This window comes from Phodopus roborovskii, unplaced genomic scaffold (assembly GCF_943737965.1).
Source record: "Phodopus roborovskii unplaced genomic scaffold, PHOROB, whole genome shotgun sequence".
Taxonomy (NCBI): domain Eukaryota; kingdom Metazoa; phylum Chordata; class Mammalia; order Rodentia; family Cricetidae; genus Phodopus; species Phodopus roborovskii.
Genome location: NW_026126082.1, coordinates 146,285 through 273,527, shown reverse-complemented (window position 1 = coordinate 273,527; position 127,243 = coordinate 146,285). Strand labels below are relative to the sequence as shown.

Genomic DNA, 127,243 nt, shown 5'->3' with positions numbered 1-127,243 from the left:
CAAATGGTGCTAGTCAAATTGAATATGTACATATAAAATTGGATAGAGTTTATTATCTGGAACAAAACACAACTCCAAACACATTAATAATCTTAGCATAGGACTTAATATCCTGAATCTGATAGAAGAGAAATTACGAAATATACTTCAACTTATAGACACAGGAAATGACATTCTGGTTTTTGTTTGTTTGTTATTTTTAGGGTTTTTGTTTGTTTGTTTCTTTGTTTGGAGACAGTGTTTCTCTGTGCAGCTCTGACTGTCCTGTAACATGATTAATGAAATTTCAGAGAAAGATATTAGGGTTCAAGGTTGAAGATCAGACAAGCAAAGTAGCCAACCACTAGCGCTTATCTCTACCTCAGAACAAAATGGGTGATGCTGTCTCTACAAATCCTCAGTGTGCAATACAGACTGTACTGCTCTTCACCAAGCCTCACACTACAACCCTTTCAGATTGTGTCTCCTCCCTCCTTATATCCCTATCTCTACCCAGCCATATCCCGGTCTCCAACTCCCTACTGTTGGCATTAAAGACACGTGATCCCACGTGCTGAGGTCACCTTCATGTGAGCTGTTTCTATTTTAGATTGGATCAATTTGTGTAGCTCAATGTGGCCTTGAACTAACAGAGATCTGTCTGCCTCTATCTCCTGAGTCCTTGGATTAAAGGTGTGTACCACCACCGCCTGGCATTTATAGCTATAGGTAGCTTTGCAGTTTGATCCCTAGTGGCTTTATTAGATCATAAACAATATATCACCACACTGCCCCGGAATTCACTCTGTAGATCAGGCTGGCCTAGAACTCAGAGATCCACCTACTTCTGCCTCCCAAGTGCCACCACAGTCTGACTGGAAGTGACTCTATGAACAGGACCGCAGTTTTTTATTCAATTCCGTTGGTCTAACAGTCTATTTTTATGCCAATACCAAGCTGATTTCAGGACTATAGCTCAATAATAGAGATTGAAGTCAGAGATCGTGATGCCTCCTGAAGTTCTTTTTTTTTTTTTTTTTTTTTTTTTTTTTTTTTTTTTTGTGCATGGTTGTTTTTGCTATCCTGTTTTGTTTTTATATATTTGTGCATTGTGTTTTCAAGGTCTGTGAAGAATTGTGATGGGAGTTGATGGGGATTGCATTGAATCTGTAGATTGCTTTTGGCAAGATTGCCATTTTTACTATGTTGATCCTACCTATCCAAGACCATGGGAGATCTTTCCATTTTCTGGTGTCTTCTTTAATTTCTTTCTTGAAAGGCTTAAATTTCTTGCTATACAGGTATTTCTTTCACTTGTATGGTTAGTGTTACCCCAAGATATTTTATGTTGTTTGTGGCTATTGTAAAGGGTGATGTCTGAATTCTTTCTCAGCCCCTTTATCAACTGTATATAGTAGGGCTACTGATTTTTTTTTTTTTTTTTGAGTTAATGTTGTATCCTGCCACTTTATTGAAGGTGTTTATCAGCTGTAGGAGTTCCCTGGTAGAGTTTTTCAGGTCACTTATGTAAACTATCTTAACGTTTGAAAATAGTGAAAATTTTGACTTCTTCCTTTCCAATTTGTATCCCATTGATCTCCTTTTGTTGTCTTATTGCTCTAGTTAGAACTTCAAGTACAATATTGAAGAGATACAGAGAGTTGTCAGCCTTGTCATGTTCCTGAATTTAGAGGAATCAAGTTGAGTTTTTCTCCATTTAGTTTGATGTTGGCTGTTGGTTTACTGTATATTATGTTTAGGTACATTCCTATTATCCCTGATGTCTCCAAGACCATTATCATGAGGAGGTGTCAAAGGCTTTTTCAGCATCCAGTGAGATAATCATATGGTTTTTCTTTTTCAGTCTGTTTATATAGTGGAGTACACTGATAGATTTTTGTATGTTGAACCATACCCACATTCCTGGGATGAAGCCTACTTGGTCATGGTGGATGATTTCTCTGTTCTATTCTTGGATTCAATTTGCCAGTATTTTATTGAGGATTTTTGCATCAATGTAAATGAGGGATATTCGTCTGTAGATCTCTTAGTTGTGTCTTTGTATGGCTTGTGTACCAAGGTAATTGTAACCTCATAGAAAGAGTTTGACAATGACCCTTCTGCTTCTATTGTGTGGAACACTTTGAGGAGACAGATGCTAGCTCTTCTTTGAATTTCTGGTAGAATTTTACACTTTTTTCTTTTTGGTTGGGAGACTTTTGATGTTTTTGATGACTGCTTTATTTCATTAGGATTATAGGTCTATTCAAAATGCTTATCTGTAATTGATTTAATTTTTGTACATGATATCTTTCTCTTTGATCATTTGATAAATGTACATAATGTATTTTAATCCCATTTATTCTCTCTCTCACACACACACCCCTTTAACCTCACTTATCTCCCTTCCATTTCAGCCATACACCCCTTCTCCTTGCCAACAAGTCATCCTCCTACTCTCATGTCCTCTTGTGACCCATTTATTTCAAAGTTGAGTGGGGATCAGATAGCAAGGTAGAAAAGGTAGTGTTGGATGGTATAACTCAAACTAAAGACCTTTGGAAAAGTTATGTGGAAACCCCCTACTGAAGAAGCTTCTTAAAGGTGTGTGTGTGTGTGTGTATGTGTGTGTGTGTGTGTTTGTACATGCTTGCATGCATGTATGTGTATTTAAATTGAGTTACCTATAATAAGGGCTATAATGCCTCTCCCAAGTACCAGATGTCATGAAATAAAAATCTCATTCCCATTTATGGTTAACACTTTTAAAGTTGGTGGTCAATGGGGTCCCTTAGGCACCCCCCAAACATTATTTGCTATTACCATTGGCCCTGGTTATCCTCCAGAACTAGATTATAAGACCCGACTATTGAAGACACCACATACTTGAGTCACAAAACATGCAGAAATCAAGCTTTGTATTAACCGTGAAGCTTCAACTCTACTGACTAGCTTTCATAGTGGTAGATGGTATTATGCAAGTCCCTAGGACACAAAATGAATCAACAGTTTTACCAATCTGTTATCTCTACAAGCCACAGTAATGACTGGCCTGGCAAGATAATCCCACTGTTGTAAGTGGCACAAATGCTATGGAAGTAGCCAACCTCTTTCCGCTTGGATTTAATACCTATTCTACAAGACAGAACTCATGTGTGATATCATCAACTAGCCAAAAATCTTGTGACTTGCTAGATCTTTGTCCCTTGGAGAGAACCTAATACTATTATTTTTCAATAGATGAAGTAATAAACTGCCCCATAAACCCATACATTTTTGTCTTTGTACTCATAGATTAGTGTGTGTTTTTCAGCCCTCATCAGAAAAATTTCTTTTTGCATTAGATGGTGATTAATACACAGAGACCTACAACTGGTCAACAAACAAAACATCCTGTGGAAGTCTCAGCTCCAAATAGGACATGTATATTACACACAAACACACACACAGGCATTCATGCACACATGCACAAGCACACATGTACATGGAAGCACAAGGCTTAGGAACCGTCTAGGAAGAGCAAGTACTTGCCCTCTTCTACAAACTTTGTAAGAACAGTACTTAATGGATATGACAAGGCTATTGCACACAACAGTTGTTGTGACTGCACATGATCAAGACAGCCAAAATTCCTAGCCTGGATGAGGGAGGGTGTCATGAAGTAGACTCAGTGGATTTAAAAACAGCACATCAAGGCTTAAAGGGAAAGTGCTGGGTAAGAGTAATTGTAGGAGAGTGAATGGGAGGTGGATTTTATTAAAATATATCCATATATGAAGTTCTCAAACAATTAAAAATGTAAAACTAATGTTGAAAAAGGAATGAACATTTTTAAATAGTAAATTATTGTCAGTATTTGTAAATTGTATTTTAATGCTTTTTATTCCTCCCCAAAAGGGCCAGATGGTCATGTGACTAGATATGATCTGGATTGGCTGGTGAAAAATAGCTATGAAAGGCAGAAACAGAAGGTTATCCAACCTAGAATTTTATGGAACGCTAACCTCTACAAGCAAGCCCAAGTTCCATCTGTTGATTTCAAGAGTTTGTTAGAAACAAATGATGAACTGAAGAAGTTTCTACAGAATTTTCTGCTATATGGAATTGCATTTGTAGAAAATGTCCCTCCTACTCAAGAGCATACAGAGAAATTGGCAGAAAGGATCAGTTTAATCAGGTAATTTACTAACTTTTTGAAATCCATAGTAATTAATTTCTAGAGCATGAGCATCCATTAAAAAATGTAAAAGATCTAGCTCATGGAGATTTTGCCTCAAATGCATTAGGCCCAGGTTCACTATCCAGTACTGCCACCCCTAAATTAATCACTCTATCCCTCCTTCCCTCTCTCCTCTCTCCCCACTACTCTCTCCCCCTCTCTTTTCCTCTGCTCTCCACAGTTACTTCCTCCCCATACTGTTTTCTGCTCAAAGGGGGCCTGAACTTGTACTGCATTTTAAAAATATAGACAGTCTAAAAATCATCCAGTTTTCATCTTCATAGATTCCTAACTCTCAATCATAGATTTGTTGATAATGCTTCTTCATTGGATACACTGTATTGTATTTAATTAGCATAATCACACCTTATATTTTATTTTAACCATTACAACAACCCTTTTAATTATGTTTTATTGTCTGTTCCACTGATATGCACCTGATGGTAAGATACATTCAGTGACTTTTCCAAGATCACTGTGATGGTAAACAGTATACCTTGTGTTTTCTTATCCTAAATAAAGTGTTCTTTTCATTACTATACTCCATTTCACATATATATTGATCTGCATTAAATGTGACATAAGCTTACTTCATTAAAAATAGTTTTTTAATATTTATTATTTTTTCTTATTTTACATATTGATCCCAGTTCCCTCTCCCTCCCATGTCCCCTGACCCCCTCCATCCCATCCCCACCCCCACACTCCACAAGGAGGGTGATGCCTTCCAGGAGGGATCATCAAAATCTGTCAAGTCATTTGGAGTAGTGTCTACGCCCTCCCTCCTGCTTCTAGGCTAAGAGAGTATCCCTCCATGGGGAATGTGCTCCCAAAATTCTTTCATGCACCAGGGATACATCCTGGTTCCACTGTCAGAGGTCAATATTTGCTTTTTTATTGAAAAAAATTCAGGTGTAACTAGTTCATTGTGTTCCCAAAGTATCAAAGTATGGTGAATCATTTGGACAGAACTATTAGAGTATAATCAATAGCACTTATGAACCATTTAGTTTTAAACACAGTTACAAAGCTCACAAATAAAGGAAACTGCTGCTAAGTAAGCAATTGAGGAGGTTTGGAAACTTTTATTTTAAACATAAAACCATTTCCTGTTTGTTCTCGGATTTAAATAACTCTGAAAGCTAAACAATTAAAGTATCATTTCCTCAAATCTAGGTGTGGTGGTTGTAGTCCTTTAATCCCAGAACCTGGTAGGCAGGAGCAGATGAATTTCTGAGTTCAAGACCAGCCTGGTCTAAAGAGTGAGATTCACAATAGACAGGGTTGCACAGCGAAATCCATCTTAAAATATCAAAAATAAAAGTATCCTTTCCTCAGATCTGGACCCAGTGAGAAAATACAAAATCAAATCTATTATTCTACAGGTGAAATACAATATAGCAAGTCTCATAATTGTAACAAAAATATCATTTTCTCTTTTTCTTGTTCCTCTGTGTTCAAAAGATTAAATGAAAACAAACACCTGTATGACATATGAATAATATGGAAACTCTTTTGTCACCTTTAATTATTAGATTATCTAATATACTAGGACTATTGAAAAATCTGAATATTGATTAAAGACAGTAGTTGTTATATAAATTAATTAAAATTGTCACTTACTACAAGCAGTCACATCATTATTTCTATAAAAGGAAAGTAAACACAGGTCATACTGTAAGGAGTAGGGTTTTTCCTCCCGCTGCTGGTCTGGTCCCACCGCCCCAATTAACACATTGAGACTCTGTATTTGATATAATTCTGTTGGCCCGTTACTTGTTTCTTATTGGCTAGGTCTGTCTTAAGTATTAACCCATTTCTGTTAATCTAATATTTCCACGTGATCTTCTCTTACCGGGGAGCCGGCCGGCAATCTGCTTTCTCCAGACTCTTCCTTATTACTTCCTCTTTCCTCCTCATCTCCTAGTCCCTCCTATCTTGCTTTCTTATTGACCAACAGTGCTTTATTATTAACCAGTATGAGAAACATATATACATAATGGCATCTCCCATCAGAATACCCTTGAATGAAGAGGCTATTAAAATAGTCAGAAAAGCAATGGATAGTGAAACCTGAGTTTTCAGAATGTGCAGTGTTTTAAGGGATTTTCAGTTTGCCTTCCCAGAGTGTCAATTAGTGACAGAATTTTCAAGACTGGTATTTTTCAATGTGAATTTCACCTTATAGATATCAATCCATAACAATAATTACATATACATATATATGTATATATATACACACACCTATATATACATATATATATATATATTTGTGTTTATATACATATATATTAAGAGGAAACAATGACAAATGAAACTACAAATACTACAATTAAATATTACTTTAAAATGAAAAATTACAAATATCTAATAGGGATTTTTTCCATGATTTTACTTGGCAGAGAAACCATCTATGGAAGGATGTGGTATTTTACTTCAGATTTTTCCAGAGGTGACACTGCATACACCAAGTTAGCTCTAGATCGGCACACTGACACTACCTACTTCCAAGAGCCCTGTGGGTAAGTGTATTAGACTTTTCCATTGTAGTGTTCTTCTAGTTGATGGTCTTCAATAGTTTCTTAATCATCTTCCATTCTTTTTCAATGAAGATCATGCTTACTTATTGTGGACTTATATGAGTGTTTCTTTGTCTTCCCTTGGAAACATAGTCATTTTAAAATATTCTAGTTCAGTCTTCAATAAACTTTTAGGAATAAAATTTGTATTTAAAATATAACACATATACATGTGTGTATGTGGGAAAGGACAGACACTTGCTTACTCTGTATCCCTGGCTGCTCTGTCCTAGAATTGGAATTAAATATGTAGCCTATCTTGAGCAATCCTTCTGTTCCAGACTTTTAACCCATTATACAGGACTACAATATTTTCTCAAAGTAATTACAACTCACCAAAAAGTTAGCTAACTATAAACTTTAAAAATTACATTTTTGGCGTGGTGTCAGAGGCCTTTAATTCCAGAACTCAGGAGGTAGAGGCATATGGATCTTACTGAATCCAGAGACAGCTAGGGCTCAATAATAAGAATTTATTTATTAAAAAATTATATTTTCTTGCATTCAGTTACTGTGTTATAACAGTACTATACAGTTACTGTGTTATAACAGTACTATAAACATTGCTGTAATTAGTGTGCTATCAAGAAAACTGAATCTATCTTACACAAAGTTGGAGAAGAGAAATGGCTGAAAATTAATTTCTTTCATAATCAATCAGTAGCTATATACTAATAGGCATATACTATATTAAAATTCCTTACTATGTGCTACTTAATAAAGGCCTCTATGCATATTACTTTCTGGTTGTTGATCTTGCTTCAGCATACAAATTATGAGCCTAAGACAACAATAATAGTTAAATGATTGTACATGTACAGGTGGTGTTAAAATAATACTAGGAAAAGAGTTATGGTGCCTAGCTGAATACTGTTACATTGGTTTATTTGAAGAGTTTATATCTTAAGAATATTTTTGGGTCAGTGAGATGGCTCAGATGGTTAAGATACTTGTTACCAAACTTGATAACCTGAGTTTAGTTCCTGGGACATCCACATGGGGGAATGGGAGAACATATTCCCACAAGTTTTCTTCTGGCCTCCACACATATACTATGGTATGCACATGTGTGCACATTCTATGACCAACACCAGAGATAGACAACTATGTTTCCCTTTTACCTTTTCTAATCAATTATAAAGACTGAGTATATTTGCAGCATAGTGATAGTGGTGAAGAGTTAAGTCTGTGATATCAACTAGACTTTGATCTGCAACCCAGTCTGAATATGTATTATTAGCTTTTTGAAATTGAGCATGTAAGTTAATATCTTCAAGCTACCATATCTTCAAAATGAGATTATAAATACAATCTATCTATTAATGTTAACAATGGATTAAATTTTGTAATAAATTGAAAACACTTCAAATTCTGTTTAACACATACTAAGTATTCAGTAAGGATTAGGTGTCATTACCACTTTAGTTATTATAGTCACCACTATCATCTTCATTTTTTGTATGCCTATCCTTTCTTAGCCACCTTTGCTCTGGATGTCATCATTACTTCAGCTGGAGAATTTCCTCTATCTTTGTCCTTCCCATAACTGTTGACTTCTTATCAGTGAATTTTCATTAATTCTCTACTTTTGAATATTTGTCTAGACTCTGTATTCCTTTTTCTATATTTTATAGCTAAGCTTTTTTTAAAAATCTGCATTTCATACCTTATGGAGATTATTATTAGCATGCATTAAGTGTAAGCTCATTCTTACATGTTTATAATATACTTTAATCATATTCATTCCTTCTTACCTATTATTATAATTCTTACCTATCTACACTTCCTTCTCTCTGTTTTATTATCCCTGGTAGCCACTTTCAGTTTCATGTCTTTTTTCAACTTACCTACCGTATATTCAATAAAACATTTAATAATTGTAGTTGTGGGATTGACTTACTTTGCAGTTCTGTACATTTTCCATCAAGTGACATATTTTCATACTTTTTATTATTTTTATTCATTTTATACAGTTCTCCCTCCAGTCCTCCCACTTGTCCTTAACCCCCAAATGACCTACCATCCACACCTCAGAAATGGTAAGGCCTACCATGGAGAGTCAACAAAGCCTGGAACAATAAGTTGAGGCTGGACCAAGACCCCTCCCCTCTTGCATTGAGGCTGAACAAAGCATGCCACCATAGGGAATGAGCTCCAAAAAGCCAGCTCATAGACCAGGGATAGATCCTGGCCCCACTTCCAGGGGTCCCACTAACTGACCAAGCTACAGAACTGTCACCCACATCCAGAGAGCATAGTTCAGGCCTATGCAGGTTCCCCAGCTGTTCATCTAGAATCCATGAGGTCCTATGAGCTCAGATCAGTTGTCTCTGTAGATTTCCCCATCATGACCTTGACCTCCCCTTGCTCATATACTTCCCCCTCCTTCTCTTGGACTGGACTCCTAGAGCTCAGCTTGGGGTTTGACTGTAGATAATCTGCATCTGCTTCTATCAGTTACTGGATGAAGGTTCTATGATGACAGTTAGGGTAGTACCCACCCTGATTACATAGGCAGGCCAGTTCACATGCACTTTCAACTATTGCTAAGTCAGGGATGATGATGCCTCTGGAAATTCCTTTATTTTACAGGATTGTTTTAGCTATCCTATGCTTTTCCATATAAAGTAAAGTATAATTCTTTCTTTAATTTTTATTTTTTATTTAATTTTTTTCTTATTTTACATATCCATCCCAGTTCTCTCTCCCTCCCATCCTCCCTTACCCCCCCAACAGACATCCCCTCCCATCCTCCACCCACTCCTCAGGGAGGGTGAGGCATTCCATGGGGGAATCATCAAAAGCTGTCAAGTTATTTGGGGTAGTACCTATGCCCTCCCCTGTGTCTCCAGGCTAGGGGATTATCCCTCCATGGGGAATGAGATCCCAAAGTCCTTTCATACACTAGGGATACATCCTGGTTCCATTGTCAGAGGTCCCATAGACTTCCCAGGCCTCCTAAGTGACACCCACATTCAGGGACTCTGTTTCAGTCCTATGCTGGTTTCCCAGCTATCAGTTGGGTCCATGACCTCCCCCTTCTTCAGATCAGCTGTTACTGTGGGTTTCTCCAGCCTGTTCTTGACCCCTTTATTCATCATTCCTCCCTCTCTGCAACTGGATTCCAGGAGTTATGCTCAGTGTTTAGCTGTGGGTGTCTGCTTCTACTTTCCTTAGCTACTGTATGAAGGCTCTAGGATGGCATATAAGGTAGTCTTCAATCTCATTATCAGGGATGGGCTTTTAAGGTAGCCTCTCCACTATTGCTAAGATTGTTAGTTGGGGTCATCCCTGGACATTTCCCTGGTGCCAGATATCTTTTTAAACCTATAATAGCACCCTCTATTATGGTATCTTTCCTTGTTGTCCTTTATTCTTCCCCCAACTCAATCTTCTTGCTCTCTCATGTTCTCCTCTCCCCTCCTCTACTTTTTTTTCTCCTAACTCCCTCTCCCCTCCCCACCCTGCTCCCAACTTGCTCAGGAGATCTTGTCCCTTTCCCCTTCTGTGTGGGATCATATATGTCTCTCTTGGGGTCCTTCTTGCTCCCTAGCTTCTCTGGAGTATGATTCTTTCAAGATCTGTGAAAAATTGTGTTGGGGTTTTGATGGGAATTGCATTGAATCTGTAGATCTGTAGATTGCTTTTGGTAGGATTGCCATTAATTTAGACAGAGCTAGCCAATAAGAAACAAGTAACGGGCCAACAGCATTATATCAAAAAGAGAGAGAGAGAGAGAGAGAGATGCTGCTAAGGAGGGGGGGCCTAGACCCTACTCCAAATGACAGATTTTGATGACCCCTCCTAGAAGGCATCACCCTCCCTGTGGAGTAGGGAAGGGATGGGGTGGGAGGAGTGTGGGGGGACATGGGAGGGAGAGAGGGAGAGGAAAATGGGATTGATATTTAAATAAGAAAAAATAATAAATATATTTTAATTTTAAAAAATAAATAAATGAAAAACAACAACAAAAAAGATTGGCATTTTTATTATGTTATCCTACCTATCCAAGAGAATGGGAGAGTTTTCCATTTTCTGCTATCTTCAATTTCTTGTGTATCATGCCATTTCACTGAAGGTGTTTATCAACCATTGGAGTTCCCAGGTACAATTTTTGAGGTCACTTATGTATATTATCATATCATTGGTAAATAGTGAAAGCTTGACTTCTTCATTTCTGATTTGTATCCCTTGATCCTTTTATTGTCTTATTGCTCTAGCTAGAACTTCGAGTACAATATTGAAGAGATATGGAGAGTGTGGGCAGCCTTGTCTTGTTCCTGATTTTAGTGAAATTGTTGGCTGTCAGCTTTCTGTAAATTGCCATTACTATGTTTAGGTATGTTCCTTGTATTCCTGATCTCTCCAAGACCTTTAGAGTATCCTTTTTCAGCATCCTTTGAGATGTTTATGTGATTTTTTTTTATTTCAGTTTGTTTATTTATTTCAGTTTTTTGTTTCAGTTTGTTTATATGGCAGATTACATTGACAGATTTTCATATGTTGAACCATCTCTGCATCTCTGGTATGAAGCCTACTTGATCATGGTGGATGATTTTTTTTCTTTTTTATTTCATTTTACATTCCAACCACAGTTCTCCCTCCCATGCTTCTTCTCACTACCCCTTGCCTCTTTCCAACAACCTCACCTACCCTCTAGCCCATCCCCAGTCTACTCCTCATGGGTAAGGAGTCCAATTATGACTCACCATAGTCTGGCAAAATAGGTTGGGCCAAGGCCAGACCCCTCTCTTATCCATTAAGACTAAGCATGACATTGACATCCCACTGTAAGGAGTAGGTTTTTTCCTCCCACCGCTGGTCTTGTCCCGCCGCCACGCCAGCCCTAATTAATGCACAGAGACTCTGTATTTGATATAATGCTGTTGGCCAGGTACTAGTTTCTTATCAGCTAGCTCTGTCTTAATTATTAACCCATTTCTATGTATTTCCACGTGGTCTTACCTTACCGGGGAGAGGCGGCTGGCGGTTCTGCTCTCTCCAGACCCTCCATCTTGACTCCTCCTTGATGGGAGATGCCATTATGTAAATATGTTTCTCATACTGGTTAATAATAAAGCACTGTTGGCCAATAGGAAAGGAAGATAGGAGGGACTAGGAGACAAGGAGGAAAGAGGAAGTAGTAAGGAGGAGCCAAGATGGAGAGTCTGGAGAGAGCAGTACTCGGCGGCCGGCTCCCCGGTAAGAAAATACATAGATTAGCAGAAATGGGTTAATAATTAAGACAGAGCTAGCCGACTAGAAACTAGCACCTGGCCAACAGCATAATATCAAATACAGAGTCTTGGTGTGTTAATTGGGGCTGGTGCGGTGGCGGGACAAGGCAGGACAAGACCAGGGGGCGGGCGGAAAAACCATACTCCTTACACCTCCTTCCTCTTTCCTCCTTGTCTCCTAGTCCCTCCTCTCTTGCTTTCCTATTGGCCAACAGTGCTTTATTCATTAACCAGTATGAGAAACATATTTACAGAATGACATCTCCCATCATCCCACCCTAAGGAATGGGCTCCAAAAAAGCTAGCTCATGTACCAGGTTTGTATTGTGGTCCTACTGCCAGGGCCCCCTCAGCTAGTCCAAGCTTCACAACTGTCTCCCACATATAGAAGGCCTAATTCAGTTCCCTGGAGTCTCCACAGTTGTAGGTGTAGAGTTTATGAGTTTCCACAAGCTTGGTTCAGGTGCCTCTATAGATTTCTCCATCATGGTCTTGACCTCCCTTGCTCATATATTTCCTTTTCCCTGTATTTGACTGGATTCCTAGAGCTCAGCCTGGTTCTTGGTTGTAGACCTCTGCATCTATTTCCATCAATTACTAGATGAGGGCTCTATGATGATACTTGGCATATTCATCAATCTGATTACAAGGGTAGGCCAGTTCAGGCATCCTCTATTATTGCTAGGAGTCTTAGCTGGGGTCCTTCTTGTGGATTCTTGGGACTTACCCTAGCACCAGGTTTGTCCCTAAGCCCATAGTAGTCCTTTCTTTTATTCCTCTTTCATTTTATCCCTCCACCTTTCCATCACCTGGCCCCAGTTTGCCCCATAGATATCATCTAATTTCCCTTCCCAGGGTAATCTATGTGTCCCTCTTAGAGTCCTTGTTACCTAGCTTTTCTAGAGCTGTGGATTTTAGTCTGGTCCTTTGGAAATCAGTATGGTGGTTTCTGGTTTCTGAGAAAATTTGGAATCAATCTACCTCAAGACCCAGCACTCTTAGAAATTTACCCAAAGGATGCTCAATAATACCACAAGAACATTTGCTCAGCAATGTTCATAGCAGAATTATTTGTAATAGTCAGAACCTGGAAACAACCTAGATGCCCCTCAACCAAAGAATGGATAAAGAAAATGTGGTACATTTACACAATAGAGTAATACTCAGCTCTAAAAAATAATGAAAATTTAAGACAAATGGACAGAAATAGAAACGACTATCCTGAGTAAGGTAACACAGACTCAGAAAGACAAACACTCCACTTATTTACTAATAAGTGAATGCTTATTTTGATGTGTTCTTGGATTTGGTTTACCAATATTTTATTGAGTATTTTTGCATCAATGTTCATGAGGGAGATTGGTCTGTAATTCTTTTTCTTTGTTACAGCTTTGTGCTGTTTAGGTACCAGGATAACTGCAGGCTCATAAAAGGAGTTTGGCAATGTTCCTTCTGTTTCTATTGTGAGAAATAATTTGAGGAGTATTGTTATTAGCTGTTCTTTGAAATTCTGATAGAATTCTATACTGAAACCATCTGGCCCTGGGCCTTTTTTGGTTGGGAGATTTTAATGACTGCTTCGATTTCCTTAGGGGTTATAGGTCTTTTTAAATTGTTTATCTGGTCTTTATTTAATTTTGGTATTTGGTATGTATCAAGAAAATTGTTCATTTCTTTTAAATTTCGCAATTTTATGGAATACAGGTTTTTGAAGTATGACCTGATGATTCTCTTGATTTCCTCAGTGTCTGGTGTTATGTTCCCCTTTTCATTTTTTATTTTGTTCATTTGGATATACTTTCTCTGTCTTTTGGTTAGTTTGGATAAGGGTTTGTCTGTCTTGCTGATTTTCTGGAAGAACCAACTCTTCCTTTCATTGATTCTATTTTTTTTTTTTTTTTTTTGTAGTCTATATATTTCTTTTTTTTATTTTATATAACAAAGTACAATTAAATGAAAACAAACATTTATACACAATATTTGGGAATTTGGGCATTGTTCTTTCCAAACTACTTCCTGCTGGTAAGGGGCGCTATCATGGGGGATTCGAAGAAGATTCAGAAATTCTGGCTGTAGTCTGTAAGGCTGCTTTGTCCAGCTGTTTTGAATGTAGGATCACCTTATACTCTGTTTCAGGCAGTCTGGCGTGATCAAACCACATTAGTCTGGAAGGAATCCACATCTTTTCATTTTCTGTGGAAACAAAAATAGAAATCCTTTTCCCCAGTAACTTGTCCTTGAACTTAAATTTTGGAGTCAAAGCATTTTTTTTAATTTAATTTATTATTTTACATGTCGATCCCAGTTCCCTCTCCCTCCCTCCCTCCCTCCTTCTCTCTCTTTTACCCTCTCTGCCCTCTCACATGCACTCTAAACACCCTCCCCTCCCATCCCCCCACCCCAATTCCATATGTAGGGGAATGCCATCCAGTTGAGATCATGTAGATCTGACAGGTCATGTGAAGTAGGGACTAGGGCTTCTCTCTTGTCTCTAGGTTAAGGCAATTATCCCTCCATGGGGAATGTGTTCACAAGGTCCTTTTGTGCACCTGGGATACATCCTGGTTCCACTGTCAGAGGTCCCTTAGACTGCTCAAGCCTTCTAACTGAGACCCATATTCAGGGGGGCCTGAGTCAGTCCCATGCTGGATTCCCAGCTATCAGTGTGGTGGACCGTTAGCTCCTCCTTGTTCAGGTAAGCTGTCTCTATGTGTTTCTGCCGCCTGGTCTTGTCCTCTCCATCTGCATCTGGATTCTAGTTTGACTCAGTGTTTATGTGTGGGTGTTTGATCCTGTTTCCAACAGGCATTAGTTCTATTTTTTATTTCTATTGTATTGATGATTCCAGCCCTCAGTTTGACTATTTACTGTCATCTACTCCTCCTGGGTGAGTTTGCTTCTTTTTCTTCTAGAGCTTTCAGGTATTCTGATAAGTTGCTAGTGTGAGATTTCTCCAGCTTCTTTATGTAGGCATTTACTGCTATGAACTTTCCTTTTAGCACTGTTTCCATAGTATCACATGAGTTCGGATATGTTGTGTCTTCATTTTCATTGAATTCTAGGAAGTCTTTAATTTCTTTATTTCTTCCTTGACCCAGTGCAGATTCAGTTGAACATTATTCAGTTTCCACAAATTTGTAGGTTTTCTGTAATTTGTGTTGTTATTGAATTCTAACTTTAAGTCATGGTGATGTGATAAGATACAGGGGTTTATTCCAATTTGTTTGTATCTATTGAGGTTTACTCTGTGACCATGCATATGGTCAATTTCAGAAAAGGTTCCATGAGGTGCTGAGAAGAAGGTATATTCTTTTCTTTGTGGATAAAATGTTCTATAGATGTCTGTTAAGCTCATTTGAGTCACATCTGTTAGTTACCTTATTTCTTAGTTAAGTTACTGGCTTGCAGACCTGTTCATTGGTGAGAGTAGGGACTTTAAGTGTGACTTTTACAAATGTGGGTGCTCTTGTATTTGGGGCATACATGTTCAGAATTTATGGATTTTTCCTATGTTGAATATGAAAAATTCTTCTCCATCTCTTTTTATTAATTTTAATTTGAAGTATATTTTGTACATATTAGCATAGCTACACCAGCTTGCTTCTTAGGTCCATTTCATTGGAAAGTCTTTTCCCAGCCCTTTACTCTGAGATAGTGTCTGTCTTTGAAGTTGAGGTGTATTTCTTGTATACAGCAGAAGGTCAACTCCTGCTTTTGTATCCATTCTGTTAGCCCATGTTGTTTTTATAAGAAAATTGAGTCAATTGATATTAAAGGATATTAATGACCAGTGATTGTAAATTCCTATTGTTTTTGTCTTTGTTGATGGTGGTGGTAGTGTGTATGTATTTCCCTTCTTTGGGATTTTCTGGTGTGAGATTATATTGCCTTTGTTTTTATGGGTGCAGCTAACTTCCTTGGGTTGAAGCTTACCTTCTAGTACTTTCTGTAGGGCTGGATTTGTGGACATGTATTGTTTACATTGGGTTTTTATCATGGAATATCTTGTTTTCTCCATCTATAGTGATTGAAAGCTTTGCTGAGTATTTTAGTCTGGGTTGGCATCTGTGGTATCTTAGTGTCTGCAGAACATCTATCCAGGACCTTCTGACTTTCAGAGTTTCCATTGAGAAATCAGGTGTAATTCTGATAGGCCTGACTTTATTTATTCCTCAGCATTTTTCCTTTGTAGCTCTTAATATTCTTTCTTTATTCTATTCTGTATATTAAGTATCTTGATTATTATGTGGGGAGGAGACTTTTTTTGGTTCACTCTATTTGATGATCTATAAATTTTTTTGTGTGTGTGTCTTCATAGGCATGCCCTTATTTCAGTTGGAAAAATTTTCTTCTATGATTTTGTTAAATATATTTTCTGTGCCATTGAGCTGGTATTCTTTTCCTTCTCCTATCCCTATTATTCTTAGGTTTGTTATTTTCATTGTGTTCCAGGTTTCCTGAATATTTTCTGATAGGACTTTGTTTGCTTCAGTGTTTTTCATTTTTTTCTTTTGACTGATGAATCTATTTCTTCTATCTTATCTTCAATACCAGATGTTTTCTCTCAGTTTGTGTTTTCTTTATTGCCTCTATTTTATTTTCAAGTCATGAACTGTTTACCTGTTTGATTGTTTTTTTTTTTTTTTTCTCGACTTATTTTTAGGGATTTGTTGATTTCTTCCAATTTTTGTTTGTCTGTTCCTTGATTTCTTTAACAGAATTTTTCATTTCCTCTTTAAGGACTTCTATCATCTTCAGAGTTATTTTAAGGTCATTTTCTTTTGCACTGGAATGTTCAGGTCTTACTGTTGTAGAATCACTAGCTCCTAGTGGTGCCATATTGCTATTTATGTTGTTGAATGCATTCTTGCACTGGCATCTACCCATCTCTTCCTCCAACAGATGCAGGTGGTGCCTATGCTTCCAGAAGACCACTCTAACGCCAATTGATGAAGGCTGTGTTTGTGCCTCTGGGGGCTGCTGTTGGTCCAATCAGTGCAGTCAGTGACTGTGCCTCTGGGGGATGCTAATGCTGTGGTAGATGGTTGGTTTGTGGGGTGGAGTGGAAATTGTAGATTATAGGGTCCAATGGGGTTGGTTCATATTTTCACGTTCATGGCATTGAATGAGACATGTAGATTATAGAGTTCAATGGGGAGGTCTATAGTTTTTTTTTTTTTGTTCTTATCAGCTAAAAACATATTCATGTGTGACTCTGAGTTGTATATGAGAGAGAGAGAATTTCTTCTTTATGCACTTGTCTATTGTCTAGGCATATTTTATAACTCAGCTGGTGTAAATAGTGTGCCAATATACAGAGATCTGTAACTGTCTCTGTGATACATTGACTTGGTTGCTTTGAGTATATCCCCAGAAGAGATATAACTAGAGTATTATTTTCCTTCTATTTAGAATATATTTTTTCCTCACATAATACATTCTTATTATGCCCCCCATTCCTCCAAGTTCCTGCCACCTTCTGGATACAATTTCTGTCTGTCTCTCATTGAAAACAGACAGGTTTCTAAGGGAAAATAATAAAAATAAGATAAAAGCTAGCACATAGAATAGGAGGAAAAAAATAGAAGGGAAAAAGCCTAAGAAAAGACACAAGAAACAGATACAGATACAAAGACCCACTTGTGCACACATTCAAGAATCCTATATTTTTTTTAAAAAAATACTAAACTGGAAGCCATAATATAGACACAAAGGACCTATAGGGTAAAAGGATAGAGGAAAAATATAAATAAAAGATAAAAATAAGAAAATTTTTAAAAGCTCTGACATAACATTATGAGGCAAAAAAAAAAAAATTCCTCCAAAGATGCCATTGAATTCATTTTCTGTTGGCCATCTACTGCTGGGCATGCAAACTACCCTTAAGAGTTTGTTTCCCCAGTGAGACACCTTTAGAGAAAACTAATTTCTTATTTGAAAGTGGCATCAATTGGAGAGTTAACGAGTATGGTTTTTTCCTCTCGCCGCCAGTCTTGTCCCACCGCTGAGCCAGCCCCAAATAACGCACAGAGACTCTGTATTTGATATTATGCTGTTGGCCAGGTACTAGTTTCTCATCGGCTAGCTCTGTCCTAAGTATTAACCCATTTCTATGTATTTCCACATGGTCTTCTTACCGGGGAAAGGGGCCAGCGTCTCGCCTCCCCAGTCTCTCCATCTTGGCTCCCCCTTCCTACTTCCTATTTCCTCCTTGTCTCTCCTATCTTCCTTTCCTATTGGCCAACAGTGCTTTATTATTACCCAGTATGAGAAGCATATACAGAATGACATCTCCCATCAGAGATTGCTTCAAGGTTAAGAATGGGGGGTATGGCTCTATTTCTCGTTTCAGTTCTAGGACCTTATCTGGTGCAGAACCATCCAGGCCCTGTGCATTCTGCCTCCATCTCTGTCAGTTCATATGCGTATCAGGACCTTACTGCCTTGGTGTCCTTTATCTCATCTGGCTCTCACACTCTTTCTGTCTCCTCTTCTGAAAGGAAGATATAATATAAATGCAAAGGACCTGACACACACCCATGCAGGACCTGTGCTGCCTCAGTCTCTTTGAGTTCATATATGTTGTGATCATTAGAGGGATTTGTTTTCTTGGTGTTCTCTACCCCCTCTGGCTCTAAAAGCTTCTCTGATGGTAGCTGAGCAAGGAACTTATCTATGAGTTTGGCAGAATGTCATTAGGAGTCATTTTATTGCTATGTTCTTCCAGTAGAAAAGTAGAATTTGGCTTTGCCCTAGGTCCCTGGGCTATCTAGTCTTAGGTTTTTGGACATCAAGCAGTGTTGGTTATGGGTTCATCTCATGGAGTGGGCTTTACGTCAAATCAGATATTGGTTGGTTGCTCCTGCAAGTTTTATGCCACCATTGCCCTAACATATCTTACAAGCAGGACACCATTGTAGATCAAAGGGTTTATAGGTGGGTTGGTGTTTACCTTTCTTCTTTGCTAGCATGCAGACTACATTCCAATACCATGAACACTGGTTGGTTGACAGCCCTATATTGGTACCAGGTCAACTTCTCCATGTTCAATGAGTTGTGTAGCTATTATCTTCAGTAATAGAGGCTTGCCATCAGTTTGTGGAGGGCAACCCATTGTCTTGGCAACAGCCTGGGTTGTTTGGGGATTCCCATGGTACCCCTATTAAATTTTATATAACCAATTCCCAATACTGGAAGCTTCATTTGGTGACAAGAGATGTCCAGTTGGGGCTCTCCCCCCCCCATTATTTAGCAATTTCCTTTAGATATATATGGAAGTTTCTAATGTATTAGGTTTCCATACTACCCTTCAAATGATCTTAATTTTAGCTGGCTCTCCCTGTTTTCCCTCTTTTGTACCCCCCACACACACAGTGAATTGATCCTTCCCTTATAGTACCCTCATCCAGCCATAACTATCCTATTTCCATTTCCTTAGGGACATCTATCTGTCTCCCATAGTCCCTTACTCTATGCCTAATCTCTGTGCTTCTGTGGATTGGAATTTGGTTATAATTGACTTAACAGCTAACATCCACCTAATAGCAAATGCATACCATATTAGTCTTCCTGACATAACTAGATTATATGATAGTTCTAATTTTTAGTTGTTTTTTTTTTTTTTTGAGAAACCTCCATAATGATTTCCATAGTTATGCACTAATCTACATTCCCAGAAATAGCTGTGAGAGTTCCTTTTTCACTACATCCTCACCAGCATTTGTTGCTTTCTTTTTTAAAAAAAAAATCACTGTATTAATTCTTTAGGATTCCATACTGTATATTTCTATCATACTCACTTTGAATACCTCCATGACCCATCCCTAACTCCCTATGACCCCAATGTCATAGCATTTTTTAAATAACCTGTCAACTCCAAATTGTGCTGTCCTTATACTAAGAACTACACCATTAAAGAAAATTGACTCTCCCCTAGAAGCCATCAGTTGTCCATAACTCCTCAGTTAGGGGTACAGGCTCATGAACCCCTTCCTACTCCATGCTGGAATTGTGTTTTCTTGATTGTGTTTTCTGACTGAAGTGAAGTGGAATCTCTAAATAGAAATTTTTATTGGTGTGCATTTATTATAAATGGTGAAGAATTTTATAATGGCATTATTACTGTTCCTCGGGGTTTCTATACTTAAGGTAAGCCTTCTAAATGCTTTTTCCACCTTGTTGCTTTATATGACCTAAAGGTCACAATATCTATCTCTCTTCTGAGTTAAACATTTTTAAGTGTCTACTAAGTAATCCAGACCTATAAGTTTCACAGAAAGATTAATATGATCAGAAATTACTTTTCACATTTTAATTATATTTCTTTTAGATTCTTTTTTATTTTATTCCTTTATCTTTCCTCATGTTTCTTGTTTGTTTTACTTTGTGGTATATTTTCCCATATTTTTACATATTTCAATTAATTGATGTTAAGTTTTATAGTAAATGTAATTATATTGTTTCTCCTTTTTCTGCCCTCCAATTCCTCTAATGTAACCCACTCCACTTTAAACCACAGCCTCTTTTTCTGTTATTATTATGTAAGCATTGTGTTAAATTTAATTCGAATGGCACACCCTCTCCATAGGCTCATATATTTGAATACTTGGTCCCCAGTTGGTGGAACTACTTGGGAAAGATTAGGAGCTGTGGCCTTGTTGGTGAAAGTATATTATTGGGAGAGGGATTTGAGGTTTTAAAATTCCACACTATTCCTACTTATCTCTTTCTCTGTGTGTTTGCCTTGTGCTTTTGCATCAAGTTGTAAGCTCTTAGCTACTTCTCTAGCACCATGCCTGACTTCCTGCTGCCATTCTCCCCGCCATGATGGTCATGAACTCTTAACTCCCTGAAACTGTGAGCCCCAAATCAAATGCTTTCTTTTATAAGCTGCTTTGAACATAGTGTTCTGTCATGGCAATAGAAAAGTAGCTGACATTGTCCTACTGGAGCCAGAGTCTGTTTTGATGTCCATGGATACCTGGCCTCTGGGCTACTGCCTATGGCCATGTTGGGGTCTGAGGGATGTGCTGTTGCCAGGTCCATGCCCACCTGAGGGCCTGCACTGCTACTCATGGCCATGGTGTCATCCAGACAAAAGCTAATGCTAAGGGCCATGTTTGGGTCCATGGCCCTTCTGTAGCCAGGTTCTATAATCAGATCTGTGGCTTCTGTTACCATTGAAGGCTATATGACTGCCCAGAGTCTAGACCACCACTTGGAGCCATGTTGGAGTCCAGGGACCGTGCTGCTTCTTGGCCCATGCCAATCTGAGAGGCCTGTGCTGTCACCTGGGATCATAAGGATATCTGAGCCCAAGTTGCTGCTGATGGCCATTTCTGGATCATTGGTCCTGCCACAACTGGAGTCTGTGTTGATGTGCATTGCTCATGACACTACAGGGGCCCAATTGTTATCTAATTGTACTTAAGGCCTGATCAACAAGAAGGAAATCAAGCTTGGTGCTAGAAACCTAAAAAGCAATTGGTTATAACTAATATGTAAGTGCCACTATTGCACCCTTAAGGTTATTATGCCATTGTAATCATCCTTATGATTCACAGATGTGACAGCTCAATAGTTTCCCTCACTTGAAAGCTTGCATAGCGCTTTCTTGTATCTGAAGATAGGAACCTATCTTCAACCTCTGGAAAGCAACCAAGGGCAACAGTAATAGCCTATATTGTATTGAGAGTCTCTTGGACTCCCTGATGAACAGCTCAAAAGGGGGTTTCTCATATCTGGTATTGGGTTTTTTTTTAGTTGGTGTCTCTTATGAGGAATATATTATCCAAAATGGGATAACTTCATTTATATATTTTCTTTATACCCATAAGCTTATATGTGTTCTGTGTTATTTTAGGTAAATAAATAACAGTATGATTCTTTATGACCTTTAATTTTTTTCTTTTTTGTACAATTTCTCCCTTCCCTTTCCTCCCTCTAACCCCCAACCATATACCCCTCCATGCCTTCTTTTAAACTCATGACCTCCTTTTTTCATTATTATCAGTCTATATACAGTTAATTAAATGTATGTTTTAGGGCTGATCATTTGGTATTAGATAATCATTAGATGTTTTAGACATCCTTGTTATTTTACCCTTTCCTTCTGTATTGATCATCTCAGTGCCAAAATTAAACCTTCCTTCCATTTTACCATATTCCCCTTTGAATCACTTGTACCTTACTATTCCTCTATCATCTTGCCAAAAGAAAGTAAAGACAAACTCTAAATGGATCACAAATCTCAATGTGTTACCTGAAACTTCTAGAAGAAAACATAGGTAGTACTCTACAAGATATAGGTGTAGAAGATGGAATTTCTGAATAGGACTCAATTTTCCCAGGAACTAAGGCCAAAAATTGACACATGGGGCCTCATAAAACTAAAAAGCTTCTTCACAGCTAAAGAAACAATCAAGTGAAAAGGAAATGCAGAATTTTTACCAGCTATACATCTAACAGATGATTAATATCCAGAATATATAAAGAATTCAAAAAACAGTCAAGAAAACAAAGAACCCAAGTTGTAAGGGGGGGGCTGATGGGCTTGTCCTCCTGTATATATGTTTCTCTTATTGGTTAATGAGAAAAATACTGTTCGGCCAATGAGGCAGGAAGATAGGAGGGTCTAGGAGAATTCTTGGAAATGTTGGCAGAGTGAGCCCTCCACAGAGTCGTGATGCTGCCAAAGGAATAACAACATGCTGGAACATTATCGGGTAAGCCTCATGGCAATACATAGATTGATAGAAATGGATTAATAATTAAGACAGAGCTAGCCAATAAGAAGCCCAAGCCACTTGCCAACAGTTTCATAATTAATTTAAGTCTTGTGTGTTTATTTGGGTCTCTCAATGGGTGGTGGATCCCTCCTGGGCCAGAAAACTTCCATCAAAAGGGGGCTATGGATCTTAAAAGATAGTTATCAAAAGAAGAAATAAATGTGTCTATGAACTATCTCAAAAAATGTTAGTCTTCTGTCTTAGGGTTTCTATTGTTTTGATAAAACACCATGACCAAAAGTAACTTAAGGTTGAAAGGGTTAATTTCACGTTGCACCTTGTATTTCACTATCAACTTAAGGATGAAAGGGTTTATTTCACCTTACACCTTGTACTTCCCTTTCAAGATAAACCAGGGTAGGAACTCAATACAAGAACCTGGAGGCAAGAACTGATGAAGAAGTCATAGATGAGTGCTACTTACTGGCTTGCTCCTTCTGGCTTTCTCCATTTGTTTTATACACCCTAGAACAACCTACCCTGGAGTAGCAACACCCACAATGGTCTGGACCTTCCCACATCAGTCATTAACCAAGAAAATGCCCACAGGCTTGCCTACACATCAATCTTATGGAGGAACTTTTTTTCAGTTGAGGTTTCTTCTTCTCAAACAACTGTAGGTTGTGTCAAGGTGGCATAAAACTAACCAGAACTTAAGGAAATGTGAATACCATAAATAGATAGATGATAGATAGACAGACAGACAGATAGATAGATAGATAGATGATACATAGTTACATAGATATATAGATACATAGATAGATATAGAATTTCAAGTTTTCATCTTACTCCAATAAGAATGACCAAGATCAACAAAACAAGTCATAATAAATGCTGGAGAGAATATAAGGAAAAGGAACACTCATTAACTGTTGGTAAGATTGTAAATTAATCCAGCCCCTCTAGAATCAGTGTGGAGAATCCCGAAAAAGCTAAAAGTAAATGTACTGTAGAACCAAGCTGTAGTACTTCTTGGCATATGTCCAAAGGACTCAAAATCCTACCCCACAGTTACTTGCTCAGCCATGTTCATTGCTGCTCTAGTCACAATAGCAAGGAAATGGAAACAACCTCAATGTCCTTCAAACAAAGAATAGATAATGAAAATGTGATACGCACACACACACACACACACACACACACACACACACACACACACACACACACAGGAATACTACTCAACTGTAAAGAAAAATGAATTCATGAAATTTGTAGGTAATGAGTGGTAATAGAAAATATTACATTCAGTAAGGTAACTAAGACTCAGAGAGACTCCATATGCTTTCTCTTATTTGTGGTTCTTAGCTCAAAATTTTCATATATGACTGTTTAACCTCTGGATTAGCTGCAGAAACAAGAGAAACAGGAAGGGGGACATGGGGTGGAGGACACCAGAGAGAGTAATATATAATATATATATAAGTGCTATTAACCTTATTTCTCCTCATGAATTTCAAAATTCTACTTCAATTTTTTAAACAATTAGTAGTCACCTTCCAGAACGTTTTCTGTTAACATATTCAGACATACATGTTTCCATTATTTCAACATACAGTAAACTGAATGACTTCTTCAAACCTTCATTATCATCTCATCACATTTCTACCTGCTTTCTTCTACAGAGCACTATCATCCTTAAGATTGACTAAGATAGAAACTTGGAGTTGGTCTCAATTCTTACCTATACTTCTTCTTGTACATGATTTTCCAAGTTATTTTATCAACTTAGTTCCCACCAGACTTTAGGACTATTGGCACAATCAACTATTTTAATGATTTTTTTTCTGTGAAGCAAAATTGGGATTACGGAAAGGTGGGTTTTTGTTGGTAGTGGTGGGGTTTTCTCAGATTGTTGGTAGTGGTAGGGTTTACTTTTGTTTAGATGGGGTCCCATGTAGCCCAGATTGGTCTCAAATTCACCATGGAGCTGACAATGATGGCCCTCATAAGTTCTGGAATTACAGGCTTATTTGACCACATATGAATTATGCTGGTGCTGGGGATTGAACCCTGGGCATTGTGTATGGTAGGCAGGTATTCTACCAACTGAGCTACATATTAAAAGAAAACAAAACAAAATTTTGTTTTAGTTTTACTTTGTTGTGTAAATAGGAGTGGATATTTGGGTTTGTGTGCCAATGCACACAAGGGTAGGTGAAAAGATAACCTGTGGGGGTCACTTATCCCCCACCCATTATGTCTTAATTAGACTTACTATTGCTTTAAAGAGATACCATGACAACAGCAACTTTTATAAAGAAAATGTTTAATTGGAATGACTTGCTTACAGTTTCAGAGGTTCAGTCTATTATTATGGTGGCAAGCGTGGAGTCATGCAGGCAGGTGTGGTGCTGGAGCTGAGAGTGCTGCATCCTGATCAGAAGGTAGCAGGAAGTCAACTTAAAGTGTCACTGAGGGAAACTTGAGCAAAAGAGACCTCAAAGCTTACCCCCCACACACACACACAATAGCATACCTCTTCCAACAAGGCCACTCCTGCTAATAGTGCCACTGCCTTTGGGAGCCATTTTCTTTCAAACCACATACCTATGTGGATTCTAGGGCTCAAACTCAGGTTATCAGGCTTATAGGCAAGTGCCTTTATGTGATGAGCCATCTTGCCAGCCACACTCAACTTTAAAAATGCCAATATTTAACAATTTAAGAGCAGTCTGTGGCCCTTTATCTTGTAACAACAGGAACTTCATACTCTTTCCTTGAATATGCCTTTTTAATTTATGCCACTATATATGGTTATACCTTGCCTCTTCCTAGGGTCCTTTCTCCATGCTTCAATATCATTCCAGTTCAATTTCCATTCATTATTTAAGACTAGGCAAAGCTCCTCCCTTCCTCACTCAAATATTTCTTTATATAACACCCTAACAAAATAAATGTTTTTCTTTTTTAGGAAGTTCACCACATCTTATGTGAAGCATTATTTGTTATTCAATTTTTACTTGTACTAGCTTCATCTCTTCTTACTAGATTATGAGCTTCTTTAAAAAAAAAAAGATATCATATATTGTTCATGCCTATATTCCCAGGTCTTCCCTGCCATGTAGTTACTCTAATACATATTATACATCTCTTAAATTAATGTGTAGTAATATACAATTTTATATGAGGGAATACAGTTAGGAAATGGAGTTCTTTCTGTATTAAAATTACCAAAGTAAGTTAGTAATCATTTCTGATATAATATACTAATTTCAGTATGTTTTCTTTTATCCACTGGAAAAAAAATGTTTTGCTTTCTTTAGCATTCAAGTATTCCATTGTCTTAAGCATGAAGGAACAGGTGGCAGGACACTGTTAGTGGATGGATTCTATGCAGCACAACAAGTACTTCAAAAAGCACCTGAGGAATTTGAACTCCTCTGCAAAGTGCCATTAAAGCATGAATATATTGAAAATGTTGGAGAATGTCATAACCACATGATTGGGGTTGGGCCAGTCCTAAATATCTACCCATGGAGTAAAGAGCTGTATTTGATCAGGTGAGTACCAAACAACGATTCTCCCATGTGATGTATTTAATTATATTAAACTCTTGACTAGTGTATCCACCTATCTCCTAGAATCATCATTTGGTTATCTTATAGAATATACAGTATATCATATTCAAAATGTAATTCAGAGGCTTCACTCACCTTAAACTCGCCTCTGTGTGTATTTGCTCATTTCACTGAATGATATATCCACTAAATTGCCCAAAGAAAAACTAAAATCTACCTTCAATCAGTCCATCTCCCTCATACTATACAACCAATCAAACCTGGTTTACCTTATGAATTTTCCTCTAAATACCCAGTGCTTCCTATCCATAATACCACTTTTTGTTTGAGACAATCATTACCTCTACATAATACCATTAATTTCGCCCTTACCCTTCTGTCCATTTTGTGTGTTGTAGCTAGAGAAATCTTTTAAAATTTTATATAATATAGTGTGTGTGTGTGTGTGTGTGTGTGTAGAGAGAGAGAGAGAGAGAGAGAGAGAGAGAGAGAGAGAGAGAACATCCAAGTGTATGTATGCCGCTGCACATGGGTGACAGTCACAGGAACACTTTTCAGGAATTGGTTCTCTCAGTATTTGATCAAGAAATCAGTGTCAGGCCTGAGTGTGTGTGTGTGTGTGTGTGTAAGTAAATATACATTATATAACATATAAATATATTTAAGAATACACACACATTATATATATATATATATATATATATATACACATATACAAAAATTTGTACAGCAAGTGCCTTTATCTGCTGAGCCATCTCACAGGCCTTAAAGTAATTTTTTTTGAAATACAAATCTCACTTTATCATTCTCTTGTATAAATCCTACATCCACTCAGTATCTTCCAAAGAATACAAGTTATTCTCATAACTTATACAGTTTTGCATAGCCTGCCTCCTTCTTACTCTCGTAGGTTCAACTCATACAACACATGTTTCCCACACAAATTCTAAGATATACTACAGTGCTGTTAGGAGTAGTTTTCCTACTGGCCTGGTTCCAGAGCTGAGCCAGCCCCAAATAACACATAGAGATGCTGTATTAGATATAATTTTGTTGGCCTGTTACTAGCATTTCTTATTGGCTAGCTCTGTCTTAAATATTAACATATTTCTATTAATCTAAGTATTTCCATGTGGTCTTATCTTACCAGAGGGCCCAGCATTCTTTCTCAGTCAAACATTGTGAATCTCATCCTTACTACTTCCTGCATTCTCCTTGTCTCCTAGTCCCGCCTATCTTGCTTTCCTATTGGCCAACAGTGCTTTATTCATTAACCAATACAAGAAACATATTTTCAGAATGGCATTCCCATGTTTCCTATACCTATGAAATTAGTCAGACATAGATGCTTAATCTTCAAACACTTCATAGACCTGCAGAACATGGCATTTAAATGTTTTAATATTAGTACTCACCCTAGGACTAGATACGTAGATCTTAAGTTTGTATGTTCTCAATTTTCCTTTTCTTAGAGCACACTTGTTATTCACTGTTTTGTATATAGATTTGTATCAAGCCTAAATCTTTTCTTTAGACTAAAAAGGGAATTGTAGTTAAATAGTCACTTTGTCCTCATCTGTGGCACTGACCACGCCCATTGGAGGTGAAGACAGGGGCAGAAATTATCTGAGGAGGAGCCTGGGAGTGCTCTCCTGCTTGCAGCATGGGGACAGGACATCCGGAGGAATCTTTGGAACCAGGAATCTGCTGATGTTCATCTGCCTAGGTTGTGAGTTATTTCTTCCTGAATAAACATCTATTCAGCCTATTTGTTTCTCCTGATCCTTATCAAACCACGATACAATTCTTTAGATTTTAAGTTGTTTTTTGTGTTGCAGCCAAGGTTTTTTGTTGTTGTTGTTATTTTATTTCTATTTAAGCTAACTTCTACAGGGCATAGTTCTTCCACAAATACTTCGTGAGTATCTACAAAGACACAGACATTGTTTTTTATGCTAGAGTTATAATTGTGAGAAATTCATGGCTGTCATAATTCTCATTCAAATATAAAAAGTTATTTTATTTTTAAAAAGCAAAGATATCAAATGGCAATAAAGTAAGGGAGGAGATGTAGAATACAGAGGCAGCTTGACAAGAACTGAAAAAGGTAACTTGATATAGTACAGAAAAGATCAAATCCTGACTATGATTCAATAGTTTGCATCCTTGCCACAGTCACTTAACCTATTTGTTATGAGTTGTTCTTTTGTTTTTGTTTTTATTTTAATAATAATACCAACTGTACCCATTGTTAAAAATAAGTTATCATCTCTATTCTTTACCCCTGGGAGGTAGAAGGAATTATGTCAATATTATCTCACTATTCTTGGATGAGTTCTTCCCAGAAATATTCCCTCAATCATCTCTTGCATGCCCACTGCATAAAATAAGAAGGATGGCTGACATTTTATTATGAACACCTTAACAAACTTAAAAATTAAAATCATTTAATGTAGGAAAGCATCATCCTGCAATCTACATCCTAATATTAAGATATTACTAGTTTTGTTTTATCATGGAATGCTCCATTTCTCTATTTGTTTGTCATGGTTAGTTTTTTTTATTACTTTATTATTTGTTTTTATTTCACATGTTGATCCAAGTTCCCTCTCCCTCCCTCTCTCCCTCTTATCCTCTCGCCCCACTCACAAGCACCCTGACCACCCTCCCCTCTTCTCCCCCACCCACATTCCACATGTCATGGTTAGTTTTGGTGTCAACTTGACACAAGGTAGAAGTCATTTGAGAGGAAGGAACCTCAATTGAGAAAATGCTTTCAGAAGATTGGCCTGTAGGCAAACCTGTTAGGCATTTTCTTAATTAGTGATTGATGTGAAAGGGTCCAGTTCATTGTGGGTATTGCCACCCCTGGGCTGGTGTTGCTGGGTTCTATAAGAAAGCAGGCTGAGTAAGCCCTGAGGAACAAGCCAATTAGCATCACTCTTTTAAGGCCCCTGCATCAGCACCTGCCCCATGGTTCCTGCCCTGACAGGATGTATGCTGAATAAACCCTTTCCTCCCCAAGTTATTTGTGTTCTGGTGTTTTGCCACAGCAAAAGAAACCCTAACTAAGATATCATCCATTTAACCATCAGCTGGTCATGTTTTTTGTTTGTTTTGCAGCATTTTAAAGTACGTTGCAGATATGAATATATATCTCACTAAAATACTTTAACATTACTAAAATACTTTAACATTTATATAAAATAGAGTTCAATATGGTTTTATAAATTTTTTTGTTTTTTAGTGAAAAGTACATATACTGATGTTTTTAAATGTTAAATATAAACTTATGGAGGTTTGGGAAATGAATATACTTCTGTGGCAAGAATCTATATCACTGTATAAAATATTATCCTTAATAGAGGAAGTGCCTTTCTAGTTTCCTTTTAAACCCTGCATATATACCCCCAAGGGAAGCCACTATTTGTTTGTTTGGTTTAAATAATAAGATATAAAATTATATCTAAGTTGTTTCTAGCTTTGTTTTATTATGATTAAAATTGCTATAAAATTTTTCATAAGTGTATTTTTGTGAATATGTATTTTCATTTCAGTCAAATAAATGCATAGGGGTGTGTATTAGTTATTTTTCTTGTTGCTATGACAAAATACCTAACAAAAGAAATTCATGGAAGGAAGGATTTATTATGTCTCATAGTTAGAGAGTGCGGTAGCAGGTTACAATCCACAGTCAGGGAGCAGAAAAAAATGAATGCAGGTGTTCAGCTGACTTTCTTCTTTGTATTTAATTCAGGGCTCTGGCCCATGGAATGGTGCCACTACATTCAGGGTGGAGCCTTGTTACTCAGTTACACCTCTCTGGAAATACCCTCAGAGACTTGCCCAGAGGGTTATCTCTTAGGTGATTCTAGATTATGTCAAGTTGATAATCAATGTTAATTATCACAGAATAGAACAGATATATTATGGAGTTCAAGAATGTTTAGTTTCAGTAAATAATGTTTTACCAAACCAGCTGTACCTTTTTATTCCTTCATAAAGAAAGGATGAAAGCTCCAAGCCCTTCACAATAATTGGTGCTGCCAGTTGTATTAAATTTAGATAGTGTTATAGATACTTTTTAAGGATAACCTTATGAGAAAATATTCACAAGAATTAGATAGTTCTTTCTGCACAGTACCATCAATGAGTAAATTATTAGAGAGAACCAATCGCCTAAAAGAGTAAGCTGTGACAGACATTCTTTCCAAGTCTCAGTTGCCTTATGTATAAAAGATGGCTAATAACTGTTTTCCTTCTAAAACAGAAAAATAGGCCAATAAATTTTATAGAGCTATCAAATATACAGGACTGAAGTCTCTACAAATAGTATTGAGTGTCAACACCTGGTTGAAGATTGCTTCCTCACTATCTTCCTCATATGGACATGGCTCCTAGGGAAAGCAGTATTCATTATGGTTTTCTATTTGAGTTTCTGATAGCAGTCCTGTGAGGTCTGCTAATCATGTGTTTATTTAACATATGAGGGAAAATATATTGGTTCTGGTTATGCTATGTACTAAAACCAACAAACATCATCTGACATCCAGAAGAGTAGCACTATTTCTCTTTGAAAGGAAGACCTTTAACAGTGTCTACTAAAATCTTACAATATACATACCTGTAGTAAAATGTAGTTGCTTATTTTTACTCTATGGGGGGTCCTCCACCCAGTTCCCAAATAAATACATGGAGACTTATACTTACTTATAAATGCCTGGCCTTAGTTTGGCTTCCAGCTTTTCATAAATTAACCTGTCTACCTTTCTCTGCTTTTACCTTTCTTTATTCTATATGTCTTTCTTTCCTTCTTACTCTGTGATTGGTTGTATGGCTGGGTGTCTGGCCACTGGCATCTTCCTCACTTTTTCTGGATCCTCTCTCATGTTCTTCTTTCTGCTATTTATTCTCTCTGCAGAACAGCCCCACCTATCCCTCTCCTGCCTTGCTATTGGCTGTTCAACTCTTTATTAGAACAATCAGATGTTTTAGGCAGGCAAAGTAACAGAGTTTCATAGAGTTACATAAATGCAACATAAGAGAATGCAACACATCTTTGTATCATTAAACAAATATTCCAAAACATAAACAAGTGTAACACACATTAAACTAGTAGTCCACATTTTTCCCTTTTCATCTAAATAAAAATGAAAGGACTTAACTTTAACATAGTAAAACTAAGTACAACAAAAACAGTTATCAGATAAGAATTACATTTACATGTGGAGTGGGGGGGATTGGGAGGGGAGGGTGGTCGGAGTGCATGTGAGGGGGAGAGAAGGAAAGGGGAGGGAGGGAGCAGGAAGTGGGATCGATATGTAAAATAAAAATAAAAGAATTAAAAAAAGAATTATATTTAAAATATTCAGCCCATTTGTATTTATCAAATTCAAAGAAAATACTCCATTATCTTAGTGTTTCCAAAGTTTTATATCTAATTTGTTTTCTATCATAACTAAGGAAACTATAACTCTATTTAGTCTTTAACTCTATCAAAGACACCAGAAGGTTGTAATATTACCAAACAACAAAGACATCTGGCTTCCTTGACAGTCACCCAAGGTTCCTGTGAAACATTTTGGCATCCATCTTCACTCTACAGGCCTAGAATATCTGACAGACTTCTATGAAGCAGAAATTTTGAAGGACTTTCCTTTCTTATATTGGCAAAGTTCAACAGTTACTTTCCTCTGTTTCTGACATATCAGGTAGACACTTCTGTGAAGCAGGAATCTCAAATCACTGTCATGCCTTGTCTTGGCAGAGGTCAACAGTCTTTTTCCAGTGTCTCACTTGTCCAGTCTGTCCAACATAATGTCAGCAGTCAAGGCAAGAGCAGTTTCTTGCCAAAATGGCTAGCTGTGAGACATTAAACGCAAACTCCATATGGAGTTTCTTTGATGCCTAGCTTCTATTTATGAAATAAATTGGTGCTGCCAGGAGCATATGTTTCTAATTATGAAAAACTATGGTTATTAAACATCTTAAATGCCATAAGTTGTAGATCTTTGAAGTGTTTCAAAGTCTGTCTAAAATATACCTGTTTGACCTTGAAAACATACCTAATGTGACTACAAATTTGATTATTATAGATTAACTACTAACCTCGTTTCTTAATTATACATTTGCATTTTAAAATGAGCTACATGAGCACAATACCCCAAACAAGAGTAGAAACGTATGTACAGTATAACCAAACTAACTTTAAATTTGTATCGATATACCAAAAATCATACTAATGCAAATAACCAACAACCACCCTCCCCATGTCTTGGGAATATGGATGTTGTGTTCTCTAGACTGCTTCTTGTTGTCTGGTGAAGGCTTACTTCTTTAGGGGTCCCTTAGAAAATTAAGATAATGGCCAAGTCCTAGGAAGATCAGCTATAACCTTTGTTGATATATATCACCTGTCAAGATTTAGGAAGACTTCCCTATCAAACCTGATCCATGTCAATGCCAAAATAATCCACAGACTCTAATTTCCTATGGAAGTAAAAACAAAACCTCTTCTCTAAATCAGTGCATTGTTTGACCTTCATTTTAAAGTTAAGGCATTCTTAAAATATCCAGGCTGCTTTATTTCAGCAGTTCCTCTTTCAATACCATGTTTCTTAGCAGTTGTTTGCTTGTCAGCAATCAAAAATTCAAAATCAACATAATAGTATGTATGTTCAGACTCCCTGTGTATTTTCTTTGTTATGTGTATTTTTGCTTTTATATTACTTTTTCTCTTTAAAGGCTTTATTATTTTTGAACTATTTATTTCTTTCTATAACTATCTATACTCTTTCCCTTTTCTTTCTTAACCTACATGCATTTTTAAACATGCTAAAACCTGTTAAGTGTTTTTTCCCATCTGAATTTGTCTGTACTTCATAGCTCTATCTTTTTCTGACCATGTGAACCTTTAAACTGCTAAGAAGCACAGCTAGGACCTCCACCGAGGCTTTGGTGCCTGGCTCCATCTACTTCTTGGATCATGAAAGCCAAGCCTAGTTGCATGACTAGTTAGAGGTGTGTGACCCAGAACTGCATTCAATCCCCAGCTCTGTAATTCCAGTGCTCGGAACAGTGGCAGACATTTTTTACTTAGATTTTTGTTCCTACTTAATACACAGGCTGCTCAAGGATTCACTGTACAGAAGAAACTCTTAAAGCGGCCCTATCCTTTTTGTTTTGTTTTGTTTTGTTTGTTTGTTTTGTTTTGTTTTCTGAGGCCCTATGAAAATTCCAGCCTCGCATTGGTATGCCAAAATGTAGTTGGTTGGGTTTGTTTTTGGAGGGGCACCCAGCTCCCAAATAAATATGCAGAGATTTATTCTTACTTTTGAATGCCCAGTTTTAGTTTGATTTGTCTATATTAAGCCTTTCTAACTTAATTTAACCAGCTTTTTCTTCTGTGTTTTGCCTCTGGGCTTTTACCTTACTTTATTCTATATGTCCTTCTTTCCATTTTACTCTGGTTGTGTAGATGATGGTTGGCCCCTGGTGTTCTCCTCTCCTCCATTTCTCCCTCCTCTCTCTTATCTCTTTTTATTCTCTTATTTATTCACTCTGCCTTCTAGTCCCACCTGTCTCTCTCTCCTGCCTACCTATTGGGTATTCAGCTCTTCATTAAACCAACCATGTGTTTTAGACAGGCAAAATAACACAGCTTCACATAGTTAAATAAATACAACATAAAAGTGCAACACATCTTTGCATCATTAAACAAATATCCACACCATAAACAAACATAACACATCTTAAAACAATATTCTACAACACATACCTTACAACCCAGAAGTTCCATCCTTAAGTTTATATCAAACAAAATGAATGCATACATTTACCAAGATATGTAATAGAACACTTTTGGAAGCACTACTTATAATAGTTCCAAAGAGAAAACTACTCAAATGTTCATTACCAGTAGAATGAATAAATTATGGTGTGATCATTGCAATTGAATTCCATACTGCAACAATAATAACTACTACTAAATGATGAGTTTCATAAATGTAATATTAAATGAAAGATTCCAGACACAAACAAGATACCATATGATTCCACTTTATAAAAAATTTATATACAATGTTTAGTAACAGAAATCAGGATAGCAATTACCCTTGTGTCAGGGGAAGGCATATAGCTGGTAAGAGATGTGGGTGTCATGTTCAGGATGGGGTGAGACAGAAACTTCTGTCTACAAAGAGGCTCAAGAAAATGTTACAGTGTTGTGGCAATAATTGGTGTATCTCATTAGTAGTGATATGAATGTCAACCCATCATGAAAATTAATTAATTATTAATTAATTAAGATTTATTTGTGTGCTTTTAAATATATAGTAGACTTCATTAAAAATAATTTTCCTTATCCAATGTAGAAATACATTACCATTTCTTTTAGATATGACACAACTATGTAGCCATGACTGCCCTCAAACTGAAAGAGATCCACCTGTTTTTGCCTCCTTAGTGCTATGATTAGAGATATGCACATATCAACTGGATGGCAAAACATCATCTTAGTAAAGAATTTTCAGTGGTCCTCATAGTAAGCATATAAAGTCCAAGGCTTTACCAAAGCCTGCATGACTATATATATGATCTTGCCCCTGGCTACTTCCTCTATTTCATTTTTTCAATCATAATTCTCCTTGCTTACTTAACACAAGCCACAAAGCCTGCTTGGTGGTCTATAAACATAATAAAATGCCTTTGTATTCCAAGGCTCTGTATTTGCTATTCTCTCTGCCTAGACTGCACTTTCTTTAGCTTGTCATATACTTGATTTCTGTTCATACCAGCACCATCTCCAGTGTCACTTCTCCAAAACTTCCTTAACCATCTAAAAACAAATTTTCCAGTTACCCTTAAACACATCACTTTATTTTCACACAGCATCTGTAGCTAGCTGAAATTATTTTATTTATATTTGTTGCATCTATAAATTTGCATCTACAATACAGCATAAACCTCCCAAAAGCTGGGATAATGTCTCTTATGTTCAACATTGCATATTTATTTTCTACTAAACTCCTTGGCAATGGCATGTGCTCTTGTAAGTGCTAGTGTTGAATGAATAATAGACAAAATGAAGATCTCTGAGTAAAACTATCTACTGAATTATAACTAGTATTTTCTCCACAGAAGGAAATACTTATGGAATTATCTCAATCTTTTTTTAAGATAGATTTGTTTATGCAGCTTATATTATCCTCCTTAGTTTAATGTAAATAGTTCAAATCTCCTATTGATTTCATGCCCCTTGAACAATAAGTACTTTTTCATGAAACACACTTCAGATAAAATACCATATCCTGAGATGGGATAAATCAGATGAAACTTAACTTTGACTCTCTGCCCCCATAGTCTCCAAAAATAAATATGACCAGAGATAGTGACATTCCTATCTCTGATGCTATATTCTAAAGTGTATATCGATTCATTGTTGTTTAAAGTGTGGAAAAGAGACTGAATTATCTAAAATAGTTCAGTAAACAATAAATGTCTTTATCATGTGTCTGATATCTTTATTTCTCATGTTTCCATATGAGGTACAACAACTATGATCGAGCTGTCATCAACACTGTGCCTTATGATGTTGTCCATCGTTGGTATACAGCACATCGAACCCTAACAACTGAATTGAGAAGGCCTGAGAATGAGCTTTGGGTCAAACTGAAGCCTGGAAAAGTAGGGCATAAACTCTATAAATATATTAAGTAAACTTACCATACAAAATCAATGAAGAATGATACTTGTTTAATATGTGTCACCATATTATAAAGGAAAAAGTGTTTTTTGTTTGTTTGTTTGTTTTGTTTTGTTTTTTTAAGTCCTAGGGATTGTTCTTGGTCCTGCCATTCATGCACTGATGATCTGAAAGCAGGCACCCATGCCATCTTTTTACATCAAATACTTATTTTAATGATAAAGGGATTTGACCAGGATCATTTCAGCTTAATAATCCTATTTTTCCACTTTTTATTGTTTATTTTATTTTACATTCCAGCCACATTTCTCCCACTCCTCTTTCCACCCCCTCATCTCTCATCTTCTCCCATCCCCCTCTATGTTTTCTCTAAACAAAACATAATTGAGAAAGAATAAAGTGGAATTTTAGAGAAAGAAACAAATTTCATGATTTACTTAAAAAAAAAAAAAAAGATAGTTGTTGCTCAAAGAACATAGGCTCCTCAGGTGCACAAAGTGTATAAACAATTTTCTTTGTAATTTCTATCTATCGTGCTACAAAAGAAATCTATTTCATCAAATGTAACCCATAGAACAATCTAAATCTTTATTTAGATTACGTGTGATTTGTACTAGTTCTGATTATTCTCTCTCTCTTTTTAATATATTCACAGGTACTATTTATAGACAATTGGCGAGTCCTTCATGGAAGGGAATCTTTCACTGGATACCGCCAACTCTGTGGCTGCTATTTAACAAGAGATGATGTATTGAACACTGCTCGTCTCTTGGGGCTTCATGCTTAAAATTGAAAGCACTGGGATTATGAGAATACTTGGCACCCTACCACCAGAATTTTGTATCAACAGAACAATATTATGCCAAATTTTTTTTCATTTTGTCTCCTTCCAATTCAAAAAAAAAAAAAAAACAGAAGCTTTTCCTTATTTTACTAGGAAAAAACTGTTAAAGAAAGTGGGCTTCTGCCCTAGTCCCTACTTCACAGGACCTGTCACATCTACATGACCCCAACTGGATGGCATTCCCCTACATATGGAATTGTGGTGGGGGGATGGGAGGGGAGGGTGTTTAGAGTGCATGTGAGAGGGCAGAGAGGGTAAAAGGGAGGGCTGGAGGGGAGGGAGAGGGAACTGGGATCCACATGTAAAATAATAAATTAAAAAAAAATGCTTTGACTCCAAAATTTAACTTGAAGAACAAGTTACTGGGGAAAAGGATTTCTATTTTTGTTTCCACAGAAAATGAAAAGATGTGGATTCCTTCCAGACTAATGTGGTTTGATCACGCCAGACCGCCTGAAACAGAGTACAAGCTGATCCTACATTCAAAACAACTGGACAAAACAGCCCTACAGACTACAGCTAGGATATCTGAATCTTCTTCGAATCCCCCAAGACAGCGCCCCTTACCAGCAGGAAGTAGTTTGGAAAGAACGACGCCCAAATTCCCAAATATTGTGTATAAATGTTTGTTTTCATTTAATTGGACTTTGTTATATAAAATTAAATAAAAAATTATAAATAATAAAAAAATAAAATAAAATAAAGAAAGTGGGCTTCTGAATTATCTAATGTTAGCTATCTAGTATAGTGGTTGTCGTCCCAAGTTACTGTTTTCCTAAAATTTTTGATGTAATTATAGTCACTATACTTAAGAAATATACTCTCAATACTAAAATGAAACCAATAATGTTTTGTGATTTGTCTTCAACTAAATCAGAATGCAATGTATTCTAGAGATGACAAAACACTGATAAAGCAATGTTTATAAAAACATTTTCATCTTTTATAATTCATTTTAGTAATAATATGTGCTTACTTGTATTTAAATATACCCTATATTTTCGAGTTCCTTCCAATTTCAGCAGATGATAGGATATTGCTTTCTTTTTAATGACTAAACAGTATTCCACTGTGTAACGGGTATCGTTTTTCCACCCGCCGCCATTTTTGTCCGGCAGCTGCACCAGCCCCAAATAATACACAGAGACTTTGTATTTGATATTATCCTGTTGGCCAGTTACTAGTTTCTTATCGGCTAGCTCTATCTTAATTATTAACCCATTTCTGTTGATCTATGTATTTCTCTTACCGGGGAGCCGGCGACATACTGTTTTCTCCAGACTCTCCATCTTGACTCCTCCTTACTACTTCTTATTTCCTCCTTGTCTCCTAGTCCCTCCAATTGTAGTGAGGTAGTCCTTCTGTAGCACTGACCACGCCCATTGGGGGGTGGAGCGATGGGCGGAGAGGACCTGAGGAAGGAGGTCGGAGGGGGCCAGGAAGGCGCTCTCTCTTGCTGGCGTGACTCAGACAGGAGAGGATCGGGTTGAATTTCCTGGTGTTCATCTGTCTAGGTTGTAAGTTATTTCTCCCTGATTAAACATCTATTCGGCCTATTTGTTTATCCTGATCCTTATTTACCGCAATACCACTGTGCTACATTTTTATTATCTGATAATGGATAAAAGGTTTAATACTATGGATAATATATCAACAAACATGGACATGCAGATATGCTGTGATACACAGGTCTGATTTTCCTCTGATATGTAATATACCCCAAAGAGGTAGTTTTATTTTTTAACCATTGTGAAAGCTATGTACTGTTTCCCTAATGAATACACTAATCTACATTCCCACCAATGGTATAATAAGCATTCTTTTCAGTATATATCCTCACTGACTTTTGTGCTTTCTGGTGTTGATTATTATAATTCTAGCTAGATTAAAATGATATCTCATTGTGATTTGAATTGGCTTTTTCCTGAGGACCAGTGATGTTTAGCAACTTTTCAGATAACTTTTGACCAGTTTGTGTGTTCTTTTGAGGAATGTCAGTCTAAAATATTTGCCAACTTTTGGTTAGTTGTACCTTAGCTATTGAATTTTTCAAGTCCCCTATATACTAAAACACTATATCCACCACATCAGAAGTATAGTTAACAAACCATTTACCTCATTCTGTAGGTTTCCCTTTACTCTGCTGATAGGCGTGTATCTTTTGCTACACAAAAGCACCTTAACACCCTTAAAAGTTCCTGAGAACCCCAAAGAATATAGGTGACATCTAATACTAATTATATTAGATACTGAGAGCAAGAAATATTTAAAAGATAAAAGTACCAGTCCATTAGTTATCAGATACATGTCTTTATAACATGTCATGCCAATTGCGGCTTCTGTACTGGTGAAACAATGGGAATGAAAAATAATAATAATAACACCACCAAGCACTGGTGGCTCACACCTTTAATCTCAGCACCTGGGAGGCAGATGCAGGTGGATGTCTGTAAGTTCAAGGCCAGCCTGGTATACAAAGTGAGTTCCAAGACAGTCAGTGCTGTTACACAGAGAAACTCTGTAAATAGAGTTCATAATTGGTCTAAGTAATTAAAAACCCAGAGTCAGATATAGAGGAAAACCCTGAGAGATGAGAGAGAAGGAGCAAGCCAAGGCCAAACCTTACATCTTTAGCATCTTGGCAGATGAGAGCGAGTTCCTGTTTCTCTCTACTTATATCCTGTTTCCGTTCAGCTATCTCACTTCCTGTTTGTCTATACAGATCTCCAGACCTCTATGGTTAGCTAGTGGCAAGCTGCATTCTCTGTCCCTCAGATAAGCTTTATTTGTACAAGCAACATATCACCACAAAACTCTGTCTCAAAAAAAAACAGGTACTAAGATAACCTTTGTGTGAGCTGTTTTTCTTTAGGACTGAATCAATCTTGTGTAGATCTGGGTGGCCTTGAACTCACAGAGATCCATTTACATCTTATTCCCAAATCCTAGGGTTAAAGAGGTGTACCACCTCCTAGCTTCTGGCTGCTAGGGTTAAAGGTGTGTATCTGGCTTCTATGGATTGTGGCTGATTTTGATTTCGGAATCCACAGGCAAACTTTAATAAAGCATAAATAGAATATATATATATATATATTTTTTTTTTTAACCTCCAAATCCCAATAAATGGGACACCCAGGATCCCCATTGCATGTATCTTCAGGAAGTACTTTGACAAAATGGACTTGAGGCATCATTCTTTGGGTCAGTCTTTTCACTATGCCAACACATTAAAGGGCTTAGCTGAAACCCTAAACCTTTGTCTTATAATCCACTTGAATAAAGGAGAATTTGCAGTCTCCTCAGGACATGTTCAGACACTGTTGGACTCAGTTGGTAGTACAAGCTCAATAATAAGATGGAAATAGAATTCACATATGTCTTATCATCCTGGAAGAGTTGTCTCCATCTAAATAACTCTCAATAAATTAAATTAGGAGTCATGACCACTCTTTTGAACTAAAGCCATCATTTGTCTGATGCTTACATGAAGAATATTTGCAGACAGAATGCAGAGATTTTTTACATGTGTGTGCATGTGTTCGTGCGTTCATGCCTGTGTGTGTGTGTGTTTGTACATGCTTGCATGCATGTATGTGTATTTAAATTGAGTTACCTATAATAAGGGCTATAATGCCTCTCCCAAGTACCAGATGTCATGAAATAAAAATCTCATTCCCATTTATGGTTAACACTTTTAAAGTTGGTGGTCAATGGGGTCCCTTAGGCACCCCCCCAAACATTATTTGCTATTACCATTGGCCCTGGTTATCCTCCAGAACTAGATTATAAGACCCGACTATTGAAGACACCACATACTTGAGTCACAAAACATGCAGAAATCAAGCTTTGTATTAACCGTGAAGCTTCAACTCTACTGACTAGCTTTCATAGTGGTAGATGGTATTATGCAAGTCCCTAGGACACAAAATGAATCAACAGTTTTACCAATCTGTTATCTCTACAAGCCACAGTAATGACTGGCCTGGCACAAATGCTATGGAAGTAGCCAACCTCTTTCCGCTTGGATTTAATACCTATTCTACAAGACAGAACTCATGTGTGATATCATCAACTAGCCAAAAAACTTGTGACTTGCTAGATCTTTGTCCCTTGGAGAGAACCTAATACTATTATTTTTCAATAGATGAAGTAATAAACTGCCCCATAAACCCATACATTTTTGTCTTTGTACTCATAGATTAGTGTGTGTCTTTCAGCCCTCATCAGAAAAATTTCTTTTTGCATTAGATGGTGATTAATACACAGAGACCTACAACTGGTCAACAAATCAAAACCAAATAGGACATTTGTATCATATCTGATATATTCTAGGTTGTTTGAGAACCACTCAAGAACCCTGTGCTGAATCATTAATCCCTCCTTTCTCTACTAAATGACTTGAGGCATGCCCCACTCCTATCCTGAGCTTCAGTTTGTTCTTTTGTGAATTTTGGATTAGACAGCCTTTAAAGATCCTGCCACTCACCCAGGAAACAGAAAGAAAACAGAAAATAGGGGTTGGTTATAAATCTTCAAAGCCCTCCACTAGTGACATACTGCCTCCAGCATGTGTGTACCTCCTAAAGTTCCCACCACCTTCCCAAATAGTGCAACTGAGAATCAAGTGTTCAAACACTCAAACCTATAGATTACATTTCATATTCAAACAACACTGTTCAAAATGTTTTTAATGGGAACAGCAGCCCCAGACCTAGTCTATAAATAAAAAATACAGAGGTAAAGAAAGATTAAGTATCTCAGCCAAGGTCACAGAACAGAGTTTTAGAAACCTGACACTAAAGCCAAATCTTCTAGTTAGTATGCCATATCATATAATAGGTACTAACTTCCCTCTCCACATTTACAGTCTGTCTAACCATTCATAGTATAACAATATCACAGAATCACTTTCAAGTTGTTTAGCAAGATCTTTTAAAATGTCCCATGATTATCTAATCAAGTTTGAAAACATTAAAAAGTGACAAAAAGCATTTTCTGAAAAGTGTTATTCAACTCTTCTAGGTTTGCTTCTTCCCAAGGTGGACCCTTGGTAGAAAGAAACAACTTATTCAGCATTTTCCCCTCATAACTAGACTCCCAACCAGTCAGTTGTTAGAGTCAAACCCATTTTATAGAAACTGTCTTTGGCATTTGGGAAATCTACTCAGAGCCAGCTACTAGTTGAACATAACTCCTTGTTGTGGAGCCAGGGTGTATCTGTTTCCTGACCTGCATAACACTGGGCTTAGTCATAACTAAAGACCCCTGCAGAGTTTCTGACTTGACAGTGTTTCCTTTATTGCCACCTGACCTTATTTTGTAAGACCTATGGATAAGAGTTAGTGAATTTGTAAGTACCTTCCCTTTAAACAATGCACCTGGTCTATGACCAGCATTTTATAAAGAGTATTTTTGGAACATCCTGCCTTTCAGATTAAACTGCTGTCTACCACAATTTGCTTCTAGAGCAGTAAGCCTGGCACCAACATGGATATAATTATATGGTCTTTTTGTTAGGAGTAGGTTTTCCAACAACCCGCCTGGTCCCACAGCCACTATGCCAGCCCCAAATAACACATTGAGACTCTATATTTGATATAATGCTGTAGGCTAGTTACTAATTTCTTATCGGCTAGCTCTGTCTTAAATATTAACCCATTTCTATTAATCTAAGTATTTCCACGTGGTCTTCTCTTACTGGAGAGAGGGGCTGGTGTTCTTCTCTCTGTGTCCTCCATCTTGGATCTCCTCCCTAATACTTCCTCCTCCTTGTCTCCTAGTCCTACCTATCTTCCTTTCCTATTGGCCAACAGTGCTTTATTCATTAACAGTATGAGAAACATATTTCCAAAATGACATCTCCCATCATCTTTTTGTTACTTTTTTGCCATTGTTAGCACTTTTTCATCTTACCTTTTATATTTTACCTAATATTACCATGTGTTTGGAACTGTGGGCTTTTCATATGCTGAAATCAGTGTATCTTCTTGAGTGAAATCCACACATTTCCATGTGGATTTTACTCTTCCCTCATTCCTTGCATTGTACATACAAATTATGACTGCATACTTCCTTGATCTGGGCTTATCTTTATAACTGCTTTTGCATCAGGCTATAAAGCAATATAAAAGTCTTAGCTTGAATAACAGATTCCAAATCTCCTTTCTGTTTCACAAATAATAAAAACTCAGAGACAGATATTGGTGTTAAAACTGACAACTAGAAAAACTAGAGAAGCAAAACAACCAGCCACTAAAGAGTTCTCATCTATACCAAACCAATGCTCAGACCAAAGGGGCAATCATGTTCTCTGATTGCATCTCCAGACTGCACTGCTTCCTAGACTCCCTAGACTGCAATGCTCTCACCAAAAAAACCTCAACTGCTCTCTGAGAGTACACTGAGCTCCTGCCTTATATTCTCTCTGGTGCTGGAATTAAAGGGACGAGCTCTGTTTCTTTCTTACACTGATTTACTCTCTGTATCCCAGGGTAGTCTTGAACCCACAGAGATACAACTGCTCCTGTCTCCCTCCTGAGTGCTAGGATTAAAGGTGTGACCACCACTGTGTGTCCTCTATGGCTAACTAATATCTTAGCTCTACATTCTGATCTTCAGGAAAGCTTTATTTGTTAGATTACAAACAATATATCACTACACCTCTCTGAATATATGAAAGAAACAGCCATATTTTACAACTCAGATAAGCCATCTTAATTCACTTTGGCATATAACATGCAGATTAACAGTGGTATTCTAACTTACTTTCTTTGCCAGTTTAACTAAAGATCACATTCTGGTTAGTTTTTTGGAGGGTTGTTTGTTTGTTTGTTTGTTTGTTTTGCCAACTTGACATAAGCTAGTGTCATCTGGGAAGAGAGGACTTCAATTGAGGAATTTCATCTATCAGGCATACCTGTAGGACAGTCTGTAGGACATTTCTTGATTAATGATCCATGTGAAAGGGTTTAGTTCACTATAGGCAGTGACACCCCTGGGAAGGTAGTCCTGAGCTGTATAAAAAGTAAATTGGGCAAACCACAAGGAACAAGCTAGTAGATAACATTCACCCATGACCTCTGTTTCAGTTTGTGCCTCTAGGTTCTTACCTGGAATTCCTGCCCTGGCTTCCTTTCTTGGAAGAGTGTAAAATGTAAGCTAAGTTAAACATTTTCCTTCAAACCTAAGGAGGACAGAAATTTAAATCAGGAATGTGAAATATTGCTATGAAGAACCTAACTGGCTTTGGGGGAAATTTGCAAAACTTTGGGCTGAGAATGCCATTGAATAATCAAAATTTAGTGGGCTGTTATGTAGGATAATGAAAATATTAGTATTGAAAAAAAATGCAGTCATGGAGGCCTGGCTTGTGAGCTTTCAGAGGGAAGCAACGACTCTATAAAGGCCATTGGTGTGATATATTTGAATTAAGAATCTCTGGAGTTTGGTCAGTTGGCTATGAAGGATTATCTGTTATTAATAAGAGACCAGCAGAGATTTCAAGGGTTAATGCTGTACAAATGTATGAAGTTAGTGAAAGTTTTTTTCCATGAACCAATTATTTCTTCACAGTGCACCCTTTGATTGCATCAACTCCTTTCAATTCCGATAATTAGTGTTCTCTCTTCATCTGCTTTCTAGCTTCTTCTCTGAAGCTTTCATTAAAGTAGGATAGTGTCATGGGAAGAAGAAAGACTTGAACTGACCTACCCTTGAATTACATCTCTGTCTCTTACTAACTTTTGTTGCTGTTTTATTTTTCAAGGTAGGATTTCTCTATGTAGCTTTGGAGCATGTCCTGGAGCCCACTCTATAGATCAGGCTGGCCTTGAACTCATAGAGATTCTCCTGCCTCTGCTTCCCAAGTACTGGGACTAAAGGCATGAGCCACCACTGTCTGGCTTCTTATTACCTTTTGAGAAGCTCTTTTCCTCCCATCAGCCTGTGTCTGCATGTTCAAGGGGGAGCTAATAAATGCATTTTATTCAGGAGCTATGCTTTTAAAAAAACTCAACAAAGTCATTTTTTAAATTACCTACTACAGGGAGTAGAACACAATAAATAGTACATACTAGTTGTTTACCATTGTTGACAGTATTATCTGAGAGAACTGTCTCAATAGAAAGGGTATAAGAAAATTCCATGTATAACTCAGAAATGACAAGTATGTGATGAAGCACAAATGTGGTACCCCAGCATCTGAACTTCTAAGCCAGAGGACTTAGGGTTAGGAAGGTGTTTGGAGATTGTGGGGCCCTTAAAGTTGAAAGCTTAAAGAACAGAAAATTAAGAGAGTCTGGTAAGACAAGCAAACTGTGGAGAGTATTGGGGAGAGTGGTCTATAAGCAATAGTTTATAGCATGAATGAGATAGGCAAGAAATTCATGATTATGATTAAGGTATAGTTAAAGGAGGGCTTAGAAGTCCACATTTGACTTCATGTCCTCTAGAAAACTTTCTAAGCTAAGTTCCTAAAAGCTCTATTTAAAATGATGGGAAGGACATAATATGAATGAAAAGATTAGAACAAAGTGGAGGCAGCAATTAAGATTTACATGTTAAAGAGCAGATGAATGAGTCATAACTTATTTAGAATATCTGAGTAGTGCACAAATGAGGGATTGTGATTCCTCAGTGAGAAAAAAACCAAGCAAACAAAAACAAAAAAAGACCAGCCTGATTTACATTCTAGCTCTGAGAACACTTCAAGGATGCAAAGGTAACACTGGTAGGTGATTGGATAGCAAAATAATGAAAGCTGATTGAAAAGGGTCACAGAAATATATCCATCTCAAATCTCTCTGGCAGAAATACTAGTATGTTGCTGTCCACTGACTTATCTTGACATAAATCTAGAGGGTTTTTATATGACAGGAAATAAGTGTTCTGGAATAGAAGTTCCTGTATCCAGCCTAAGGTAGGACTGCCATACTGAAAATAGGTGTTAAATGGATTCATGAATGTTTCAAGCTAGGAATGTCCAGCCTTGTTCCCTGACTCTGCCTCTAATGTGGCATCCAATATATTCTTCTGTGAGTCAATCAACCAAAATGAAAAGGAGCTAAGGATATTGACATTGAAGATTAACCCAATAAAAAGTCCATACACACTATGATCAGATGCATGGTTTGCATACAGTGAGGGACTGATGTCAAATCGTTGTATCTGTTATTCCAGTCAGCCTCCACTCTTAAGAGTAGTAGGAAAACACAAACTCAGAAGAATACAACTCACCACACACACTAACCTAAAACAAAACAAACAGAAAGAGTGGGAAAGGGAGGAAATTAAAAACCAGAGGGACATGTCCTTCCCAACAGATGTGCTAGCACAGCAAAGACACACACAAGAGAGTGAGGGCAGGGGGAGGGGAGGTGTGAGAAAATAAGCCAGTGGGACACCTCCACAAAGCCACTACCCTCAATACAGGAAGCAATATACTGAGGAAGCTGAAATGCGAGAATAGTAACCCAGATTCCCAATTTTCAAAGAGGCTCAAAAAACCACACAGAAGATGCAGAGCAACAGGCAAATAAAGTAAGGAAACCAATTCAGAGATGAACCAAACCAGAGACAATCAATAGTTAGCTAAGTGGGTGAATTTCAATTCAATTCAATTCAAAGATGTGAAGAAAAAAAATCAACAAGGAAATTGAGACTCTGAGCGAAAAAAAGAACAGAGGTGTTGGAAATAAATCAATCAAATGAAAACCACAGTGTAAAGCACCATCAACAGACAAGACCAACCAGAAGAACGAATTTCAGGGATGGAGGGCTGGTTGAGACAATAACATATTCAGGCATAAATAAAGAAAAAAAATGACAGTAATGCACATGACTAAGTCTCTCAACAATTCTGGCATGTGTTCAAGGGACCTAATCTAAGAATCTGTACAGTAGAAGGAACTGAGATAAAAATCTAAAAGCAAAGACATTATGGAATTATGATGGAAATTTCCCCAAACTTAGAGAAATAAACGTACATCCAAACACAATAGGGATTTAGAACTCCAAATACTCGTGATCAGAGACGAACCTCTCCACAACATATCATACACAAGATGTCAAATACAAAGCAAGCAAGCAAGCAAGCAAGCAAGCAAGCAGAAACCATCAGCATTAAAAAGCTTTAAGGGGTGGAAAGGGTGGTGCACGCCAGTATTCCCAGCACTCAAGGCAGAGAGGAGGAAACCTTGGAAGAGGTTTGTCCTGGTCTACACAGCAAGTTACACGCTATTCGGGCAAGTTCCAAGCCATCCAGGGGTACATAGTCAGATTCTGACTCAAACAAAGCTGAAAGAGAAAAAAAAAAAAAAAAAAAAAAAAAAAGAAAAGAAAAGAAAACCCAACTCACCAACAAAAGCAAACACTTAAGCAAAAGAATAGCATCAGATCTCTGGTCAGCAACCAACCAAACCTTGGAGGCTGAGCCGGGGGAACAATGATTCATTGAAGAAATCAAGGAGAAAATTTTAAATCCCCACTGTCAGGGCTGAGGATATGGCTCGGTGAATAAAATGGTGGCTGTGCAAGCACAAGGACCTGAGTTTGAATTCCCAGCACCCATGTAAAAGCAGAGCACAGCAAACTTCAGCTGTAACCCCAGCAGTGGCAGAAGTGGGCAGAGACAGGTGGCCACCAGGGGCTTGTTGGCCACCCAGTTTATCTGAAATAGTGAGAGACCCTGTCTCAAAAAAAAAAAAAAAAAAAAAAAAAAAAAAAAAAAAAGAGCAACAGAAGACACCTGCCCAAAGTGTCGAGGTGACCACAGCAACCCTACCGAACTATCCATCACAAGTCATCAGTGGGAGCGGGAGAGCGGGCTGCGTGCGCGCGCGAGGGGTCGCCAGGATCCATCTGCTGCCAGGCACAGCGGGGACCGGACCGTTGGGATCCGCGAGGAGGCCCAGAGCCCAGAGGGCCAGCGCCCAGCCAGCCTGTGGGGTCGCACCCCGCACTGCACTCCGAGGCCAGCATGCCCAGGACCAGGCAGAGCAGCCGTCGAGGGCCGTCGTCCCGCCGCTCCCGCACCGACAGAGCCGAGCTGACCTTCTCTGTGAGCCTGGTGGAGCGCCTTCTTCGTGAGAGCGGCCATGCCCGGCGGCTGAGCCAGACCGTGCCCATCTTGCTGACCGCCATCCTGGAGTTCCTGACGCGCAGGCTGCTGGAGCTGGCAAGCAATGAGGCCCAACGGCGAGGCGCCCAGAGGCTCATCACCCCGGAACTGCTGGACTTGACCATCTACAACAACAGGCTTCTCAGCGAGCTGTTCCAGTCCACCACCATCTCCCAGGTGGCCCCAGAAGTTCGGTCCTCGTCGTAGTCGTCGACGCGTCAACGCTAGCTGCCACCTGCAGCCGCCGTCCGTGCTGCCTCTGCAGCCACCGCTACTACTGCATCTGCTGCCTCTGCAGCCACCGCTACTACTGCTGCTGCTGCTGCTGTTGCCTGGCTCTGGGTTGCTGGCTGGCCTATCCAACCCATCCATCGATCCATCCCGCATCATCAGTCCATCCCGCCCAAACCTTCTCAGAGACAGCCAGCCCTGCATGGCTGGCCAGCCTCGTCCCTTCCTGCTCCCGGCTGTGTTCTTATTAAAGCTTTAGTTCCAGAATCCCATAGCTTTGCTTCCCTGGCTTTTCCTCTGGGCGTGGGATGCGGGTGGGTGTGCGCGTGCGGTGGAGGCAGAGGCAGACAGAAGATCAGGTGGGCCTAGTTGGAGGAACACAGGGGGTGGGACTGGTCCTGGGCTGCAGGTGACCCACAGGCTGGGTTCCCAAGCTCTTCCTGTGGCCATGGGGTGGGTGTGAGGGTGGCTGTGGAGGCAGAGGCTGAGGATGAGGAGGGCCTCGTTGGAGGAACACAGGGTGCAGTTCTAGTACTGGTGTGTGGGTGACCCACCGGCTGGCTTCTCAAACTCTTCGTGTGGCCATGGGGTGGTTGTGAGGGTGGCTGTGGAGGCAGAGGCTGAGGAGGGCTTCGTTAGAGGAACACAGGTGGTGGGATTGGTCTTGGGTGTAGGTGACCCACGGGCTGGTTTCTCAAGCTTTTCCTGTAGCCATGGGGTGGGTGTGCAGTGGAGGCAGAGGCTCAGGTGGGCCTAGTTGGAGAAACACAGCTGGTGGGAGTGGTGCTGGGGTACAGGTGACCCACAGGCTGATTGCCCGAGCTTTTCCTTTGGCCATGGGTTGGGGGTGGCAGGTGGGGGCAGAGGGTGAGGTGGGCCTAGTTACAGCAAGACAGTGGTGTTTGGGGTGTAGACGTGGACCACAGGCAGGGCTGGTGGAGGAACACTGAGCAGCCACTCTGGAGAGAGACAAGGAGGACCTAGGTGGCGGTACCCACGGTGTGCCTGTTGGTTCTGAATCGGTCTGGGCCAGCCTGGCCAGCTGCTTCAGAACGATGGCCTTCTCATAGGAGATCACAGAGCAGAGGGGACCCACGTGCAAAGGCGCATGATTTTGGCTGTGGATGCACACGGGAACACAACAGAACAGTGGCTTGTGGGGACTAGGGTCACAGAGGATCACAACGTTAGTTTTAGTTATGGCTGATCCTAAATTGGTCAGCAAGATCTGCCAGAAGGCTGCCTTGGCGATCGCTGCAAGTGATCTGTAAGCTAGCAATGACTCCCGCCAATCGCGCCAGGCCAGGGCCACTTCTAGTCTGTGCAGGCTGGTCTCGGGTTTGTGGAGGCCACAAGGGTCCCAACGCTAGGCTCCGCCCCACGGACAGTCATTTGCATACTTGGCGGGCACTGTGCCCCGCCCGTCCCTCAATCAGAATCATCACCCACGCCCTGCCACCACAGGCTGTTATTTACATACGGGTTCTGCAGCCAGACAGATCCCACCCCCCATCCCCCCCTCACTAGCTTGAACTGTGGCCCTGCCCACCTCCAGCAGCGTTCTTTGCATATCACCATGGCAACGGGTGAGCGCTGGGGCGTCTGCCGCAGTCAGGGTGGATACCAAGGTGATGCGTTTTCCAGCCAGAACCAAGCGCCTCCCCAACATTAGTAGTGGCTGTGCCCGTCAGCGCTCCCACACGGAAGTCAGCAGGCGACCAGCCGGCCAACATGGCGGTGGTGTCTGCAACTCAAGAGCAACTTCCCAGGGGATCCCTGGCCCAGGCCGGAATCTGCTGAGCAGTGGTGCCTGAGCAGTGGTGCCTGAGCGGACCATTAACCCACTTTCCCCAGCTACAGATTCTGTTCATCGCAAACATGGGTGAAGACCACCAACCCAAATAAAGTTGGGGAAAGTAATTAAACTAAGTATTCTATTCTGTACACAGGCTTTCTTCTCAAAAGCTTAGCTTCCTGAGTTCAGCATTGGCTGAGAGGAAGACAGAGACTTTTGTAGACCATTTTCCCCAGCCTAAGAAGTCCGCAGCTTCAAATCCGTGCTCTTGAGTTGCAGACACCACCGCCATGTTGGCCGGCTGGTCGCCTGCTGACTTCCGTGTGGGAGCGCTGACGGGCACAGCCACTACTAATGTTGGGGAGGCGCTTGGTTCTGGCTGGAAAACGCATCACCTTGGTATCCACCCTGACTGCGGCAGACGCCCCAGCGCTCACCCGTTGCCATGGTGATATGCAAAGAACGCTGCTGGAGGTGGGCAGGGCCACAGTTCAAGCTAGTGAGGGGGGATGGGGGGTGGGATCTGTCTGGCTGCAGAACCCGTATGTAAATAACAGCCTGTGGTGGCAGGGCGTGGGTGATGATTCTGATTGAGGGACGGGCGGGGCACAGTGCCCGCCAAGTATGCAAATGACTGTCCGTGGGGCGGAGCCTAGCGTTGGGACCCTTGTGGCCTCCACAAACCCGAGACCAGCCTGCACAGACTAGAAGTGGCCCTGGCCTGGCGCGATTGGCGGGAGTCATTGCTAGCTTACAGATCACTTGCAGCGATCGCCAAGGCAGCCTTCTGGCAGATCTTGCTGACCAATTTAGGATCAGCCATAACTAAAACTAACGTTGTGATCCTCTGTGACCCTAGTCCCCACAAGCCACTGTTCTGTTGTGTTCCCGTGTGCATCCACAGCCAAAATCATGCGCCTTTGCACGTGGGTCCCCTCTGCTCTGTGATCTCCTATGAGAAGGCCATCGTTCTGAAGCAGCTGGCCAGGCTGGCCCAGACCGATTCAGAACCAACAGGCACACCGTGGGTACCGCCACCTAGGTCCTCCTTGTCTCTCTCCAGAGTGGCTGCTCAGTGTTCCTCCACCAGCCCTGCCTGTGGTCCACGTCTACACCCCAAACACCACTGTCTTGCTGTAACTAGGCCCACCTCACCCTCTGCCCCCACCTGCCACCCCCAACCCATGGCCAAAGGAAAAGCTCGGGCAATCAGCCTGTGGGTCACCTGTACCCCAGCACCACTCCCACCAGCTGTGTTTCTCCAACTAGGCCCACCTGAGCCTCTGCCTCCACTGCACACCCACCCCATGGCTACAGGAAAAGCTTGAGAAACCAGCCCGTGGGTCACCTACACCCAAGACCAATCCCACCACCTGTGTTCCTCTAACGAAGCCCTCCTCAGCCTCTGCCTCCACAGCCACCCTCACAACCACCCCATGGCCACACGAAGAGTTTGAGAAGCCAGCCGGTGGGTCACCCACACACCAGTACTAGAACTGCACCCTGTGTTCCTCCAACGAGGCCCTCCTCATCCTCAGCCTCTGCCTCCACAGCCACCCTCACACCCACCCCATGGCCACAGGAAGAGCTTGGGAACCCAGCCTGTGGGTCACCTGCAGCCCAGGACCAGTCCCACCCCCTGTGTTCCTCCAACTAGGCCCACCTGATCTTCTGTCTGCCTCTGCCTCCACCGCACGCGCACACCCACCCGCATCCCACGCCCAGAGGAAAAGCCAGGGAAGCAAAGCTATGGGATTCTGGAACTAAAGCTTTAATAAGAACACAGCCGGGAGCAGGAAGGGACGAGGCTGGCCAGCCATGCAGGGCTGGCTGTCTCTGAGAAGGTTTGGGCGGGATGGACTGATGATGCGGGATGGATCGATGGATGGGTTGGATAGGCCAGCCAGCAACCCAGAGCCAGGCAACAGCAGCAGCAGCAGCAGTAGTAGCGGTGGCTGCAGAGGCAGCAGATGCAGTAGTAGCGGTGGCTGCAGAGGCAGCACGGACGGCGGCTGCAGGTGGCAGCTAGCGTTGACGTCGACGACTACGACGAGGACGAACTTCTGGGGCCACCTGGGAGATGGTGGTGGACTGGAACAGCTCGCTGAGAAGCCTGTTGTTGTAGATGGTCAAGTCCAGCAGTTCCGGGGTGATGAGCCTCTGGGCGCCTCGCCGTTGGGCCTCATTGCTTGCCAGCTCCAGCAGCCTGCGCGTCAGGAACTCCAGGATGGCGGTCAGCAAGATGGGCACGGTCTGGCTCAGCCGCCGGGCATGGCCGCTCTCACGAAGAAGGCGCTCCACCAGGCTCACAGAGAAGGTCAGCTCGGCTCTGTCGGTGCGGGAGCGGCGGGACGACGGCCCTCGACGGCTGCTCTGCCTGGTCCTGGGCATGCTGGCCTCGGAGTGCAGTGCGGGGTGCGACCCCACAGGCTGGCTGGGCGCTGGCCCTCTGGGCTCTGGGCCTCCTCGCGGATCCCAACGGTCCGGTCCCCGCTGTGCCTGGCAGCAGATGGATCCTGGCGACCCCTCGCGCGCGCACGCAGCCCGCTCTCCCGCTCCCACTGATGACTTGTGATGGATAGTTCGGTAGGGTTGTTGTGGTCACCTCGACACTTTGGGCAGGTGTCTTCTGTTGCTCTTTTTTTTTTTTTTTTTTTTTTTTTTTTTTTGAGACAGGGTCTCTCACTATTTCAGATAAACTGGGTGGCCAACAAGCCCCTGGTGGCCACCTGTCTCTGCCCACTTCTGCCACTGCTGGGGTTACAGCTGAAGTTTGCTGTGCTCTGCTTTTACATGGGTGCTGGGAATTCAAACTCAGGTCCTTGTGCTTGCACAGCCACCATTTTATTCACCGAGCCATATCCTCAGCCCTGACAGTGGGGATTTAAAATTTTCTCCTTGATTTCTTCAATGAATCATTGTTCCCCCGGCTCAGCCTCCAAGGTTTGGTTGGTTGCTGACCAGAGATCTGATGCTATTCTTTTGCTTAAGTGTTTGCTTTTGTTGGTGAGTTGGGTTTTCTTTTCTTTTCTTTTCTTTTTTTTTTTTTTTTTTTTCTCTTTCAGCTTTGTTTGAGTCAGAATCTGACTATGTACCCCTGGATGGCTTGGAACTTGCCCGAATAGCGTGTAACTTGCTGTGTAGACCAGGACAAACCTCTTCCAAGGTTTCCTCCTCTCTGCCTTGAGTGCTGGGAATACTGGCGTGCACCACCCTTTCCACCCCTTAAAGCTTTTTAATGCTGATGGTTTCTGCTTGCTTGCTTGCTTGCTTGCTTGCTTGCTTTGTATTTGACATCTTGTGTATGATATGTTGTGGAGAGGTTCGTCTCTGATCACGAGTATTTGGAGTTCTAAATCCCTATTGTGTTTGGATGTACGTTTATTTCTCTAAGTTTGGGGAAATTTCCATCATAATTCCATAATGTCTTTGCTTTTAGATTTTTATCTCAGTTCCTTCTACTGTACAGATTCTTAGATTAGGTCCCTTGAACACATGCCAGAATTGTTGAGAGACTTAGTCATGTGCATTACTGTCATTTTTTTTCTTTATTTATGCCTGAATATGTTATTGTCTCAACCAGCCCTCCATCCCTGAAATTCGTTCTTCTGGTTGGTCTTGTCTGTTGATGGTGCTTTACACTGTGGTTTTCATTTGATTGATTTATTTCCAACACCTCTGTTCTTTTTTTCGCTCAGAGTCTCAATTTCCTTGTTGATTTTTTTTCTTCACATCTTTGAATTGAATTGAATTGAAATTCACCCACTTAGCTAACTATTGATTGTCTCTGGTTTGGTTCATCTCTGAATTGGTTTCCTTACTTTATTTGCCTGTTGCTCTGCATCTTCTGTGTGGTTTTTTGAGCCTCTTTGAAAATTGGGAATCTGGGTTACTATTCTCGCATTTCAGCTTCCTCAGTATATTGCTTCCTGTATTGAGGGTAGTGGCTTTGTGGAGGTGTCCCACTGGCTTATTTTCTCACACCTCCCCTCCCCCTGCCCTCACTCTCTTGTGTGTGTCTTTGCTGTGCTAGCACATCTGTTGGGAAGGACATGTCCCTCTGGTTTTTAATTTCCTCCCTTTCCCACTCTTTCTGTTTGTTTTGTTTTAGGTTAGTGTGTGTGGTGAGTTGTATTCTTCTGAGTTTGTGTTTTCCTACTACTCTTAAGAGTGGAGGCTGACTGGAATAACAGATACAACGATTTGACATCAGTCCCTCACTGTATGCAAACCATGCATCTGATCATAGTGTGTATGGACTTTTTATTGGGTTAATCTTCAATGTCAATATCCTTAGCTCCTTTTCATTTTGGTTGATTGACTCACAGAAGACACTTTTAGCTGCTTTATAATTATGTTATTGTAATAGATATTATGTGTTTTACCTTGTTCCCAATAGATCTCACAGATTTTGCTTGGCAGTTACAGTTTTTTAATGTAATGTGTAGATTAATTTACCAGTTAAATTTGCCAATAATAGTGTAATAGAGACTAGCAATAAAGAAAAATATGGGAGAAAAAAATGTGTTCATGAAAGAGTGTTATAGGTAAGTTATAGGTATGAGAGATAATAGATACTATACCATTGATGCAGTGGGAGAAACAACAGACATAATTGCCTGTTCAAGTGAGATATACACTAAAATAAATAAATGATACAATTTTAGTATTAAAGTGTAAATGAAAATAAATACAATAAAATACAAAATATTATAACTTTATTCATTATTTCTTCCTAATCCCACGAATAAAGATTTTTTTATCCCTGTAGATTATCTTTTGTAGCACTGTATAGGTAGGAGTGCAGCTGTTTTCAGTAAGTCCAGGTTGATAAATACTTCCTGCTTAGAGGAATATTTGTGTGGAAGTCCACTTAAAAAAAAAAAAAAACTTTTGTTTTTTCACTTAAACTTTTTTTTTAGACCTAGATCAAATGATCACCAGCCTATAATTCACATCAACAGACGAACTAGGATACAAGGTGTATTCTAAGAGATTCATAAAAAGTCTCTGGGACAGAACTGGGAAGGGACAAGTCCCCCAGAGCTCAGGGGAAGTGGGGAGGACAGCGAATGGAGAGAGAAGTAGGAGAAAATGAGAGGGAGGAAAGGAAAACATGTGCGACCAGGAAGATTGAGCCTGGTTAGGAATAGAAGATAGGAAAGAGAGAGAGAGACAGAGACAGAGAGAGAGAACATAAAAGAGGGAGCCAATATTGGTTTGAAGATAAAATTGAACACAAAGAAAGGTCGAGAGAACTACAAGAGTGCTCCCAACTAACAATCTCAGCTTCCGTGGAAAGGCTATCATAAATGCCCTTCCCGGAGAGTGAGATCAACAACTAACTTCTCCATGGAGCCCTCAACTAATGCCTGTTGAAAACAGAAGCAAACACCCATACATAAACACTGAGTCGAACTAGAACCCAGAAGCAGATGGAGAGGACAAGACCACGCGGCAGAAACACATAGATAGCTGACCTGAACAAGGAGGAGCTAATGGGCCCCCAGACTGATAGCTGGGAAGCCAGCATGGGACTGACTCAGGCCCCCCTGAATATGGGTCTCAGCCAGAAGGACTGAGCAGTCTAAGAGACCTCAGACAGTGGAGCCAGGATGTATCCCTGGTGCACAAAAGGACTTTGCGAACATATCACTTAAATTTTTAAGATTATTTATGTGTACAGATATTTTGCCTGCATCTCTGTACACCTTCATCATGCTTTGTCCTCATGAAGATCAGAAGTTGGTGTTGGATCCCCTGGAATTAGTTACATAGTTAGTTGTGTGGTACCTTGTGAGTGCTAGCAACCAAATGAGTATTTTATAAGAGCAGCAGGTGCTATTATCTGCTGAGCTATCTTTTTATTCAGTGAAAGTCCACTTTTTAAATTTCCAAGTCTTAGGCATTGTCGGGAGCAGGGCTGCAATTGGAGCCAGCCAAGCGGCCCCAAGTTTGGAGTTTGGGAGTGTGGATGAAGGAAAGACTAGCTATAAATAATAAAGAAAGACAGAGACACAGAGTAAAGGCGGGGGGGGGGGCAGATCAGTCAATATTGAAATGTCAGGAGTTTATTTTTCACCACTCTTAAATACCTTAACCAAAAAGGGGAACACAGTATTATGTATAGGGAACAATCAGACTTTTCTTCCTCACTTATTCTAAGGGTTCAGTAATCACACCTTAGCTCCAACGTCTTGTTCCCTAGCCTCGAGGTCAGGAGCAACCATACCTCAGGTTCAATTCTTGACAGTCAGGAGCAGTCACACCTCAGAGTCAAGTCTGTGCTTATTTAGACTAAGATAGCCGAACATCTTTCTGTAGCCACATCTTTGAACTTCAGGTCTTGTGACTTGCTGACAGCTTTGCACTGTCTGCCCTTGTGCCACGATGGAGTGCAGCCACCTTTATGGGCACCCACAAGGCATACCCCCTCCACAGACACAGTGCTATTTACAACTTCATGTGTGATGTTTCATAAATTCTTTTTTCATGTGTCTGTGTGACTTTAGTCTCTGCAGGAGTACAGAGGGCCCATCTACTTGTCCTTATTGTTGTTCTCAAGGTTTTCTGTTAATCAGTGTTCTATTGCTATTGATAGACACCATGGCCATGCCAAATTTCATAAAAGAAAGCATTAAATTGGGGGCTTGCTTGCAGTTTTGGAGGATAGTGGGGACCATGGCAGCATACATGGCAGACAGTGTCCTGGAGAAGTAGGTATATCCTGATGCACAGGCAGGTAGTGAGAAACCCTGGGCCTGGCATGGGTCTTTGAGATCTCGAAGCCCACCCTCTACATTTCCTTGTGGTTATTTAAGCTATTACATTTCTTTGTAGCAGTTTATGATTTTACTAATCACTTGTATTTGTTTTGATTAATTTTTCAGTTCCACAGCCCATTTTTAAACTGGATTGTTTACTTTCTTGGTGCAGTGATTACTTTTGTTTGTTTGACCCCTTGGCACAAACTAGAGTTATCAGAAAAAAGGGATCCTTCATCTTATTGGTCTGAGGGTAAGTTTGTGGGGCAGTTTCTTTGACTGATGATTGATGTGGGAGGGCCCAGCCCATTGTAGTTGATACCATCCTAGGGAACATAGCCATGGGGTGTATAAGACAGCAAGTTGAGCAAGACTTGAGGAGCAAGAGAGTAAGCAGAATTCTTTCATTATCTCTGCTTCAGATAGTTCTGAAAAGTTCTTGCTTGAGTTCTTAACCTGATTCCCTTTATGATAGACTGTACTCAGGACCTGTAAACCAAATAAACTTATTCCTATGTTTTGCACTTAATCAGTCACTTTTATTTTGGTAGGGTGGTCATTTTTATAATAAGAATAAGTCCTAATCCAGCTACATTGAACCTGATAGAAGATAAAGTGGGAAGTAGCCTTGAATGTATTGACACAGAAGACTACTTCCTAAATATAACACCAGTAGCACAGACATTGAAAGCAACAATTAATAAATGGGACCTCCTGAAACTTAAAAGCTTCTGTAAAGCAATAAGACAAAATGACAGCCTACAGCATGGGAAAAGATCTTCACCAACCCCACATCTGACAGAGGGCTGACCTCCAAAGTATATAAAGAACTTTAGAAAATAGACCAAACTAATCCAATTTTTAAAAACTTGGGTACATATCTAAATAGAGAATTCTCACCAGAAGAATCTGAAATGGCCAAAAGACATATAAGGAATTGTTCAACATCCTTAATCATCAGGAAAACGCAAATCAAAACAACTCTGAGATACCACCCTACACCCGTCAGAATGGCTAAGATCAAAAATACTGATGACAGCTTATTTTGGAAAGGATATGGAGTCAAGGGAACATTTCTCCACTGCTGGTGGGCATGAAAGCTTGTACAGCCATTTTGGAAATCAGTATGGAGGTTTCTAAGAAAACTGGGAATCAATCTACTTCAAGACTCAATGATAACACTCTTGAGCATATACCCAAAGGACGCTCAGTCATACCACAAGGACACTTGCACAACAATGTTCATAGCAACATTATTCTTAATAGCCAGACCTAGAAACAACCTAGATGTTCCTCAGCTGAAGAATGGATAAGAAAAATGTGGTACATTTACACAATGGAGTACAACTCAGCTGAAAAAAATGATGACATCATGGAATTTGCAGGTAAATAGATGAAACTAGAAGAAAACATCCTGAGTAAGGTAACCCAGACTCAGAAAGACAAACACGGTAAATATTCACTCATAAATGATTATTAGATGTAAAACAAAGGATAAGCAGACTACAATCCACAACTCCAGAGAAGCTATATGACAAGGAAGACCCTAAGAGGTACACATGCATTGTCCTAGGAAGGGAAATTAGATGAGATCTACTGGGTAAAATGGGGACAGGAGTTTGGTAAGGGAGAAGGGAACGGGTATGAGAACATTTGGGGAATGGGATGGTCCAGTGGAAAGGATGCAGTGAAAGAGATATCTTAATAGAAAGAACCACTATAGGGTTAGGGAGAAACCTGGTGGTAGTGGCATCTTGTTTTGCCAGTAGACTTGCAGTGGTGTCTGCACACCTGAAGCCACACCTTCAAGCTGGTGTTAGGGTAATCCCCAAGCATTCACAAGGAAGATCCCAGCTAAGATTGCTAGCAATACTGACAAGGATGCCTGAAGTGGCCTACCCCTGTAATCAGATTGGTTAATATCCCACCTATCATTATAGAGCTCTCATCAAGTAATTGAGGGAACAATATGCAGAGATCCACAACCAAGAACAAGGCTGAGCTCTGAGAATCCACTCAAAGAGAGGGAAGAAGGAATATATGAGCAAGAGAGGACACGATCATGATGGAGAAATCTATACAGAGAGCTGAACCAAACTTGTGGAAACTCATGAACTCTAGACAGGACAGCTGTAGAGACTCCAGGGGACTGGATTAGGCCCTCCATATGTGGGAGACAATTATAAAGCTTGGACTCTCTGAGGGGCCCGTGGTAGTATGACCAGGATCCGTGGTACCACCATATCCGTGGTACATGAGCTAGCTTTTTGGAGCCTATTCCCTATGGTGGGATGCCATGCTCAGTCTTAAAGTGAGAGAGAGTGGCCTGACCCTGTCCCAACCTGTTGTGTCAGACTTTGTTGACTCCTCATGGGAGCCCTTACCTGTGAGGAGGAATGGATTGGGGGTAGGCTGGGGGGGGAAGTGGAGGGTGGGAGGAGTTTTGGGAGGGAGAACTGTGGTTGGAATATAAAGTGAAATTTAAAAGAATAAATAAATTGCTCTTCAAGTCCCCTGGCATACAGCTACCAGACACTTCCTGCCACCAAATCCCCCAAGGTACCTGGATGCAGAACAAAGTACCCAACATCAAGCTGGCTCAATTCCTGCCCTGCCCCTCCACCCTCTTCTAGAGATGTGAGTGCCTAGGGCTCCCCCAGCCCCCCTCCTGCCCCTCTTCCAGTCCCCTGACCTGTGGCTGCCAGATCCTTCCTGCCACCTAACCCCCCAGAGGGACCTGGAGGCAAAACAAAGTACCCAGCATCTGGCCCCTTTCCTGCCCTGCCCCTCCATCCTCTGGTAGAGAGTTGAGTACCTAGGGCTCTCCCAAATCCCACCTCCCCTTCTTCCAGTCCCTTGACCTGTGGCTACCAGACCCATACTGCCACTGAATCCCCCAGAGGGACCTGGAGGCAGAACAAAGGACCCAGTGTCAAGAGCCACTCCTAAACTGCCCCTCCACCCTCTGCTAGAGGTAACACACCTGTACCCACTAAAAGAAGAGATGGGAAGACAACAGTAGAAGAACACACCCAACAACAGAAAGACTTATATGACACAACCAAAATCTAGGGAATCTATGCCAGCAAGACATGTACATATCAATGCAGATGAAGCAGATGAGAATGATCTATAATCAATATGATAATAGAGGATATTAAAAACAATTCAAACAGTTCATGATCTAAACACTGAAATAGAGACAATAAAGAAAACACAAACTGAAGGAATGCTGAAAATAGAAAAGCTGAATAAATCTATCCACAATCCCCCCACCACCAACAAATCCAAAACAAACAAGAATTAACAATCAATGGTGCTTAATTTCTCTCAATATTGATGGTCTCCACTCACATATAAAAAGACACAGGCTCACAGAATGGATACAAAGACAGAATCCAGCCTTCTGCTGCATACAAGAAACACACCTCAACTTCAAAGGAAGACGCAACCTCAGAGTTAAGGGTTGGGAAAAGATCTTCCAATCAAATGGACTGAAGAAAAAAGCAGGTGTAGCTATCCTAATATCTAACAATTTGACTTAAAACTAAAACCAATAGAAAGAGATGAAGAAGGTCATTTCATATTCCTCACAGGAAAAATCCATGAGGACGAAGTCTCAATACTGAACATCTATGACCCAAATATAAAGACACCCACATTCATAAAAGAAACATTATTAAAACTCAAATCTCACAAAACCTGACACATGTAGAGTGGGAGAATTCAACACTCCACTCTCACTACTAGATAGCAACACCAGACTGAAACTTAACAAAGAAACAAAAGAACTAACAGAAGTTATGTCTTAATTGAGTTTAATAGAATATTCCATCCAAACACAAAATAATATACCTTCTTCTCAGCTCCACATGGAATCTTCTCTACAATCAACCACATACTCGGCAATATAGCAAACCTCAACAGATATAAAAATAAATAAATAAATAAATTGGAATAGCCCCCTGTATCTTATCAGACCACCATACTTCAAAGTTAGAATTCAACAACACAAATTGCAGAAAACCTACAAACTCATGGAAACTGAACAATGCACAACTGCACCATTCCTGGGACAAGGAAGAAATAAGGAAAAAAATTAAAGATTTCCTATAATTCATTGAGAAGGAAGACACAACATACCCTACGGGACACTTTGAAAGCAGTGCTACAAGGAAAGTTCATAGCACTAAGTGCCCACATGAAGAAACTGGAGAATGGTCACACTAGAGAATTAATAGCACAACTGAAAGATCTAGAACAAAAAGAAGCAAACTCACTCCAGAGAAGTAGATGCACAGAATCAATGTAACAAAGAGGTGGTTCTTTGAGAAAATCAACAAGACAGGCAAACCTTTATCCAAATTAACCAAAAAGCAAAGAGAGAACATGCAAATTAACAAAATTAGAAATGAAAAGGGGGGCATAACAACCAGACACTGAGGAAATCCAGACAATTTTCAGGCCATACTTTGAAAACCTGTACTCCACAAAATTTGAAAATTTAAAGGAAATGAACAAATTTCTGGATAGATATCATTTACCAAAATTAAATCAAGAAGAGATAAGTGACCCAAGTAGGGAGCCCACCTTCCAGTTCCCTGTTCAGAGCCTTCTGAAGACTATGGTCTGCATGCAGAGGGGCCTGTCCCCACAGAATGGCCTTCCCAGAGTCTGCCAACATCCTGGTTCCACCTCAACCCACAGTAGGAGATAAGCTTGGGCCTGTTTCAGGCCTGCCTATCAGGGCCCTGCTCAGAGCCTCCTGAGAACTGGGACCTGAGAGAGCAAGGTGGAGATTGTCCAGTTGGACTAGCCTGCCCAGAGTGTACAAGTGTTTTGGTCCTGCCTCCACTCACAGAAGGAGCCCACCTTCTGGTGCCCTGATTGGAGCTTCCTGAGGACTTGGGACTGTGCACAGGGTAACCCATCCCAGCAGACCAGCTGATTGGCAGTCTGTCAGTGCCCTATTCCCACCTCTACCCATTGGACAAGGACAGCCATCATAGTATTGGACCTCCTTGCACCCACCTAAAGAGAATCTTGGTCTCATGCTCATCAGGAGAGCAAGAAACCCTACCAACCCGCACTAGAAGAAGGGATGGGTAGACAAAAGTATAAGAATACAGTCAACAACAGAATGATCTATATGACACCCCCAGAGTCTAGGTACTCCACACCAGCAAGACATGAACATCCCAACACAGATGAAGCAGAAGATGACAAACCCAAAAACAACTTCAAGATGATAGAGACCCTAAAAAAGATGAAAAGACTTCTTTAAAGAAATGGAAGAAAACACAAGCCAAAAAAACAACAAATTTCTTAAAGGAAGCAAGGAAAGACAAGAAAAACAATCAAATAGATGAAGGAAACAAATCAAACACTCCATGACCTGAAAACTGAAATAGAGACAATAAAGAAAACACAAACTGAAGGAATGCTGGAAATAGAAAAGATGGGTAAACAATCAAGAATTACCGATGCAAGCATAACCAACAGAATACAAGAGATGGAAGAAAGAATCTCAGGTGCTGAAAATAAACTAAAGGAAATAGATTCATCGACCAAAGATAATCTTAAGTCCAACAAATCTCAAACACAAAATATCCAGGAAATAAAGGACACCATGAAAAGGCCAAACCTAAAAATAATACGTATAGGAGAAGGTAAAGAACCCCAGCTCAAAGGTGCAGAAAATATATTCAACAAAATTATAAAAGAAAACTTTCCGAACCCAAAGAAAGGCATTCCAGTGAAAGTACAAGAACAGGCGATGGTAGTGAATGCCTTTAATCCCAGCACTTTGGAGGCAGAGGCAAGCAGATCTCTGTGAGTTCAAGGCCAGCCTGGTCTACAAAGTAGGGGGCTGTGTTGAGGGAGGTCTGTGGGGGAGGAGGAGTGGGAGGGGAAAAACAAGAGTGGACATGATAAATGTGTGAAATTGTCAAACAATAAATTAAAAAAAGGAAAAGAAAGTACAAGAAGCTTACACAATACCAAATAGAGTGAACCATAAAAAAAAGTCCACTTGCCACATAATAATCAAAGCACCAAACGTACTGAATAAAGAAAGAACATTAAGAGCAGCAAAGTAAAAAGGCCAAGTAACATATAAAGGCAAACCTTTCATAATTATACCTGACTTCTCCATGGAAACTGTGAAGGCCAGAAGGTCCTGGATAGATGTTCTACAAATACTAAGAGCCCACGATGCCAGCCCAGAAACAGATGCTTACAGTGCAGAATTTTACCAGAAATCCAGAGAACATCTAATACCAATATTCCTCAAAGTGTTCCACACAATTGAGGCAGAAGGGTCATTGCCAAACACCCTTTACGAAGCTATTACCTTAGTACCCGTGCCATACAAAGACACAACTAAGAAAAAGAACTACAGACCAGTATCACTCATGAACATTGATGCAAAAATACTCAATAAAATAATGGAAAGTTAAAGCCAAGAAAACATCAGAGAAATCATCCACCACAACCAAGTAGGCTTTATCTCAGGGATGCAGGAATGGTTCACCACAAGACAATCTATCAATGTGATCCAACATTGAAAAAGATCCAAACTGAAAAAGAAAAACCACATGACCATCTCATGCTGAAAATGCCTTTGACAAAATCCAACACCCCTTCATGATAAAGGTCTTGGAGAGATCAGGGATAACAGGAACATACCTAAGCATAATAAAAGCAATATACAGCAAACCAACAGTCAACATCCAACTAGAGAGAAACTCAATGGCATTCTCCTAAAATTGGGAACAAGACAAAACTGTCCACTCTCCCCATATCTCTTCAATATTGTACTTGAAGTTCTAGCTAGAGCAATAAGACAACAAAAGATTGGGACACAAATTGTAAAGGAAGGAATCAAACTCTCACTATTTGCAGATGATATCATAGTTTTTGCAAGTGACCTAAAAACCTCTACCAGGGAACTCCTCCAGCTGATAACTACCTTCAGCAAAGTGGCAGGATACAAGATAAAGTAAAAAAAAAAAAAAATCAGGAGGCCTACTATATACAGATGATAAAGGGGCTGAGAAAGAAATCAGAGAAACATCACCCTTTATAATAGCCACAAACAACATAAAATGTCTTGGGGGTAATGCTAACCAAACAAGAGAAGGACCTATATAGCGAGAACTTTGTGTCTTTAAAGAAAGAAATTAAAGAAGATACCAGAAAATGGAAAGATCTCCCAAGCTCTTAGATAGATAGGATCAACATAGTAAAACTGGCAATCTTGCCAAAAGCAATCTACAGATTCAATGCATTCCCTATCAAAATACCAGCACACTTCTTCACAGACCTTGAAAGGACAATACTCAGCTTTATATGGAATTACAAAAGACCCAGAATAGCCAAAACAACCCTGTACCATAAAGGAACTTCCGGAGGCATCACTGTCCCTGACTTCAGCTCTATTATAGAGTTATAGTCCTGAAATCAGCTTACTATTGGTGCAAAAGTAGACAGGTAAATTGAAACCCCTGATACTAACTCACACACCTATGAACTCCTCATTTTTGACAAAGAAGCTAAAGTTATACAATGGAAAGAGGAAAGCATCTGGTGTGTAGAAGACTGCAGATAGATGCATGTGTATCACCACGCACAAAACTCAAGTCCAAATGGATCAACTGTTAGGAACTAGCAGCCTGCTGACCCCACTCCCAACAATGGGCGGGACGCTCATGGCCATGTCATCACTATGTCAGGCTTTACCTGGCTGCCAGAGGACTCAATTCCACATACACAAGCCCCCCTTTTAAAGCAAGCGCGCCAAGCGCACCCCTCTCTCTTGCTCTTTCTCTCTCTCTCTCTCTCTCTCTCCTGCTTTCAGTTGGCCACCAACTACCCCTTTCTCTCCCCTCTCTCAATAAACTCCACTTGGGCACTGAGTCTCATGTTTGTATTTCTTAGGCAATAATTATAGCAAAAGAACAACATTGGTGCCGTAACTCAGATCAGGCTCTCCTCGAGTACTCTGCGGCTGGCTACTGTTGGATGGCCAGACTGAGGTATTTGGGGACCCTGATTACGAACCAGCAATCCACCTGTTCGCTGGAAAATACCATCCCACACTGCTACAATTCAGTAAAGTACACTTTTTCATTATTACTCGTTTCCTTAGGGTCTGGTGCATTTCCCACTGGTGAGTTAAGATTCTGGCTTGAAGCCTTCCTGCCTTCGGACTGCTGAGTCCTTTTCGGGCTCTTTGCCCTTGGCCACATTCTTGGGCTGGTGAGTTCCAAAAACAATTGGCCAGTTTTTACTTCACCCATGGGAAATAAACCAGTCTAGATATCCCCTACAAAATAAATCAAATTGGCCAAAATTACTGCCAGCGGACAGGTAAATGGAAGGAATTTTTCCTACCTCTCTGCTAAACAATTTCCTTCCCTAAACTTGTTTCTGTTCTCTTCCCACCACACTAAAACTCTCCTGCCCCCCTCGCCCCCCCCCCCCCCCCCCCCCCGCAGCTGCAGCCTGTCTCAGGGCAGTGGGCTGGGCTGAGGCAGCATCTGCTCAAGTTTTTCATTCTTCCCCACAAATGAGGTTTTCAGATTTTGGGCCCTAGCATCACTCATGCTGACTGGTGCACTCGTTTCTCAGACCCACGAGGGGTCTCTCGGGTTTTATACCCTAGCACTGCCCTTAGACTGGTACATACATTTCTCAGACCTACGGTGGTCTTGTTAGTTTTACAAATCCTTCTGCCTCACTCATGGGGAGAAAAATGCCAACAAAATTATATCTCAATACTTTATGACTTCTGCCAGAGGTTGGGAATGTGTTTATGGCAGCCGCCATCTTGACCATGTGGCCCAGCCTCACCCCCCATGGTTCTTCCCTCTGCTACACCAGCCACCTAGGCAGAGGGACCATCTAGCCAGCTTCTGCCGCCGACAGAACCTGTCATTCATTTACCTTTGCCTTTTATTCTTTGTCTCTAATTTCTTTTTTCACTGACTCTGTTACACATAGCTTCACTCTAGTCTTTCTCATTTTTACCCAGTCCTGTTTAATATATCTATACATTTGATTTAAATTTAACTTTATGTAAATGTAAGCTAACTTCATACAACTTAAATTCAACTGTAGTAAGTCTCCAATATTTCTAAATGTGTCTTTAAATGATGATAAACATTTAAGGTTATAAATGTCTATTTCAAGCTAATAAAATATCTATGCCACCCAGTCTTTCCTGTAAGCTGTTTATAAAGGTTAAGCCTCTATTATCAAAGGGAGTTTTTCTCTACCTCTTTGTCCTTTACAGGTATAAGTCTAACCTACTAAGTTAAAACCAGTGACAGTCAGGATGGAGGGCTCTGAGTAAAACATCCCTCCACAGACTCTCAGCTTGGATCCAGTTTTTCAGACAGATTAATTAATTACAGGGATAAAGCCTGACCTAGCCACCCATGTGCTTAAGGCAAGTAACTAAAGACATATTTTTGTGTACTAAGGTTTGCTAAACATTCAGACAGCCCTCAAATGCTCAGAGATCTAGAGAATATGGCATTTAAAATGTTTCATTAAAAAGCTTTTATAACAGAGAGACAGGCCAGCTGCTGGCACCACCCATTTCCTCCAAGAAGACTGATAGACACTGAAGAAGCTCCACCCACAAAAGTGGCAACGCTAGCCACTGAGAAATCCTGCCTTTCATCTCAACTGCTACAAAAGGCTCTAAGGACCATGGACAAGAGGGCAGTGGAATCGACTTTCTCCACGTTGCTTGGGCCAACAGTAGGTAAGTCTTCCAAAAGCTCCTAATCCACAGGTCTCGTGCCATCAGCAGAAGGCAGATGTCCTTAAAGCCTCTAACTTCAACAACTGTGGAGGACCTGGGGTGGCTGTCCATGCTGCCAGCTAGTAAGTCCCTGTTGCTCTCTAATCATTCAGGTAAAATTTTATCCTTCTCAAGAACTCTGATGCTTTTGACGACTGGTAGCTTTGTCAGCTTAAAGCAGTAGCCAAGGCTCCAACTGTTACAAAACAGATTTCAGAAATGGGTATTTTAAGGTTGCTACTGTTTATAGTCTTAACATTAATCAATAAAGTTTTAAGCTACTAATCCAATCCTGGCAGTATTAAAAACCATACTATGCCACTATATGATCATAACTATAACTATAAGCTCACAATTAAGGTGCTTTTCATTGTGCTAAAAATCTGCCAGTTGTTTGTGTTAATTCTTTCAGCCAAATCATTTCTAACATGAGTATGCTGATAAAGTGTCTAATATTTATGTTTCACAAACCCAAAGGATTCTTTAGGTTCCAGGGAGCAGAATTGGATCCATTAACAGGTCAGATTCACTCCAAATAAATATTACTCAACTTTTTCCTAGCCTTGGGACTTCCTAACCTTGTCCTGGGACCCCCTTGGGAGCCCCTCCCCCACTTACACTTCTCCCATTAAGTAGGTAGACCTAAGAGAAAAAAACCTGTCTTCTTCTCTGCTAACATCTTTCCAGGTCTCAAGAGATGCTAGAGCTCCATATTGTCAGGACTGCTACGAAACAACCAGCTACCAAGATGAGGCAGCACTCCAGCTTTCTTGGATCCCCCAAAGATGATCTATGTCACCCAAGTCAGCAGGAAGCAGTCTTGAGAACTCAACATCCTTATTCCCTAACCTGCCATGCCCAACCCCCACCTTTTTAATAACAATAAGAGGTGGAAATGTTAGGAACTAACAGCCTGCTGACCCCACTCTCCCAACAATGGGCAGGACGCTCATGGCCAAGTCATCACTAAGTCAGGCTTTACCTGGCTGCCAGAGGACTCAATTCCACATACACAAGCCCCCCTTTTAAAGCAAGCGCGCCAAGCGCGCCCCTCTCTCTTGCTCTTTCTCTCTCTCTCTCTCTCTCTCTCTCTCTCTCTCTCTCTCTCTCTCTCTCTCTTTCTCTCTCTCCACTGCTTTCAGTTGGCCACCAGCTACCCCCCTTTCTCTCCCCTCTCTCAATAAACTCCACGTGGGCGCTGAGTCTTGTGTTTGTGTTTCTTAGGCAATAATTATAGCAAAAGAACAACATCAACGACCTCAACATAAATCCAGCCACACTGAACCTCTTAGAAGAGAAAGTGGGAGGTACCCTTGAACAAATTGGTACAGGAGACCGCTTCCTGAACACAACAGTAGCACAGACACTGAGATCAACAATTAATAAATGGGACCTCCTCAAACTGAGAAGCTTCTGTAAGGCAAAGGACACAGTTGACAAGATCAAATGACAGCCCACAAATTGGGAAAAGATCTTCAGCAACCCTACATCTGACAGAGGACTGAACTCCAAAATATACAAAGAACTCAAGAAACTAGTCACCAAAATACCATATAACCCTATTAAAAAGTGAGGTATAGAACTAAATAGAGAATTCTCAATAGAGGAAATCAAAAAGGCTGAAAGACACTAAAGAAAGTACTCAACATCTTTAGCCATCATGGAAATGCAAATCAAAACAACTCTGAAGTAGCATCTTACTCCTGTAAGTGTAAGGATGGAAAAATTTAGCCTAATTTTCCCTAGACTCTGCCCCCTAGCAGTGAGTAGGCAAAAGGTCATTCTTGACTGTTTACAACAGGGTGGGGTTACTGACAGCACCTGTGAGTGAATGAGAACAGGAAATGAGCCTTGCCACACTACCCAGGAGCCCTAAAGAAAGCAGACTTCCTGGGCAAAAAGCACGGGCTTGGATAGTTCAAATTGATTGGTCCACACTGGATGCTATTGAGATGATTGGTTTGTAATGTGCGGGCTTTGTTGTAACCTATAAAAGTTGTCTGAACCCTGTACCAAGGGTTCCCAGTCCTGTACCCCACGTGGAGTATGGCTGTGGACCCCAGTGCACTGGAATATAAAAAAACTCATGCTTTTGCATAACGCTTCTCGTGAGTGATTTGGGGGGGGCACCTTCCTGAGTCGATGTGAGGGTCCACACCCTCTGCGGGTCTTACATAAGAATGGCTAAAATCAAAAACACCAAAGACAGTTTATGCTGGAGAAGATGTGGAGAAATGGGTACACTCCTCTACTGCTGGTGGGAGTGCAAACTTGTATAGTCACTTTGGAAATCAGTATGGCGGTTCCTCAGGAAAATGGGAATTGGTGTACCTCATGATCCAGTAATTCCACTCTTAGGCATATACCCAAAAGATGCACATTCCTACAAGGACATCTGTTCAGCTATGTTCATAGAAGCATTATTTTTAATAGCCAGAACCTGGAAGCAATCTAGGTTGGTGGAAATACATAGAAATGGGTTAATACTTAAGACAGAGCTAGCCGATAAGAAACTAGTACATGGCCAAAGCACAATATCAAATACAGAGTCTCGGTGTGTTAATTACGGCTTGCGCGGCGGCGGGACAAAACCAGGCAGCGGGCGGAAAAACCTTACTCATTACACACTGAGCCATCTCTCCAGATCTTGTCCTCTTATTTTCTAAATGAATAATTATTATTTCACAAATACCAGGATATCATGATGTTATTAGTCTTCTAATAAGCTATATATAAACCTTCCAAATAGTAGGAGCTGGTAGGTATACTCACCAAATTAACAAAATACTGCTTTTGTAATATGGGTTTTTTTTTTTCATATAAAGTTAAGTATTATCCTTGCAAGGTCTGTGAAGAATTGTGCTGGGATTTTGATGGGGATTGCATTGAATCTGTAGATTGTTTTTGGCAAGATTGCCATTTTTACTATGTTTATCCTACCTATCCAAGACCATGGGAAATCTTTCCATTTTCTGGTATCTTCTTTAATTTATTTGTTTAAAGACACAAAGTTCTTGCTATATAGGTCTTTCTCTTGGAGTTAAACTTGTATCCTGCTAATTTGCTGAATGTGTTTGTCTACCAGTTCCTGGTAGAGTTTTTTGGGTCGCTTATGTAAACAATCATATCATCTGCAAATAGTGACAGTTTGACTTCTTCCTTTCCAATTTGTATCCCCTTGATCTCCTTTTGTTGTCTTATTGCTCTAGCTAGAGCTTCAAGTACAATATTGAAGAGATAAAGAGAGAGTGGGCAGTCTTGTCTTGTTCCTGATTATTACAATCAGATTTTCCTGCCCGCCTGGTCCCACAGCCACATCAGTCCCAAATAACACACAGAGACTCTGTATTAGATATAATGTTATTGGCCAATTAATAGTTTCTTATCAGCTAGCTCTGTCTTAAATACTAACCCATTTCTATTAATCTAAGTATTTCCACGTGGTCTCATCTTACTGCAGAAAGGACCCGGACCTCTGTTCTATTAGTCTTATATCTTGATTCTCCTGAAACCTCCTTATCTCCTAGTCTCACCTATCTTGCTTTCCTACTGGCCAACAATGCTTTATTCATTAACCAATAAGAAAAACATATTTACAGAATGACATCTCCCGTCATCTGATTTTAGAAGAATCGCCTTAAGCTTCTCTCCATTTACTTTGATGTTGGCTGCTGATATATTGTATGTTGCTTTTATTATGTTTAGGTATGTTCCTGTCATCCCTGATCTCTCCAAGTCCTTTATCATGAAAGGGTGTTGGATTTTGTCTAAGGCATTTTCAGCACTAGTGAGATGATCATGTGGCTTTTCTTTTTCAGTTCGTTCATATGTTGGATCACATTGATAGAATTTCTTATGTTGAGCCATCCCTGCATCCCTGGCATGAAGCCTACTTGGTCGTGGTGGATAATTTCTCTGTTGTATTCTTGGATAAGTTTTGTCAGTATTTTATTGAATAGTTTTGCACCAATGTTCATGAGGGATATTGGTCTGTAGTTCTCTTTCTTAGTTGTGTCTTTGTGAGGCTTGGGTACCAAGGTAATTGTAACCTCACAAAAAGAGTTTGGCAATGAACCTTCTGCTTCTATTGTGTGGAACACCTTAAAGAGTGCTGGTATTAGTTGTTCTTTAAATTTCTCGTAGAATTCTGCACTGAAAGCATCTGGCCCTGGGCTTGTTTTGGTTGGGAGACTTTTGATGACTGCTTTTACTTCATTAGGGCTTATAGGTCTATTTAAATTGCTTATCTGCTCTTGATTTAATTTTGGTAAGTGATATCTATCCAGAAATTTGTTCATTTCCTTTGAATTTTCGATTTTTGTGGAGTACAGGTTTTCAAAGTATGACCTGAAAATTGTCTGGATTTCTTCAGTGTCTGTTGTTATGTCCCTCTTTTCATTTCTGATTTTGTTGATTTGCATGTTCTCTTTCTGCTTTTTCATTAGTTTGGATAAAGGTTAGTCTATCTTGTTGATTTTCTCGAAGAACCAACTCTTTGTTAAATTGATTCTTTGAATTGTTTTCCTAGTTTCTATTTTATTGATTTCAGCCCTCAAATTGATTATTTCCTAGCATCTACTCCTCTGGGTTGAGTTTGCTTCTTCTTGTTCTAGAGCTTTCAGTTGTGCTGTTAATTCTCTAATATGACTATCCTCCATTTTCTATATATAGGCACTTAGTGCAATGGACTTTCCTTATAGCACTGCTTTCAAAGTGCACAATAAATTCAGGTATGTTGTGTCTTCCTTTTCATTGAATTCTAAGAAATCTTGCATTTCTTTATTTATTTCTTCCTTAACCCAGGAACAATTGTGCATTGTTCAATTTCCATGAATTTGAAGGTTTTCTGAAATGTGCATTGTTGTTGAATTCAAAGTTTAAAGCATGGTGGGTTGAAAAGATACAGGGGGTTATTCCAATTTTTTGTATCTATTGAGGTTTGCTATATTGCCGAGTATGTGATCAATTTTAGAGAAGGTTCCATGTGGTGCTGAGAAGAAGGTATATTCTTTTGTGTTTGGATGGAATGTTTTATAGATGTCTGTTAAAACAATTGGGTCATAACTTCTGTTAGTTCTTTTGTTTCTTTGTTAAGTTCCTGTCTGGTGGTCCTGTCTAGTGGTGAGAGTGGGGTGCTGAAATCCCCCACTATAAGTGTGTGAGGTTTCATGTACGATTTGAGTTTTAGTAATATTTCTTTTACTAATATGAGTACCTTTGTATTTAGGGCATAGATGTTCAGAATTGACACTTCATCTTGATGAATTTCTCCTGTGACTTATAGGAAATGACCTTCTTCATCTCTTTTGATTGGTTTTAGTTTAAAGTCTAATTTGTTAGACATTCATTAGTACTGCTGCACCTTCTTATTTCTTGGGTTCATTTGATTGGAAGATCTTTTCCCAATCCTTTACCCTGAGGTAATGTCTGTCTTTGAAGCTTAGATGTGTTTCTTGTATGCAGCAGAAGGATGGATTCTATCTTCGTATCCATTTTGTTAGTCTGTGTCTTTTTATAGCCGAATTATGACCATTAACATTAAAAGATATTAATGACCATTGATTGCTAATTATCCTTTGTTTTGGATTTGTTGTTGATAGTAGTATTGTTTGTGGGTCCCCCCCCCCATTTTTCTTTTGGCTGCTGGTAAATTGGGATTATCTATTGCCTATGCTTGTGTTTGTGTGTGTGTGTGTGTGTGTGTGTGTGTGTGTGTGTGTAGTTGAGTTCCTTGGGTTGGAGTTTTCCTTCCAGAACTTTCTATAGGGCTGGATTAGTGGATATGTATTGCTTAAATCTGGTTTTGTCATGGAATATCATAGTTTCTCTATTTATAGTGATTGAAAGTTTTGTTGGGTATAGTAGTCTGATCCTGAGTGAGGTAACACAATCACTAAAAGACAAATATGGTATATACTTACTCATATATAGATTTTATACATAGACCAAAGGATTACTACCCTACAATCCACACCACCAGAAAAACTAGGAAACAAGGAGGATCCTAAGAGACACATACATGGTCGCCCGGTGAAGGGGAAAGGGATAAGATCTCCTAAGTAAATTGGGAGCATTGGGGGAGGCGAGAGGGAGTTAAGAGGAAGAGGAGGGGAGAGGTAGGCATGAGGGAGCAGGAAGATTGAGTCAGGGAAAGAATAGAGGAGAGCAAGAAAAGAACTACCATAATAGAAGGAGTCATTATAGGTTTAAAGAGAAATCTGGCACTAGGAAAATGTCCAGAGATCTACAAGGATGACCCTAACTAACAATCTAAGCAATACTGGAGAGGCTACTTTAAATGCCCTTCTCCTACAATGAGATTGATGATTACCTTATATGCCATGGTAGAGCCTTCATAAAGTAGCTGACAGAAGCAGACACTCACAGGTAATCACTGACCTGAACTTCTGAAATCCAGTTGCATAGAGGGAGGAGTGATGAGTCAAGACCAGGCTGGAGAAATTCACATAAACAGCTGGCCTGATCAAGGGGGATCTAATGGACTCCAGACTGATAGCTGGGAAACCAGCATTGTACTGACTCAGACCCCCTGAAAGTGGGTGTCAGTTAGTAGGCCTGGGCAGTCTGTAGGGCCTCTGGTACGGATCAGTATTTATCCCCAGTATACGAATGGACTTTGGGAGCCCATTCCATATAGAGGGATACTCTCTCAGCCTAGACACATGGGGGAGGGCCTAGGCCCTGCTCCAAATGATATGACAGACTCTGAAGATCTCCCATGGAAGACCTCATCCTCCCTAGAGAGCAGAATGGGGAGGGGATGGGGGTTATGGGGGACAGGGGAGGAAGGGAGGGTGCAGGAACTGGATTGACATGTAAAACAAGCTTATTTCAATTTTAAATAAAAAATTATCAAAAAATTAGTATACAAAATGGTAGTGTTACATTTTTCATTGCTTTGACAACTATCTGATGGGAATGGAAGTGGAGAAAAGATTTATTCCCCATTCCATCATTTGAGTAGCAGCACAGAGCAGCTCACATCACATTGAGATGGCCAGGAAAATGAGAGAGAAAGGAGAAGAGGAGAGTAGAAGAGGAGATGGGGGGAATGAGAGGAGACAGAAGAAGTGGTGAATTTTCTATTAGAAAATATTCTGTTCACACCCAGGGCTGGTTTTTCTCCTAGTTAGCCCTGCCTGAAAATACCCTTCATACTCACTCTGAAGTATATGTTTCATTAATCTCCTGAGCAATTCTCAACACAATCATATTGACAATTAAAATTATCACATACTAATAGTTAATTGTTTGAAACAGAAATCAAGAAAGAAATCTGATTTACAATATCTATACAAAGTAAAATACCTAGTAACAAATTTAGGTGAAAGAGCTCTAAACTGAAAATTATAAAACATTAGTGAAAGAAGTTGACACAGGAAACAAAATTGAAAATGCATCCTATATTACAAAATTGAAAGAATCAATATTATTTAAATGTCTACATTAACCAAAGAAATTTACAGACTGAATGTAATATTTATCAAAATACTAATGACATTTTAAGTGTTTGGAGAGATGGCTCAGTGGTTAAGACTACTACTGCTCCTCCAAAGTACTTGAATTTCAGTTCCAAGAACTAACATTGGGTACCTGCTACTCCAGCTCCTGGGGAGCTTCCAACTTCCTCCAGCACCTACATATATGTCCCACTCACTCTCAAAGATACACACATACACATACAGAAAAACTATATACATATATATATGTATTAAAATACCAATGACATTATTCACAAATTTAAAAAGAAAATCCAAATTTTATATGGAACAAAAAGAATAGGACAATCAACATTTTGCAAAAGGAAGAAAGCCAGAAGTAGAATGCTACCTGAATTTTTCATAAATACAAACACATGCAGCAATAGAACAAAAGAGAGCTAAAAAGTAAACCATTCATCCGAAGCCAAATGATTTAACAAAAATAATATGGACACACACTGAGAAAAAGGTTTTTTTTTGTTTTTTTATATACAAATAGTGCTGAAATATAAGCTATTCAAATGCAGAAGAATGAAGCTAGTCTCCAATTTCTCACACATTACAGGGATCAACTCAAATGTATTAAATACTGACATGAAGTACCTGAGATTATTAATCTCCTTGAAGAAAATACAGAGAAAATGCTTTAGAACATTGCAATAAACAATGTTTTTTTTCTTTAAAGCCTCCAAAAGAACAGGAAGCAAATATAAAAACAGACAAATCAGTTATGTAAAATTAAAGAGGGTTTCATAAAAAAGGAAATACTCAACAGTATGAAAAATATGTATAACACATATATCTGACAAAGAATTGATATCCAAAACACAGGAGTTACAGAAACTCAATAGCAAAATAAAAATTACTCAATTAAAAAAAACATTAAATCTAAACAGGTGTGTCTCAAAATACAGGCCGTCAAGAAAGGAATATGAAAAATATTCAATATCATTAATATAAAGAAAATGCAAATCACAACAGAATATCACCTCATCGAGGTAGGAAAGACTATTATCAAAAACATAAAGAGATACTTAACTAGCTGAAAAGATACTATGGTCTACCCAGGCGATATTTATCCATTACACTCAGTATGTGTTGTGATTTCCCCAAATGTGGGAAAACTCATCTGCATAATTTGTGGTAATGAGAGCTCTGAGTTTGCGCTCTCCCATGGGGGGTGGGGGTGGGGAAGGTGAACAGATTAAAAGTAAATTTTTGTCTTTTTTAAAGAAATAGCAGTAAATACACATGTATATGCATAATAGTTGAATGTTTGTCTAAGCATAAAAACATGTAGACAATTATTTAATTACGGACTTTTTGGTATTGTTTTTCTAGCTTTAATGGAAATAAATTATACTTGCAAATTTAATGTCAGAGAAATATTTAAGAGTATCTGATGTGATTAAAAAGGGAATATGCTAGTCTCCTGTCCGTTTTTGTATGCGCTCCTCTTACAAACAGTGTGGTGGAGCTAGTGTCGCATTTACGCGAGGAATTACAGTAACCCCGTTTTTGGTGATGAGTCAGAGTGCGTGGTGCTGATGCTGCTGCCATTTCATCACCTTTGCGAGTGCAGCATCCATCCATCCGCTAACCCAGCGCCTGGGCCTACCTTGCTTCAGGCTACCAGGCCAGTGATGTGCTCAAGGCCGAGCCAGATAAGGGCTGATCGGAGCTAAGGCCTTGGTGGGGCGCCCCCTTCCGCCTCCCCAGGCCCAGGCTGAAGAGTCCTGCCAGGCCACTGCCATGGAGGCCATTTGGCTGTACCAGTTCCGGCTCATTGTCATCGGCGATTCTACGGTGGGCAAGTCCTGCCTGATCCGCCGCTTCACGGAGGGCCGCTTTGCTCAGGTTTCAGACCCCACCGTGGGGGTAGATTTTTTCTCCCGCTTGGTGGAGATCGAACCAGGAAAACGCATCAAGCTCCAGATCTGGGATACAGCGGGTCAAGAGAGGTTCAGGTGGGAGTGCAGCATGGGCCCGCGCGAGCAGTGGGAGGGTCTTTGGGGCTTATCTGGTCCCTGGGGAAAAAGTACTTCCTTGTTTCTTTTCAGGATGCAGAGAATACAAGCAAGGGTCTGGGCTTCTGGTCAAGCTCACTTTGAGCTAGCTAGGAGTTTAGTGCAGGAAAGAATTACCCAGGCAGGGGAAAGCCATTCATTAACACATTGTTTGCACCACAACTCCATCAACCTGCTTTTTGGTGGCTAATAAATCATCTGGATTGACTAATATATAATTTATCAAAATCAGAGCCTATGTTCCATATTTAAAAAAATATTTCCAAGTAAACATAACTGGAATATATAGATATGTAAGTGAATAAACTAGATAGATGTATATTGACTTCTTTCTACATCTGTTTATATTTGGGGAGAGAGAGAGAATATGTTCTAATAGAGAACTAGAGAATGAGTAATTGATTCTCTCTTGGAACCACCATTCATTTAGTTGCTGGAGTAGAACTGTTTCTGAGGAAATAGTGTAAGATTACTCACATAAGAGAATGCAATATAATTTAAATATTGTCCCTGACCTCTTGGAACTTCAGTACTAGTATGCTCAGAAGAAACATATACAGAAGCAACACACAAAAGATTGTTTTGTTGTTTGTATTTATATGCCACTCCCTACTGTACCACTGGGTACTTATTAGGTAATCAGTGAGTATGTTTATTTTTCTCTCACAATTATTTGTTCTTCCTTTTAGTATGTATTTGTGATTTTTATGTGTGGATACAGAGGGGAGAAGTTTAACTGGAGAAGATGAAGCCCAAGCAAAGACAGGAAATCCCCAGAGATGGGAAACAGCATGAATAAAAACAAAAGTGACAGAAAACAAACTACATAAAAACTTTGCAGAGAACAGTTTGAACTTAAGTAAGGTAGAGCACCAGAAACCAGAGCAAAAGGACTCTATACCCCACATTTATGATCATTTACTCATTCTCCACTGAAGATTAGTTTAGCATAGAAAATACTGATTAGGTCATTGAAGAAGGATACAGGTAATAAATACTTACAAACTAAAGTTGATTCTAACTTCCCACTTGTACAAAGCTTTGGCAAATACTTCATACAAGTTCTCATAAATAAAGAAAAGTATCTTGTATATGTTTGCTGGGGTCTTTGTTTGAACAGCTTGTTCATATTTACTACTCATTATGTACTATACAGTATTGATGTGTAGGATTCTTTACATGTTAAAAATAATAACCCCAACACCAAAGTGGTGGCACACACTTATAATTTCAGCCCTCTGAATGCTGAAGTAAGAGGATCATGAGTAGTTGAAGGTTAGCTTGGAATTAAGTCTAATAAAAAAAAACCCTTTTTATGTCATGTATGTTGTAAGATATTTCCCTAGTTTGTCATTTATCTTTTCATGTTAAGATTTCTTTTATTTGTGGGAGGTGTCTAGTTCTATGTAGCTTTATGTTGTGCTTAAAACATTGAGACTTCCTGTGCTAAATATAAACCACTAAATATGTTCTAGAGTTTTGATAGATTGCTCATTGATGTCTCAAACATTTTCACAAATCAGAACATTTTTTGATATATCATTCTCCATGAATCTTCAAACAATGTAATAGGGAATATTTTCATTCCCCAGGACTAATCTCCCAGGACTAATCAAGATAAATGAGTCTTGAACTCATTTGTAAGGCCTACCCATACCATCCTTTAGCTTGGGCTAAAATTTCCTGGACATTTCCCCCTTAACATTGGGCCATTTTCCCTTAAAATTTTCAACTATAGAGCTCTTCATTATTTATCATACCAATCTGAGAAGATAGAAATCCTAAAAGTAGACATAGATTTCAAAAATTGAAGTAATCTAAAGCAAGTGAATAATATAAATAATTTGCCTCTATAAAAAGGCAATTTTTTTATCCTTTCATAAGCTCCTATATTCTTAAGCAAAGTACTATGAATATATATAATGATGCTCATCAACTCAAGACATTAAAATATGTGATGTTTCTTCTGTTTGAAAAGTACAAAAATGTACAAGTATGCTTTAGGAAATAACCTAATTATATGATTCAAATTAATTAATACAACTTTATGGGAATGCTTTGACTGTTTTGGCAGAGTCTCCCAGCTAGTCCCTACTCAGTCAACCTCTTTGAATTTTGTCAGTGAGTAGAGATGATAGGTATTTTTCTCCAGAACAGTTTTCAATTTATTATTTTATGTGTATGGGTGTTTTGGCTACATATGTATCTGTGAATCATCTGAGTCCTGGTGACCATGGAGGCCAGAAGGCATGTAAGATCCCTTGGAACTGTAGTTAAGATGATTGTATGCTGCCATGTGGGTGCTGGAAATCAAGTTCTTGTCCTCCAGAAGAGCAGTCAGCGATTTTAACTACTGAGCCACCTCTCTAGCCCTGGCTCAGAACATTTTACCATCCCCATTTTCCCATTTCCATGTAACGTAAGAAATACAAAACAAAATTGTATTTTATCTTCACAGAAAATATTGATGAACCCTGCTAGAAAAAATAATAGCAATAATGGAAACAAAGAAATGGGGCAATGATAAATAGAAAAATGAAATATTTTACAAGATATTTTCTTGAGTCATCAATTACATTTATAATCTTTTGATTATAATAAAATCATCTTATTTTTGAAAATTATTTTAAACCACTAGCACTTGCAGTGAATTTTCGATATCAAAAAAAAAAAATAAATGCCCACTATTTCATTTTGTCTTATAGTTACTCTGTAACTCAGATGCCTTATTTTGCAGAAGAGGAATTGTGTTTTAGTTATTCAGCTTGGAAGTGGGAGAGTTAGCTGTGATGGAAAATAGAACTCAGTCATCTCCTAGGGATTCTTTCCATGGCTGGACAAAGGGAAAACACCTGAAAGTTCATAAGCATTCATTCTAGGAAGGTCCATCTTAACATTTTACCCAATTGAAAATTTATCATTATTGTTATAGAATGGCATTTATATTTACTGAAGGACTGTCAGTAATCAGGAACACTAGCAACACTGAGTTCGCTGGAGTGAAGGACTTTGGGCAAGAACTTTATTCTTTACTTCTTTCTTGTGTTTTAGATCCATCACTCGTGCCTACTACAGGAATTCAGTAGGTGGTCTTCTCTTATTTGACATTACCAACCGCAGGTCCTTCCAGAATGTCCATGAGTGGTTAGAAGAGACCAAAGTACACGTTCAGCCCTACCAAATTGTATTTGTTCTGGTGGGTCACAAGTGTGACCTGGATACACAGAGGCAAGTGACTCGCCACGAGGCCGAGAAACTGGCTGCTGCATACGGCATGAAGTACATTGAGACGTCAGCCCGAGATGCCATTAATGTGGAGAAAGCCTTCACAGACCTGACAAGAGACATATATGAGCTGGTTAAAAGGGGGGAGATTTCAATCCAAGAGGGTTGGGAAGGGGTGAAGAGTGGATTTGTACCAAATGTGGTTCACTCTTCGGAAGAGGTTATCAAATCAGAGAGGAGATGTTTGTGCTAGTCAATCCTTCCATTTTCAAAACATACCCACCCACTTGAACTTAAAAGTTATCGAAATAAATAGAATCTTTATGTGACTGAAGAGATCTCAACCTTTGGATAACAAATGAGCCTTCTTCCTAGAGGTGGAGTTCTGACAGGCTCAAGTGTGGGTAGATAGGGAGCCTGGGTGCTTTGATTGAGGGACTAAATTGATGACATTGGCTAGATCAGACATTGTTTTATGACCCAGGCTCGCAATGATTGTTCTGTGTGTCCTTTGTGAAGGACCACATATTAAGGGTCTGGGGGTTTTGGAAGTTAGGTTCCAGGAAAAAAAAAACATACAGAGAGAAAAACTGTTTCTTGGTATTTCAACTTTTCAGAGGTGGTGACCACAAAGACACATAGACGGAAAACAAGTAACAAATTGAGGATAATTAGGATAACTGAAAAAAATAGTATGATATCAAGTTATTCAATGATAATACCATGTGTGCTGGGTTTGGTACAAACACAGTTATTCACTTCTAACAGTTCAACTGTAAAATGAAAGGCCCATATGAATCAGCTATTTGATAAAGCCCTTTCAAGGTTGAGCATTCTAGTAAAATTGATATGATTCATATATGAAAAGGGAAGTCATTCACACTCTGTTATTAATCACAATTGAGGAAGTATACGCTCTCATGATACAGTTACCAACGGTGTGAAAAAAAAAAAAACTGTCCCATGTAAAATGACCATGTAAGGAGAAGGAAACATTGTAAGTCAAAGGCTACATTCTTTGACCTCTAACCATGCCTGAGCTTTCACTGCATCAGGGAGCCACAATCTGGAGTAAGCATATTGCCTACTTCTTTAGGTGTCTGACAGTGACAACACAGAGATTGTCTACAAAAAACCCTGAGTCAAGCCCTTGATCATTAGTTCTGTGCTGAATATTTGCTCAACATGTGGCCCTGGAACCCTTAAAAATCCTGCATATTAATTCTGTAATAGGTCTGTGAAATTTTTTACCCCATTTTACAGAACAAGAAAGCAAGAACCAAGTCTACCTGATTCCTAGCTTTTTTCACTGGATCATAATGCTGTCACATGAATAAATAACTAATTTGTTAACTTTGGAAATCAGGTGATTATAAATTAATGTTCTGTACATGAGAGGATATGTTTTCCTTGTTGTTTTACAGTTCAGCTATAATCATGCAAGAATCTAGGAATGAATCAAAGGTAAAGCCTATTCAGGTATTATTGACAAGAGGATGTTAAATAAGGAATTAATTGCACAACTGAAAACACATTAAAACTGTGTGGGTTTCTAAGTGTTCTTCTCACAAATACTATGAACATTTTATTGAAAGGAACCAAATATAACAATGTGGAGTGGGATGGGGACAAAGTACTCACCCCACAATAACCTTGGCCACCTGTCTGCTATGTACCAACTCTGGGCTCCTGTTTACCGGAGAGAGTTAGCTCTTAATTCTCAGGTCCACAGACAGTTTACCACATCAGCAAATTAGAATGGCTGACATGAGAATTTCATTATCTTCTTGAAAAGAAGTGATGCTTTAAATTAATTTTTGGATTGTAGCCAGTTCAGCAAGGCAAAAGCCATACTTTTCACAGCAAGAAAACTATTCTGATTAGAGTCAAGTTTCTCATATCCATTGTAGTAGAAAGACCAGCAAATTGTTTTTGCAATATCCTGTTCAAGTTCAATATGAATATGCATGGTTGGAAAATCTGGGAATTTGTTTCAGCTAAAATAAAACCAAATACTAAAGATTATGGAAGACCATTCTGCCACCTTTGCTCTAACTTGAATAAGCAAATCATCTTGGACCAGTTCACATCATCAACTGCAGGTGAAGTGATCATTTATTCTATATTCATTTCACATAGTTTAAATTGCCAGCTTCTTGGTTGTAGAAGGCAAACAACGTTTTTTGTAGATTAACTCAAAATTTCAACAACTATACTCATGTCTCGATGGTTCCTAAGCCAAGATTATCCCATGGATAAATGTGAGTTGACTAGATTCTTTTCAACTTGGGGGGGGGCATAGAAATAAAACACAGCTACAGTTTTCTTGACTAAAATATATCCTTTCCCATTTCTGATCTTTTAACACGTGTTTCAAAATACCCAACATAGATGCAGCAGAGGTGGCTGAACTTAACTACTTCAATACGTTCTAGAAAAATCTTTTAAAAATCATTTTAGTAGAATTCAGTGCTGTTGTCACTGCAATAAGTTGGTTTTAGAATATAAGTGTGAAAAATCAGGAGTTCATAGAATACTGAGGATAAAGCTTTTAAAGCTATTTTACTACATAGATAAAGAAAAGATTAACTTGTAACAACGATCACAACTGCATGTTGGATTAGATTGTCTTATATTCCCGAACAAAATGTACTGTATACTTTGCCTCACTCTGTTGTGCACTGTAATGAAATGTGAAAAAAATCTTTATTTAGCTGTATGTGAATGAAAATGCTTGTATTTAGTAAAATGGTTGATTATGTGACTGTGAGATTCCACATGTGTGTTGTAGCTATTTCTAGAATATGTCCTTTCATTGTAGCAAACAAAGATACCAGTAAATCAGATACTGTAGTGTATACTAATATGATATTACACACTTTGGATAAACAGAGTCATCAGTATCTGAAAGTCAAAGAGAGGACACAATTTCTTAAAGGTATATAATTCTCATGTTGAAAACCATAGACATCTCACTAATTTCATTTTCAGACCAAGCCACTATGTAAAAAGTTGAATCTGTGCAGCCTAAAACTTCAGCATTATAATTTTTAATCAAGAGCTATAATTCTTGTACCAGGCAAGTAGGTAATTAAATTACAACTATTGTCTTCACTGAAAAGTCTTTTCCAAGCTAAATTGCCATGTTTTGTTTTTTTGTTTGTTTTTTCTTTTGTTTTTGTTTTCCAAATGGCTGTGGCACACTATATCATATGAGGAACATTGCAAGCATGGGGGCCAGATTAGAACACAGTCAACTAGCACATTTCCCAAGTTGGCTAGTGCACATCTGAGAAAAATATAAGAGAAATCTTTGATTTTGGGTCTAGGCATGCATAGACTAATCTCAATGCAGCTTTATCACTTTTACATTCAAGTAAAGTAAGTAGAAGGTGAGGGAAAAAAATAAAAAATCAACAATGAGGCAGCATTTCATATAGTTTCCCACTCTCTTAAACTTTTCTCTAGGGTTAGTAATCTTTTATTCATTTATATCCCTTGGTGACCTCAGCCATTCTGTGGTTTTAAGAACCATCTCTAAGCCAGTAAGCCCTAGATGGCTATGTCCAGGTCATTTATTACCCATGGACTCCAGACTTTTATAACCAACTACTTACCTGTCATCTCCATTGTATTGTTCATTAGTGTCACAAATTTAATCTGTCACAAATTAGGCACCTAATCTACTTCAAGGCATGACATACCATTCTCCTGGGTAAATGGTAACTTTTTCCTATGTATTCCTAACAAAAGCTTAGTCATTCTTTCCTTCTCTTACTCCACCTTTCATTTATCTGAAAATTATGTTTTCATCAGAGTATAACAATAATCTGACAACTTTTCAACACCTTCAATGTTAAAACACTGGTGTTCTCCAGTGTTAATTATCACCTGGGTTATTGTGATAAAACTGGTCTTCCTATAGCCACTCTTGCTATCCCTTACCCTACTACAGTCTATTATTCACATAGCAGCCCAAGGAAGACTGGTGAAGAGCATGAGTTGAAAACAGTCCTCTGTTCATAATTTTCCAGTGGTTATCAATTTCACTCAACTTAAAGCACAAAGTCCTTACAATAATCTGCAGAAGAATCATTAAAAAATAAATTCTATAATTCTATTCTGTTATCTCTGCAACCTCATTTGTTACACCTGGCCTCTTGATCATCTCATACTAGTTATAGTTTTCTTTCTTGTTCTTTATTTTAAATTACTTTTCATTCTTAATTATGTATATACATGTGAGTCTATATGTGGATATGTGCTCTGTTCCTCAAAATCCAGAAGAGATGGACAGATTACCTGGAGCTGGAATTACAGGAAGCTGTGACCCACATGATATGGGGCCTGAATTCAGTTCTACAAGAGTAGTATGTGCTCTTAATTGCTGAGCCATCTCTGCATCCCTTTCTATTTTGTTCTTCAAATATTACAAGAGCATTCCCACCTCAGGGCTTTTGTACTTGCTCTGCACTTGTTTGTAATCCCTTTCTGAGACAGCAGTATGGACTGCTTTTCACATCCATCACATTATAGGGCCAGCAGCTTCCAAAATTTTTTAATCACTTACAGACACTAGGGAATACATCCATTCCAGATATCATTACTGACAGCCCAGAGTCCTGATCCTTGCCTGTGGAACAACAAAGATTCTTGAATACCAAAAAGGAAGAAAAACCTAGAACAGTGATTCTCAACCTGTGGTCACAACCCCTTTGGGAATCAAACAACCCTTTTCACAGGGGTTGCCTTGGACCATCAGGAAATACAGATATTTACATTACCATTTGTAACAATAGCAAAATTACAGTTATTAAGTAGCAACAAAAATAGTTTTATGGTGGTGGTGGGGTCACCACAGCATGAGGAACTTAACAAAAGGTCACAGCATTAGGAGAATAGAGAAACACTAACCTAGACAGAGATCACAAAAATACTGGAAAGTATGTCATAATACAACAGTGGATTTAGAAAAAAAAAATGAAACAAATTGTACTCATTGGATTTGTTGGTAGAATGTCATTAAGCCTCTCAGGAAATTGTGTGGAAAGAAAATACTCTTCCTTTGCTCTTCAAAATCTCTTTGTCCCAGACAATCTAATCCACCCCAGCCCCTATGTCTTGAATTACTCTCTGCTTTGCAAAGAAATTCAGCCTATATTTTTGAGCATCAAGCAAATGCAGTCAATGTACTTAAGACACACAGACATAAATTTCTCAAACTCAAACCATTTTCTTCCATCTTCGTTGTTATCACCTGGCCAATCCATTATTGATGCTTAAACTACTTCAATACCTTATGCTTCTCCATTTTTCTACTCATTCACACATCCATGACACATTCTCAAAATGTGTAGTTATCACACCATGTCTTATCAGGCCATTCTCCACCCAAATCACAATCTACCCATGATTTCTTGGGTATAAAAAAAGATTTCTTGAAATAAATCTTAAATTTCTTAACATGACGACAAAGCTCTCCATCATCACCAGAGTTTCTCAGACCTATAGAGCTGATATATTCCTGAATAATCAGTAAAAATTATGAGATTTGCTTATCCTACTTTAATCCAATAAACTTAACTCTTCCACAAAACACACACATGATTCTGCTCTGTAGCCTCTGGAAATCTCTGGTTACAAAATTTGGTTGTCACTATCTCCTACAATGCCTGTTTTAAAACTCTGTTATAACATTAGGCAATCAACTATGGTGCACTCATTTATCAATATAAGCTTTTGATTCTCTTCCTCCTTTTCTTGGCTCATGTAGTCACCTGTGTTTAATTATCAATTCCTAAAGAAAATATATTCTTTTGTTTATTTCATTTGAAATTTTTAAAATTTACTCTTCCAAACATTGTTTAATAAAAAAATAAGATTATGGATGTTTTAGTAAGACAAATATAGGTTAAAATTCTGACTCTACCAGAAATTAAGTGTAATTAAGTATCTCTGAGTCCCACTTTATACACATATAAAACTGAATGATGATATTTAACTCATGTTGTAAGGGTGAAATGAGACAATCTATAAAGAAGACTTGGTCATAATAGTCTTAGATGATGGGTATTATATTTGCACAAAAATAATTTCTTCCATAAGTGATATCATGTGACATACACTGTTGTTATTTTTTTCTTATACAGTATATTTTCTATAATTACATAATAGCAGAGACTATGCCCAGCTTTGATAATTACTATACAACTACAGTAAATCAGTGCATGTACATATTTATTGAATGTGATCAAAAGAAGAGATAGTTAAAACATGGCAGAGCAGATACTCAAGGAAAGTGAGTCCTTGACAATATAATGGAATCATAGATTCCATAGAATGGAGCAATCCTGTATTAAAATCCTTTGAAGCATTAAATAAATCTTTTTGGTTTATGCCTTTCTCCAACTCTTATATTTGAAAGTCTCCTAACTGGTACAATTATATTCCACTGCATGAACATGTGATATTTTATTTAATCAAGTCTTATTAAGTATATGCATTTGTATCTTTGTGTATTTGACTGTGCCAAATTAAAATTCCTAGAAATGAAATTTATGAACCAAATATTATGCTTACTTAATTTTTTATAATTCATTAAATTATTCTCTACAAATGTTTTACTGAACATTCATTAACAGTGTATGTATGATAAGGTCTATATTAGCTACTTCTGTAGTTTTTAACTGTACTCATTTTAGTTTTTAGTGAGAGATGGGTGACATAGAGTCACCCTGAAACTCACTATATGTAATACAATCTGACCTCAAACTCATGGAAATTCTCCTGCCTCACACCAATATTTTTTAATGTGCATATATTTGATTATTGAATTTCTGTGTTTGACGTTAAAAGTAGTCCCAACTAATAAGGAGTGCTGATCTTTTTTTATCAGTAAAACTGCCTTATACAAAATTTCTTTTCTGCTCTTCATATGTGGCAAGAAAAAAAAATCCCTAATTAAAAAAAAAATCTGGTGTTTAGTAATACAGAAGTCTCTAATATTTAGCAGTAAAATCTATTGTCTGTAAGAAACTGAAAACAGCTGGGAGGTAATGGAGCACACCTTTAATCACAGCATTCGGGAGGCAGAGGCAGGTGGATATCTGTGAGTTCGTGGACAGCCTGATCTACAGAGCTAATTACAGGACAGTCAGGGGATATTACACAGAGAAACCCTGTCTCAAAATACCAAAACAAACAAACAAAAAATGGAAACAACCTTTGTCTCAGAATTGATGAACCAAATAGCTGAGAGATGAAGACATGCTGGGAGGAAGAATTTCTTTCCACTAGATAAGAGTTCCTGTTTTAATTTCAAAGATTTTGTAAAGATTTGGGGTTATTTTTTTTGTGTGTGTGTGTGTGTGCTTGCACACATGTGTGCGTGCGTGCGTATGTGTGCACATACATATGTACATTTGTACCAGTGCCCATGGAAGCCAAGAATGTTGGATTCCCTGGAGCTGGAGCTACATGCTGTAATGAATCACCTAATACAGGTTGAGGGAATTGAACCCAAGTTCTCTGAAAGCAGCAAGTGCTCTTAACCAGTGAGTTTCCCCCCTCACTCCCCCCACCCCTCCATGTGCCTTGATTTTTGTAACATGTAATTTATGTAACATTTGTTATACCATATATTGTCTTGATATTTTGTAGCAATGTTAGGTGTGATAGGCCTTCTCTATCTAAAACCTAGAAAACATCTCCATCCTTATAATGGATTTCAGATTTCTTCAGGAATCATACATAATATCTAACCATTGATCTATTTTACTACTCATAAACTATACTACATTCTTTTACTTTGGGTAACTCAATCAAATTTTTCAAAATAACTTTTGTTGCCTCAAATTTTTCTTTGCTACCTTTATGCAGGATTTTAGAACTTGAGCATAAATGTGTCAACTTTCACCTGAGACAAGTTTGGGATTTTGATTGGAACTGATTTCACTCAGTAACAATGATAGATGATAGGCACACTCATTTTTGCAAACTTTACATAATGTCATCCAATGACTATGTCTGTTATTAACTGTTTATTGTTTTCTCATTTTTAGACATTTTCTGTTTATTCCATGTGTTTTGGTTATGGGGTTTTTTTTGTTTGTTTGTTTTTAGTTCTAAATGGATTGTGTTATTATACTGGTACCAATTGTTCTAACTGATGATTTCTAGCATGTAGGAAATCTGTGGATTTGTTTAAGTTTATAGCTTATAACAAAATGCTTATTAAACTAATTTTTCTTCTACTTTTTAGGCAGACATCATAATTCATAAATGTTTCCCTTCACTAATATCTACATTTCATTTTTTTCTTATTTACACTGATTAAAATTGAACATGGTAACAGCAATGATGATGGACAGCTTTATTATTTTTTCCTATTTCTAGCATTTTAACCTTAAATTATTTTATTATGACAATTTTTTTTTTACCATATTACTATGCTGCTGAGTATTTGGAGGAAGAATTTATGTTGAGGTTTTCAATTGTCTTTCTGGTATTCAGTGAGAAAATCAAATGGCTTTCAACTATTAATTTGTCCATGTAATTAATTCAGTAAAGTTATTCATGTTAAAACACATTTCTTTGCCAGACAGTGTGGTACACACCTTTAATCCCTGCACTCAGGAGGAAGAGGCAGGCAGATCTCTGTGAGTTCAAGTCCAGCCTGATCTACAGGAGCAAGTTCCAGGACACCCAAGGCTACACAGAGAAACCCTGTTGATGGGAGATGCCATTATGTATATATGCTTCTCATACTGGTTAATGAATAAAGCACCGTTGGCCAATAGGAAAGCAAGATAGGAGGGACTAGGAGAGAAGGAGGAAAGAGGAAGGAGGAAGGAGGAGCCAAGATGGAGAGTCTGGAGAGAGCAGGACGCGGCAGCCGGCTCCGGGTAAGAAGACCACGTGGAAATACATAGATTAACACAAATGGGTTAATACTTAAGACAGAGCTAGCCGATAAGAAAGTAGTAACTGGCCAACAGTATAGTATCAAATACAGAGTCTCTGTGTGTTATTTGGGGCTGGCTCGTCGGCAGGACAAGACCAGGTGGCAGACGGAAAAACCCATACTCCTTACACCCTGTCTTGAAAAACCAAAAACCAAACCAAACTAAAACATCTCTTCACATTTTTAGACTATACTCTTCTTAAGAAGTTATGATGCATTTTTAAAATGCTGCCTGATTTTTATTCACTAATATTTAGATTGGAGCTCCCCATCTTGGGAGCAATTTAATAGTGCATCTCCTCAACTTCTGTGACTAAAGCTCTATTTTATAGAATGTCATTTTTCAATAAGATAATATTTTGTTACTCATATATATTCATTGTTCTTCCCTGTAGTAGAATTACCTCTCCTATGAGGCAGGCTTCACTGTGGGCTGACAGTTCTCCAGCTAGCTGGTTTTCTAGCATCAACATGGATTCTGAAGTTAACAAAGAGCAAAGACACTCTTGGCTTGGAGTGGACATATGGCTACTAGGATTATGAATGACTACAAAGGCATTATGTACCCTGTCAATGTATATGCTCTCATGAGTAAATTTTTGTAATATTTATCATCCTTGAAAATCACTTATTTCAGGTAAATTTCAAATGTGGTGTACAGTTTTACTTTGTGTAATTAAAATATGAGTAGATAGAAATTTCTCGTTTTCATTTTGTTCATTTGTGTTTTTATTATTCAGCATTGTTAAAGGTTAACTTATTTTTAATTAATCTCAAAGAACCAGCTCTTTGTCTTAACAGTTGCTTTTCCTGAATTATAATTTACTTTTATGTTATTTACATCAACTCATTATTTGACTTTTCATGTGAATAAGTATTACTATAGTTCTTCATATGCCAAGCACTTTACTTCATATATTTAAATATAATAATGTACTTATATTATGTGATTATGATTCTTATTTAAACCTTTGAGGTCCTTTGTGGGTTATCATTTCAATGTCAGTTCAGTTTTCAAAGACACTTATCTCTTCCCTGTGTTGGCTCACCATCAGGTAGACAGTCTGGGAACTGGGAAGTAAATAACTTTTGGTTTAGTTCTCAGAATCTAGAAATAGAGTTAAGCTTTTATACTGCAGGCAGGAGCCTGAGAGTTCAAAATCAACACTATAAGGTCACTTTCCAGATTTTCTCTGAATGTTCCTTTCCCTGGTAGTCTCTATTTTCCTTAGGCTCCCATTTGGGAACTCCAGGGAAAAAATCCAGAAATGTAGTGATCTGGCTGTGCCATGCATGCTATGTCAGGTTGCCACATGCTAGAAAGAGCAGAAGACTTATTAATTATGAAAGCTTGGCCATTAGCTTAGGCTTGTCCCACTAGTTCTTATAATTTAAATTCATTAAATTTTTATTCATTTATATTCTACCACATGGCTTGTGGCTGATACCTCTTCTTCTGCATGTACTGCTTGTTCTGTGTCTCCTGGTATCTCCCTGATGTGCTTACAGAGTCATCCTTTTCTTCTGCTTTCTCCCTAGAAATCCCATCTATATCTCCTGTTTTTATTATTAAACAATTTATATTATTCTGAAATTTTTATATTTATAGAGCTAAATGTAACATATACAAAATAGAATTTTCATTATTAGAAGCTGTGCTGTACATTGAACACAAAAGTTGCAAGTTACTTTCTTTAAATAAAAATATTTGACTTAAATTTTCTAAAGTATTTGATGAAATCCTCAGCTATTGCTGGAATAAAATAATACTACAAACTTTTAGTAATTGTGGTGGTTTGAATAAGAATACCCCCCAAAGGATTCATATTGCTTAGGGAGTGGCATTAGGAGGTATGGCCTTGTTGGAGGAAGTGCATCCCTGAGGATGGGGTTTGGGGTTTCAAACACTCAAGCCAGGCTCAGTGGCTCTCTCCCTGCTGCCTGCCTATGATCCAGATGTAGAAATCTTGGCTCCTTCTCCAGCACCATTCCTGCCTGCATGTGTCCATGCTTCCTGCCATGATAACAATGGCCTAAACCTCTAAATCTGTAAGCCAGCATCAATGAAATGTTTTGCTTTATAAGAGTTATCATGGTCATGGTTGTTAGTATTCAGGCATCTGTACTGGCCTGTCCTTGGGGTTCTAACAGGATACATCCTCAGCTGCAGCCACTAAGAGCACCACCTGTGCACATTCACTATGTTCCCTTTTATAAAAGGATCCTACCTACCTCCTACCTCCCATCCCCTTTCTCTCTTTCTCTCCCTCTCTGTTCTCATTCTCTCTCCCTTCCACCCCCCCCCCCCGTGTGTGTGTGTGTGCCTCTCTTTACTCTCTCCTGCTGCTCCTGTCCTCACAGGCTGGTCTCCCCCTCCCTTTCTCCCTTTTAATGACCCCTTTTCCTAATTAAAAAAAAAAAGAAAGAAAACCCCCTCTGCTTGAACCTTTTTGCATGGCTTATTTCTCTTGTGTACCATTTTTCTTAAATTATAACAATGGTGTCTCATTATATCAATTACAGCAATATAAACCCTAATAGGACAGCAATCAAGACTCAAATATCAAGTAATCCAGCCCAAATTTACTCTCCTATCAACCCCATTTTCTTTGGTGATACATGTTTTGTCTAAGGATAATATTTTTAATAAATGAGTGCTGAAAGTTGGCACATGCCTTTAATCCCAGCAATTAAGTGGCAGAAACATCATCCAGGGCTCAAAACAAAAACAAAGCCACAACAAAAATAATGCTGAAAGAATTGAGAATGCTTTTGCATTCTCAATGAACCTTGACATTTTCTTCATACCATACACTGAAATTAAATAAGAACTAAAGAGCTAAAATCAAAACCTCTAAAAGAGCCTAAATAGAAAGCTTGACGTCTTGTGGCATGCCTACAATCCCAGTACTTGATAGACGGTGGCAGGATGATCTGAAGTTTGTCACTATGTATAGTGATTTTAAAATACATGACACTGTCTCAAAAACTGTGAGGGTGGTAGAGGAGAGGTAATAAACCAAATAGGTATATATACATATATGTATATATATATGTGTATGTGTGTGTCTGTATATATATAAACATTTACTTTGTTTATTGTGGTGCTGGGAATCAAATTCAGGCCTCATATATAGTTGGCAAACAATCTAGCACTACATTTACAGTGAAAAATAGAAATGTAAATAAAGGAAACATAGTAGACAGTTTTAAAATCTAATTAAGTATAACTTACTCAAAATTGAGGGGCTGGGGAAATGGCTTCATTGGTAAAATGCTTGCCTTGAAGGCATTAGCTGAGTTCAATCACTAGAACCTAAGGTGGTAGGAATATAGAGAAGACGGCAGATCTCTATGGTTCATTGACCAGTCAGCTTAGCCTAACTCATGATTTCTAGGCTATTGCAAGACCTTATTAAAAAAAAAAAAAAAAAAAAAAAACAAGGTGGATGGTACCTGAGGAATAACACCTAAGATTGTGCTCTGTCTTCCACTTGCATATTCATCTGCACAAATGTGTATGTATACACTAGAGATATGAACACCTGCACACACAAAGACAGAAAAAAATGAAAGCTATTTGGTTTTCAAATGACCCTGTAGAAAATGGAGAGACAAGTCATTGACCTAGAGGAAATATTTGCAATAGCTAATCAAAAGTTCATAGAGTACATAAATTCTTCTCAAAATGCAACAATATGAAGATAAACAATCCAAACACTATATATGATAAGCATTAACAGTAAAAGAAGAGAAAGATATACTATTATTTTCTTTTATAATATATATTTTTTTCTTACTTTACATATCAATCCCAGTTCCCTCTCTCTCCCTCCCATACTCTTATTTTCTAAAATTCACTAAAAGTATAATTTTCTTTTACACCTTGGAACTCAACTTTCCTTGTCTAATTTTTAAAGTAAATTCAACCTACAATATCACCTCTTAGAAAAATTTTCTACCTTATTTAAACAACATTAAGAGATCTTTGCATTATGGAGACCATAAACACACGCACACATGCATACCCACACACATAGACAACATGTGTGTGTATAGTACCAAATGATATTTTATAACTGTATTTACTGTACATTTGATTCTTTTTATAAAAACATGAGGTCTCCCAGATATTATGTGCACATCTTTAATCCCAGCACTTAGGAGGCAGAGACAGGGGGATCTCTGTGAGTTCAAGGTTACAACACAAAGCAAATTCCAGGCTATCCAGGATTACATAGTGAGAAAAAACAAAACAGTCAAACAAAAAACACATACCAAAAGTTCCTTGAAGGTAGAAACTTAGTGTTAACTGGAGGAGGAGGAAAAAGACTCGAAACCTAAAAATGAATTTTATTTCAAGAAAGTATTGACAAGAAAAAAAAAAGGCAAAATGGAAAGAGTTAATTTTGAATTTAATAATGCTTAATGTTTCCTTAGGGCAGAATGAAGCATGTTTCAGAGAAATTTTCAAACTTCTATACATAGATTTCTATAGCTTTCAACAGCTATTTCATAAGTATTTTTTCATGGCCACAGCAACTTCAGTGACATTTGTCTTTATACACTCTCCATTAAGCATCTAGACTCACTCCTTTGTAAGTATTTCAGCATATTTTATTAGCTCTTTAAAACAAGGTTTCACTCATGCTAGTACCAGGGTACTATTTACTAAGCATTGTTCTAGGCACCAAATATAGGTGAAGAATAGCACAAAAATTCTACTCATGAAAATCACATTCTATATAGCATGGTGATATTAGCAGGTATGCTAATCATGTAGTATAGGCCAGCTTTGGATACTTAAGACCCTGTTGTGGTTTGTTAAGTGATTCTAAAATATGAATGGTATACTTTTACCCTAGAACTAAATACTTAGGGGAAAATCAAGCAACGGAAAGAGCCGATGATAGATGTCTACCTTGGGAGGGGACTAGCCTGCCAATTTGTATCTGCTGGACATGTGCACATATTATATTTGAGAGATGCAAATTGAAGAGTAATATCTATGAGTTCCTACAATCACGCTTTTATGGATAAGAGAATAGCATATAAAGTTCTATGGTAGGAGGCATATTCCAAGAAAGCAGAGACTGTTATGTGAAAAACCAAGTGATTACAATGTCAAGATATTTTCTCTGAGAGTAAAAAGAGGAGTGAAGGAAACAAATGGAGAGAATTTCAGAAGAAACAATTATTTTAAGATATGAAGAATACACTCACATCTGGGTGAGACTGTTGATGACAGTTCTTCCCTAGCACACACTTTGCAGTGTTATAAAAGATAGCCAGTAGGGAAGAAGCTTTCAAGTCTCTCATCTGCAATTCCTAGCTTCAAATCTTCAGATATAAATGTACCCTCATCAAAGAAATTGCTGTTTGCAGCAGATAGAATCCATTACAGAAAACCACAAAAAACCAAAATGCTGAGCTGCAGAGCCCAGTCCCAACTAATATATCTACAACATAACTCTGGTAGTTAAGGGCCTGAGATCACTGGGGAAGAAGGGGAGGAAAGGTTGCAAGAGCCATAAACAGAAGAAGTTTGCTGTGAGACCACCACCTAGAAATGTCACAAGTTTTATACATGAGCTGCGAACAATTCAATAAAGATTGAGAACATAGGAAAAAGGCTACAATTTCTTCTCTATGCTTTAAAACATTTTGAGAATTTCACACACACACACACACACACACACATACACACACACACACACGAGACAGGGAATGATGAAGGAAAGGGGAGAGACTATAAAACACCCAGAAAGCATTTGATAAAATAGTGTTGGGAGGACCTTCCCTTTCAATAATTACACTGACTGTAAATGTAAACTACCCAATCAGAGGCTGGAGATGTAGTTCAGTATCTACTTAGCAAGTAGTTAAGTGCCTGGTTAAAATGAAAGAAGAAGTTCTGGGTTATATGTGACATACATACATTTACACATTCTCTAATCAAAACACATGATGGCTGAATAGATGTATAAAAACAAAACAAAACAAAACCAGGACTGGGGATTTAGGTCAGTGGTAGAGCACTTGTCTAACATGCACAAGGCCCTGGACTCAATCCTCAAGAACTGCAATAAAAATAACAATAAGATCCATAAATATAAGATACTACATCAAAAGACTCACTTTAAAAAATTATACTGAAGTTAAATAATACAGTGGATAGCTATAGGTACATCAGATAATGTAGACTTTAAGTAAAAAATTGTAAATTAAGGCAAGGGTCATTATATAATGAAAAAAGACTGTGTCATCAAGAGATATAGCTGCATGCACATATACCCAAAATTGGAGCACACACATGCTTTGTTGATTCCCATGGGAGGCCTTACTCCATCTAAGTGAAGATAGAGGGGAGTAGATGGATTAAGGAGGAGTTGGGGGGAAGGAGCAGGAGGTGAGGAGGGAGGTAAAACTGTGGTTGGTATGTAAAATAAGTTTTTAAAATGATGAAAAAATTGGAGCACATACTTATATAAAGCAAATATTAACATATAAGGAGAAAGACTATATGATACATTAATGTTAGAGTACTTTGATATCCCAACTTCAAGAACAAAAATAATTCAGGCAGAAATAAAAAAAAACATTGAACTTGAATTACACCTTATATCAAATAGTCCCAACAGACATATACACAATATCTCATCCAACAACAACAGAACAGACATGTCTGTGAAGTTCACAGGCTACAGGAAAATCACTTCTAAGAGGAAGGTTTATAGTAATAAGTGTATTTAAAGAAGACGTCAAATAAATAACCTAATACCATTATCTAAAGGAAGTTAAAAAACAAAAGCAAATTAAGTCCAGTTACAATATGAAGAAAATAAAACCACACAAGAAATGAAAGTAACAAAGATGCAAATAAATAAAAATAAAATGAAAGACTTTACAAATGAATCATAGAAATAGAAACAACCATATTAATATCATAACTGCACCCAAAGAAAAAAAAAAACAATCCCAGAAACATACAAAATCATGAGAAATAGAAAATGTAACAGAGTGTGGTTACAGCTACTTGGGTACATTGAACCAGGAGGAACCAAGGAACCAATGAGTTCCAAGACTGCCTGTGTCAATATACAGATGGGATAAAAAAGAGACAAGAAAGAGGTCTCAGACAAAGGAGGAGAAAAAGGGAGAATGGAAATTTCAAGAGAAGAAAATAAATGGAAAGGGGAAAGAAAAATCATCACAGAACAAAAATAAGGAATATTCCATCAATGGAGTCCAGGACCTGTGAATTTCACTGCTGAAATAAACCAAACATTTAAGGAAGAACTAATATCACCTCAAACTCTTTTTTTTTTTTAAAAAAATGACAGTAAATAGATGGTTATCAATTCATTTTAAAAGGCCTGCAATGCCCTTATTTTAAAAAGAAAAATCCAGACAAGGCACTGGGAGATAGTTCAGTCAATAGAGTGCTTATTCAACATGCATGAAGAACTGAATTCAATTCCTAGAACCCACTGTTGTGGAATATTAGTTGAAGATGTTACAATTATTTATGCTATGGACTATTTGTTTAATGATACAAATATGTGTTGCATTCTTTTTTGTTTGTTTAACTCTGTGAAGCTGTGTTACTTTGCCTGTCTATAACACCTGATTAGTTTAACAAAGAGCTGAATGTCCAATAGCAAGGCAGGAGAAAGGATAGACAGGGCTGGTAGGAAGACAGAATAAATTGTAGGAGAAATCTGGGAAGATCAGGGAGCAAGAAAAGAAGAAGGATAAAGGACACCAAGGGTCAGCCACCAGCTACACAGCAAATCATGGAATAAGAAGTAAAGAAAGGTATATAAAATACAGAAAGATAAAAGCCTAGAGGCAAAAGATAGATGGAATCATTTAAGAAAAGCTGGCTAGAAATAAGCCAAGCCAGGGCTGGGCATTCATAAGAAAGAATAAACCTCTGAGATTTATTTGAGAGCTGGGTGGCAGGCCCCCAAGAGCCAAAAAGAAAAATCAAACAAACAACAACCCACTTTAAAAAATAAGTGCAATGGCAAATGTTTATAATTCTGTCACTGGAGAGGTAGAAATATAAGAGGATCCCTTGAGTTCATTGGCCAGCCAGTTAAGTCAAATCAGCAGGCTCCAAGACAATGAGAAATTCTGTCTCAAACAGTAAGATGGAAAGTAATTAAGGAACCAAACTGGACACTGACCTCTGGCTTCTACATTTCTATGCACACACATATTGGAACATACAAAGAAAAAAGTGCTACACAAGAATAAAAATATAAACAAATAACTACTAATTTTATAACTACTAAATTTATTTCTTTAATTACAGGTTACAAAATCAATATATAAAAATCAAAGACAAAGATGGTGATATATGACTATAGTTGAAGCACTTGGAAGGTGTGAGGCAGGATGACCGTCAAGTGTTCAAGGCCAGTCTGGGCTACCTAATAAGATCCAGATTCAACAAAAGCAAAACAAAACAGTAACAAAAAAATTAACTAAAATCACTATCATTTAGGGGCTGTAGAAACAGCGTAAAAGTTAAAGAACATATACTGTTATTCCAGAAGACTCAAGTTCACTTCCTAGCACCCAAATTGAACAGCTCACAACCATCTGTAATTCCAGCTATAGAGGGATCCAACACCTCTGCCCTCTGGGGTTACCTGCATTCATCATACTCAACTCCACAAACATACATTTCATTAAAAATATCAAAAGTAATTTAAAATTTTAAATTTCTACCATTTCTATATACTAACAATGGATTATCTGAAAAGATAAAGAAAATAATCCCATTTACAATAGTTAAAAAAAATAAATTATGAATGATTTAACCAAAGACTATGCATGAAAAATGCAGTCAATCAATAAAAATATACCCTGCATTTAAAAATTAGAAGAATAATGATAAAATGTCTATGCAGGTGGTGGTGGCATATGCCTTGAATCCCAGTACTTGGGAGGCAGAGGCAGGTGGATCTTTGAGTTTGAGGCCAGACTGACTACAGAGTGAGTTCCAAGACAGCCAGGGCTGTCACACAGAGGAACCTTATCTCAAAAAAATAAAAACAAAATCTATACGCTCTTGAGCAATCTATAGATTTAAGTTTGATTTCTATTAGAATTCCAATGACACTTTTCATAAAAATAGAATTTCTAAACTTTGTAAAGTGTGTGCACATGCGCGTGCACGTGTATACACACACACACTCAAATAGCCTAGGCAATATTAAGCAAAAAGAACACAGCCAGAAGCACTAAACTATCTGATTTTAAATCAAATATAAAGATATAGTAAACAAAAAATTGATACTGAATAAAAATAAACACAGACCATTAGGACAGAATAGACAGTCAATATCTAAAAGATAACAAAATCAGCATGCCAAAGGGATATCCACACAATCACCTAAGTGAAAAAACAATCTATACAATGGGAAAATACATTCATAAGCCGTGCTAATAAGTCATAGACCATAATAGAAAACAACCAAAATATATTAGGAAATATAAACTTGACAGTTAAAAATTTTAGTAAGTGACATACCTGAATAGAAATTTCTCAATAGACACAACATAACAATAGCCTATGACAAAATGATAAACATCATTAGTAATAAACATCACTAACCAGAGAAATACAAAATCAAAACCATAAGTGTTATTGCCTCACATGTATCAGAGTAGCTAATTTTTTTTAAGAGATCAAAGATAAATGTTCACAGGGATAAAACCTCGTGTACTCTTACTGGAAATGTAAATTAAACAGCATGGAAATTTACCAAACAACTAAAACCATAATATAATCTAGCAATCTTGCTATTTGGTACATTTCCAAAGGATACAAAAATCAGTATGTCAAAGATATAACTATACTACCATGTTCTCTGCTGGAGCCTAAGAGCCATGCCACCAGAACCATCCTGATCTTAGTTGCCTGTGTTTTGACCTAGAGTCATAATATTGCCCAGGCCCAAGCTGCTGCCAAGGGCCATGTTGGCTTTGTGGTCCTGCTGCAGCTGGGATCTGTTTTTATGCCTGCGGCCCATGTGTGTGTGTGGGGGGGGGGGCGGAACAGGGACATGGGACATAGAAATCATATCTGATAAAATCAGATGGCCATTTTGAACCAGCCCCGCCCTTACTGACCCTGCCCCCCACTTAACATGACAAGAAGAGCTGGCCCTGACCTTCATGGGAGAACTACCCACCCCCCTGCACTGGGGAGATATGGTCCCACCCCTCATCATGGCTGAGGGAAAGCAGATCCTGATGGCATGGGCATAGGGGAGCTGGCCCCACCCCTGACCTGAAGACAGCCCAGTGGCCTGGACTGACCAGCTCAACTACCACCCAGGCCTACAGCGTGGCCTGGGGTTGGCCCACCCAAACATCTACCCTATCTAGAATATTGGAAAGGAAGGAAAGATTGAGAGGCAAAGAGGTTTTGTTGTTTGCTTGCTTGCTTGCTTTAGTTTTCCTTTTTCTTTTCGTTAAAAAAAAAATTGAGGGGACATTGCTTGCACAAGGGAGGATATAGAGGGACTAGGAGATGAGCAAAATTAGGATGCATGATGTGAAATTTCCAAATATTCAATAAAGAAATTATGTTAAATTATAAAAGAGTACTAGTTGACCATTAAAAGGATAAATTTAAGTTGTTTATGGCAATATGCATGGAGCTAGAAGACATTCTGTTAAGTGAAATAAGCCAATCACAGAAAGACAAGGACCACGCAATCACTCTCAAATGGAATCTTAAAAGGTCCAACTCATACAAACAGTAAAATGCTGATTACCAGAGATTTGAGTATGGAAAATTAAATGATGTTGGTTAAAGGTCACACTATTCTAATTAAGAAGAAAAAAATACAAGAGCACCATTTGGATAATGTGATGACAATAGTTAACACTGTGTGTACTTGAAAATTGTTGAGAACATTTTAAATGTTATTACCTCAAATAAGAAAGTGGAAGCACAGGACTAATGAGATGGCTCATCAGATAAAGTACCACTCAAGTCTGATGACCTGAGTTTGGAAACCAAGAACTCATGTAGAACCCAAAACTGGGCAGAGCAGCACATGCCTGTAATCACAGGCTAAGATGGGTTTATTTAAGAAACTAAAAATATCTGAAATATATTTCCTGTTTGATCACTGTCTACCCTTAATTATCCTTGTGTCTCCTTGTGTGGAGACTAGGTGCTTTATAAAGACTATAGGTTTCTTTAGTTCATTATTATGGATATTTAATGGCATGATGTCAACATCTCAGTTCTGTGGTCCTTTAAATGAATCACAACATGAGCTTATCGCAAAACAAGAAGTCAGAGTCAAGAACCAGGCTCATATTTTTATAATGTACTCTTACAAAACATAACTAGGATTCCACAAGCACTACCCTATTCCTGTCTGAGGGCAGTACTTCTAATAACTTCACTGGATGACCCTCTGAGGCGGTTTGAATGAGAACTACACACACACACACCGCCCTACCACAAAAGGCTCATATTTGAGTACTTTCTCACCAATTGGTGGAAATGTTTGAGAAGGATTAGGTGTGACCTTGCTGAAGGAAGTACAACATTTGGTATGGGCTTTGAGTACTCAAAAACCCATGACATTCCCAATGTACTCTGTGTCTCCTACTTGTACTTGAGATGTAAGCTCTCAGCTGTTCCTATCGCTACTGTCATACACTCTAACCCACTGGAACCACAGGCCCAATTGAATGCTTTCTTTTAAAAGTTTCCTTGATCAGATATTTTATTACAGCAATAGAAAAGTAACTAAGTTACTCTCTAATCATTGCCATACAGGATGAAGCTTCCATCACATGATCTCAACCCATAGTAACTCAAAAAAGCAAATGGAATTATCATACATCCAAAGCACAAAATTATTCAAACCCATGATCAAGGTATAGTATCTTGTAAACAATTTGCTGAAAAGCCCTGTATACATCAGTTTCATTCACATAGCTTAACATGACTATAGCAAACCTGTCATCAAGCAAGAATCAAAGGGACGCAAACAAAAGTATATTTAATTGAACTTCAAAACAACCCACACAAGTTTTTATGTGCAGATGAAACGTTAGGCAATATTCTGTTTAAAGTTCAAACAAACTCTGCTTAAAGTTCAAAGTAACTCTATGCAGATAATACATAAACCAATATAAACAATTTCTAATATATAAATCAATAAAACCATTTCTCTTGTCATACATGCATCTCCAATCTCAAACTGGAACCTTTTTTCTCACAATTGAATCACTTATTTGGATTTAGAAAGAAAAAGATCTTCCAAACATATTTTGTTAAGAAACTCAAGTAGGAAGGGGTTTGGCTAACAATATGACTCAGTTGTTAAGACCATATACTACTGTTGTAGAGGTCCCAAGTTTAGTTTCTAGCACTCACATTGGGTGGCTCATAACTGCCTGTAACTCCAGCTCCACAAGATCTGACTCTCTTTTGGCTTGAGAGCATTCAAACACAAACACATACAAACACAAAGAATAAAATTAATTTAAAAAGAAACAATAGGGTCTGGAAAAGTGGCTCAGCAGTTAAGAGATCATACAGCTCCCGTTGAGGACCCAAATTCAGATAACAACACTGAAATCAGGCCACTTACCTGTAACTCCAGTTCCAGGGATATAGTTAAACCTACAACCAGCAGTAATGGGTATTGCTCATGCATTTAGTATCTTCAAGCAACTATAGGACATAGTGCAAAAGAAGCACAGACATGGCTATGAAATGGATATAAGATTACAACCAAAGCAAAATGGTTGAAAAGTATGCTATTACCCTTAAATGTATCACTTTTAAGTTTCAGGCTGAGAAAAACAATTGAATAAAGAAAATATCCATTATGGAATGGAACTTAACATTTCATACTTAGATAATTCTAAACTATCAATCCATGGCAAAGTTAGAATTTTTGGCCAGAAGCCAAACCTCAATTTTGTTCTGATTATACATGTTTTATAGCCTTGAACAAGGTGCTAGACCCACTGATATCACGGTCTTCATATGGCAGAAGGGAATGAGAAGTACAAATGAAAAATAAGGAAAACTTGAGTTTAAGGAAACATTAAATGACAAAGAACTAGATGAAGAAAACATCAGTTTGGCTTGTCTCTGCTTTAAAGATGAACAAACTACCCATGATCCTGAACTTTTAAAATGAGAAGGAAAACAAATTTTCAAATTGTCATCTGTAGGTCTCAGTTAACATTGCCTCATTTCTTTCTCAAAGCATCTGAGTATTTGTCAGCCTCTGTATCAAACAAGCTCTGTTAACTCAATAGTAAAATGCTAGAACTTTTGATTCTGTGACTTCTTCATTTTTTGTCAATCTAGTTTCAGGAAAAATTCTAGACATAGGAAAGCAGCTTATGTAAATGCAGAAAAACATAATTTATACAAAACCCAAATGTCTACTAATAGAAATGAGCTTATGTGGTTCACTTAGAATTACTATGAAAATAATAAATATTAAATTAAGAGTTATTAGGTTGGCCTTTGTGGTTCATGCCTGGTTCATGCCTATAATCTCAACTCTTGGTAGGTGAAAGGGCCTGAAAATTTGAGAATACTAAGACTGTTTCAAAAAAAGAGTGTATTAGATAAGCAAACTACATGTTAAATATGAATTATTACAAACATAGTTACTTTCTTTTCTATAAATTTATGCATAGAAAAAATAGAAGCTAGGCACAGTGACAATGATTAGTAGGGAAGTGGGTGGACATGGCAGCATTTATCTGTAATTCTAGCTTTTGGGATGCTGAGGCAGTAAGAATCATGAGTCTGTGATCAACTTGGGATACACAATGAGTTTCAATCCAACTTTGGTTACAGTGTGATGCAGAATCATAGAAGGGAGACAGGAAGATAAGGAGGTTGGTTGGTTAAAGAATGCATGTAGAACTTAAGCATCTCTACCTCCACTATTTTCCAATGTTTCTCAAATGTTAACATTCATTTTACAATGGAAAATAGTTAAACTGAAGTTTCACAATCTTTTGCCCACATATCCTCACTCAGTATGTTGTGCTATGAAGTCTGATATAATTTTATATCTAGATGGCTATATTATTCTAAAAATGTATATCATTTAGTAGAGGTAAAATGAAATATTTTTCATTTACTAGGGACTAACAGTGTTCATGAAATATTAGATAAGCATTTGCTGAATGATTAACTTAATTTGTATCATAATTTATTATCATTAAATGACTTCCTTTTTCTTCATATTCCTTATATTCAACTACAAATTTATGTTTAATCTTTCTAGATATTTAAAATAAATAGATGTTTACAGAAGAGAAACATCATTTCTATTTTAACAGGTATATCCCGTACCAATATACCTAGAAAAGTGTGGGAAAAATAGTACTTACAAACTTCAAATTCTAAAATTTAAAAAAATGTATAAAAGAAAAACTAAATCAAGAAAGTTTGGGAGGAGTTGAGGGAAGAGGAAAAACATTATCACAATGTGTTGCCCAAAAAAATTAATAATAAAAAAGACTGGCATATTTCAAATTAAAATCTTATTTGCTTATCTGTATTCCTTTCTGTTGTTTCTACTAATATAAAGAGCACTTAAAATATACTAGTTAGGTACAAGTAAATGAGCCTCATAAAAATGTGAAGAGACACCTTAACTTTAAATATCATCTGAAATGTTTTTCTCATGTTGAAACATAAGGTCAAATATCCCAAAGTATTAGGATGAATGTGGAGGGTAGAGAAATGAATACATCAAGAGGGCTCTGGCCTTGAACTTCAACTGGACTTACCAGCCTCCAGACCCATACAATATAAACGCTTGCTTTACCTGATTTATGGTATTTGCCAGAAACCTACACAGATTAATATGAAAAAAGTGTCAGGCAACAGTTTGAATATCACTGTTTTAATAACATGAAATACGAGTACAAAACATCGTACAAGTATACTTTTTACTACATGGAGATAGAATAACATGCATGTGTTTTTACCAGAATCTGTATCACCAAGTACTTCTGTCACAGTACTAATGGCTTTCCAGAGATTTATCAGTCCTATGCAATTTTAATCAAATATGAAAACTCTTACAACTCTTTTCAACCAATGCAGATCTACACTTACATTGATATACCTGTTCAAGTTGCATTGGAAAACTGTTACATAATATAAAATTACCTTAAGTATTGAATGGGTAGTACCCTCTCACATTGATCAAGTCTCCCTTACACTGGCACTGCAAAGACACAGTACACTTAATTTGGGGGTCTATATATGTCAACAGCACTCAAACTGTGTGGGAAATTAAATAATCATTTTCTGAAAAGGTTAGAGTATCATAAAGGCTACTGGTTATGCAGAAATGCATGAAACCCCATTTATAGAATACAACAACAACAAAGAATGATAATGTACTACAAGTACTAAAGAAAAAACAAGTTTACAAATATTGAACTGTTGGTTTTTCTTGCCTCTAAAAGGTTTACCACACCAAGTGAGAGTACTATCAATCAATAAAGAAAAAATTGTGTAAACTGTGCTGGTACCCAGCATTCAGCAGCCTCCAAAGCATTCCTCACAGTTTTCGGCCATTTCAGTTAAGAGTTGTCTTATAACAGATAAAATAAAATGAAAACAGCATTACTTTGCAGGGAAATATGAAAAAAAATACTGTTAATTTCATAAAATATTTGAAAGTAATTGTTTTCATAAATAAATAAAATGGTGTTTTTAAAGTTTTAATTATTCTTGCTGTGAAAAAAACACTCAAAGTTACATCAATCCTTAAGGATAAACACTGGCTTATCTAACATGTTTGGAAACCTGAACCACATTTTCAATTGCCAGTGTTATGCTTTGTTCTTGGTAGAATCATCTTTGTTTCTTCTTTTTACATCCCAATTGTAAACCCTGGCCATATCTGCAAGAATTGTCAAAGAAAATGCAAATATGATTCTAAAGATAACAAATGAAATTACCATTTACTTACTTAGTGAAACAAAGACAGAGAAGTCGCACAAACAAAAATACTAGTGGCAACTACTGTTGACAGCCTTATACTATCAATTGCTAAGAAAATTCTGGAAACAACTTTTGCAAAAATTAAGACTTCCAAACAATAATTGCTTAGCATATCTAGTCAACTATGGTACATTTAATATGTGTTAGATAATTTCAACAATTTGAGACATCATCTTACAGTATTGCCCAGGCTGTCCTGAAACTCATGGGCTCAAATCAGTCTCCAACCCCAAACTCCCAAATATCTGAAACTGTAGTGTACACATCATTGCGCTTAACTCAGTTTTTCTACTATTTTCTTATTTGTCAAGTTTTAAAACTAATCCCTATCACAAAATTTTAAAAATCTGATTCTATATCCCACCACAAGTTATTTGGGTATAACAGATCCTTTAGTTTACTAAGTATTACTGTGTGAATATGTCCTCTACGAAGCCTTGAATAAGCTAGATGAATTCCCTTCCCTCATGGGGGTCAGATTCAATAGAACCTACTCTAATGTCTATCATTCTAACTTTTCCAGTTTATATATATTATTATATCAAAGTTTATATATATATATATATATATATATATATATATATATATATATAATATCAATGATAAATGTCACTTCTCTAAGTTTCTAGGATTCAACTTAAATGACTTTATTTCATTACATCTCATTTTCTCTCACAATTAACAGCTTTTATTTTCCACAAGGTCTAGCTCTCTTAGGTCCTCAGGATTTCAGCTGAATCAAGTATTCATATCACTAGTCAGATAATGATCCTGACAAGAAGCCTCAAAAAACCTATCTTGCCTTACCTAAGAACTTACCTACTACATGTTACATGTTGGGGGAGACTGCAGATCTTATACTCGAAAAGCTCAGAGTTAAGCCAGGAAAACAAAGTACTATGTGCAAAGTAGGAGAAAAACCCACTCCAACAGGATTAGAAAATGTTGAGGAATGCTCTAAAGCTTAAACTGAAATATGAAGGATAAAGGTGTATCTCCAAGTAAAATAAAGGGAAATCATTCCAGGTAGGAGGAACAGATGAAGAAAATAACAAAAAGAAACACAAAAAGTCTGGGACATTTTAAGGGTGAGTAAAACAGTTATTTGAAATCTGCACTGTTCTAAAGAAACTGTTAATGGAAGATGTATGTCTTAGCATGTGATCACACTGGCTGAGGTATGAGATGAGACATACATGCATGCATACATACATACACACATACATACGTACATATTAGTTGAAATATCATAACTAGAGGACTACAAGAAAGATGTGTGAACTGGTAAATTCATGTTGGAAATGTTGTAAAGAACAGGTATACCATGTGCACATTCTGAAGCACCAAAACTGAGTAACATCATAATACAGAAAACTTCATGGGGAAAACCTGGCATGACTAAATCATTCTTGGTTATTAGGAAAAAAGAAGTGTGCAGGATGATACCCAGGTGGTTCAGAAAGTAGAGACAAAACAGAGTACCCCACTTAACTTTAGCTGTCACCTTGACACAGCCTAGAATCACTGATCTGAGTGGCCTATGATATGTCTGTGTGGGATAGTCTTGATTATTAGTTGATGTAAGAGGATCTAGCCCACTGTAGGTAGCACCACTCCATGGGCAATATAAGAGAGGTAGCTGAGCTTGAGTGTCAGAGAGCCAATAATCAGTGACCCTACATGGGTTCTGCTTCAAATTCTTGCTCTGACTTCTCTCAGTGATGAACTGTATGTAACCTGGAAGTACATGCCAAATAAATCATTTCTTCCCCTAAATTGCTTTTGGTCAGATTATCACAGCAATAGAAAGGAAATGTCAACAGAGAGGAAAAGAACTTGCAAGCATTCCTTCCCCTTCAAATTGCCACTATAATGTTATCTTGTACCTCAAAACAGCTTAAGTTTTACTTCCAAAAAAGAAAAAAAAAGAAAACAGTGTTCCCTGACCTAATTCCAGGACATATCTATTGTTGCCAAACTTTAAGTTACCTTGAGGCTAAATACACTGACTTATTTGTGATTGCTATGAAGTTGTCATGGACATATTTTATATGTAGAGTATTTTTTTAATTTCTTCTCCTTCCCTTTATTTGTTAAAAGGATACTGACTTCTGTAGTAGTAAACTGATCTCGAAGAAAGTCAAGGTCTTCCTCAAGAGAATCCAGATTCTTTGTGGCAGTTGATAAATTCTTTTCCAACAATGCCTGAGCTTCATCAATATCATATTCAAGCATTACATTAGCCTGAAAATAAAAAGTCATGACAATTACTTAACAATCTCCACATTAGGGCAAGTGTCAGCAAACTCAGCCCTTGGACCAAACCAGTCCACTGTCTTATATTTTACTACAGCAGAGCATAAAACAAAGACCATGTAGCCTGAAAAATAGAAAATATTACTATTTGACCCTTTACAGAAAACTTCCTGACCCCTGAGTTACAGGTATGTAGAAAATAAAGTATTAATAAATAAAATCTCAACACACAATATGAAATGAAATGGGCAAAAGGTAGAACCATGTGCATTACCGTTTCTATAAAAAATGCAGATAGATTTGGTCTTTACCTATGTATGTATAAAGTTTTGCTTGAAGGATACCAACAAATAGACTGTTGATTATTTTAAAGGTAGGTACACTGTGCTAATGAGAACTAGGCTTTTCACAGGATGTCTTTGCAATAGATTTAATGCTTGTCTTCCAGAATGGAAAGTACCAAATTCATATACTAGTGAAATTTAGAGATGAGGTCTTTGGAAAGCAGTCATATTTAGATGACATCATGTGGGAGGAACCATCATTAGTATGTATGCCTTACTGTTTTATCTCATGATCAGTTCTACCACATTATGATACAACCCGTGGCCCTTACCAGATGCTGGCACCATTCTCTTGGATTTCCCAGTTTCTAGATGCATCAAATAGACCTAATTATTTATAAATTACCCAGTCTGTGATAACTGAACTACATGTAAATATGTTATCTGTCAAACAAGTATTAAAGCTTAGAATTGAGACTCCTGGCTATAATCCTGGAATGCAGGAGATTGAGGGAGGAAGATTCAAAGTTCAAGGCCAGCCTGTATTATATAGTAAGACTTTGTCTCAACAGGCAGTGGTGGTGCACAGCTTTAATCCCAGCACTCTGGAGGTAGAGGCATGTGAATCTCTGTGAGTTTAAGGCTAGACTGGTCTATAAAGTGAGTTCCAGGACAGCCAGGGCTATTACACAGAGAAACCCTGTCTCCAGAAACCAAAAATAAAAAGTTTGTCTTAGGAAAGAAAAACAGAAAAACTCATGCCTATAATCTAGTATTCAGGAGGTACAGGCAAAAAGTGTCAGGAGTTCATAGTCATCCTCAGGTACATAGTTCGTTGCAAGCCTGGGATATACAACAATCTGTCAAAACACAAAAACAAAGAAGGCCAGCACTTGAGAAACTGAGGCAGGAAGAGTGGGAGGTCATGGTCACTCTGGGTCACATAGGAAGACCTTCCTTCAAAAAATCAACCCAACAAACAACAACAAAAATCAGGAATTAGGGGTGTGTACATTGGTGGAACACACGCCTAGCTACACAAGACTCTGTGTTCTATAAGTAGATGGGTGGCCGTGAACCTCAATTAACTATTGAGTTATTGAACCTCAATTAACTATAAAACAGTAATTAAAACAAACAAATAACCTCAAAATTAAAATTAATAGCTGGATTAGTAGTTAATGTCTTTAATATCATTTTAGAGGAAGAGGCAGGGGATCTCTGTGAATTTGAGGTCAGTCTGTCCTACATAGCAAGTTCTATGAAAAACCAGGACTACAAAGAAAGACCCTTTATCCCAAAAGGAGAGATATACCAAATATCTATTAGTTGATGATGAATTGATAACATGTGGTTTATACAGACAATAGGGCATTTGGGGCTATAAAGGAATGAAGCTGATACACAGAGAAAGAAAATAAATTAGTAGTTGCTACTGCTTCTCAGCCATCTGGTAAATGTCAAGTATAGTAGATGTTAGAGGAAAGGAAGTAGCAAAAGGAATAAAGAATAAATATTAATAGAAATGGGTTTCTTTATGGGGCAAATAAAATGTTCTGAAAATAAAATGAGGTGATATTTGCACAACTATGAACACACTAAAAACTACGAAACTGTTTACTTTGAAATAGTAAATTTTATCTTAATTAAGTGTTAAAAAGAGAGACAGTATCTTCAAAGAAATAATTTGGGACCTTTACACACAGCAACAATGTGGGATACAGCAGATATGGGAACTCCAAATAATACTGTATCAGTCAGCTAACTGGAAAACAGCAGTTTTTAGTCAGACACAAAGGAGAAATATAGCAGGCTCTTTACATGTAGATGCTTTTTTTAAAAAAATGAATGTATAGTGATTATCAAAGACTGGGAGGGGTCTCAGGGTAGGGGATCAAGGGAGTTTGGTAATAGGTACCAAAGCATAGTTCTGGTGTTCTAAAGAACAGCTGGGTTAACTACAGTTTATAATACTCTACTACTTCTATATATTTGGAGAAGTGTTGAGTCAGAGTCTTACCCTGTAACCCCAGCTAACCTTGAACTTGAAGCAATTAGCCTACAAAAATGCTAGAAGTATACATAGTGCCATGAAGCCTAATCCTTATTATATAGTTGATAAAACACTAGAAAAGAGGAGCTTAAAGACTCCAAATTCAAAGTAATAAAAAGATGGAAATGTTAAATTGCCCTTAGTAAATCAGTACACATTGTATATACATACAAAGTTAGCACACTGTATCCTGTAAATATGTATGGTAAAATAACAATTGGGTTGGTAAAAATCAGACATACAGCAAGTGCCTAGCAGGCATAAGTAAAACTATCTAAGCATGTCTCTTTTGAGAAGTTGAGAACCATATCTTGGGGTTACTGTCCTTTTCCTAACCATCTTCTCTCTCTAAACACTCCCATTTAGATTTGAAGAATCTCTTATACTCTAACTTTGCTTCATGCTGACTTATCCCTGAGATTATTGTATGTAGCACAAAGATCCACTTTTACCTAGTAACAATCCCTAAAGGGAAAGAAAGATCCTCCAGATACCAGCAGCAGTGCTGCCCTGTATCTCTCCACCACCACTGGCACTAGGACTGAAGGGTATTTAGTGAGGAATGTAGCACAATGTTATATTGGAATATCTTGCACTGAAATGTGGATGACAGTGGTATACACATCTCTTCTCAACTGTACATTCTAGGACAACATATCAGGGATGATCAGAGCATTATAATCATAAAAATCAACAAATGGTATAAAGGCCTTTCCTCCCTAACTGTTCACTACTTTGTCCCTAAATTGAGTGTCACATGCTAGCATACCATTGATATAAATATACTTTGAAAATAGAAAAAAGAAATTTGATTATGTTAATAAAACTACAGGAACTCTGCCTCTTAGTGCAGGTCTAGAATTTTCCTAGTTCTTTGTCTCCACCTCTTTTAGCTTTTCCTTCTAGCCCACCCCCATTTCTTTGTGGGACCCACATTGACTCCCAAGAGCTGGGATCAAAATACACATTTTGCCTTTTTTACATTTGTTCTGGGTATTAAACTCATGCTTATAAAGCAAGTACTTTACCAAATGAGTCATAACCCACTCCCCACTCTCTTGCTTCTGCTGCATTTTGAAATGACAAAACATTTTTAACTGCAATCTCAGTAGTTGATAAGCAAAGGCATGAGGATTATGAGTTGTAGGACAGTCTGAGCAACATATGAGACCTTGTCTTTAAAAAAAAAGGATTAAGGTAGAGTTCTTTCCCAGCATACTCAAAGCCCCGAGTTCACCACCCACCACACAAATAAATACATACATACATACATACATACATACATACACACACACACACACACACACACACACACACCTAGAAGACTAGATTTGGTCAATTTTGTCTTAACTGAGAAAAAAAAATATTTACATGTGTACAGCCATTTAAAGATACTCCTAATTTTAAAGACACTTCTAATTCCAGTCAGTTTCTAATAAGGACTATTTTAATTCTATACCTTCATTCATTCTAAAATCAAAGGGTGGTAAAAAATAGTTTTTGCTGGTAAGAAAACATTGTTTTACAAACACAGTGGCTGTGGCTATAACATTTACTTACCCCCAACCAAAGGCACACTTTATCAGTAGGTGGAACTGAAGCTTTGCAGTACAGGTTATCTGCCAGTAAGAATCTGGTTTCCATTGAATTAGTAGACTCCTTTAAAAAAATGACAGTACCACAAACAAGCCAGGTTGATATCAAGGTTATAAAGGAAGGATCCCAAGACATTTAAAACAGTACCAGCATGAAGACTTATTTATAGTTGTAAAAAAAAATATGAATGGTTATTATACAATCAATGGCTAAAATGACTTTGTGTGAACTCTTATTCAGCTACTTACTAACTGTGTAAATCTGACATGTCACCATCTATGTCTCAAGTTCTTCATCCATAAAATAAGGACAACAATAGTCCTTGCAGCTATGAAGGATTTGATAAGCCTCCAAGAAACACATATTAGTTTTAAAGTTAGGGAAAGCCTTAGAGTAAAATGCTGAACAAAAGTACTCCAATCAAATGGGAACCAGGAAACAAGCAGATATCACTATCCTAATATCTCACAAAGTAGACTTCAAATAAAAATTAATCAGAAGAGATAAAGAGGACACCTAACTCTAATCAAGGGAACAGTTAACCAAGAAGATATTATTATCCTAAACATATGTGAACCAAACTCTGGAGTGTCCAATTTCATTTTAAAAATATCGACTAATGGATTTAAAGAGACAGATTAGCATCAATAATAGTAGGTAACTTCAATACCCAACTTTCTCCAATAGAAGGTCATGTGGACCTCCCCCAAAAAACAAACAAACAAAAAACCAGAGAAACATCATCCATCAAATAGACCTAACAAATAATCTACAGAATGTTCTACACAAAGACCAAAGAATATATACTCTACTTTGCAGCATATGAAAGCTTTTCTCAAATAGACCACATCTCTGAGACACAATGAAAGAAATCCCATGAGAAAATGTACAGCTCTCTAAGTGCCTACATTTAAAAAACCAGAAAGAACACAAATAAATGCCTTAATGATGCAACTCAAAAAGTTGTGAAAAGAACAAACCAAATCCAAACCCAGCCAACATAAAATAATAATAATAAAAAAAATCACAGCAGAAATTGACTAAATAGAAACAAAGAAAACAACAAATATAAGATCTGGTTCTTTGAGAAGATAAACATAACTTAGATACCCTTGGCCCAATTAGCCAAAAGAAAGAAGGATCCAAAATAACAAAATCAGAAATAAACAGGTAAACATTACAACAGACACCAAAGAAATGTAGAATATTATAAGGGACTCTTTTAAAAACCTGTACTCCATTAATCTGGAAAACCTAAAGAAATGGACAAACCACCAAAATTAAACCAAGAAGCCAAAGACCTAAACAAACCCCTAAGAAATGAAGGGATAAAATAAAAAGCCTTCCATCTAAAAAGAAGTCCAGGACCAGATGGATTCACAGAAGACTTATATGAGACATTCAAAGCAAAGATCTACAGCCAATCCTTCTTAAACTATTCAAAACAAAACAAAACAGAAGGATCACTCCCAAAATCCTTCTATGAAGCCAATATGTCAGTTTCACATTCACAAAAACAAATCATAAAATAAGAATACTCAAAAATTGTGCTACCTCAGAATAAGACCAAAAAAATCCAACATCATTTCTAAATTAAAATTTTATAAAACATAATTTAAATGAGGAGCTTAGATTTAAACTTGATTTTAGTGGAAGGCCACAAAGCCATCTTTTTTACATAAATATAATATTTTTAATGTTACTGCATATGCTCAAGAAGGTAGGGTGAATCCTACTACCCAAATGAAGTACCAGTAATCAAGTAGGCCAGGAAATCATGTCTTTGTCAAAGAATTCTGATTTACTTATACTTGCAAACAAAACTAAACTTACTTTTTTCCTCTGCATGTATTTTAGAATTTCCAAAGTCTGTTTAATTTCAGGAATCTGACCTTTCAGCCTGTGATGAGATAAAAAGGTTAACATAGTATTTTACAGGCAAAAATAAACATCAGGACAATCTTATTAGCCTTGTAATTTTCAATAGTTCTTAAAGACTATTTACAAATATAAAAGTCAATATATTTCATAAATTTTATTTAAATATTTTAGGTATAAGAGAAAATATTTATGATAAATATTGCAAAACAAAAAGTATATTTAATAAACCATAGAGAATACTAAGGATATAAACATTTGTTTAAAATATTTAAAGGACTAAAGAGATTACTCAGTGGTTTAGAACACTGTTCTTTCAGAGGACCCAATTTCTATTAATTCACAGCACCCATATGGTGGTCCATAACCACTTATAACCCAGTTGCAGATCTGATGTCAGTTCTGACCTCCACAAACACCAGGCTTGCACATGGTGTATGACATACAGGCAGGCAAAACATTCATATTCATAAAATATTTTTAAATTAAAAAGGTAAGATGTATTACTATGTATATATACAATACACAGTGTAAAAAGCCTTACTTCATGTATAACTAACTCCCTTTTGTTAAAATTTCTAGAACAGGCCACATTCTGCAGAAATAATTCACAGGCTCTGCATTTGATTATAAAATTTCATTTAAAAGATTGATTTTATAACTAACTTTTAAAACAACACATATCCAAATATTATTAAATTCCAAATCTGAAAACATCAATCACTTATATAGTACTATATAAGGCTGTTTCAGGTATGCATACTCAGCAGAAGCACACTGAAATGAGCTAAATGTCAGGCAAAGCAATGATGTCTTCTCAGTGTATACATTTGTCAAACTGTTTTTAAAAATGTACAAAATCATCTAGATGCCCTCTGAATCACCCAGTGTAAATTATTACCTACCCTATCATAGATAAAGTAGAAAAGGGTATGGACATGTATATGATCTCCAGAGGTAGAGAAAGAGCCAAGCTGTGAAGTTGAGACATACAAATACAAACATGAAATGCAAATTAAAACAACAGAGATTCCCTTCTCAATAGACTCAGAATAACCATCATCAAAAACACCAGGCTATGTCTGGTGGTACAGGCCTGTCATCGCAGCTACATCTAAGGCAGAGACAGTGAGATTGTAAGTTCAAGACCTACCTGGACAGCAAAAGAATTTATTTCAAAATAAAAACTAAGGTTTAGAAATATAATAAGGGTAGAACACCTGTCTTAGGCTCAATTACTCAGTATGACAGGGAAAATAAAGCCAGGCCTTATGGTACATACCTGTAACTCCAACATTAGGGAGGTAAAGGCAGAACAATCAGGACCTTTAAGGTCATCCTTTGCTAGGTAGCAAATTCAAGATCAGCCTATGCTATATAAGACTCTGTCTCAAAAATATTTAATTAATTAACAATACTGGCAAGGAAATACATAAAAAAGACATATATTGCTAAATATTTAATTAATTAGCAATACTGGCAAGGAGATACAGAAAAAAGGTATATACTGCTAATAGGAATGTAAATTATAATACCTTTTATATAAAACAATATGAATGTTCCTCAGAAATATAAAAATGAGGTCAGAGAAATGGCTCATCAGGTAAAAGCCGTTGCTGATGAGCAAGCCTAACAACCTGAATTCAATCCCTAAAACTCACAGAAAAACAAGATGCAATGACTGGTATCTGTAATCTCAGCATGGCAAAATGAGAACTGCCCAGGAGACAGGAGAACTGCCCAGAGGCTCACATATCAACTAGCCTGGAGTATCCAAAGTGGCAGAAATAGCAAGAGATCCTGCCTCAACAAGGTGGTAGAAGAGAATTGACTAAAAAGTTAGTCCTTGGACCTGCACACATGTACTACAGCACTCGAGAACCTATGCTTGAATAATGGCATGTATGACACTGAACACATACAAGTGCACACAAACAATTGAAAAAACTTAAAATGGAAATACTACCCGATTCAGCTATATTATTCCTAAGTACATACTGAAAAGGAAATAAAGTAACCATGCAAAAGTTGTACACATACTAATATTTACTATGGCACTATTCACAATAAGCAAGAACAACAGATGAATGGATAAACAGGTATGTGTGCATGGTATATGCATTTATGTGGAAATGGAATATTACACAGCAATTAAGAATGAAAACATGTCATTTCCAATATCATTAACAGAACTATATAGGTCATGATTTTAAGCAAAATATACCAGACTAAAGTAAAAGGAAAGGGTGGCTGACATGAGGGAAGGTATATATGATCCAAGCATAATATTTGCATGTACAGATATATCAGAAAAAAATTCATTAGATCATACAACTTAATTAATTCATAATTGTAATAAAGAGTTTTATAATGTAGAAATTATTTTGATTACCTCCTTTTTTTTTGAGCAAGGTTGAGTTCCATAAACTTATACTTCTGATATTGTTCATCCAGCTTCTTTAACACTGTATCTGCAGTCTCATTCCCAGGCTGCTTCATAAAAGAATCTACATCTTCCTTTAATATGAAAAATAATATTATAAAATTTTAAATTCATATTACAAATCTGACTTTTCACTTTGTTTATAAAATGAAAACGAACAAGTTTTTTTTTCTTTCAGAGGTTTGTTTTAATTTTTTCATAAAATATATTGATTAGTTTCCCCTTCCCTAACTCAATACCCTTTTTTCTCTCTCTTTAAAAACCAAGCAAACAGCCAGGCGTTGGTGGCACACTCCTTTAAACCCAGCATTCGAGAGGCAGAGGCAGATGGATGAATCTCTGTGAGGTCAAGGCCAGCCTGGTCCACAGAGCTAGTTCCAGGACAGGTTCCAAAGCTACACAGAGAAACCCTGTCTCGAAAAACTAAACAACCACCCCCCCACCAAAAAAAAAAGCACAGCATAATTTTAAAAACAGAATGTTAAGACCCTACTCACACACAATAAAAATCCATAAAAAAAAAAAAGATCTGAAATGACATCTAAGCAAAAGATCAGTAAGAGGAAAAACAAGCTCAAACAAAGCAGTATGTATGAAACAAGTCTACCAAAAAAACAAAACAAAATAAAACATTGAACTTTTTTGGCCATCTACTGGTGGGCAAGTGTGTTTAATATGGTGAGAACTAATTTTCTCAAAGGCTTGTTTTTAGTTAAAAAATATAATAATTATAAAAAGTTAAAGACAGGCACAACTATAGCTCTATAGTATACCACTTGACTACCAGACATGAAGTCCTAGGTCAATCCCAGTACTTCCAGAAGAAGTTATAGCTAAACGAGACATGATGGTACAGCCTATAATCCCAGAACTCAGGAAGTAGAAGCAGAAAGATCCTAAATTCAAGGCCAACCTCAGACATACAACAAATCTAAGTTAGCCTGGGCTACATAATGCCTGTGTCAAAAAAAGACAAAAATAAGTTAAAAACATTTTGAGCAGTACATATATTATGTAGCTAATTTATTCTTCTCTTTTTAATTCTGATTGATATACAGGTTGAGATATATGACCTTACCTATTTTATACATTTCTCCTGCAGCCCTAGTAGTAAATATGAAAATTACTAGTAATGAAACACACTGCCTATTCATGTGCTCTAGTCACTAAGGAACTGAGCAAATTATGTGCCAAATTTATCAATTTTTCTTACTGCTTTAACAATTGAATATGTTTTCTTTTTCATAATAACTCCTTAAATATTGTCATTCCTACATACTCAAGGCTAAGCAACAAATGGGAAGCCAGAGCAGGATTCAAATACTCTCTAACGCAGAATTTCATGTTGTTAAAATACCATGCCATTACCATTAGTTTTAGAGCATCAAAAAATTATGTATGGACAGGGATGGTTACTACATCTTATTGGTATATTTTAAGCAAAAACTTTAGAACCTTGTCTGTCTTTAATCTCAATACTCTGAAAGTGAAAGTAAGAGGCAGGAGGGTTGCTATGAGTTTGAAGCCAGGCTAGTCCACATAGTGAGTTCTAGGCCAACCTGGGCTACAGTGGAATTCAATATAAATATGTGTACACACAATCTTATGTATAAGGCATTGTGGTAGGACCAGGGGAAATAACATAAAGAACTACCTTATCTAAGTAACAGAGCATGACCAAAGAGGTTCTGAAGTCCTCCTTTCTGCTCAAATGCAAATTCTGGATACCTCATTTATATCCTGTGTGAACTGGGGCAAATTATTCAAGGACTCTGTTCCTTGGTTTCATCACCTACTTCTACAAAATAGGCACTATAGCAACTCCCTCTTAAGTTTTGCAAAATCTCTTAAGAAAATTTCTGAACCTCGGCAATATTTCATATAAAGATGACTTGAAAGATATTTCTAAAAGCAAGCACACTGAGAATACACAAAAATTATTCTGCCAGCAAATTAAAATATACAATATAAAATGTGATTTAAGTAAAAGAAATGGGTCTTTTGAAGAATGTTAGACATAGGACAGAGTATATATACTTTTGGTACAACACAAAAGGTCAAGGAACATACAACTAAGATTTTTATAGCAGTGATTCAGCAGAAATAAATTAAGACAATATATAAAACTTCTACCTTTTCTTTGGATTTGGGTTGGTCTCCCTGTTAAGTGAAATTTTCCAATTGCATTCCCCACAATTCTCATAACTGCCTACAATTTGTTGTCTACCCAAACTGCTTGAATGGTATAACTAAAACCAAATATAAAACGGTTTCACACACCTAATGGCAGCCGGTTACCCACGGCATAAGGCCTCAATTCCTAAAAGCAAGACGCACAAGGACTTCATAGTAGTGTTAACATCTACTTTCTGTGCAGTCTGCTTCCATTCCCGAGGAAAGGGACCACGATGCTCCTAAAACTGACTAGGTGCCACTCAGCTGTTCTGCCTACTCAGTTGTAAGTGTCAACCCACCTATGTCTGCAGCATCAAGATGTCTAGTGCTCCTCAATAAGCTTCTCTCTCTCTCTCTCTCTCTCTCTCTCTCTCTCTCTCTCTCTCTCTTTCGGCAACAGTAGATGACAAGTAGAAACAATTGAACAGTTCCAAAGGACGCCCGCCTAGCATGCGGGTCCTGCGTCCCCAGTCCTCCTTCCGCGCCCACTTCTGGGCCGTGGTAGGGTTACCGCTCTAGGAAGCTATCCCCCACAGGGTCTGAAAAACCTAACATGTGGGTTGAGCCAACAGGCCAGGAATTTCCTCCCGGGACCTTTTAGCTCAGCTCCCCGCAACAACATAGGCCTCCGTGGTGACTGGAAAGCAAGCTTCACCCTGAGGTCAAGACACCAAGAAACAGGGTCTCTTACCACAAACACTGCTTCAGGAATCCCTAGGTGGATTCGCCGCCCATTTCCAGCTGCAGCTTCTAAGCCACATCCGTCCTGAGCCGCGGCCATCTTAAGAAAGCCAGAGCGCTAATAACTGCCTTCTAAGGTGGCTGCCGTTGGCGTCAGTGATTGGATCGTTTGCATCTGCAAGCCCGCCTCTCTTCCTATGAGTCTGCGTAATCATTGTTGCTTACCACTAGGTGGTGATTGGCTACATGCGTATGAGTGACAAGTTTAGAAGGGTTGTGGTGGAAAAGCTGGAGTTGCTGGGGTACCAATTCTGACTCCTAGGAAAAGGAATGTCAGAGATTTAGAGGGCAGGCAAGGCTAAAAGCCCTAGGAATCCAGACCCTGACAGACCGCGCCCGGACCTGCACCTCAGTACAGTCGCCAGAGTGGCTTCCGGGAGGTTCCCAATTCCCTCTTGCAGACTGCTGGATCTGATTCTGACTCATAATAAATACCCCACCTTTTGTACCAATCAAAAGCCATCTTTATTGAGAATCTCATCGCATTCTGGCTCAAAAGCTTTCAAATGCTTATAATTTACATACAAAATCCCAAGAGCTGTGACTAATTTCTTACGCTCAAGCGTAATCCTCCACAACAAACATTTAAAAGCAAATGTATTGATGAACCCGGTGTAGTGGCATAAGCATTGCATGAGAACCTATTTGCAAAGAAAAGCAAACATAGCATATAGAACCACGTAATTATAACTTGGTACCCTTTTAAATGTGGGTGTGCATGTCCTGTGTGTGTGTAAAGACCTCTAGACTTCCTTAGGAAAGGTGGACAATTGTTTGAGTTGCTGTGGAGAAAGGAAACAAGACTGAAGAACTGAAGCGAGCTGGTTTTCAATGTAGTGTTTTTTGTTTGTTACTGCATTGTAAGTGTATATATTCGACACACACGTGAAATCAGAACAGATAAAGAAAAAATTAAAAGAATGTTTAAAGCAGATTGTATATGTCTTTAAGTTTAGTTTAATTAAAAAATACAATAAGTGTTATAATATGGACCAAGGGGACCTTGGAGAATCCCCTGACAGGTGAAGGGCATTAGGCAGACGAGCTTTAGTGGAATGTTTTATTATTAAGTGAAGGGAGTGAAGAACTGGAAGGGAGAGGGAGGAGAGAAGACCTGCTAGGTGACAGGGGGCAGGGTATTTAAGGCCTCATTGAGCAAAAGTTCATTAATAAGCTAATAAGTGCTCAAATATCTGTCAATGAATTAAGGGATTACTTACCTCCAAAAATTCTCAGCACATCATGTATTTAATAATTTGGAAGCATTTTCTTAGCATGGAATAGTTGTTAGATATTTTCCTTCTTTATCACACAGAAATATTTCCATTGAAGACTCTTCTTGCTGGGCAGCAGGGACTCACACCTTTAATCCCAGAACTCTGGAGGCAGAGGCAGGTGGATCTCTGTGAATTTGAGTCCAGCCTGGTCTACAGAGTGAATTCCAGGACAGCCAGGGCCGTCACACAGAGAAACCCTGTTTCAGAAAACAAAAACAAAACCAAAAACCAACAACATCAAAAACAAACAAACAAAAACAAAAAACAAAAGAAAGAAAGAAAAAGAAAAGAAAAAGACTCACCTCCTATGACACTTTTATCCAGGAAGTTGTATAAAGTAAACAAAGAGCTCGGAGAGGCAAAATGTTAAATAAAATGTTGTTAAAAATAATGTACCAAATTTAAAGTTTAGTTTTTGTATACAGATTAAGATAATTAATGATTTTAATTAAATGTTTTGCCCTCAAGACTTTCTGTTTAATCACCCCCTCTTATGTTTTTGGGTTTTTTTTATTCATTCTGAATAAAAGAACAATAAAAAATAGTGATATATCTGTGTACCTCACTAACTAGAAATGCCAGCTTTTTTTTTTCTGTATCCACGTCAAGGCTAATTTTATAGAAGGAATAAAACATCTAGCTGTGGTGGTGTACACCTTTAATTGTGGCAGTCATGAGGTGCTGGGTTTAAATGTGCAGGTGGATCTCTATGAGTTAAAGGCCAGTCTGTCTACATAATGAATTCCAGGCCAGCCAAGGGCTTTGTAGTGAAGACTCTGTTTCAACTCTCCCCACAAAAGAAGGAAGAAACACTACAATTAAATTGCCTTTGACCCATACCCAAGATCTGTATCTTTTTCCTCCTAGATTCAAATAGCATCATAATTTTAAACAGTCTTTGCGATCTATTTTTCTTAGAATTTCACATGCATGTATTCCATGAACAAATATTATGCATATTTTAAAATTTTACCTAAATACGGCCTGTAAGATATCTCAGTGAGTAAAGGAATTTGGCATCAAGACTGATGACCTGAGTTTGATTCCCTGAACCTACATGGTGGTAAGAGAACCCACTCCCAAAAGTTGTCTTCTCACCTCCACATGTGCACTTTATGTATTATTCACACTATTGGTACTTGTTGCCACCCCTTACTATGCACACACACAATAAATAATAAATGTAAAAAAATTAAAATTTGTTTTCTATATTAAAATTGTCATTGAAATCCAGCCTTCTTAGAATACATCACATTGGATTTAATACAAATATGTACTCATTGTATTGCCTTTTACTATAATTATATGTTCTTATGATTTTCTTTATGATGTCTTTCCTATCAAATGTTATAAAAAATAGCCACCAACATTGTATTTAGCTTTAAATTTAATGTTCTATATTTCATCTTTGTGGAAATGATTTTATATATGTAGTAGGATAAGGATGTCATTCTAGTTTTTAGTATTCACTTGGGTTGATAGATTTTACTTGAAATTGACCCCTCCATAATTTCCTCACATTAAACATTTGTGAATTTAATGTTATGGAATATTTCAGCAGTTCTATGAAGTTAAAATGTGCCTATGGAAAGAAATAGGCAGGTGAGTATCAGGTATCCAGTCTCTCTCAAAAAGTAAATCAGTTATGCAGTAATACATTTGTGGGAAGGGGATTCCAGTTTAAATAATGTGAAGAGGTCTGGAGAGATGACCAAGTGGTTAAGCACACTGGCTGCCCTTGCATAGGACCCAGGTTTGATTCATAGCATCAACATGGCAGTTTACAACTATCTGTAACTCTAGTTCCTAGGAATCCAACACCAATTTCTAGCTTCTGTGGGCACTGTATGCATGTGGTGTACAGACATACAGGCAAACACTCATGCACATAAAGAAAGAAAACTAAATCTGAAAAGTAATCTAAATATTCAAAATCCACTCTTATTTATTTTATTATCCAATGAGTATTTTAGTGGTAGATAAATGGTATATATCCAAGAATACTGATTTCAAAGGTACAATCATTAATGAAAGAAAAAATGTAATTTACTTTTTTTTTACCTTTCACTAATAGAAGTAAAAGGTTGTGAGACCTTTTACAAAAACATTTTGGGGTTGTCGGTTTTTGGTTCTTTGTAATAGAAGGGAAGAAACACCACACATGAACTACACTCACCATGAGTGAGTATGTAGTGACCAGGGCTTTGAAGACCACCACCCAGCTATTGCTCCTAGCTTTGGCAGAAAAGACATTAGCCAGATGTTCAACACTCATATGTTTTTGATTTATGTACTCTACTAGACCTAAATCAGAGATGGTAAAAAAAACATTAAAATACAGGTTGAGAAATAATTTTCTTTTTTTTTTACATTTTACTTTTTTATATTTATTATTTTTTCTTATTTTACATATTGATCCCAGTTCCCTCTTCCTCCTTCCCTCCCATGCCCCCGATCCCCCCTCCCATCCCAAAAGGGGAATACTCCTTCACTGCTGGTGGGAGTGCAAACTCATACAGCCATTTTGGAGATCAGTATGGCAGTTCCTCGGGAAAATGGGAATTAGTTTACCACAGGACCCGGCAATCCCCCTCTTAGGCATATACCCAAAGGATTCACATCCATGAAACAAAGACTACATTCATAGCAGCATTATTTGTAATAGCAAGAACCAGGAAGCAACCTAGATGTCCCTCAATTGAAGAATGGATAAAGAAGAAGCATTAAATTTACACAAGAGAAATAATTTTCAATTCACTTCATGTAGCTAACTTTCTTTTTATTTTACTATTTGATGCACTGATATTCATTCATTCATTCTCTCTCTCTCTCTTTGTGTGTGTGTGTGTTTCTGTCTGTCTGTTTAGCTCTATGTCTATCTATCTATCTCTCATTTGGAGTAGGTTAATATATATTTTCCTAGAATTCATCATCTGGTCTGCCCGTAGTAATATATACATATACATACATGTATATTTTTGTTAATGTTATTACAAGCAAATCAGGAAATGAGATCTTCTTTTTGAGGCAGCATCTCATGTATATGTCAGGCTAGTTTCAAATTTATTATATAACAAATAATAGCCTTGTACTCCTGATCTTTCTGCCTCTGCCTCCTGAGTTCTGGAATTACAAGTGTGCTTCACCATGCCAGATTTGTGTCAATATATGCTGGAAATGTGATGTTGACTATCAAACCTGGAGTTTCATAACACTAGAAACTCACTCTACCAACTGAGATATATCCCCTGTTGGAAGTTGACATTCTAATTCCATCATCTTGTTTTTTCCTTGTTTTTCTTCAAGGCAGAGTTTCTCTGTGTAACCATCCTAGTTGTCTTGGAACTTGCTCTGTAGATCAGGCTGACTTGGAACTCAGAGATCTGCCTGCCTCTTCCTCCCAGGTGATGGGATAAAAGTTATACATCACCACCACCCAGCTAATTCCATCATCTTATGTCACTAGTCTAAGTTATTTAAATACTTTTTAGTACTCTAGAATTTGGTATTTAAAAATCCATTGGTGCTAGGCCTTCTGGCACATGTTTGTGATCCTCATACTAGAGAGGCAGAAACAGGAAGACTGGAAGAAGTTGGAGGATAGACTGAGTTACATAAAGATTCTGTCTCAAAATACCAAATCCCAAACCCCAAACCCCAAACAAAACAGAAACAAACCCTCCAGTGGTTCTCTCCTTAGTGGAAGGTATGAACAGTAATCTGGAACTTTCCTTCATGGGGTGTTGAGGAACTGAGGAAAGGAAGGAAAGGAAGGAGAGGAAGGGTCTTTGGTACAGGTGGCAGCATCCTACTCATTGGCCAGAAGTTTTGGCTCTGGTTCCATGGGCTCATCTGTGATTGCCCCAAGGCAGCCTTGGACACAGATGATCCCATGTTCTACTTGGAGTCCCAGAAAGACGGTTATGCAAGGATAACTGCACAACAGAGATGCATATGGTGTATGTTCCTCTCTTCTTCCCGACCAGCGGGTCCAGCACCCTGGGCAAAGAAAGGACCAGTAGCCCCTGCAAGTGACCATTAGAAAGTAAGGGTTCCTTTGTGTCACATGACAGAGTTCCAGCATTATGAGGTAGGTTTTCAAGTTGTAGAGCTTAATATTTAAACTTGTAAAGCAAAGGGATTCTGGCAGAATGCCAGGAAAGATGGCCACATGGTTTGAGAGGGTAGTATGGGTTACTTGTTTGTGCTCTGAGGGCAAGCTCTGGACTTGTAGCCAGCATCTCAACAGAAGTGAAAAGTTAACAATAAAGTAAGCAGACACATTAATTATTGCTAATAATTTTTCTTCTGTAGGCTCCCATTCAGAATATTTTGCATTTCTAATATACGTTTTCTTCTCTTTTAAATCTTTCATTACCCTTTGCAATGTGGCTATATTTTTCCATTAATCCTTTGACAATATTAACAGTGATTATAATAATAGGTTTAAAATGCTTGTGGGGCTGGCAAGATTTCAGAGCACTGATTGCACTTCCAGAAGATGTGTGATTAATTCCCAGCCATGGTGGTTCTCAACTGTAACTCTAGTCCTAGGGGATCCATTATAAACTTCTGGCCTCATTGGGCACAGCAGGTACATTATGCATGAACATATATTCAGGCACACACACACACACATAAAATAAAAAAAATCCTCAAAAAAGTGCTCATTTGCTAATTATCTCATCTTTGGTATTTTTGTGTGTTTTGATTAATATTTTTCCTTATGTACAATTACATTTTTCTGCTTCTTCCTATACCTACTAGATTTGATCTTGTAGCAGATAGTACTTCATTTAAATTTTTAATATTTAATTATTTAATAATTTTAATACTGTATATTCCATTTCCTGTATAGATCATAAAATTTGTCTACTATTCCTTTACTAATGGGCATAAAGACATTCTTTTCATTCTTTTCTCCTTATATCTGTTTATGGCAAAATGCTTCTTGTATTTGGATATCCATTTCTCTAGATTTGGGAAACTTTCTCTGTTACAATTTTATTACATATCCTCTGTAGACAGAAATTTCTGTCCCACCCAACCCTGTAGCCACTCAGTCTCAAATAAACACAGAAGCTTACATTAATTATAAATTGCGTGGCCTATTCCTCAGGCTTAACACTAACAAACTCTTACAACTTAAATTAACTCAAATTTCTTTTTTTGTTGTTTGTTTTTCAAAACAGGGTTTCTCTGTGTAGCTTAAACTCACAAAGATCATCCTGTCTCTGCCTCTGCCTCCCAAGTGCTGGGATTAAAGGTGTGCACCACTGTCACCCAGCTAACCCATAATTCTTATCTACGTTTTGGCCACATGGATTGGTACCTTTTCTGTTAGGCATTCTCATCTTGCTTCCTCTGCATCTGGCTGGCAACTGTATCTCTGCCTTTCCTCTTCTCAGAATTCTCCTAGTCTGTTTGCCCCACCAAGACATCCTGCCTGGCTACTGGACAATCAGCATTTTATTAAAACATTATGAATAACAAATCTTTACAGTGAACCAGAGCATTATCCCACATCAATCTTCTTTATGTTTTTAGTTTTAGTTTTTATTTCAGATAATTCTGCAGATTCTGAGGTTTGGTCTCTTCTTTATATCCTAGACTTCTTGAACACTATGGTACATTTTTTTTTCCTTATTGATAGTTTCATTTATTCAACCTTCCAGGTGTGTACCTTAGGTACTTAAGTGCCATTTCCATTCCCTCTTAACAGGCAGAGGTAAGAACTGGAGGTATACAGACACACCAATCATTCCCTCAATAGATACACGGTGTAATTCTCTTTTAAAACAATCATATCAACTTTCTATTTCCATTAACATCATGGAGGTAATTTTATTCTTCCTTTTTACATATCCATATATATATATCTCTTACTGGTTGATGAATAAAGCTGTTTTGGCCAATGGACAGGCAGGATTTAGCTAGGCAAGAAATCGGAACAGGGATAGAGAAAGGAAATAGGCAGAGTTAATGAATTGCCATGTAGCTTCAGGGGAGGCAGGATTCCCGGGCATTACCGGTAAGCAAAGGCTACATGGAGATACACAGATTAATAGAAATGGGTTAATAATTAGGAGAGAGATAACCAGTAAGCCTAAGTCAATAGCCAAACAACTATACTTATATATTAAGTCTCAGAATGGTTTTTCATAGCAACTGTGGGGACCCAATTGGAGAGAAATCAGTCCAGTGGGATTGAGAATAGATGAGAAAAATCTCCCAACAGACCTGCACCTCCGAACTACCATACTCCAGAGTTATTCACAGGTGGGTTCTGTTCCTGGCCACTGAGAGAGAAGATACTTTTCCTTATTGACCTTACTGAGATGATCTTCTTGTTTGACTTGTTAGTATCCAGGTATTCCACTCACTGCAACTGCCTCCAGAGCTGTCTCTCACTCTGGAGCTAAGGCCTGTTAAATTTAGAATCCTTGGTTTATGGTTGTTTCCTGTTCTCTTGCCCATAGGGTAGCTCAGTTTTTAAGTTTTCTTAGGATGGCACTAGGAAACTGCTCTGGAGCCTTACAGAGTGGATGAGGGTGGGAAAGAGGGAGGTATGGGAGCAGGAGAAGGGGGGGAGTGGGAACTGGGGTTGGTGTGTAAATGAAAAATATTTTTTTAATTAAAAAAGATGTTCTATTGCTAACTTTGTGAATTTCTGAAGCTCTTCCTCTCATTGGAATAGTTATTTTATTCTCACTCTTCACCATTAGGTCACACAGCTGCTAGTCTATCATTTTCCTAGAAACCTGAGTATATATTTTTATTTTATGTAGGTATTAAGTGGTATGATTTGTCCACTTTTCAATTGGGTTGCTTTTTGCTGTTGTTGTCTGAGGTCTTTATATATTCTGGACCCTAGATTCTTAAGATATGATATCTGTAAATGTTTTGGCCCATCTTCTGAGTTTTAATTTTTTATGGTGTTGATGTACACATTTCTAAATTTTCATCAGGTCTAACAACTTTTTTGTGGTTTCTCTAAAATGTCATACCTAAAACCAAAGTCATAAAGATGTGCTTATGTTTTAATATTTTAATTGTTACAAGTTCTTACATTTAAATTGTTAATACATTTTTAGTTAACACTCACACATGATATGGGATGGGGGTCCAGATTCATTGTTCTGTGCAGATATTTAGTTGTCAAATCACCAGCTGTTCAAAGGACTATTGCTTCCTCCATTCGATTTTCTTGTCATTTTTGTTAAAAATCAGTTCACCATAAACATGTGCATTTATTTCTGGAGTCAATTCTATTCACTGTTAGTGGAAAATAGTATTTTAAGTCCAGCAGTTGGTGGCAGGTGTGTACCTTAGGTACTTAAGTGCCATTTCCATTCCCTCTTAACAGGCAGAGGTAAGAACTGGAGGTATACAGACACACCAATCATTCCCTCAATAGATACACGGTGTAATTCTCTTTTAAAACAATCATATCAACTTTCTATTTCCATTAACATCATGGAGGTAATTTTATTCTTCCTTTTTACATATCCGTAAAAGATGTTTCAAGTATGAAAAAACTTGCTCCAATTTTTCTCAATGCATTAACTTATTCACTCAATTATTTTATTTAATGTAAGAGATCATTTTCTCCTCTTTACTGTAAGGGTACTGACCCAGGACAATTTTCACTAGATCTTGTTCCTGCCCTGCTGCTACAAGGCTAAGAACTCTTAAGCCTTCTTGAAGTAACCCCAGCCATAGGAACCATGACACCCCACGTGTCCATTCCTCCTCTTGCATGCCCATTCCATACATTCTAACTCTGATGAGACTACCAAAAAAAAATATCCAAATTGCTATAAACTCTGCTCCAATGCAAACAGTTTAAAAAAGATGACAGATGTTGAGATTGCCTGTTTATATTCCAGTTTGTGCATATGGATGCTCCCTTTCACTGAGGTAAGAACTGTAAGAGAATATGGGTTGGGTCAGATACATGTTAAAATTTAGGTTTATCAAATTCAATAAGGTAATAAGACTATCTAGTAGAAATATACAATGAGTAGCTAGAAATCTAAGTCTGGAGTTCAGACAGAGGTGGAAAGAGAGAAATGGATTTGTTTGAAATTGCATGGAGAGGTTTATGAATACATTTTAGAAGGGACAGATATAGGAAATAATAAAATACATGATAAAAAGTGGTAGATTTGGGAGAATGACCATCTGTGTCAAGCCAGA

The 127,243-nt window shown here is 38.1% G+C and overlaps 5 protein-coding genes across 5 annotated transcripts; 3 read left to right on the top strand and 2 right to left on the bottom strand.

The window, feature by feature from the left end:
- Positions 1 to 3,876: 3,876 nt before the first annotated feature.
- Positions 3,877 to 37,029, top strand: Tmlhe (trimethyllysine hydroxylase, epsilon; the record flags this gene model as incomplete). The annotated part of the gene is made up of 5 exons (XM_051179417.1): positions 3,877 to 4,156; positions 6,601 to 6,720; positions 26,065 to 26,301; positions 35,865 to 36,003; positions 36,678 to 37,029. Coding segments are annotated over 5 exons (908 nt in total), but the record flags the coding sequence as incomplete, so codon positions are not given.
- Positions 37,030 to 47,770: 10,741 nt separating this feature from the next.
- Positions 47,771 to 48,189, top strand: LOC127218405 (histone H2A-Bbd type 2/3). The gene has a single exon (XM_051179416.1). It carries the CDS (start codon positions 47,842 to 47,844, stop codon positions 48,187 to 48,189), a length of 348 nt encoding a protein of 115 aa, XP_051035373.1. The 5' UTR covers positions 47,771 to 47,841.
- A 3,844-nt stretch (positions 48,190 to 52,033) lies between these two features.
- LOC127218404 (histone H2A-Bbd type 2/3-like) lies at positions 52,034 to 52,470 on the bottom strand. Its single transcript, XM_051179415.1, has one exon. The coding sequence runs from the start codon at positions 52,397 to 52,399 to the stop codon at positions 52,034 to 52,036; it is 366 nt and encodes a 121-aa protein (XP_051035372.1). The 5' UTR covers positions 52,400 to 52,470.
- Positions 52,471 to 75,600: 23,130 nt separating this feature from the next.
- Positions 75,601 to 79,671, top strand: Rab39b (RAB39B, member RAS oncogene family). The gene is made up of 2 exons (XM_051179412.1): positions 75,601 to 76,052; positions 79,164 to 79,671. Exons 1-2 carry the CDS (start codon positions 75,838 to 75,840, stop codon positions 79,588 to 79,590), a joined length of 642 nt encoding a protein of 213 aa, XP_051035369.1. The 5' UTR covers positions 75,601 to 75,837; the 3' UTR covers positions 79,591 to 79,671.
- Positions 79,672 to 103,213: 23,542 nt separating this feature from the next.
- On the bottom strand, positions 103,214 to 117,845 carry Vbp1 (VHL binding protein 1). Its single transcript, XM_051179411.1, has 6 exons — positions 117,718 to 117,845; positions 114,801 to 114,925; positions 112,364 to 112,430; positions 110,495 to 110,593; positions 106,447 to 106,585; positions 103,214 to 104,240 (listed from the first exon to the last, which is right to left on the bottom strand). The coding sequence occupies exons 1-6, from the start codon at positions 117,805 to 117,807 to the stop codon at positions 104,170 to 104,172; spliced, it is 591 nt and encodes a 196-aa protein (XP_051035368.1). The 5' UTR covers positions 117,808 to 117,845; the 3' UTR covers positions 103,214 to 104,169.
- Positions 117,846 to 127,243: the final 9,398 nt, after the last annotated feature.

Bases quoted from the DNA above. Each gene is read 5' to 3' on its own strand.
- LOC127218405 (XM_051179416.1), top strand. From the start codon at position 47,842: ATGCCCAGGACCAGGCAGAGCAGCCGTCGAGGGCCGTCGTCCCGCCGC.
- LOC127218404 (XM_051179415.1), bottom strand. From the start codon at position 52,399: ATGCCCAGGACCAGGCAGAGCAGCCGTCGAGGGCCGTCGTCCCGCCGC.
- Vbp1 (XM_051179411.1), bottom strand. From the start codon at position 117,807: ATGGCCGCGGCTCAGGACGGATGTGGCTTAGAAGCTGCAGCTGGAAAT. The intron at 112,431-114,800 runs GTAATCAAAATA...ATCTCATCACAG, and splicing joins CTTGCTCAAAAAAAAAGGAG to GCTGAAAGGTCAGATTCCTG. The intron at 104,241-106,446 runs GTATCCTTTTAA...CAATTCTTGCAG, and splicing joins GTTTACTACTACAGAAGTCA to ATATGGCCAGGGTTTACAAT.
- Rab39b (XM_051179412.1), top strand. From the start codon at position 75,838: ATGGAGGCCATTTGGCTGTACCAGTTCCGGCTCATTGTCATCGGCGAT. The intron at 76,053-79,163 runs GTGGGAGTGCAG...CTTGTGTTTTAG, and splicing joins GCGGGTCAAGAGAGGTTCAG to ATCCATCACTCGTGCCTACT.